A 144,179-nucleotide genomic window follows, 5' to 3' on the forward strand; every position below is an offset into this window, starting at 1 on the left:
ATGGTCCATATTAGTTAACAACTATATCTTGGATAATACCAAAGATAGGAAATGGTATGAGAAGAAGAAGGTCTTTGATAATTTGGAAAGTTATGATGTTTCCTCACCTCAATGGATAGACATAGATAAGATCTTCTTTACGGATACCCCTCCTATAAGATACCCTTGTTGTAAGATACTTCAGTGCAAGAGGTGCTCATCATGTAGGTGATGAAGATAAAGATGATGCAATGGCACGAACGATGATGCAACTGAAGATGATGGACATCTAGGTAGCTATAGTACTCCTATCATCATAGATAATGATAAGCAATTTGATGAACATTTGTACAAGTGCACTCTATAGTGCTTTCTTTTCTTGTATTACTTTTTTTTTTGGCTGTTTTATATGATATTTATATGAAAAACAAATTTGGGCGTTCGACTTGTACACGTGTTTCTTTAAAAAGAGGTTGTTACGTGTTAAACCTTTGCCTATTTTAATACACACTAGATTAAAGGCCATAATATGTGGCAAAAATGTTTTTTTTTTGCATGTCGTTATTAATTTGTAGGGAATATGCTGTTTTCATGTGTTTTTATTTTGTGCAGATGCTAGGTTGTTTGCATGCATTTTTGGGCATCTTACCTTGCGTATTTTTCGCGCTTGTAGTTTCTATATGCACACCCACATGGACGTTGGAGATGTCTCTAGAGATGCAGTACCATACCCCTCTTTTTTTCTCTCGCTCTCTCGTGCTTACACTAGTAGCAAACCGAAAGTGGGATGATTAGATAGATGGAAGGGATGACGAAACATTTCCGCTCATGACTATTGTGCATGGCTAGGAAGCCCTGTGCGACATCGGACGGAGGGCAAGAGCATTGTTGTTAGGCGTGTTGAGTAGGGGTCCTCGGGGGTTGGTTGTGGAGATGGGCGAGGAGGAGCAAGTGGTGTAGGAGGCAGAGGAAAAGCGATTTCTTTCTGAGGAGGCACTCAGGGAGGTGGGCAAGAGGGAGCAAGTGGGCGAGAGGGAGGTGGGCGAAAGGGAGCAGCAAGTGGGCGAGAGGCAGGAGGCGCTCAAGAAGGGTGTCGAGGGTGCAAGGTTGGTAACATTGGGTTAATTGATGCCGACACATAATGGGCATTCTCTAGCTTTTTTACAAGTTTGTTATGAAGTATGCAATGTGCAATCCGTCCCTTGTAATTAAATGCTTTCCCTTCATGTTTAATACAACACAGCCTTTTCGTCACTTTGTATCAAAACTGGTCAAATTGACGTGTAAAACAAAGAAGGTAATATTTCTAAATTTTCTTTATTGAAAAACATGAGTGAAGCTTTCTTACTTTCTAAAAATTTTAAAAATTCCTAACCCTTATTGAATCTTACAAAGCTAAAGTCTTTGATTTTCAAACCTTACAAAAATTAATGTTGTTTGCCAATATGTACCCAAAAAAATTAATTAATAGTGTAGAGTGAATATGAAAATAAAAATAAAAATTTATACATCAATAAAAGTGTAAAATATACAACATCGATAATATATATATATATACAGTTTCTAATTTAAAAGCCACAAGAGAGGAAACAGCAGCAGCAGAACATGGTGCGGGTGCGGTGCCTCCAGCGAGCACGCTTGCCTGCTGGCGCCCTCATCTCGCCCTCCCCCGCCAGTCTCCACTCCAACCGCCTGGCTGTTCACGTACGTCTACCTCCACCAAGTTCAACTTGTGCTTAGTCTTTTCATGGACTGAAATGAAGTGCAGATCTCTGTTATTTCATTGAGTTTGTTAACAGCCTGTAACATTGCAACCCGATAATCAGGGTTGCCTGGTGGTTGAGAGAGAGAGAGGGGGAGAGAGAGAAAAAAGAAAGATATATTAACGTCTTCAAACGAGCAGAGGGTTTGTGAGACCAAAAAGGTAGTAATACTAAACTGTGAAAAGAACAGAAAAAAGCCCAAAACTAGCTACATAAGATAAACTATCCATGCCATGCTACACGATAACAATGTATGGTCATACAGTGAGAGAGAGATTAAGAGCTTTTGAGGTTTCGCCTTCAGATTTAGGTAGCAAGGGAAGACGCTTTGCCTGCGCAGCAGCCCCAGCTTGCAGTACCTTCTTTACCGGCCGGCCAATGCTGTTGTGCACCCTGTTTTCTGCTGTGCGCTGCATTTAGGACTTATACACAAGAGAATTGTGCGGGTATCTTGATATTTTATGTGTTGAGGTTAACTCATTTTGCAGCTAAGTTTTTCTATCGTAAAGCATCGTTTAGACCTGTGAGTTGGGTAAACCCACACTGGAAGAGGATCTCTCATATGAATGGTATTATGGAGAATTGGATTATAGACCAGTTGTATTTGAAGCATTAAGAAATGTATCTGGATAATTGGACTCTAAGAAGCTCCCCCAAAGTTTGTATATTAATAAATACTCCCTTGTAATAAAGAGTTCCTAAGTAGACGGGCGGGGGCAGGGGCCGGGGCCCGGGGGGGTGTTCGCCTTTTCTACCCCAGTTGGTCACATGTCAAAATCTGTTGGTGTGTTGCAACATCCTGCCCGGTCTGAATCGCTGAAGGCATGCAGTTATGTCTCACCCACCCTTGGATAGAACAATCCAAGGAACTAAGTACCCTGTAAGTAGTGCAAAACCTCCTTGATAGCTTGCCAATGCTTGGTATGTGGGCACTGCATAAATCTATGCAATTGAGACATTCCATTCTGAATGTCTGGCCGTGTGTTGCATAGATAAATCAAGCATCCAATAGCCTGTTGAGATAATGTCCAATCAAAAGGCTCTCTAGAATCTTGAATGCTAAGCTTGGCTCCTGTTTGAATTGGTGTAGACATAGGCTTATAATCCTCAAGATTAAACCTTTTTAGAAGGTCTTTGTATATACTTTGACTGCAGCATGACAATCCCATCACCATGCCGTGAGAACTGAATGCCCAAATATTAATGCAACGGGCCCAAATGTGACATTTCAAAAGAAGCCTATAATTCAGTCTTAAAGGTTGAAATCTTTGTAATTCAATCTTAAAGGCTGAAATCTTCTCAACGTCGGTGCCTATGAGTAGCATGTCATCAACGTATAAAAGGATGACCATCAAATCCTCGTTAGTCTTCTTGATATAGAGGGTGCTCTCTGTTGTTGGATTGTTACAAAACCCATGTACGACCAAGTATGCATGTATCTTCTTGTACCATGCTCTGTGAGCCTACTTAAGGCCATACAACGCTTTTCATAACCTGCACACTTTCTTCTTGACCCTTCTGAACAAAACCATGAGGTTGAGATACATAGACCTCCTCATGTTCAAGAACATGGTTTTGATGTCCAACTAATGCACATTCCAACCATGATGTGCTGTTGTAGAGCAATGATACACCTGATGGTGGTCATACGAGAAGTGGGAGCAAAGGTCTTATCATAATCTAAGCCTTTTTGCTATGCATAGTCCTTTTGCTACAATTTTGGCTTTGTAGTGATCAATGCTACCATCAGACTTCCGTTTGATCTTATAGACCCACTTCATACCAATAGCTTTCTTGCTGAAAGGCAAGTCAAGTAGATCCCAAGTGCCATTCTTCAAAATGGAATCATATTCCTGTTGCATGGTGTGCATCCAATTTTGATCCTCATGTGCTTCATCAAATCGCCACTACATTGCTGTCCTGCAAAGTTTGCAACCAACGAGGCACTGATTTAGCTTGCTGAATTGCTTTCCTCTCTGCATCATCAATGTTTGTGTGACCAATGGGCTCAATATTAGGCATACCTGGTTGCTGATTTTCAGCTGCCTGATTTTCAGCATGTACAGGCTGATTCCCAGCCATAGGCTGTGTCCAAATGGCAAACACCTGGAATGTGTGTACCGAATTGTAACACGGGAAGCTTACTGACAGGATTATGCTTTGATGGCGAATATTCAGCACCTTGGTTCCTGACGATTACACAATGCAGCGGAGATAATAATGCGAGAGAGAGAGAGAGAGAGAGAGAGAGAGAGAGAGAGAGAGAGAGAGGTACAATAAAGACAAGGTACATCCGATTGGGTCCCAAATACCCTCTAAAGGGCCCCCACCAAGGATGGTGTATTTGCTTTATTGAATGATGAGAAAAAGACTGACTTCTTGATGATCTTGCTTTGTTTGTAAACACGTAGTCTGAAGATGATCTTGGTTGTAAACACGCAGCCTGAAGATGATCTGGTTCTGACCTTCAACTTATACCTTTGCTTGGGAATTCCCTTGGATGTCATGGCCATTGAATACCTTCAGCACTTTGTGATTCGTGAATATGAGATGAATAAAGCTTTTGGCTAACCCATGCTTTTATACTTTTCCATTTGCCAGTCGGTGAGTTACAAAAGGCTGTTGGCCTGTTCAATTAACTCCCACGACCTTTTTTTCCAGCCTTTTCCCATGTAAGCTGGCCGCCTTGAATTGGGTGTGCTGGCCGCCTTGCTGCTGGCCCTCTATGGCTTGGCCACCTGGCTGGTAAGCTCCTTTGGCTGGCTGCAATGCTGTGAACGCTTCATGGGCTGGTGACTAGCTGCCGAGGCTTGGCCGACAGCCAGTCCATGCCTTAGGGCTGGCCGACTTGGCCTTATGCCCTATAAGGGCTGGTCACTATATGCTATGGGACTTGTGGGCCATAGCCATGGCCCATGGGCTGCCCCACATGGCCCAAAGTGTAGGGTACCACCCTACACTCCATGCAACTACATGCTTTCTTAGGGCCCTTGCATCGGGCTACAAGACTAACAATGCTCGGAACACTTGTCATCATTCCAAAGGGTGACTCATGGTACTGACTGGCACACGTGACCAAGACCATGTATGGGACTTGTACACCCGACCTTGGATGCTTAGAGTGGAACCCTGACTGACTCGTCCCGGACTAAGGCTCACAAAGGACTAGTCTCCACTCTAGGTCTCGCACCTGCTGTAAAGATATGTCCATGTGACATCCAAGTGTGGGATGAACTTGTCAATGTGGTGGAATATGCCTGGCACATACCCACAAACGACCGAATGTCATGCTGTTTTCGGATTATCCCAGTTAAGGATTTCCGCCACCTTTGCAGGGTCTAATCAGATGCCTTTGCTACTAATTATATATCGGAGGTAATGAACCTTGTATAAATAAAATTCTGATTTTTTCTCATTGACATAAAGCTCATTGCTTTCCAGCAACTTCATCACTTTTTCAATGTTAATGTCGTGTTGCTCTTTTCTAGTTGAGAAAATTAGTATGTCGTCCAAAAAGAGGAAGACACACTTTCCTATTAAGTCCTTCAACCCCTGCATCATCATGCGGTTAAATGTAGCCGAGGCGTTCGTCAAACCAAAAGGCATGACCGCGAACTCGTAGTGGGGCCATTCAGTTTAGATTGCGGTTTTGGGGATGTCCTTGTCCTCAATTCTTACTTGATGGTATCCGCTTTTGAGGTCAATTTCAGAAAATACCTTCGCTCCGTTCAACCTCTCTATGATGTAATCAATTCGAGGCATAGGGAACTTGCTCTTTATCGTTAGCTTGTTGAGCGCTCGATAATCTATGCAAAGCCGGGAGGATCCATCCTTTTTTTTCACAAAGAGGATATCAGAAACACGGAGAGCTGCCAGGAAGCACCAGCAGTAGTGCGGAAGAGGACGGATGGACGGAAGGCCTCGCCTGGCCAAAGGGTCTCCTCACCCCCAAATCCTAGTTATCCACTATAAGTGGGGGATAAGGGAGATGACGGGGCAAAATGCTCCTTATAGAAGGGCCGCGAAGACCGGAACCCACAATGTGGGATTAATGGTTGCCATGTGCCAACGTAGGAGAGGAAGGTGATGACAAAACCCATTGTCAACACTCCCCTCCCCAGAATGAGACACCTGAACGAAGCCAAGCAACAACGCCCGAACGATGCCGAGTAGGAGACCAAGAGCCGAACAAGCTCTGAACCATATCAGAAATGCAGAGAGCTGCCTAGAAGCACCACTAATAGTACGGAAGAGAATGGACGGAAGGCTTGGCCTAGCCTAGCCAAAGGGTATCCCCATGCTGAAATCCCGGTAATCCACTATAAGTGGGGGATAAGGGAGACCACGGGGTGGAATGCCCCTCATAGAAGGGCCGTGAAGACCGGAACCAACTGTGGGATTAATGGTTGCCACGTGGTAGTGTAGGAGAGGAAGGTGACGAAATCCAACACCAACAGAGGATCGGGGTTGCGAATGGAGACACACTAGAGCGTATGAAACTGGATTACAGTAGTTTGTGGAGTTGACGATCCAACTCCGTCTTGGTACTTCTCCGAAGTACCAATCACTGTTTGGGTGGTGTGCACATAGATCACTGCAAACTATGCACCTTTCTGGATCTCGTGTTTGGCTTGTATATGGCTAATGATCGGAAAGTTAGGTATCCTTGATGTCACATGCACTCTGCACTATAGTGCATTGTGACAAGATGTCTCATCATCATCAGTGCAACATTGTACAGTATTAGTATTCTTTAGGATGATATTTGTCGTACGCCGTGACCCCATTGTAATCCTCAGTCTAGGATATGTCAGGCACGAGCTACGTAGGTCATTCCTCAGCCTTAGACAGTCAGTCAGTCAGCCGCAGTCCCTTAACCCACTTGGAGAGAATCATTCATGCATATAGAAGTCATAGAAGCCTTAGGATTTGCATGAGTTCATGGTTGCATTTTGCATATCATCCATCCCGTAGGCACATAATGATAGAATGTACAACGGAAGAAGGGAAAGTGGAAACAAGGAGAGAGTGAGAGAGAAAGATGGAGAGGAAACACAGGTGAGAACCTGCTCTCAATATCATCATCCAAAGGGGAGAACCTCGTAAGTGAGGGACTGCAGCTAGACAAGCTAGGCAAGCAATGCAAGCAGTGAAATATGAGGGAGGCATGCCGGCTATATATACCTCTACATGAAGGCAACTGACTGGAGCTAAAATACCTACACGACCTGGAAAATACCCAGGACTCCATAAAATGGAAAAAAATATGGGAAAATATATGTCATGTGCACAGTGTGTATCTACCGTGTGCTACAGGCATGCAAGACTAGTTTCGAGGCTTGGGGAAGCTTGGAACTAGGCAGGTTGATTGACGAGCTGAGTTAGGAAAATACTAATGGGCGGGACCTAAGTATGGACGGGCGGGCGCCCAAGTGTGGACGCTCGATGACCGGCCAAGAGCCTATAAAAGGGTGGCCAAGGTTAGTTGTTGTAATATAGAGAGTCTCGCGAGTTTGTGAGAGCTCTATGGTCTTGGAGCCTGGATCTAGTGCAGACGTGCACCTGCTTTACGCAGCCGAGGCCGACAGCAGTCTCGAGGCCCGCGAGGGCAGCTTTGTGGCGGTATGGGACGTCGCGAGGAGGAGATTGGTCGGTACGTCATCCTAGTTAGCTCAACTCGTGGCTCGGTGGGGACAACCAAGACTGTGGGCTCGCCCACGGCTGTCATGGTTGGGAGGTGAGTTAGGCCTGCACCCCCTTGCTTGTTTGTTTGTTCGTTTGTTTGCAGGTTTCGAGTTTCGAACCAAGATCGATCACAAGGGGATCCGTGGGGATTTGACAGTGGTACTGCACCCCCTTGCTTGTTTGTTTGTTTGTCTGTTTGCAGGTTTTGAGTTTCGAACCAAGATCGATCACGAGGGGATGCGTGGGGATTTGACAGTAGCAAATTTATGTTGTCAAAATGAACCCAGTAGACTTAAAGCTTAAGGCTAAAGAACGAGAATGGTTAAATGAATTTTATGATCTATTCCCAACAGAGCTAAAACCGAAATGCCTCCAATCTGAGAAATAGATCATGTGATTGAATTGACCCCCAGAGCTCAGCCAGTAGCCCTTCGCATGTACAAAATGCCAGTTCCTGAAGCCATCTCTCTATCTCCTTAGCTCAAGTAGAAACAATCCCAGGCATCTCTGATTCTCGAACTCCATGACCCTGCGTAACGGCCCAAAACCCTCTCGGAAGAGGCAGTGATACTGTCAAATCCCCACGGATCCCCTCGTGATCGATCTTGGTTCGAAACTCGAAACCTGCAAACAAACGAACAAACAAACAAGCAAGGGGGTGCCGGCCTAACTCACCTCCCAACCATGACAGCCGTGGGCGAGCCCACAGTCTTGGCTGTCCCCACCGAGCCACGAGCTGAGCTAACTAGGATGACATACCGACCAATCTCCTCCTCGCGACGTCCCATACTGCCACGAAGCTGCCCTCGCGCGCCTCGAGACTGCTGTCGGCCTCGGCTGCGTAAAGTAGGTGCACGTCTGCACTAGATCCAGGCTCCAAGACCATAGAGCTCTCACAAACTCGCGAGACACTCTATATTACAACAACTAACCTTGGCCACCCTTTTATAGGCTCTTGGCCGGTCATCGGGCGTCCACACTTGGGCGCCCACCCGTCTATACTTGGGTGCCCGCCCGTTAGTATATCCCTAACTCAGCTTGTCAATCAGCCTGCCTAGTTCCAAGCTTCCCCAAGCCTCGAAACTAGTATTGCATGCGTGTAGCACACGGTAGATACACACTCTGCACATGCTCGTCAATCAGCCTGCCTAGTTCCAAGCTTCCCCAAGCCTCGAAACTAGTCTTGCATGCGTGTAGCACACGGTAGATACACACTGTGCAAGACTAGTTTCGAGGCTTGGGGAAGCTTGGAACTAGGCAGGCATGTGCACAGTGTGTATCTACCGTGTGCTACACGCATGCAAGACTAGTTTGAGGCTTGGGGAAGCTTGGAACTAGGCAGGCTGATTGACGAGCTGAGTTAGGGATATACTAACAGGCGGGCACCCAAGTATGGATGGGCGGGCACCCAAGTGTGGACGCCCGATGACCGGCCAAGAGCCTATAAAAGGGTGGCCAAGGTTAGTTGTTGTAATATAGAGAGTCTCGCGAGTTTGTGAGAGCTCTATGGTCTTGGAGCCTGGATCTAGTGCAAACGTGCACCTGCTTTACGCAGCCAAGGCCGACAGCAGTCTCGAGGCCCGCGAGGGTAGCTTCGTGGTGGTATGGGACGTCGCGACGAGGAGGAGATTGGTCGGTACGTCATCCTAGTTAGCTCAGCTCGTGGCTCGGTGGGGACAACCAAGACTGTGGGCTCGCCCACGGCTGTCATGGTTGGGAGGTGAGTCAGGCCTGCACCCCCTTGCTTGTTTGTTTGTTCGTTTGTTTGCAGGTTTCGAGTTTCGAACCAAGATCGATCATCACGAGGGGATCCGTGGGGATTTGACAATATGTTAGGGGTGACCAGTCCCTCAAACTAACATGGTCAGCCCTAGAGGCTAAAATAGGACACCAAATAGGAAGCCAGTAAGTAGGGGATGATGTCTAACACCCCCTCTCAGCACCGGATGCTGAGCAAACTCCAAGAAGCCAGAGACGCCGTCCTCATTCAAAGATGAAAGATTGCAGAAACAGGTACTAGGAACGCTCAACAAGCAATCTCCTTAGCAACTCAGCTACAAAAGCAACAGAACAAGCTGCCAGGTACACTGCTCCTCTGGAAGAAAACAACCATGTAGGCTACGACGTGCTGCTCCAAATAATGGTTCCAAACCCAAGTGTAAGTGTCATGTGCATGTCATGCTCATGTACCTTCTCAGGGCTAATCCAGAAGGGGCAACCGGCAAAAGAGTAGTAGAACCAGAAGATGGAGCATAGGGTGCTGAAGTGGCCAGTATGGGACAGTTTGCTGCACCCAGAAGATGTCGGCTGAAGACGAGAGCCTGTCGGCTGTACCAGAACATGGCGGCTGCAGCAGGCGATTCAGGTCATGAAGAGGCGCAGCCCGACCAGGAATTATTGGGGTCCAAGCACTAGTCGGCTGGTCCGACAACAGTCAGCCAGCTCCTCCAATTATTCAAGAGACTATAAATAGCATAAGATGCTCATTGTGTTAGTCATTCAACTCCAGAAGAGTTGGGTCCTTAGGGTCCAAGTAGGGACTAGATTTTGGGTGTTTTATCACCTTTTGTATGAGGCAGCCTAGGGCTGCAGAAGAGTACCTTTTTGTACTATATGATATATACCGAATTTCCAGCCATCTCTCTCTCTCTCTCTCTCTCTCTCTCTCTCTCTCTCTCTCTCTCTTCATGTTTGCGTTTTGCATCAGCATGTTTTCAGTAGTGTTTAGGGCTGAAAGAAGACCCCCAGAGCTTCCGCGTGTTACATTTGTATCAGAGGATCAGGCTCAGCAAAGCTAAACACTGATTTAGTCCCATATGATGGTGTACAGGTCCAAGGTACATGAAAGTACACGGATACGAAGCCCAAGGCAAGAAACACAAAATCGGGAAGAGCTCCCAGGAGGTTTGTTGGTGGTGTTCCACAAAGCTAGAGGGGATGGCAGTCCTGTGAGCCAGTTAGGTTCTCGGGCAACGGTCCCAAGGGAGGATTATCCTCCAAGGGGTGATGTGAGAGTGCCAGACTCATTTCTCGGAATGAAGACCAAGACAGTGTTCAGAGTCAGGGTAGGAATGGATTGTGGACAAGATGGAACAGATGCAAATATGAGACAGAGTAGTTTTGGAAACCGGGTGTTTAGAGAAAAGGGTTGCCAGGGATGGATGGATGATAGAGGGACTTCGGTGGGAAAAGATTGGGATGAAGACAGTCATCCAAGAGCAAGTTGGAATCCCGCCATCAAGTTTAGCAGAGGGGGATGTCATGTGCATGTCATGCTCATGTACCTTCTCAGGGCTAATCCAGAAGGGGCAGCCAACAAAAGAGCAGTAGAACCAGAAGATGGAGCATAGGGTGCTGAAGTGGCCAGTATGGGATAGTCTGTTGCACCCAAAAGATGTCGGCTGAAGACAAGAGCCCGTCGGCTGTACCAGAACATGGCGCCAGAACATGGCGGCTGCAGCAGCAGGCGATTCAGATCATGAAGAGGCGCAGCCCGACCAGGAATTATTGGTGTCCAAGCACTAGTCGGCTGGTCCGACAGCAGTCGGCCAGCTCTGTCCTGTGCACAGTGTGTATCTACTGTGTGCTACACGCACACAAGACTAGCTTCGAGGTTTGGGGAAGCTTGGAGCTAGGCAGGCTGATTGGTGAGCTGCAAACCCAAGCAAACCTGGAGTAGTCATCAATGAATGTGACGAAGTAAAGATGCCCCCCTATGGATGGTGTCCGCATTGGACCACATACATCACTATGTATGAGCTGTAATTTACTCTCAGCTCTAACAGCTCCATCTTTGGGGAATGGTTTTCGATGCATCTTTCCCAAAATACACCCCTCACATACATGTCTTGTTGGAGACTCAAGAGGCGGCATATTATCAACCATATGATGCTTCTGCATAAGCATCAAACTCCGAAAATTTACATGCCCAAAACGAGCATGCTATAGCTCTGCCTCACGCATAGCAGGAGTGTGGGCAGCCACTGTATTTGCATCGTAAGTGCGCTTGTCATAGCTGTCCAGCTTATACAAGCCTTTGTATCGTGTTCCAGAAGTGACTATTTCATAACCCTTTGATGGGTCTTTTACCAAACATTTCCCATCTTCAAATTCAACCTTTAAACCTTGGTCGTTTATGGGTGAGACGGAGAGCAGATTTCTCTTTGTCCCTGGAACATACAATACATTTTTCATACATATATTGGCACCATTGGCTGCAATAAGTATAACATTGCCAATTCCCTTTACTGGATAGTGGTATGATCTGCACATGATACAGTGCGGCCATTTGAAGCATAAACCAAGTGCTGAAATACATCTTTGCATGAAGTGATGTGGCTCGAAGCACCACTATCAAAATACCATGATACAAAGTGTGTCAGATGCAATGCAAGACATATCATTGTCTGAAGCACTTGGTGTGCCACTAGTGCATGTGACCAAAAAAGTGTACTCTTCGTGGATTACATTAGCTGATTGCTGTGCTTTGTCATCAGAAGAGTTTGCTACTGCATTGCCTGCTTCTTTCCTTTTCTCTTTTGCAATCCGCTTCCTACATTCACTGATGTAGTGTCCAGGCTTATGGCAATAGTGACATTTGCCCTTCTTTTTGGGCTTGTTTGCATCCCCTTTGTCAGACTTTTCACCACCAGAAGAGGGCGTCCATGACCAGCCTTGCTAGATTGTTGTCCCCCATGCTTAAAGCTCTTTGCTTTACCCTTATCCTTGGTTGTAAATGCCTTGTCTCCACCACGGTTGCTCGATAAGTTTGCTCTTGTTTGCTCTTCCTGCAAGAGTAAACCCACCAGCTCTTCAAAAGTGACGGGATCACCATCTCCTCTCATTGAGAGGTTGAGAGTGGTGTGAAAGCCCAAGTAGGAAGGTAGTAAAGAATGAAGAGTATTGGTGACCATCTGTCTGTCTGGGATAACCTCATCAATGTTGAGCAATTGTTCTTGCAAATCTTTCACTTTGGTGAGATGATCTGCCATGGAGTCACCCTCATCCATAGAAAGAAGATCCAATTGCCTCTTCAAGTAGGCAACTCTTGCCTCATTGCGTACCTGATACATTGCTTCCAATGTGTCCCATGCAAGCTTCGATGTCTTGCAAGAACGAATGTGCGGAATAATAGTCCTTTTCACTGAAAGGGCTATCAATGACATGGCCTGTGCATCCCTAGAGTCCCGTCTCTTTTGCTCTTGTGTGGGAGCAGGTTCTACATCAGGAGCTCTTTGAGCACCTTCCCTTTGAGGCGTGACTGGCTATATGGTAAGTGGGCGTGTGTCATCACCACACACGATGCTCCAAAGCCCTTTGGCTACCAGCAAATTACTTATCATGAAACTCTAGAGGGAGTAGTTAGATCCATCCAACTTGTCCTCCTGGGTGAGCACACCAAAAACATCTGTAGCATTTTGAGCCATGTCAACAAAATATACCTGCAAGCAAACCAAACAACAATGTGCACTGCTAGGCAACCAAATGTCTTGTGCAAATGTTTGCCTGCAAACTGAAGCAAGTGTAAACCTGCACCAAATTGTCCAATTACACACAATGTGTATACATATGCGACAAATCACAGCTATAATGCCTAATTACATGCTCCAATATGAAAAGCCCCAATTTTTATGCACTCCAATTGCTTCAGTGTGCAGTTAATTGGCCAATTTTCACAGAAGCCCCAAATTTTTGCAACTTGAAGAGGCTCAATTTGTTGATTTTGACCTCAATTTGGAAAACCCCCAAATTCCAAACCAAACAATATGAATGGCACCACTTGTAATTTTTCTGGCAGAGGGTAACTTTTGGCAAACCCCTAGAATTTTGTTTGAATCAGACCTGCCCTGAAATGGCTGCAAAATTTGTATTTGCATGTGAATAAAAATCTGTATAAAGAGTACTTGTAGGCGAGGACAATACGGATGGTACAGACGTGTATTGCAGGCGTCAGTCGGGGAGCACACAGACGTGGAGAAGAGTGGCATAGGCGTGCAGAGGCCGGCGTTTGAGTACCAGCAGCCAGGCGCTGTCGTGAAGTGTGCGGTACAGCCAGGAAAGTACGAAACTTCTAGCTGTGAGAGTGAATGTCTAATCCAACAAGGAAACTCACGCACAAAATTTCCCAAGGAGTATTGAACATCACTATTTCCAATGACAATTACATGTGTCAACTTGCCTCAATACATCCTTGAATTCATCCTGATGATTGCACAAAATTGCATACCAAGTGTTTATTCCTTTGCTCACTGACTTCTTTCTCGTAATCCTTTGAACCATTCACATGTAGGCATAACAAGGCCTTCAAATTTTCCCAATATACATGTGACCAGTTACATCCTTTACATCCAGTGCCATCAAAACCATTATATCATGATGCTCTTTTTCACCTGAAAACCTGCCTTAATATTCTAACATCTCACAAGCAAAGATGGCATAACATGCTCATGACTTTCTGAATTCAATCAAGCAGAAGCTAGACCAATTTCCCGTGTTTTAAATGTGCTAAGAGGATACCTTTTCCCACAAAACATCAAGTTCTAAAAAAAAAACAACCATTAGCTTGTTCACCAAGCTTTTCTCAATTCCAAATCCTTTAAGGATTTATGGGTCTTACCCCTTTCCTAAGTCCAATAAAGTAGTAGAAAAAAAAGCTTATCTGAATGTATGAGTGGATTTACACTTTGTTTTTTTTTATTTGCTTGTCTCAAAAGTCGCTTCAGCGCCGATTATGCGAAGGGGAAACATCTGGAGCAGCATCGCTTCAGTGTCGATTTTGAAAATGGTTTTTCCCAAAATTATATCATCATGTAGTACTAAATTTACTCTCTAATTCTAGCACCTACAAAGCACAAGCAGTATATATATTCTTAGAATAAAAGAAACTGGTCGAATGGACGCTGTTCCCTATCTCTGCAGAATTTTTCTCTTCCTCCACTCGCCGCCGTCGCCTCTGGTTTTTTCTCTTTTTCCCCGCGGAGAACTCGGCGCCCCTCACCACCTTTTGCAGCTATTCATGCGGGAATTTCCAATTACAAAGGCTGCGCTCGCTCTAGAAAATTCCAAATAAAAGAAATATCTTCCTTTTCCACGTACGCTGCCACCCATTATGTATTACTTCTAACCTTAGCATTAAGGTTAGAATTCTCAATGCAAGGCATAACCTTAGCATTAAGGTTAAAGTTCTCAATGCAAGCGGTTCATCTAATTTAATTCCCCCACATTCAATAAACTCTTCGGCACTGTGATGTCCATTAAATCTCCATTTCTCTTGACACCTTCATAGTTTATAAATCATCATATCGGCCCATGTGATTTATAGAATCCCCAATTGTTCATTCAAGTATTTCTCCATGTCTTCATAAATGCATTCCTTTGTGCATTGGTATGCCCTCATGCCATCATATATAACTGGATGCTTCTAACTTGCCCATGAGCTCTGAGTAACAGCAAAAACATCATCCTCCATACTCATATACAAAAATTCCTAGATCTGGCTCAGCCTCAGCTCGTCTTATTGAACCTCATTTACAATATGAACATATGTACATGGCATCATATAATGACTCGTCATGGCACTTAACCCCATGCATCTGGATGTGTATTTGATGGCCTCACATGCACGGTTTCACATCATAGACGTGCCATGGCACGACATCCACCCCCTCTAAACCTGCACATCCTCTGGTATGTGCCAAATCATCATCAAGGTCCACATATAACTGGATGTCGTCTTCATCTTCTGCAGTTCCAGGAAGATCATCCTCTTCCTCTTCAATCATATCCATACTACCACTGTCAAGCTTCTCATCCTGAATCTCTTGTGAATCAAAAGGATCACCATCATGCCTTCTTTTAAATATCTTGATTCTTTTGCCAGCCACAAGATTCTTTACTTCTGTTCCATCAAGCTCACACAGAGTATACGTGGCATTTCCATGCACATGCTTGACAATGTAAGGGCCAAACCATCTTTTTGCAACTTTTCTTTGAACAGTGAATTGGTTGTCAAGGCTACTGTCATACATTAGAACCCAATCACCTTCTTCAATAGGTTTTGGCCGGAGTCTGTGTCTACTATCAAATCTTTCTTTATTTTTCAACCTTGCATCTTTCAAGCGGGCTTTAGCAAGCTCTATATCTCCAGGTCTCCTCTCCAACTGTCTTATTCGCAATGCAAGGAGGTCATCTCTGCTCAATCCTTCGACCCAGGGCAATACATTCCAAGTTAGAACTACTTCTTCAACTGGCATCACTGGCTTCTGACCATACATCAATTCTGCAGGCATGTATCCTGTCACTGAGCTATGAGTTGTACGGTCAGCCCACAAGGCATATGGTGGCAGCTTTGGCCACTCTCGCATTCTTTCTCTGCATGCCTTAGCCAAAGCTTTAATGATTGGAGGATGTCCTCGCTCACTTTTCCCATTGCCCTCAGGATTGTAAGCACATGTTAGGGACAGTTTGATACCAATTCTAGAGAAGAATTCCCTTGCTTCTTCAACATCTAGCTCACCCCTATCAGCTGTTATCTTCCCAACACAACCATACCGGCAGATCACATCTTCCAAGAGAAATTTGCATACTGTTTCCGTACTCTTTGTTCTAAGAGCACGCCCTTCTACCTGATTTGTCAAATCTTCTCTTGCAAGTGCAATGTACCGCATCTGCCAAATTCCCAAAGGCATTGTAACTAGATCCACTACCCATTTGTAGTGCATGGCAGGTGGGTAGGTTGGTTGCAAGCCATCACGATGCCGCACATTTGAGTACATTTGGCATACCATGCATGTTTCCACATATTGGGAAATATCCTTGTACATTCCTTTCCACCAATATTTTTCCTTTATTTTGGTAAAGGTGGCCCACACGCTTCTATGTCCAGCCCAGAGACTCTCATGGAATTCTTTCACAAGCTTTCCTTGAGTCTCTTTATCACATATGACTCTCTGTGGCATAGCATTCCTCTGCTTAGGATGCTTCCAGAGATACCCATCCTTTAGGAAATAACCATATGCTTTTCTGCGGATTCTCTTAAATTCTGAGTCAGACCAATTTTCTTGCCTTGTCAGAGTACTCAAATATTGACCAATAAGCAACCAATCTCCTTCATATATTTCCTCAATAAAAGACTCAAGTGCATTTGATAGGCAAATATGATCCCCTTTTGCATATGCTGTAGTATAGAACTTTGTACCCACATCATCAATGTCACTAATCATCTCTTTCTCATCTTCATACCTAGCTCTTGATAGCATATCTGCAACTGGATTATCTTTTCCCGCAATATGCTCAAACTCAGGGTTTAGTGACTTGATATAAGCAATCCACCTAAGCATAGCAATATCTGGAGTGGTACAACTTGCTATCATCCCAAGGAGTGGCAAGCAATCAGTTTCCACAAGTACAGATGCCCCAATAAGATATTCTTTTTCACATTTTAGAGCAGTGACTATCCCCCATAACTCTCTCTTGATCTGTGGATACTTTCGTTGCCGAAAGCTTAACACCTTTGCTCCAAATCTAATTACATACCTATGATCATCCTCATCATCTTGCCCTACTGCCCATCCTATCCCAGTAGGACTAGTATCAACTGTAACAATCACAGGCCTGCCACAGTCATAATCTGCCTTTCTCAAAATGGGTGATGATTGGAGCAAATATTTCAGCTTCCGCATAGCCTTAATATGTACTGCACTCCACAGAAATTTTTGATTTTTCCTCAAAAGTTGATAAAGAGGGTCTGCTACATGTGCATAATGTGGGATCCAAATAACATAAAAGACACATGCTCCAAGAAATCTCCTCAGCTCTGTAACATTAATGCATGTTTCCTTCATTCTTTGTATTGCATCTATCTTGGCTGGACAAGGACGGCGTCCACTAGTACTACAAAGATGTCCCACTATTAGCACTTCACCAATCCCAAACACTGATTTCAGCCCAGATAAAGTAAGATTCACTTCTTCAAGCCTGGATAGAATCATGTCACAATCCTTTATATGATTCGCCACAAACTTGCGGCACCCTTTTGAATCCAAATCCTCATCTTTGTCTTTCTCATCACAGCCCTTTATTGGCACATCATCCAAAAATGGCATAGTTTTTTGTGGTATGAAGTCTCGTAAGACTTTATTCATTCCATTCATCATATGTGCCACTGAGTTGGTGGCTCCCTGTGGGGGTAAGGTACACATCCTTACTAATCCCAAAGGAGTTCTCATTGTGGTCAAGTCCCTGCTTTGTATATCCAGCTGGAACTGATCATATCCCGAATACAGATCACCCATAGAGTATATAGCTTTTCCTGCAAATGCTTCTGCAAACTCATCCACAATTGGACCTGCTCCCATATTCCTGATTGTGACTTTGTTTACAGGTTGCATGTCTTGAATAAAGCGCAATGTCCCATTTTTCTTTGGTACAGTAAACCATCTGTTGGAATATGGGGCACATGAAGGCTCCAAGATTCCCATCCTGATCTTTTCTTTTAGTAATTCCATCAACTTTGGCAAGAGAGCCTTTGGTACTGGAATTGGCCGCAGGTTCCAGGGCACATGTGGAACAGTAAAGATCACCATTGGTGCTGTTATACTTGGATCAACACAGCCTATCTCATGCGGCTGAAAAGCAAAAGCTTTCCCATGTTTTACAAGCATCTCCTCAAAGCATTCCCTTTCCACTGGCAACAGAAAATCCTTCTCACCAATCTTCAGTTCTTTAGGAGTTTCTTGAGTAAATTTATGCCCAATTTTCTTCGGATCTCTAAGATTTGGCTGCTTTGAAGCTTCATCTATCTTCTCCTTGCTTCCTGGTGGCAAGGGCAAGGCAACTGGTTTCACCTTCTTTGCAACCGTTTTGTACTTTGTATCAACATGAGCATCCATCTCACAATTCATGTTTTTACATTCCACCTCCTCAAATTCTTGGATTATATCATACATCTCCACAGATGACACCTTTATCATTTCATTTCCACCCTGTAAGCATGCTCTTCCCATATCAAAAAGCACATCCATAGTATCTACAAATGACACCTCATCAAGCACCCTTGAAATAAACTCATTCTTCCCCAAAAGACCACACTGCTCAAAACTTTTTTGTTTATTTTGTATATGTTTTCGCATGCCATGCTTCAAATCCTTGCTTTTTACAAAAACCAGTGACCCATAGCTGGAGAATCCCTGAAAATTTGCTGAAAAGCTATTTACATTGATTGAGTCCTGCGAGAACTCATTTCCCCTTGTACCATTGGAATCCCGCTTTACAATGGCACCTGGCCAAAATCCCTCATCTCCTTGTAATTCATGAACTCTCTGTTTATCTTTGGGAGTGACTGTGCCCGAAGAGACTCACGATTCCTTTCATGGTTAATGCAAACTGTCAAAAACTGAACAGCTTTTTTGCCATCTTTACTCCTTATTCTTGCATATGCAGAACCATCATCCAAAACCTTTGTTTCCATCCTTACAGCTGTAATGTAGGGTTGCCCAAGGATAAGGGGATACGATGACATCTCCTGAACAAAGAAATTCTGATCATTCTTCACATCCCCTATAGTTACCCTTACATTTGGACATGCTGCATAAAGCTCTCCAGATGAGTTATTAGCTGCTTTAATCATCCACCCATGATCCACATCCATTGGCCACTTACATTTGTTGTAGAGATTTTTAGCCATAAGATTTATTTCAGACCCATGATCAATTAGAGCGACATATGGCTCTTCCAAATCACCTATCTTGACAAGGGTTTCAGTGGTTGCTCTTGCCCAATGGCTCCTGGAGTAATGACTCTTTGTAAGAACTTCTTTTTCATCATCCTCTTCCACAAAGCGCACTTGTCGTGCCCCATCAGCAGAGTGATTACATTCCACCACATTTTCTCTCTCTTCCTTTTTCTGTACCTGTACTCCATGAGTCTTGGAAGTGCTTGCCTCCCCTTGTGATGGAATAGATTCAATTATGGACTGCCTTTTTCTTCGTATAATATCAATTATCTCATCATGAAATTCTTTCTTTGCAATCCCCAAGACTTCCCCTAGTGTGAATTCCACCCTGCTGTTTAGAATCCTTTCTTCAAGTACCTTTTTGAGATCTGTTGCAACTTCAATATCAGATTGAAGCTTGTAGAGTGGACTTTTCCCTTTACCCTTCTCCTTCATTTTTGCTGGCACTTCTTCCATTGAAACATCCTGTGGAGGTCTGCTATGCTGTGGAGGCATATGTGGTGGCCCAGGATCCTTCTTTTCACTTCCACGTGTAACTCTTTTTGATGGCCCTCCTTCCTCATTTTCCCTTTTACGCTTCTCCTCTACCTGTGCCTCATTATTTTGGCATTTGGCAATATAGGCATGAATGGATAAAGAATCCACAGGCTCCTCCCAGCCAGTCTCAAGACGTATACAATCACCTGCCTCATGCAAAGCTTGCTTTGACACTTTCTTTGACGCAATTAATTCCATTGTTGATGACCAAAAATTCTCATTCTCATAATCCTCATCATTCTCAAATCCCTGCTTTAGTTGACCAACCTTTAATCCATAGGTTGCTGCCTCAACCATAGAAATGGCATGACTAGCAGCCATATCCTCTACCAGCTTTTTCATCCCTCCTTTCCCAAAGTTTGTACTCAATGGAAGACCAGTCTTTGTAAGATGGATTTTCCCATCTTTGAAAAACACAAGTTGATTTTTAAGAGCTTCTTTATAGCTAGCACAATCCTTCTTTGCATGCTCTGGGTCATCACACCATATGCATCTATATGTAAACCCTTCTTTGCTTTGAGGCCTTTGCATAGAAGCCTGCCCCAATGGTAAACCTTTTTCTTCAATCCTGGACATCTTCAATTTTAAGTCACGCATACCCTTGATAAGCTCATCCATTGGCCCATCTACCTTGGGAATTGTAGCAGTTGGTTTGGGTAGATTCTCAGGGGTAACAGCAGCTATGGGGGGTGCAGAGCCCATCACCATTTTATCCCTCCTCCGCTGCCGCTTTGCTAACATAGTGACTGCATCCTCAACATCATTCCAATCACTCTTTAATCCCTGCTCTGTATCCTTATCCTCAAGGAGGATTTCCAATTTCTCCTGGAGATCTTTCCCAGCTGCTTGTAAGAAGAGCTCTGTTTTTTCTCTGTCCAAAGTTGCACGCTCTATCCTTGACAGCTGGGCATAGCGCTTCTCAAACTCTCTTAGCAATTCTGTGGCAGAAATTCCCATTTTAGGTTTTGTGACCCATTCCAAGAAAGTTCGTTTGGTCACTCGCTCAGAAACCTCCATAAAATATTCATCCTTTAAAGCAAGCTTGAACTCTTCCCAATTTCTGCCACCCTGTGCTGTCTGCAATCCTTTTATGCGCTCTCTTATTTCAGGAACACATACCAGCTCAAAACTTCGAACCATATCCTCCTCAGTCACCCTGTTTAGCTCCATCTCCTTTATATAATTGCGCAGGTACTTTGTAATGTCCTTCCCATCAAATTGATCCACCTTTTTCACAATTGATTGTAATGCTTTGGTCGTGGAAATTTGTCCCCTCTCAGCAGCTTGTTGCTGTTGCATGTACATGGTAAACATTTGAAACATCTGCATAACTCCGGGGTCAAAATGAACCCCCTGACCCTCAGAATTCTCAGCCATAGCTTCCCTGTATATTTCACCACACTCTCACCCCAGCAGTTTCACGTCGGGTTCACCAAAAGATGTCGTGAAGTGTGCGGTACAGCCAGGAAAGTACGAAACTTCTAGCTGTGAGAGTGAATGTCGAATCCAACAAGGAAACTCACGCACAAAATTTCCCAAGGAGTATTGAACATCACTATTTCCAATGACAATTACATGTGTCAACTTGCCTCAATACATCCTTGAATTCATCCTGATGATTGCACAAAATTGCATACCAAGTGTTTATTCCTTTGCTCACTGACTTCTTTCTCGTAATCCTTTGAACCATTCACATGTAGGCATAACAAGGCCTTCAAATTTTCCCAATATACATGTGACCAGTTACATCCTTTACATCCAGTGCCATCAAAACCATTATATCATGATGCTCTTTTTCACCTGAAAACCTGCCTTAATATTCTAACATCTCACAAGCAAAGATGGCATAACATGCTCATGACTTTCTGAATTCAATCAAGCAGAAGCTAGACCAATTTCCCGTGTTTTAAATGTGCTAAGAGGATACCTTTTCCCACAAAACATCAAGTTCTAAAAAAAAAACAACCATTAGCTTGTTCACCAAGCTTTTCTCAATTCCAAATCCTTTAAGGATTTATGGGTCTTACCCCTTTCCTAAGTCCAATAAAGTAGTAGAAAAAAAAGCTTATCTGAATGTATGAGTGGATTTACACTTTGTTTTTTTTTATTTGCTTGTCTCAAAAGTCGCTTCAGCGCCGATTATGCGAAGGGGAAACATCTGGAGCAGCATCGCTTCAGTGTCGATTTTGAAAATGGTTTTTCCCAAAATTATATCATCATGTAGTACTAAATTTACTCTCTAATTCTAGCACGTACAAAGCACAAGCAGTATATATATTCTTAGAATAAAAGAAACCGGTCGAATGGACGCTGTTCCCTATCTCTGCAGAATTTTTCTCTCTCTCCACTCGCCGCCGTCGCCTCTGGTTTTTTCTCTTTTTCCCCGCGGAGAACTCGGCGCCCCTCACCACCTTTTGCAGCTATTCATGCGGGAATTTCCAATTACAAAGGCTGCGCTCGCTCTAGAAAATTCCAAATAAAAGAAATATCTTCCTTTTCCACGTACGCTGCCACCCATTATGTATTACTTCTAACCTTAGCATTAAGGTTAGAATTCTCAATGCAAGGCATAACCTTAGCATTAAGGTTAAAGTTCTCAATGCAAGCGGTTCATCTAATTTAATTCCCCCACATTCAATAAACTCTTCGGCACTGTGATGTCCATTAAATCTCCATTTCTCTTGACACCTTCATAGTTTATAAATCATCATATCGGCCCATGTGATTTATAGAATCCCCAATTGTTCATTCAAGTATTTCTCCATGTCTTCATAAATGCATTCCTTTGTGCATTGGTATGCCCTCATGCCATCATATATAACTGGATGCTTCTAACTTGCCCATGAGCTCTGAGTAACAGCAAAAACATCATCCTCCATACTCATATACAAAAATTCCTAGATCTGGCTCAGCCTCAGCTCGTCTTATTGAACCTCATTTACAATATGAACATATGTACATGGCATCATATAATGACTCGTCATGGCACTTAACCCCATGCATCTGGATGTGTATTTGATGGCCTCACATGCACGGTTTCACATCATAGACGTGCCATGGCACGACAGCGCGCAGGTGAAGATGTCGTGACAGGCTAGTGCAGGTCGACGTGCACTGCCAACGATGGTCTGAGCGGCGGGGCAGCCGCTGGAGCTGCAGCACAGGGTCGACGGGCGGGGAGGCGGCGACGCACAGACCCGACGGGCTAGATGGAGGCGCTAACAGGAGTAGCTGCGCCAAGAACTCGGCGGTGGCGGAGACCTGGCCAGTAGCGCAGCCGGCCGGGCTGGGCGGCGGCGGTTGTCTGCGCGGTAAGAGCGCCGCTGGGCGGCGGTGGTTGGCCTCGCACTAAGAGCGCCGGGTGGATGGGCGGAGCTGGGCGCCGGAAGCCAGGCGATGGACGGAAACTGGATTTTCGACGGAAATCCGCAAGCGACGGATCCGTCCGATAGAATGCCACAGTCAGCTGCAGGGCCAAGTTTGAACTTCCAGAGGGGCCTGGACTGAAGCTCTGATACCAATTGTTGGTGTTGGACTCACACTCACACACACAAACCTGCACATTAGGGTTAGGTGTAGGATAGAGAAGCTCAGACACAGAAATGAGAGAGAGAGAGAGAGAGAGAGAGAGAGAGAGAGAGAGAGAGAGCCAAAAGTGTGGTAGCCACAAAATGCAAGTCAACCCTTGCATGTGTGCCACATCCATATAATATAGAAGTACAAAATATTATATGTAGAGTGTCCTTTCACACTTGATATCCAAGGGGAAAAACCACATGGGAAAAAGTGCCCTTGGTTAATCCCTGTTTACACATAGTACTACCATAAGTGAGTATATGCCTACAGATGTTGTTGCCCGGTTTGCTACTTTGACCATAACCTCGCAGAACCTCACTTATGAGGTCTATCTCCAGAAATTTAGGGACTTGCAGATGAAAGCTACGAAGATGGATTCTACTACTCTTTTGGGGTTCTGCATAGCTAGTTTACCTGAATCATACCGTTTACAGGTTAAAAACAACAAATGCAAAACTTTGGACGAGGCCATTCATTTCGCTCGTATCTATGATGATACAATGGTCTCTTCCAAGTCTAAACCCGTTACTGAGCAGGGGAACAAGCACAAAAGGAAGTTCTCCGCACCGATAGCAAGGAAAGTCTTTGGACCAACCTTCGAAGAATTCAACTTCGACCCCAGCGAAGAAAAAACGTCTCCTTAAGGCTTTGAAGCTCAAGGAGGAGGGACGTTGCTTCATCTGCGAAGAAAAAGGACATATGCGTAACGAGTGCTTGAAGCAAAAGGGTGCAAAGACCAACACAGGACCCAAGCCAAAGGCAGCTAACCAGTTGTCTTTGACAGGTACGTCAGTTACTATACTTTCTCGCCGTAGTTCATGTTCTGATTGTCTGTTCAACTCTTAAGGTTTTTGGCGTGCATGACCTTCTCCGAGTTTATGGAGAAGTGAATGGCCATAGAGTCCACATTCTTCTAGACCCTGGCAGCTCACACAATTTGGTAAATTACAAACTTGTGTAGAAATTGGGTCTTGACACAACACCCAGTGATCATACCTATGAGGTACGTGTTGGGTTTTATGCTGTGTATGCACCCAGACGAGTGCTAGTGATCATCAGTAGATTACTGGGGCACTTTTTACTTCAGTTAGTGGAGGTTTTTTTCCCCAGTTTAGCTTAGTTTCACTTATATTCAGTTTATAGGTGTTCTGGTCCACCCGGCACATTTTATGGCCGGACATGTGAACACATCTCTTTAGGTCACTATTATGTGGCTATTGTACTTCACTTTTATCAAGCTGAATACAAAGAAGTCGTGTTCTCTCTCTGTTGCTCTCCACGCTTGTTTGCAGCATCTCTAAACCCTAACCCTAACACCCCTTGTGCCTTCATTTGGTATCAGAGCATTGAAGGCTTGCCATTGCCCTGCTTGTACACAGTCGCTTTCACTTGATACAACTGCCCGTAAATCTGCCCGTACATTCTTGCTCTGCCCGTACACTGTGCGCCTTCTGCAAACCGTACAGCTGCCGACTGTACTTGTTCGCCTGCAGCTGTTGTACCTGCTCGCCGTTATCAGCTGGAGTACTGAAGCCATCCGTACAACCCGTACAGTCAGCGCCGACTGCACCTGTCAGCGCCCGTACCTGCTACGTATGTCTGTACCTGCTCCGTACAGTCAGCGTCGACTGTATCTGTCAGTGCACGTGTACCAGCTTCGAACTGCAGTGGTCGACTGTATTAAGTCGACTGATTCTGTACCCGTGGTACCTGCTTGCAGTGTACCTACAGTGAACCCGATTGTACCTGCCTGCAGTGTACCTTCACAGTACCTGCAAAGTATATGCCAGCAGTCGCCTTTAGCCCTGTAAAGTACAACTCGACTGTACCTGCACAGTACAGTCAACAGTACGTGTTCTTTTTGGTGGACTGTACGTGCATATGTACCACAACCTGCTCAGTCAATCTGTGGTAAGCATTAAATATTCTGTTTTTGGGCAATACTATTTTCTCTGTGAAAATCTACAGGCACAACAGGCAGATTTTCTAGCAAAGAACTATACAAGTTTTTTTGCACAGTTTTGCGTGCAGTAAATTTGGGCATTTTTGGGGCATTTTGGCATTGTGTACGCCATTTGCTGCTCTACTCAGTCATTGGTGCATTGAGCTGCACATTCAGAGGATTGAGAGTGCAGGCATATTTGGGTGAACTGTATTCAGTGGAGTACAGTTGTTTTCAGGGTTCTTGCTATTGGGTTTTTTGATACACAGGTACAACATTGTGCGTAGGCATAATGGCAAATCAACAGCAGAGTGATGTATTCACGTATTTGTCTAAAGAAGACAAATTGGACGGCACGAACTACTCCTTGTGGAGTTTTATGATGAAAAATGTGCTTGTGGCAAAAGGTCTTTGGGATTTTGTTAGTGGTGATGAACCATGTCCAGGTCCATTGGCTCCAAAGACTCCTCCCCAAGGGGGTGCTCGTGGACGAGGACAACAGGTACAGGCTCCAGGGCAGCCATTGCCTGTTCAAAGAACAAATGCTCAAAAGACATGGGATGCCAGGGATGCACAAGCTTTGTCACTCATTGCATTGTCAGTACAGAGGTCTATTATACCTCATATTCGTTCAGCTGGCTCTTCACAGAATGCATGGGTGACTTTGGAGCAGATGTATGCTGCTCGTAATGAGGCTAGGATCTCATTTTTGAAAAGAGAGCTGGAAAATCAAAAAATGAATGAAGGAGATGATATGTCTAGCCACTTAAACAAGCTGCAGGATTTGAGAGAGCAACTCATCAATGTGGATGAGATTATTCCTGAGACATAGCTTGTGTCCACCATCTTGCACTCTTTGCCAAGATCTTACTTGGCTTTTCATACCTCTTTGAACCTCAGCATGAGGAATGCTGTTGAACCCCTCAAGTATCAAGAACTTGTTGCTCTCTTACTACAAGAGGAGCAAATGAGGAAGAATATGAATATGAACACAAATGCTGAACAAGCATTTACTACAAGTCAAAAGGGGAAAGGAAAAACTCAGCCAAAGAGTTCAAATCAAAATTCAGGTGATGGTGGTTCTTCACAGGATACCAAGAAAGGTGATGGACAGCCCAAGAAGAAGGGCAAATGTCATTACTGTAAGAAGCCAGGTCACTACATCACTGAATGTAGGAAGAGGATTGCCAAAGAGAAGGCAAAGGAAGCTGGGATGTCTGTTAATGATGCTTCTAAAGCTTCTCCAGAGACTGCTTCTTTTGTTGAGGACAGGGATTACTGTTTTTATACATGCAGCTATGATGCCTCTTGGTCTTCACAGGCACTCAGTATGACAGAGCATGCATGTACTTGGTATTTTGATAGTGGTGCCTCAAAGCATATCACATCTCGCAGGGATTTGTTTAGTCATGTTGGCCCTGCCCCTATTGGCAAAACTGTTCAGTGTGCCAATAATGCTTCATATCCAGTTCGTGGAATTGGGGAGATTCAGCTCACAGCCATTGATGGCTCCATTCTCCACCTTACAGATGCCTTATATGTACCAGGGATAAAGAAGAATTTGTTGTCCATTTCTTCTTTAGCACATTGTGGTATGCAAGTCCACTTTGATGATGATAAATGCATGGTCAGAGACAAAGCTAATGCCTTGACCTTGATGCTTACTGGTACATTATGTCATGGACTTTATCAGTTGGATGCATTTCAGCCAGTGGATCAGTCTGCTTATAACGCATTCACTCTTACTCCAGCTATGGTTGATGCGGAGTTATGGCATGCTCGCATGGGGCATGTAAATTTTGGTAGTCTTATGCTTATGCAGCGACATAACATGTTTACAGATCTACCTCTCATGGAGAAGCCTCCAGATCACATTTGTGAAGGATGTATTTTGGGAAAAATGCATAGGTTTTCCTTCCCACGTGATCAAGCTCTAAGAGCAACTGCAAAGTTGCAGCTTATACACAGTGATCTTTGTGGTCCCATGCAGACGAAGTCATTAGGTGGTTGCTTCTATTTTGCAACATTTATTGATGACTTCTCTCGTATATGCTGGGTCTATCCTTTGACACCGAAATCACAGGTATATGATGCATTTTTGGCCTTTGTAGCACTTGCTGAGACAGAGTCAGGATGCAAGGTCAAGACTCTCCGTTCTGACCGAGGGGGGGAATATATGTCACATATGCTGAATTCCTTTCTTGGGAGTAGAGGTATAAAACATCATTATACTACTCCTTACACTCCACAGCAGAATGGGGTTGCAGAAAGGAAGAATCGGTCACTCATGGAGATCGCCAGATGTATGCTAAAGGCAAAGAGGCTACCACATATCTTTTGGGTGGAAGCTGTTATGTGTGCTTGTCATATTTTGAATCGATGTCCCACAAAGGCATTGGTTTCCATTACTCCTTTTGAGGCTTGGCATGGCCGCAAGCCTTCTGTATCACATTTTCGTATCTTTGGGTGTCTTGCATATGCACACATACCCAAAGAGTTGAGGAGGAAGTTGGATGATAAAGCCACAAAATGCATTTTTGTTGGGTATAGCCGTGAGAGCAAGGGCTACCGGTTATATGACCCACTATCCAGGAAGATATTCACTAGTCGGGATGTGATTTTTGATGAAAAATCAGAAATATCCATGGCTGGTTATGAGGCAAATCAGGCTGAAAATGATGTGTTTGAAGGTCTACTACCTATGGAGTTTCATTCCACAGTTGGTGATCCAACTCATGAGGGTACAGGACAGCCAGCAAATGATGTAGGTGGTGCAGAAATTCAGCAGCAAAATGAGCCAGAAGCTGAACCAAATATGGGGCAGCAGGCACCACCACAGGTCAGACACATACCTAGATGGTATTTGAGGACATTACAGGACAGCCATTTAGAGGGTCCTCTTGCTGGTCGTACTCGTAGGGAGACACGGACCAATGAGCATGCACACATCATGGATTTGAATCTGGTTATGGCAGCCAGTTTACAGGATGATGATGAGCCTGATTCATTTGTGGATGCATGAGATAATGTGCATTGGAACAAAGCCATGCAGGATGAGCTTGATTCTATTAAAAGGAATCAAACATGGGATTTGGTTGATATGCCCAAAGGCAAGAAAGCAATTGGTACTAAATGGGTCTATAAGTTGAAAAGACATGCAGATGGATCTATTGACAGGTACAAAGCCCGTCTAGTTGCAAAGGGCTATGCACAGAAGAAGGGCATTGATTATGAGGAGACATTTGCTCCTACATCCCGTATGTCGACACTTAGGTGTGTCATTGCATTGGCTGCACATCGTGGTTGGGTTGTTCACGAGTTGGACATAAAGACTGCATTCCTACATGGGGACCTCGAGGAGGAAGTTTATGTATTTCAGCCCATGGGATTTGCAGAACATGGTCATGAGGGGAAAGTATGCAGGCTGAAAAAGGCCTTGTATGGTTTGAAATAAGCTCCACGAGCTTGGTATGCAAAAATAGATGCTTTCCTACTCACTCAGGGATTTGTGAACAGTCCATCAGAAGCCACTTTGTATGTAAAGAAAGAAGAGACAAATCTGCTGGTCATCAGTCTTTATGTGTACGATCTCTTGCTCATGGGATCAAATGATGACAAAATTGCAGCTTTTAAGGAGATACTGCAACAGACATTTGACATGTCTGACTTGGGGCTTGTACATTACTATTTGGGCATACAGTTTGTGCAGGATAACAGAGGCATTGGGTTGTTGCAATCACGGTATGTTGCTAAACTTCTGGAGAAGTTTAAATTTCAGGATTGCAAACCTATTAGTACTCCTATGGAGCCTGGGATGAAACTGTCACTACAAGATGACAGTATTTCCTTTGATGCCACTACATATGCTCAGGCTGTTGGGTGCCTCATTTACTTGTGTAATACAAGGCCAGATATTCAGTATGCAGTGTCTCAGTTGAGCAGATTCATGCACAGCCCGCGGTTGTCACATTGGCAAGCTGTGAAGCGTGTATTCCGTTATTTGTAGGGTACCTTGTCTCTTGGATTGCTTTATCCTGAGGGGGGTGACATGCAGTTATACGCTTACAGTGATTCAGATTGGGCTGGTGATTTTGATACCAGACATTCCACTAGTGGAAATTGTTTCTTTCTTGGCTCTTCATGCATTTCTTGGCTAAGCAAGAAACAGACCATAGTGGCCACTTCGTCTTGTGAGGCAGAGTATAGAGCAGCCTACACTACTACTGTTGAGTGTGTTTGGCTGCGTCGTCTCATGACTGATATGGATATTTCAGTGGAGGAGCCTACACCTATCTATACTGTAGTCAAAGTGCCATTGCTGTGGCCAGGAATCCTGTGTTTCATGCTCGCACGAAACACATTGAGATTCACTATCATTTTGTTCGGGAGAGACTCCAGGCAGGAGATATCAGTCTGATCTACTGTCCTACAGATCAGAATGTGGCAGACATCTTCACCAAGGCATTACCACGTCCGAAATTTGAAGCATTCCGTAGTGCTTTGAATTTGTTTCCTTTTGGTGGATGATGTACAGTGATCACATATCACTCCAGGGGAGTTTGTTGGGTTTTATGCTGTGTATGCACCCAGAGGAGTGCTAGTGATCATCAGTAGATTACTGGGGCACTTTTTACTTCAGTTAGTGGAGGTTTTTTCCCCCAGTTTAGCTTAGTTTCACTTATATTCAGTTTATAGGTGTTTTGGTCCACCCGGCACATTTTATGGCCGGACATGTGAACACATCTCTTTAGGTCACTATTATGTGGCTATTGTACTTCACTTTTATCAAGCTGAATACAAAGAAGTCGTGTTCTCTCTCTGTTGCTCTCCACGCTTGTTTGCAGCATCTCCAAACCCTAACCCTAACACTCCTTGTGCCTTCAGTACGCCTATCTACGGGTCGGCAAGTATGGGATCGAAAGGTGGAGACGCTATCGATCCGGATTCAAGACTACAAAGATACTTTGGAATGCTATATTATGCATCTAGAGCATGTAAACTTGTTATTAGGGATTGAGTGGTTTAAGACTCTTCAAGTCGAGATAGATTGGTCTAGTCATACTTTTTCTTTTGAACATAGGAACACCCAGTATAGTATCTTAGGCGATTGTATACATCATTCCTCTCAGGGACCTCTTGTAAATACAGTTGATTTTGGTAATATAATGGATTCTTCTTTGTATACTGCTTGCCATTGTGTCTTGATTCCACTTTCTTCATTTCTCATACCTTCTATGGATGTCGATGAATTAAGTGTGTTCGAAAGCAAAGAATTAAAGACGATACTTGATTCGTTTCAAGATGTTAGAATCTATCCTTAAATTCCTTCCAGGTGCAAATGGGATCCTTGGTGATCTTTTCAGTGATCCACCAATGAGCAGCGGTTTCTTTCAAAAACATGCTAGCATGGCGTACTTTTGACTTTTCAGTGAAGTCCTCATCGCTAAAAGCAATATCGAACTGTGCCACAAATGCTAACACTTTGGAAGCATCATGCTCCCCATGAAAAACATCAAACTTGACAGATTTGTCACCTGCTTTAAATTCCTTGAGCTTTCTGGCATGAGGCTCATGGTTTTCTCTTTTTCTTTTTCCCTTATCCAACGGGGCAGCCCTATCTGCATGGGCTCCATGGGCCGTCATAGAAGTTTCATGAGGCACGGTGGCATGTGCTCCACGAACTTGAAACTCAGATGCATGTGACTTTTCTGCATATGGCAATGTCTCTCCATGAGACAACTCAGAAGGCAAAATTCTTCTAGAAGCAGACCTGTCACCCTTACCATGGGATACATGTCTTGTATGCATGTGACTTTCATGCCCTCCATGAGCACTGGCATACATATATCTGTCAAGCTTTGTGCCTTGTGGGGAAGATGCATGACGAGAGGTGACTGTCACCTCTCCCTTTTGCATAAAAGACTTCAGCCTTTGAGATGCGGGATCTCCATGCTTCAAGCGAGGTGGATTTCTGAATTTCAGCTCTCCGTCGTCCCCCTCTTTGATGTCACCTTTGCGGAGGAGGTAGGCAAGTGCCAACTCCCTTGGCTTCTTGCCCACTTTCCGTGCCATGGACTCAAAAGTTACATCTACCATTGCATCAGCTTTCCTAGCCTCAATGGCACTTTGCACATGGGGATCTTCATGCAAAAATTTTGACTCTTGCTCTTGTGCCTGCAAAAGTTTTCTCATATGTTCCATTTCAGCCCTCATTGCATCAGGCTCTTGTTCAAGCATGACTGTCTTTCCTGGAGACAGTTGTGTTAGAAATAATGTCCTGACATTATTATGGGCAGTGGCCAATGTATTAGGACCGGCCGGGCACTTTTTACTCACTTTAAGTGAGGTTTTTTCCCCGCGCCCAATAAGGCGCCCAACTTACCGTTATGTGAAACGGGCACCAGTTAGGGCTATTATATGCCCTAAGTTTTGTAACAAACTTATCTTCATTATTTTGAGCTCCATCGTTTTGCTCCTTGCCTCCACACGTTTTGTTCTGTTTCTTCGTGTGCTCCACACCGTCTCTCACACTCACAATTGGTATCAGAGCAGGTTGTTGTTCCTGCTCCCGCCTTCCCTACTGCTGGTGAAGCACTTTCGTCGCGAAGAAACAGGTCTATTGTGCTGGTCGCCTGCTTCTGGTGCTGAAAAACAGGTCGCCCTCCTTCTACAGACCTGGGCGACTGCTTTTTGTGTGTCTCGGGCACTATTCTGGTGCAAAAAGCAGTGCTGGTCGTTTTTCTACAGGCCGTACAGCATCTGTGCAGCACGTGTGGCTGCTGGTTGCTGTTTTTCTGTCCGTACAGGTCTGTACGACCAGTTTTGGTGCTGTTTTCTGATAATACAGCAGTCGTACAGCCCTATCTGCTGTTTTCTGTCCGTACAGTTCTGTACAGCACCTGCTGGTTGCTGTTTGCTGTCCGTACAGCCTTCTGTACCGTCTTCTGCATCAGTTCGTACCTCAGCAATCTGCAGCAGCAACTCGGGTGAGTCTACCTGCTGAATTTTGGAGCTTAACTGTGAATTTTGTCAGCAAATCAAGTCAGAAATTTGGGGCTTTTGCTGTTTTTGTGTTGCTGCACAATTTGTGACAGCTCCCACAGGTTTTTTGTGGGAATCAGAGAAATTTGAGCCACCAGAAATTTGGGGCTTTTGTTGCTGTGCTGTCTATCTGTGTGAAACAGACAGTCTCGAGCAATATTTGTGGACTCTTGTGCAGTCAGTCTCTTTTGCAGGTTACAGTTTGCTCTCATGGCACAGAACACTGCTGATGTGTTTGGGTTTTTAGCCCAGGAAGATAAGTTGGATGGAACCAACTATTCCCTGTGGAGCTTTATGCTCAGGAATCTGCTAGTTGCAAAGAATTTGTGGAATTATGTAAGTGGAGCTGAGGCAAGGCCTATGCATGTGGCCCCAGCTACCCCTCCACAACATGGCAGGCAGCAGGTTGTACTACCAGCTCCTCAGGCACCTACACAGGAACAAACTAGGTGGGATTCCAGGGATGCTCAGGCACTCTCTTTGATTGCACTTTCAGTTAAGAGGTCCATTATTCCGCATATCCGTTCATGCAGGACATCTCAGGCTGCATGGGATACTTTGGAGCACATGTATCAGGCTCGCAATGAGGCTAGAGTTGCCTTTTTGAAGCGGGAACTATCACACTTGTGCATGGATGAGGGTGATTCTATGCAGGATCATCTTACGAAGATTCAGGATTTGAGAGAACAGCTCTTGAATATTGATGAAATCATTTCTGATGCTGAGATGGTCACCACTACACTTAACTCTTTACCGAGCTCTTATTTGGGTTTTCATACATCTCTTCACTTGTCCATGAGGGGTAATCCAGTCCCTCTATCCTTTCAGGATTTAGTTGGACTTTTGCTGCAGGAAGAGCAGACTCGGAAAAATGTCATGCAAAGAAGTGGTGAGCAAGCACTCTTTGCCAAGAACAAGGGCAAAGGAAAATCTGGTGCATATAAGCCTAAGTCAGAATCAGGACAGCCATCTAGTAAAGAGAAGGATGATGCACAGAAACCTAAAAAGAAGGGTAAGTGCCATTACTGCAAGAAAACAGGTCACTATATTCATGAATGTCCTAAGAGGATAGCCAAGGAAAAGAAGAAAGAGTCTGGTAATTCAGTTGAAGACTCTTCAGATGTGGATAACAAGAAAGATGATGCCACAGTCAATCTTGTGGAAGAGGATTGGTGCTTCTTTACTTGCAGCTATGATCCCTCAAATGAGGTGCATTCACTCAGTGTGAGTGAAAGTGGTGATGTATGGTTCTTTGACAGTGGTGCCTCAAGGCACATCACGTCCAGAAAGGATTTGTTTGGCAAGATGGTACCTTCTTCATGTGGCAGAAAGGTTACGTGTGCAAATAATGCTTCTTATCCAGTTCAGGGCACAGGGGATGTTATGCTTACAGCCATTAATGGCTCAGAATTTCTCCTTCAGGATGTATTGTATGTGCCTGGGATAAAGAAGAATCTTCTCTCAGTGTCTTCTTTTGCAAAGAAAGGGCTGGTTGTTTCCTTTGAGGATACTAAATGTATGGTCCGTGACAGGGAAAGTGACTTTGCTTTGGTTGCTACAGGGACCTTATGTCGCGGTTTGTACCGTCTTGATCCTTATGAGAGCCATAGTGCATGTGTTGTTTCTACCTTTACATCTGCTATGCAGGATGCAGAGTTATGGCATGCCAGGTTTGGGCATGTAAATTATGGCAGTCTCATGGCACTTCAGAAGCTGAAAATGGTAGATGCTCTACCTAATTTAGAGACTCCTCCTAGACATGTGTGTGAGGGATGTATTTTGGGAAAGATGCATCGTCAGGCTTTCAAAAAGGATAGAGTTGTTAGAGCTGTCCGCAAATTGCAGCTCATTCACAGTGATGTATGTGGTCCAATGAGGACACAATCCTTGGGAGGTCATTGGTATTTTGTTACTTTTATTGATGACTTTTCCAGATATGCCTGGGTGTATGCTTTGAAGAACAAATCTGATGTCTTTATGCATTTCCGACATTATGTCAACATGGTTGAAAATGCAACAGGACAAAAAGTGCAGACTCTCAGAACTGACAGAGGGGGGGAATACTTATCTAAAGTATTTGATGCTTTTTGTTTAGAGAAGGGCATAGTACACCAGTGTACTACACCATATACACCTCAGCAGAATGGTGTGGCCGAACGAAAGAATAGGTCACTCATGGAGATGGCCAGGTGTATGCTGAAAGCAAAGGGATTGCCACATAAGTTTTGGGTGGAAGCTCTTATGTGTGCCACTCATGTGTTGAACAGGTGCCCTACAAAGGCACTCAGATCTGTTACACCCTATGAAGCCTGGTTTGATCGGAAACCTAGTGTTGATTATTTTCGTGTGTTTGGTTGCTTGGCTTATGCACATGTACCACAGGAGCTTCGTGGGAAGCTTGATGATAAAGCCATAAAGTGCATATTTGTTGGCTACAGCAGTCAAAGTAAAGGGTACCGTCTCTATAATCCTGTCACACGCAGGATTTTTGTGAGCAGAGATGTTGTTTTTGCAGAGAATTCAGCACAACCCATTGCTGAATTTAAATTTCAGCAACCTCAGGAGTCTTTTGATGTATTTGAAGGGTTGATACCCATTGGCATAGGAACCACAGCTGATATACCGGCTGAATTTCAGAATTTGCAGCCACCACCTCGTGTGTTTGATGCTTTAAATCAGCCCCAGGCTGAGCCTAACATACAGCAAGCAGAAGAGGATATTGTTGTACAAGAGAGGACAGCTTTGCAAGAAGCTAGAACCATTCCTCGTTGGGCTATACAGACTCTTCAAGAGAGTAGACTTGCTGCTCCATTACCAGGTAGGACACGTAGGAGTACACGTGAGGCTGAAAGCTCTCATTTTTCAGAGTCAGCTTGGGTGAGTTCTATTATGGATGAAGAGGAACCTGAGAGTTTTGAAGATGCAAGTGAAAATCAGCATTGGATGCAGGCCATGCAAGCTGAATTGGATTCTATTGTTAAGAATCATACATGGGATTTGGTGGATTTGCCTCCTGGCAAGAAGGCAATTGGTACAAAGTGGGTTTATAAGGTTAAACGCAAACCAGATGGTACCATTGACAGGTACAAAGCAAGGCTGGTTGCTAAGGGCTATGCTCAGAAAAAGGGCATAGATTATGAAGAAACTTTTGCCCCCACTTCTCGGATGACCACCATCCGTGTTGTTGTTGCTATGGCTGCACATTATGGCTGGTTTGTACATCAGTTGGATATAAAAACAGCCTTTTTGAATGGTGATCTTGAGGAAGAGGTTTATGTGATACAACCTCTTGGTTTTGCTATGTCTGGTCAAGAGCACAAGGTGTGCAAGTTGAGGAAAGCTTTGTATGGCTTAAAACAAGCACCGCGTGCCTGGTATGCAAAGATTGATGCATTTTTGACTAGCCAGGGGTTCACCAACAGTCCAACTGAAAGCACCCTCTACATCAAGAAAGATGGGGGGGATATTTTGATAATCATTCTTTATGTAGATGATATGTTGCTCACAGGTACTGATGCGGATAAAATTTCAGATTTTAAGTCCGAACTCAAATCTGCTTTTGAGATGTCAGATATGGGTATGTTGCACTATTACTTGGGCATACAGTTCATACAAAGTGAGAAGGGTATCTTTATGTTACAGTCGAAGTATGTACAGAGACTGTTGGAAAGATTCAAATTTCAAGATTGTAAGCCTATTTCCACTCCTATGGAACCAGGGCTGAAACTTAGAGTACATGATGGCAGTGAATCTTTTGATGCTATTCTCTATTGTCAGGCTGTTGGGTGCCTGATTTACTTGTGCAACACAAGACCGGATATTCAGTATGCAGTATCCCAGGTGAGCAGATATATGCACAGCCCACGGATGCTTCATTGGCAAGCTGTAAAGCGTGTGTTTCGTTACTTGCAAGGCACCAAGTCTTATGGCTTGATGTTTCCCAGGGGGGGTGACTTGCATTTACATGCATACAGTGATTCAAATTGGGCTGGTGACTTCGACACAAGGCAGTCTACCAGTGGTAATTGTTTCTTTTTGGGACACTCATGCATTTCATGGTTGAGCAAGAAACAATCTACAGTAGCTACCTCGTCTTGTGAGGCTGAGTACAGGGCAGCTTTCACAACGACAGTGGAATGTGTTTGGCTACGCAGACTCTTGGCAGATCTTCATCCTTTATTGGAGGAGCCTACTCCGATTCTCACTGACAGTCAGAGTGCTATTGCAGTAGCACGGAATCCTGTGTTTCATGCACGAATGAAACACATAGAGATACATTATCATTATGTCAGAGAAAGACTTCATGCAGGGGAGATCAGCATGATCTATTGTCCAACACATGACAATGTCGCAGACATTTTCACCAAAGCTTTACCTCGAGAAAAGTTTGAAGCTTTCCGCAAAGCTTTAGGCTTACTTCCTTTTGGTGATTGACATCATGCCTTGTACCCACATTGGCACTGCAGGGGGGTGTTAGAAATAATGTCCTGACATTATTATGGGCAGTGGCCAATGTATTAGGACCGGCCGGGCACTTTTTACTCACTTTAAGTGAGGTTTTTTCCCCGCGCCCAATAAGGCGCCCAACTTACCGTTATGTGAAACGGGCACCAGTTAGGGCTATTATATGCCCTAAGTTTTGTAACAAACTTATCTTCATTATTTTGAGCTCCATCGTTTTGCTCCTTGCCTCCACACGTTTTGTTCTGTTTCTTCGTGTGCTCCACACCGTCTCTCACACTCACAACCCTTTGATTCACTATCATTAACCCTTTCAAGGGGTTTGTGCCTTCCTCGCAGAGCGTCAGACCGACGCGAGGCACTTGATGGGCCCCTCGAATTAGGCACTTCCAAAGGGTTGCCTTGGCTGTCCATTGTGTTTAAGTGTGCTAAAAGCGGAGTGTCCAGGACACAGGTTCGTTTTCCCACTAGGAAGAGGGAAACAACCGTGCTCTGATGCCAATGAAACCGATCCCGTCAAGTGGGAATAGACTCCGTTGGACACCCACACGCGTAAGAGCACAACTTAATACCACAATTTGAAATGGACAACTTAATAACAACTTGAAATTGAAATGAAATGAAATGAGATAAATGGACACCAGCACTGGGGCCGGAACGGGCCGACCCCCCCCTCAATATATGATATATTTATTGGGAGTATTTAACAAATACAATGCTCCATGGGTTCCAAGAACCAGATGATGTCCATGTACAAGATGAATACAGTACCAAACAAATAGGCTTGAAGTAGATATTGAAGTAGAACGACCATTAGCGTGGTCCAGTCTCTACGGTCCTGTGCTTTCACTAGACTCCGCGGAGAGCGCCCCACTGGTGTTCCAAGACCACGCACAAACAGGCGCTCTCGTACTAACGCCTGGCTCTCCCGATCTCAGCACCTTTGGACCGTGGTTCTCCAATAGCTTGGACTACCCGGCACCGAACGGGTGTTGCCGTGGAGAGAGTCCCTTATCAGATTTATCACAAAATACTTTACTTAGATCTGAAAATTTCACTTGCTTGAGGATGGCAGATGGAAGTCCAATACCGGAGGTATCTGTGTGTAGCTACTTGAGTGGGACTCCAAGATGTAGCCACTTGAAGAAGGAAGACACCCTCTATGGAAAGGAGGTACAACCACTTGCTGTGCAGGACACAGCTGTTAGAAGTCATCTCCTGTCTATTTGTATACACCAGGGCCTCTGTTGTGGGTGTGCCCGCCCGTATATCATTTTTCCACACTCCCCGTATTTTTTCCCTATTTTTTTCCATTTTTTCCTAGTGGCTGGAGGGCTGCCAGGTGATGCCAGGAGCATCCTATTGCTGGCCGACTTGATCTACTTCAGTCGTGGGCTGTAGGAGTGCTGGCCGACTTGCTTTGCTCAGACGTAGGCATCTGTAGCTGGCCGACTGCTATTTTCAGCAGTCGTGGACATTTTACACAGTCGTGGGCACCTTCTGGAGCTGGCCGACTGCTCATATGGAGATGTATATATTGCCGCTCAGCCCCCACCACTTTCTCATTCAGTTTTTCGGGATCTTGTGTATAGAGAAGAGTTTACACACCTATCTCTCTGTGTTTCTTGTGCTGATTATTTTCTGCAGTCTACTTGCTCTTGTCTACCCAAGTTTGGTTGTCATTTCCGCTGCATATTCTGACATGGTATCAGAGCCCTAGGCTCTAGGAGATCTTGGGCGTTTTTCTGAGCAAGAGGGGGAGCAACAGGTTGCTGATCGGTGGACTGTTTCGGGCTGAACGGAAGTGAAGGTGCAAGAGGAAGGCGGGCAAAGGGGCTGGACAGCCACTTGCATATTTTCTGATTTTCAGATTTCCCCCCCCCCCACCCACCCTTTCAGGTTACTCTCCGAGATGGCAGATTTACTCGAGATGGCTGAGAAGCACGTGAAGATTCCGACTCTCCCCACGTTCCCAGTGGATCGTCAGTTGGACGGGTCCAATTATGGCATCTGGAAGGTCATGATGGAGTCAGTTTTGGAGTCATATGATCTTGCTGATTTTATTATCATAGGGGTGCCACGGCCGGAAGCTGAGGAAGGGGAGTTATTATCGACGAGGAAGGACCGAGAGGCACAGGCACAAATGTGGGACCGTGTCAACGCCAGGGTCCGGTCGTTTATATTCCTCAATTGCACACCACAGGTGATCAACCATGTGAAGCACATGACGCTGGCGAGAGGCATATGGGAGCACTTGGCTTCTTTGTACAACAGGGTGTCACCCATGAAGCGGATATCCTTGGAAGTGCAGATGCGGGTTATGAACCTTGCAAAGTCTTCGACGATGCGGGAACACATTAACAAGCTGCAGGCCCTTCAGCAGGAAGTCCTTCAAGCTGGGAAAGAGATATCGTCCAAAGATATGGCCATCACATTACTTTCCCACTTGCCTGGTCAGTATTCCGCTTTCTATTCCTCGTTGATCACGAGTGGCAGGCTCAGCACCATTACATGGGAGGAGCTTGTGCCAATGGTCTTGGACCAGGAGGAACGTTTCACAAACCCTCCTCATGGCGGAGGTTCGGAGGCCTTAACTGGCCAACGGTCGAAAGGCCGTAATACCAACAAGGGCAAAGGGAAGGCTTCTCCAGATAAGTCTTCCGAGAAGAAGCCTGATCCAGAACGAGAGAAGCTGAAGGCCGAAAGATCGTGTAATGATTGTGGCGAGAAAGGCCACTACTGGAGGAAGTGCCCCAAGCGGACAGGGAAGAGTGCTGATTCCTCAGCCTCAGCTGCGAAGACTCCGGCATTTGTGCGCTTGGAGATGGTGGACTCCGATGCTTCAATCCGATGCTTCATCATCTTCGAGCGAGGAGGCAGTTGGCTTCACCGCGAAGGATACCCGGGAATGGATTCTCGACAGTGGTGCTTCCAGGCACATGACTCCATCCCGTGACTTCTTTTTGGATCTGAAACGGCAGTCAGGTCGTATTTTTATTGGCGATAACTCCACTATTCCGATACATAGTGAGGGCCGGATGGAGATTATTCCCGACGGCAAGGGGGGCAAGCATGCTTCCCGTGTTCTTTATGTCCCTGCTCTGGGTTTTCATCTTCTGTCAGTGCATGAGGTATGCAAGACTGGCTTTAGGGTGGAATTTGAGGAGCATTCAGTTGCTCTAAGGGACCGTGAGACAGGCAAAGTTGTTTGGGAAGGCGGTGTGGAGAACGGCATCTACAAGCTCTCTGCACTCTCCTCACTGACAGGCTCTCAGGTCGGAGATTTGTGGCACTTTCGTTTTGGCCACTTAAATGTGGATGCTTTGCGGCGCGCCTTCCGGGACCAAATGGTGGTTGGCTTGCCAGATGTTGGTAGTAGGCAAGGACGCTGCAGTTCTTGCATACGTGGTAAGCAGCACAGGGAATCCTTTCCGAAGCAGGCTTCCAGGCGGGCTTCGAAACCATTGGAGTTGATTCACACTGACTTGTGTGGACCACAGCAGATACCATCCTTGTGAGGATCTCTCTACTTCATGCTGCTTGTTGATGATTGTACCAGATTCACGTGGGTCTACTTTCTTTCACAGAAGGACCAGGCTTTTGCTCGGTTCAAGGATTGGCACGTGATGGTGGAGAAAGAGTTTGGATTTCAGGTCAAGACTCTCAGGGCTGACAAAGGAGGTGAATTCTCCTCGACTGTTTTTTTCGTTTTTGTGCAGATCATGGCATCAAGAGGGAATTGGCCAATACCGGATCGCCTTCGGAGAATGGAGTTGTTGAACGTAAGAACAGGACTGTGGTGGAGATGGCGAGGACCATGCTGGAGCATCGTGATCTTCCTCGTCCACTTTGGGGTGAGGCTATGGCAACAGCGGTCCATACCATTAACCGCTCTCCGACGACTTCTGTACCCCATATGACTCCATTTGAGGCATATTTTGGCAGGAAACCCGATGTCTCGCACTTCCGTGTCTTTGGGAGTGACGCGTATGTACATATTCCGAAGAAGCAGAGGGGGAAGCTTGACTCCAAGTCCCGCAAGCTGGTATTTGTGGGGTATAACTCTCTTTCCAAGGGATACAGGTTGTATGATCCAGAGAGGAACGAGATTGTTGTCAGCCGGGATGTGATCTTTGACGAGCATGTTCCAGCATCCACTGTCGAGGAGCCGCCACTTCTTGGAGATCCAGAGGAGTCTGATGATGATTCCCAGTCTACCACTCCAGTTGATCCACCTCAGTCATCACAGGAGGTTGAGCCCGCAGCTGGAGTTGAGCCCCCGTGACCAAAGGAGGCTCCACGATCTGTTCGAGTACCTAGGTGGTTGTTAGACACCCTTCGGGAGTCAGGTGTCACGGAGCTACCCTCCGAGTGGACCACAGAGGACGGCCCTCGAAGATCACATCGAGTCCGAGATAAAAGCAACACGGCGGAGCTTCTTCAGGTGAACTATGCTCTGATGTCTCGTATCATGCGGGATAAAGAGCCCACTTCCGTAAAGGAAGCCCTTTCACAGGATACTTGGAGGGAAGCCATGCAGGTGGAACTTGATGCCATCGAGAAGAACAACACTTGGGAGTTGGTACCGAGGCCGTCGAAGCGGTCAGTCATTGGTGTCAAATGGGTCTTTAAGACCAAGTACGCGGCTGATGGGTCGGTGGACAAACACAAAGCCAGGCTCGTGGCCAAGGGTTATGCTCAGCGGCCAGGCATCGACTACGAGGATACCTTTGCACTGACAGCGCGGATGACCACGATTCGGACCGTTCTTGCCCTTGCTTCTTCTCAGAGGTGGCCCGTGTACCAGATGGATGTAAAATCGGCATTCCTTAATGGTGACCTACAGGAGGAGGTGTACGTTGAGCAGCCTCCAGGCTTTATTGTTCCAGGATCGGAAGGGATGATTTACAGGTTACGTAAGGCCTTGTATGGTCTTAAGCAGGCTCCCAGGGCTTGGAATCAGAAGATTGATTCCTTTGAGATCTCACCGGCGGTCATGTGGAGCACATTGGAGATCTGGCAGACCCAGAGGGGGTTTTTCGTCTCTCAGCAGCGGTATGTTCATGAGTTGCTTGAGGCCTTTGGGATGGAGAACTGCAAGCCTATTACTTCGTCGATGGACCCGAACACAAAGTTAACCGTTACAGATCCTTGTGAGCCAGTTGATGCCTCGCAGTACCGGAAGTTGGTTGGTTCATTGATCTGGTTGCTGAACACCAGATTGGACTTGAGCTTCTCCGTGGGGCTGTTGAGCTCTTTTATGCAGACGCCATTGAAGACTCATTGGGACGCAGGATTGCGGATCTTGCGGTATCTGCAGAGTACGAAGGATCTGGGACTCTTTTACACAGGAGGGAATGGAGTCAAGCTCCAAGGTTGGAGTGACTCAGATTGGGGAGGAGATCCAGACACGAGGAGGTCTACTTCAGGATACACTTTTACCCTCGGCTCAGGAGCGGTTTCTTGGAGCAGCAAAAAGCAGCCAACTATTGCCCTTTCTTCGACAGAGGCAGAGTATCGGGCTGCTTGTGGTGCTGCTTGTGAGGTTGTATGGCTGCGGAGGCTGCTAGGCGAGATGGGGTTTCCACAGAGGGAGCCCACAGTCATCCAGTGTGATAACCAGAGTTGTATAGCTATTGCTCGGAATCCGGTTTTCCATGCCCGGACCAAGCATATAGAGATACAGTATCACTTTGTTCGTGAGAAGATCTTGGCGGGTGACATCTTGCTACTTTATTGTTCGACGGAGGACAATGCGGCGGACCTCTTCACGAAGTCTCTACCTCAGGCTACGCTCAGGCGGCACTCCAGCTCCCTGGGGTTGGTTTCACAGCCAGGAGCTGAGAGGGGGTGTTAGAAGTCATCTCCTGTCTATTTGTATACACCAGGGCCTCTGTTGTGGGTGTGCCCGCCCGTATATCGTTTTTCCACACTCCCCGTATTTTTTCCTTATTTTTTCCCATTTTTTCCTAGTGGCTGGAGGGCTGCCAGGTGATGCCAAGAGCATCCTATTGCTGGCCGACTTGATCTACTTCAGTCGTGGGCTGTAGGAGTGCTGGCCGACTTGCTTTGCTCAGGCGTAGGCATCTGTAGCTGGCCGACTGCTATTTTCAGCAGTCGTGGACATTTTACACAGTCGTGGGCACCTTCTGGAGCTGGCCGACTGCTCATATGGAGATGTATATATTGCCCCTCAGCCCCCACCACTTTCTCATTCAGTTTTTCGGAATCTTGTGTATAGAGAAGAGTTTACACACCTATCTCTCTGTGTTTCTTGTGCTGATTATTTTCTGCAGTCTACTTGCTCTTGTCTACCCAAGTTTGGTTGTCATTTCCGCTGCATATTCTGACAACAGCCGCCTTCGTGTGGAAGAGGAGGCGTAACTTGTCTTGCTACAGCCACCTAGTGATGCAGCCGCCTGGTGAAGAACACAAAAGCGGGAGGAGAGGCATGCGTAGTCACCCTCTGTGGACAGGCGTAGCCACCTGCTGTAGACACAACTGCCTGAGAGGGGAAGTAGCCGCCTGATGTATAGGAGGCGCTTGGTTGTTGTGCATAGCCACTTGGCTGTAGCCTGTGCAGTCGCCTGTAGTGGGTAGCCTGCTGGAGAAACAGGCGCAGCTTGCTGTAGTTGGGATGCAGCACCTGCCGAAGATGGCCCACGTCTGCCTGCAAGAGAACAAGGCAGCGCAGCCTGTGGGCATGCAGCCGCTTGATAGAGAGCTCAGCCGCCTGTGAGAGGGAAGGGGCGCCTGGCTGCAGCCTGTGGAGTGGCGGCCAGTTGCCTGCAGAGGAGCAGCGCAGACAATTCAGCAGCCACCTGGGAAAGTAGTTCGCGTAGCCTGTAAAGAGCGAAGAGATAATCGCCAGCATGTTTTCGATGGAGGTGGTGGCTTTTTTTAATTAAGGTTGGAGTGGAGATAACAAATTGTTTTGGCTGGCACCCCACGTATGCATGTGGGCGGCCAGTTCTATGGGGGTGTGGGTAGGTGACCATGCACCCACCCCCACACACACACAACTTAAGTGTGGCTCCCCACTTTGGCCCCTAAGTGGGTGCCCACTTTTAAGTGAGTGTGAACAAATAACCTTATAAATGAAAAGGTTAGAGATTAAAGTATTAAACTAACATGTGCAATATACTTACACCAAAACTCGTCAGAAGACAGAGCAAACTTCACGACTCACTGGCAGGCGTCCCCGCTCAGTAAGTAACACGTCAAGCAGGCAAACACAAAAATACAAGTCATGCGAAAACCGTTTCAAACATGCAGAACATGAGTGCATGTGCAAATAGTATCATGGACATATCTCCCGTTCATGGAACAAGTACAAAATATCTGTCGGCACAAAATGGCACGACGTAAAACATAATTCTTGGTCTTCCTATGGAGTGACAGTCCCATAGGTAAGACACAGTTCCAGGCACGAGCCTCCCTATGGAGTGACAGTCCCATAGGTAAGACACGGCACGAATACTGGTTCTTCCATGGCGTGACAATCCCATGGGTCGAACACAGTCCAGGTCATACACGGGTGGCACCAGTCTGGCTCCCGTCCATACGACACCATCCTGCTAACACACGGATGGCACCAGTCTCGCTCCCGTCCATATAAACAAAAATACTGGCCTCTTCACATGAGACACTGGCCTGGCCTCAAGTGAACGACACACAAAAACTGGAGATGGACCAAATGGTTGGCCAATTGGTGACAATGGGCATTGAAGCCATGCACACAAAGGCATGGAGAGTGGGGAAGAAGAGAGAAGGTAGTGGCAAATCTTCTAAGGAGAGAGCACTTATCATTCATTTCCTCTCCATGGAAGCGAAGGACTTCTTGAAGAGACGTCCTACACTCAAGAAGACGGGAATATTTCTTGGAGATGACCTCACACTCTCGCAGCTTGCCCACATGAAAGAAGTTATGCCTGAGATAAGGGCAGCCCGAGAGAAAGGGAAGGAGTGGTGATTATGGAGAGGCGCTCTTCATGACGGTGCGAGACCTATGGGACTACACTCAAAGTTGCTACTTGGAATTGTAACGGATCTCTACGCCTTGATGTAGGGGCTTTTGAGGATAGTTTCATTGGGAGGGACATCATCTTCTACTCTGAGACGCATCAGGCTCCTGGACAGTCCATGCCACATGTTAGTGGATACCGATGGGAGACAGCTTGTAGACAGGAGACTCGTTCAGAGCATAGAGGACGGGGCTTAGGAGGAGTGGCAGTATTATTTAGAGAGGAGCTGCAGCCACTGATACATATAGTCCGCAGAGATGAGCAGGCTAGGTACATGTGGGTTAGACTGAGGGCAGAGACGGGCAGATATCTCTACATTGCTATATGCTATTTTGTTCCTAGTACATCAGTGTATGCATCACCTAGAGGGCCTTTTCTATTTTGGATGATGACATTTGGGAGTTCTTCAGGGATGGGGACATCATTCTCCTAGGGACTTCAATGCCAGGACCGCCCATAACTAGAAAGTATTTTATGATACCTCAGAGGAGATGTTGAGGGAGTTTGATGTTAGGGATATGGCCTATGTAGACTCTCACAGGATGAGGAACACACTGAGTATGGGCGGTATTTGATAGACATGGGGACTGCACATGGATTGGCCATCCTGAATGGCCTACAGAGATTCCCGACAGCGGGCGGTTTCACTTGATTTCCACATAGGCATCGTGCTAGTACAGTGGATTATGTTATGGCTCAGCCCAGTCTCATTCCCTCTTTTCAGGATTTTATGGTAGGCACTAGGCCGGTTGGAGTAGCAGTGGATCATGCTATCTTGTGCGTCACTCTCACATTTCAGTTCAGCACAACTCCATTGGGACAGGTCTCCACACACACTCGTTATACCTTTATGAGGGAGACTGACACCGTGTACACGGATGAGATATACAGACGCTTATGTGCCGAGGAGCCGGGACGGCCATTAGATGAGCTCACTCAGATATTGATAGAGACGCTTCATGCTGCAGCATCAGAGGCATATCTCCATAGTCAGCCTACATGGAGACGATATGGGAACATGCCCCAGAACAGCTGGTATGATGAGGAGTGCAGAGAGATGAGGATTAGATTACAGGGAGAGGTGCTCATGGGTGTTACCACTCACAGACAATCATGGATTACCTTCCGGTGCCTAGTGCGACGGAAGAAGAGGGCTTATCTTGCTCAGTTAGAGAGGGATTTGTATCAGTTATTTATGAGTCAGGACTTAGGCGAGGCATGGAGACTATTCCATGAGCAATCACCATCACCAGCCATTACCTCCACAGAGATTTGGGGTGAGTATGCAGCATCCCTGTACACAGCACCAAGACAGCCACCCTTGCTAGACCCATCGGGGCCATGCCCAGAGACATGTGCTTTCTTTACTGCTGAGATGGTAAGGAAAGCTATTGACAGGATGAGGACTGGGAGAGCATATGATCATGATGGTTTGGTAGCAGAGCACTTTATTCATGCCAAAGATATGCTTGCAGAGCTTATTGCTATGATGTTTAACCGAGCCATGTGTGAGGGTTTTCCTGAGACTTGGAATATGTCCACTATTGTGCCTATCTTCAAGTCAGGGGATCCCATGCTTCCTGGGAATTATTGTACCATCATGATTGGTCACACATTGGCTAGATTATATGCATCCATTCTTGAGCAGGAGTTGAGTAGATGGGCAGAGAGAGAGGGCATACGTGCATTAGGGCAGGCAGGGTTCAGGAGAGGTTTCTCCACTCTTGACCATATCTTGACACTCAGAGCTATTATTGAGGAGGGCAGATCATATGGCATGAGGATTTATTGTTGCTTTGTGGATTTCCGCAAAGCTTTTGACACAGTACCGAGAGCCAGACTGATGTGCAGACTACAGGAGATGGGAGTGCCCACAGAGCTGATTTGGGGAATCATGGCTTTATACAGGACAGTTGTGGGGCAGGTACGTACTACTCAGGGTATATCTGAGATGGTTCACTCCACTATTGGGGTGAAATAGGGCTGCCCCCTTTCTCCCACCTTATTTGGGATGTATGTGGATGAGGTTTCGGACTATGTAGAGCGGGAGGGTGACAGAGGAGCACAGCTAGCACGGACATGGATTCCGTTGTTATTGTATGCTGATGATATTGTGTTGATCTCAGATTCTCCAGAGGGGATGCAACGTCATTTGGATGCATTGCACACGTTTGCATAGGATAGTGGATTGTCTGTTAACCTTGGTAAAACCAAGGTGATGGTGTTTAACACCAATGCACAGTGGGTTAGGAGGTCAGCACCCACCTTTACATATGGTCAGGAGACAGTGGAGTATACAAATGCATATACTTACCTGGGTGTGGTTTTTAGTGGCCCACTATTTTCCTTGAGGAGAGCAGTGGAGACCAGATTGACCAGAGCCTATGCAGCATTGGGGAGACTAGAGAGGATGTGTTCGCAGGTTCAGTTTCAGGAACCTCGAACAAAGCTCTGGCTCTTTGACACTTTGGTCACTTTAGCCATGCTGTATGAAGTGGAGATATGGGGACCCTCAGTGGATCACCACAGTCGAGCTGGTAGCACTGATGGATGGAGATGTATGGAGAGGCCCTTGGTTTCTATGATTTCCCTGATGATTAGGGCCAAGGCCTCCGTACCACATGATATTATCCGTGCAAAGATGGCTGCCCCCCCATTGGTAGTAGAGACACTCACTCGATCTGTCTCCTTTATACATAGCACTTGGGCTCTCCCTAGAGACAGATATGCTCGCTTAGCCCTGGAGTCTTCATGACAGTTGGCATTGAGATACGAGGCCGTTTTCACTGCCTGTTTAGAGAGGGTTTCGGACCACTTTTCAAAGTCATGAGATACCAGGATCAGAGATGTCTCGGATTATACTTGTTGGAGTTGCGTAGACATAGAGAGGGTCTCTTGAGAGGAAGGGGATCAGAGAGGGAGAGACACCTACAGAGGCAGATTACAGACTTCTTTCGACCAGAGATTGAGCAGTCAAGCCAGCAGGAATTGCAGCTAGCCCCAGAGTATAGCCGCACCAGAGGTACACTGATTGATAGGGCTATAGAGCTGGGGCGGTCCAGGCGCCCCAAGATGAGAGGCCCATCTCGACACCGGCGGAGACTACAACAGAGGATCGGGACCATACTAGCACGGCATGGGAGACGTCCAGTCAGAGTACTCACCATGGAGGACATTGAGAATATCCGCCATCGATCGATGAGAGACATCTTTGGATAGTGATGTATATGATGCTTACCTTTGTTGCTGGAGTTTTCCTTCCTAGATGTTATCTATTAGGAGCTCCTAGTACCTTACTTTTCCTCATAGTTGTTGTTTCAGTTTTAGTTAGTTGTCTAGTTGTTTTAGCTTTTCTTACACAGACATTGTATCAGATCCACCAATTGTTGTAACCTTTTTGGTCTCATAGGTCATTTTGGCCTTTTGAAGACGTTAATATATCATTTCATTTCATTTCACACACACACACACACACACACACACACACACAAAAGTGAGATAGAGGATGTTCTTGTGCATGGGGGAAAAAACCTCCTAGTGAGGGGAAAAGTGCCGTGGCTGGTCCTAGAGTGTTCGTGCCATTGCCCATGACAGATATCTATAGGTCTCATGCCCTCCATAATATTATAAGCAAGTTTTGCTGATAGTAAATAATCTTTCCAAGATGTTAATTGTGACTGTAGGTAATGTCGAAGCATCTCTTCAAGAATGTCTTTATCTCTTTCAGTCTGTCCATCTATCTGAGGATGACAAATTGAACCAAATTACAGATTTCTACCAAGGGACTTAAAGAGAGAGATGTAGAAATGTCTTGTGACCTTTGGATCACGATCGGAACCATTAGACCAGACCTGGCAATCCATGTACCTTGAAGACATGTTGAATGAACAAAGAAGCTATATGTGGAGAGCTTGAGTAGTCTTCTTGCATGGAATAACATTTTTGATAATTTGTCTACCACCACCATGATTTGGGTATTACCATGGGGTAAGGCTGTGATTAAACCCATAATAATGCTTTCCCACCGTTCACTATGTATTGGAAGTGGTTGAAGAAGACTTGCTGGAGCTTGTTGATTAAGTTTCATTTGTTGGCAAGAGAAGCATGCTGCAACCATCTTGATGACGCCTTGTTTCATTCGCGGCCAATAAGAAGAAGCTGTCAACAATCGATAAGTCTTGTTGATACTTGGATGTGTTGCATAAGTGACTTCAGAAATTTGCATCGTGAGGGACACAATTGTGATCTTGATTGTAACTGAATCCTTCAAATCTGAAGGGCTATACTGAGGTGAAGTAGGCATGCGAAATGCATTGACAAAGTCTTGATTAACAACATATCTATTCTTAAAACATGCAGGACTGTCCATAGTAACTGTGGATAGATTTGTAGAGGTACTTGTACTTTGGAGGAGTTTTCTTTGTATTTTCGCTTGTATTAAGTTCATTCTTATCCTTTTGCATTTGATTTCTTAAGGACTGTTGTGCTATGTTGTGCATATTGTCTGTTGTAACAATAAGGAGTCAAGCATTTCTAGCTATCTAATGGCTACTTTGATAAGTATTTCTAAATGTCTATCTTTGCTGTAACAGGCCTTTGGTAGCAAATCATGTTGTGTGTATTTTGCGTCTGGAACTCGCATATATCAATCGGAGGTAACGATTCACTAAATAGACTGGGATAGGAAGCATGTGACAAACCTAAAATTTTTGACAGACAAAGATAAAGACTGTTTGAAAAGATTAAAGCAAAAAAGGGGATTACAGAAAGCAAGGTAGAGGTTAATTGTGCTTCCAAAGCATCCATGGAAAGAACATAGGAACTTTGACAGTTTACACTTAACCCTTGAGTATTTGCCAGTAGGGATAGTTGGCATATTTTGACTTGGATACTCTGTCGAACTGGATGCTAGAGCTAGCAACAGGAGGAGAATGACGGGGAGGGGTTGAGTGGGAAGTGGAGGAAAATATGGGTGGGAAGAAGTTTTTTTTTTTTTGGGGGGGGGGGGAGATGGGGGGATGAAAGGGGGATGGAAGGGGGGACGGGCTTAGGGGGGCAAGGGTTGCATGGTGGGTCAACTCACATGGAAAGAAAGCATGGGGGTGGGCAGAATTAGAGGAGGGTCTCTGAGCGATGGGAGACATGCCTGCATAACAGGAGGGAGTGGAGCTAGCTCCCCTTCGCTTTGAGGGATACATCGGTGTGCTTTCAATGTTCATGTTTATTTAGGTTTGAAATTTTTGGTATGGAGTAATGGGAATTTTTTTTTGTTTATTATAACACCGAGATTATGTTGTATTATGCTAGTATGTGTAATTATGATCTCATAACATAGCTAAGGCCTTTGCTTAAGCCAGTTACTGCTGGAAGATGAAACAGTGATGAGAGGAAAGGATAGCCTTGTGATACCGACAGATGTGCAGGTATACTGATTGAGCTTTCTAACATTTATACTCCTTGCCTGCTTGATATGCTTATTGTTTGCGTGCCAACAGCTTGATGTTGCTGTCACTTTCTTGTGCTTTTTTTGAATTCAACTGCAGATGGCTGAGGTCAATCAGTTCAATTTTTCCCCACATCGTGCGGAAATCCAATCGGTGTCTATCTCAGAGCCAACTTGTAAGGCTGAAGAGTTCTAGTGCTTTTGATTATTTTGCAGGGTAAAGAGGAGAAAGCCACCAGCCTATGTGTGTGTGTGTGTGTGTGTGGGTTTTGGAGGCAGGGGATTTGGGTTTTGATTGATTAACTGTGACTGATGCACACTATGTTGAAGTGAGTTTTGCAGGTGATGAAAGTGTTTTGTTAGGGACAGCAGATTCATGTGGCCGAATTGTCGTTTCTTGCATGGGAGCAGTGGAGAAAGGTAAGCTTTTCCAAGGCTTTCGGAATTGTAGGTATCAACAATCGTTTACTTGTGCTAATCGGGTAGACATCTTGTTGGTAAAGCTAGATGATTGCTTAATGCTCTTTTCACACAACACGCCTTACCAAGGCATTACGAATCTATTTTGGTCGTGCTGGGGATACCTCATCCCTTCATTATCTCTGTTATGCTTCCAACTTGAGAGGTTGAAAACTGCAGTAGTCAGATGTGATGCAACAATTTAATTTTGAGATAGGTTGGGGCTCCATATATGTTGTGGTGGATGCTCCCAGCTAGATTGGCTGAGATGGACATCTGAAGTATTCAGCAGACGTAGCATCTCGTGAGATGAGTTTTTCTGTTGGTTAAGAATGTGGCCGTATGAAATTTCATGAATGCCATCACAGCCTATGAGATGAATGTTGCATGTAGCGAGTGAGGTTTTCTGTTAGTTAAGAATGTGGATTCCATGCTGAGGAATAGATTGGAAGTTGTAAGGCAAAACACACAATTTCTGCTTCTGGTGGAGATTGTCGATTATTGAATGTGTGAAGGTGTTTCTATGTATTTGAATTGCCAGAGGGAAACGATGCCACCAGGCGTCAGACATAGATTGGCCATGATGGTGAAATTCTTGAGTACTATGTACATTGTAAAGGCTTCACAAGTCACATAGTCAATGAGGAAAAGCTGTTCACTTTATATGGCTGCCATATGAAATTGCCAGTTACAGAGATTTTAGTTTCAGTGGACACTTGTTAAATTTTAGGTAGAGGTGATCAAGAACATGAATATATTAGCTGGACTACGAGTTTGGTAGATCATCTTGATTCGGATGTGCCATATGTCAGGCGTTTTTCTGAGAGGTTTTTATGGCTCGTGTACATATGGATGCGTGGGAATTGTGAAGAGTTTGGTTTTGAGGGCGTTGCAGGTGTTCAGTGTGGATGGATTTGTTTTGAGGCTCGTGCAGGCCTGTCCGGAATATGGTTGGCTGGAGATGAATATCAGCTGCTCGGTTGTTGGAATTGTGTACGCGTCCCCAAGTATAAGTGGACATTGGTGTGAAATGAAGGCGTGAGGGTGGCCATCTTTAGGCCTTAGGGAAAATAAAGAATAAAAATATAATAAAGAAGGTGGCCAACTTGTAGCCACGTGGAAATGTTGTTTTGCTGCCAGCACGCTATCTAGAAGCTGGCGAAGAGTCGTGAAGGCGTGAAGAAAGGAGAAGATAGCCGCCTTGAAGAGGACCGCGGGACGCCACAAAGGTGGCCCTTGCTGTGGAGAAGCTGCAGAGCTGACGCTCGCCTGTGTGAAGAGGAGGCCTTGTACAAGAAAGGCTGGCGGGTGTCGTTGCCGCAGAGGCCGGCGAAGATAAGGTAGTAGCCGCCTTGTTCGAAAAAGGACAGTGGGTTGGTGATTCTAGAAGGACTGCTTTGCTAGGGAGCCGGAGGAGAAAGCTACGAGGAGCAAGCAGGTGCCAAAGGGAAGGCAGCCGTGTCGTTGACGAAGTGCTCGCTGGTGATTCAGCAGAGACAGGCGCAAGGAGTTGCGCTGGAGTGATCGTGGAGAGCTAACGGGAAGAAGGAGCAGCCGCTCTGTACGTGGTAGCGCCTGGCGGGTAATTCTGCAGAGACAGAGCGAAGTGAAGTTGGCTGCAGCTGCTGGTGTAAACGCGTTGGCGACTGGTTTTTAGCTGGCGGCTTCAACAAAGATGACAAGGGCAGAGCCGGCTGGTGGGACTAGGCGGGACCAGAGGTGAAAGCGCTGGAAAGATGGTCACCTTGTATAGCAAGGCTGGGTGATGGAGGCTGCGAAGACAGTAGGCGCAAGGTGAGCACCTTTGAGGTGTGGACAAGAAGTAGTCTTGGTCAAAAGAGGACGCCGGCTGTGAGAGAAAAGCAGGGCCCTTGGTGGTTGCAGCGCAGCTGCGAACAGAGAGAGCTGTAGGGAAGGTGCTGCAGTGGGTAGCGCAGAAGGCGCCAAAGAGGAAGCTGGAGCGGCTAGTCGACTTGGTGACAGGCTGACAGTGTAAGAAGAGAAGCCTGGTGGGCTTGTGAAGTGTGGGAGCTAGTGGAAGCACTGGCGGGCGTCAAAGAGCGAAGGGTGGCCGTGTGGGAGTACAAGAGCGGTGATACGCTGGGGACTTGTGAAGAGCAGCAAAGGCTGGAGCGTGGATGGACTGAGGTGGTGTGGCCTTGGTTCGGTTAGTTAGAGTGGACAGCGTGTGGCTGTGGACAGGTGATCTACGAGGGCTGGTGTGGGCCGCGTAGGTGAAGTGGACAGAGAGCAGGGTGCCGAGTGAAGAGGAGAGAAAGGTTGGTGTTGCTGCTTGGTGGTGGGGCCGGTAGCACTGCAGATAAGCTGCAGGTGACAGAGACTGAGAGAGAGATGTGTTTGGGAAGCTGCTGCTGACGACACATACAGAAGTGATGGGCTGCAGAGACTCGAGGGCTAGCTGGTGCGGCGCCTTCTGAAGAGTGAGTGGCCGGGTTCATTCTGGTATGGTTGGTACAGCATGCAGGCGAGTGGATCATGTGGTGATTGGGGATGTGGTGTATCCTCGGCAGTGACAGGCCTGAGTGAGTGTTTGTATGGTTGTGTGAGTGAAGCTTCTGTGTCGGGAGAAGCTTGTATAATGTTTTGATTGGAAATATATTGCTGGGTGTTTGCTTTGGTCTATGGTGCCCCTGTTTTTGGCTGTCTGTCTGGCGTGGGTTGGGTGGTGAAGTGCGAGAAGCGTTCCAGCCGGTGGCTGGTGGTGCCCCCGTTCGTGTTGTTGTTTCCAAGTTTGCGAGGTGAAGGGCTATAGAGCCAGTGGTTCTTTCTTCTTTTTTTCACCTCACATTCCTTCTGGTGCCCCCACAGAGGATAGCTCTGGCGTTGTTCTTTGCATAGAAGGGCGTGTGTTTCACTGAGGAGAGCTCAGGGATTGATACAGGTTTGTCATGATGTGGTCTTATCCGGAGTTTCATGGCAGGAAGGGTGAAGATGTGTGTGACTTTTTGGAGCAGATGGAGTTGGCATGCATTAGCAATCATGTGACAGATGAAGAGCAGGTTTTGAGGCTGATAAAGATTTTCTTGAAGGGAGATGCACGAAGCTGGCTTAAGGGTTTTGAAGCACAGGATGCTGGTGTTTTGACCTTAGACAGATTGAAAGAAGGCCTTTTGGAGCGTTTTCAGCAAGTGGAGGATTCTAGTGTGCTTTGGTTGGAGTTGAGCATCTTGAAGCAGGTCCATGGGCAATCACTGGATGATTTTGTGAAGGTATTTACATGTTTGTGGGGTAAGTGGTGTATGACATTGAAGCAGGGAGTTCCTCCAATGTTTTTGAAGAAAAGCTTGTTTGTTGATGGTCTGTTATCCCATTTGAGGGTCAGGGTTGAGTTGAAGAATCCCAAGTCATTTGATGATGCTGTTAGGGTTGCTAGGGAAAAGGAAGGCAAGGTGTGTTGAAGGAGATGGAGTTGGGTATTTATCCGTATGAAGGTGTTGTGTCTGCAAGGGATATGCAGGTAAATTTGGTTGAGGTGGGTAAGAGTCCTATGCAAAGTTTGATTAGACAGGAACCTCAAAGGCCGATACAGGTGCAAAGGGGGATGTTTTATGTGCCTTCTGATTTTTTTCCAAAGTCTTTGAAGCATGTGCAGGTGAATGAAAAGCAGGATGAGGAATCTAGGTCAAGGTTTGAGACAAGTGTAGATAAGGAGTTGCCAGTGGATTTTTCTTTGGATTTGGACGTCGTGGCTGTACATGACAGTGATCTGGATGATATGCATGCGCATGGAAGTAAAGAGGATGATGCCTTGGGATTGGCTGATGATAAGAAGGAAGAGGAGCTGGACACAGGATGCTTGGAGGATGATTTTTTGCCAGATTCTGCAAGGGAGGAGGATGGGATAGAGACTTGTGATGAAGTGAAGACGGATGTGGATGTGGAGAGTATGGAGGAAGATCCTATTATTATGGATTTTCTTGGACAGCTGGATGGTGATATGGTACCTGCAATGAATGGTATGGATGCTTTTCCATTTGATGCATTAGGTGTTGAGGAGTCTTTGAACGATGATACCAGGGGGGTTGGCAACACTAAAGAAGGTATGCATGTTGATTTGGCTGATGAAGAGAGTTGTGATGTGAGTATTGTGCTTGAGGATGATGTATGGGAAGTTGCTAGCCTTGATGAACAGGAGCCAGAGATGGAGATGGATGCAGATATGGTTGAGAGTGTAACTAAGGTTTGTTTGCGGGTTGCTGATATGCTAAAGGCAAAGTGCATGGATGACAAGGGGTCTGAACCAGCTGAGCTGTATGGTTGTGGAGAGATGCCTAAAGTACAAGAGCTGGAAGTGCTGGTGGACACTGCTGTTGGAGAGGATGTGGGTTTTGGTGTGCAGAAAGGTCAAGATGCTGGAACGTGGCCTTCACAGGTGTTAATGAACTGGATGCCTAATGCTGTAATGCCACAGGCTTGGAAGACGAGGAGGTTGGTTGTGGGTGAAGTGGACGGAAATGATTTTCTGATGCATATGGTGGATGTTTGGTATGCAGTGATACAACCATGGTGTTTAACGGATGCTAGGGAATGGGATGGTGAGTTGCTGTTTCCTTTTGATCCTGGTGGATAATTACTGGACTTTGTCTTTTGCTGCTGCTGAGCATGAATGCTCTAGCAGATGGGGGGGTTGGCAAAGTATGTCAGGCGTTTTTCTGAGAGGTTTTTATGGCTCGTGTACATATGGATGCGTGGGAATTGTGAAGAGTTTGGTTTTGAGGGCGTTGCGAGGTGTTCAGTGTGGATGGATTTGTTTTGAGGCTCGTGCAGGCCTGTCCGGAATATGGTTGGCTGGAGATGAATATCAGCTGCTCGGTTGTTGGAATTATGTACGCGTCCCCAAGTATAAGTGGGCAATTAAAGGTTGCATTTGAAAGAAGTGTATGGAGGGCATGGGCAATTTAAAGGTGAAAGAGGACCAGTATTGCCTTGGACATTGGTGTGAAATGAAGGCGTGAGGGTGGCCATCTTTAGGCCTTAGGGAAAATAAAGAATAAAAATATAATAAACAAGGTGGCCAACTTGTAGCCACGTGGAAATGTTGTTTTGCTGCCAGCACGCTATCTAGAAGCTGGCGAAGAGTCGTGAAGGCGTGAAGAAAGGAGAAGATAGCCGCCTTGAAGAGGACCGCGGGACGCCACAAAGGTGGCCCTTGCTGTGGAGAAGCTGCAGAGCTGACGCTCGCCTGTGTGAAGAGGAGGCCTTGTACAAGAAAGGCTGGCGGGTGTCGTTGCTGCAGAGGCAGGCGAAGATAAGGTAGTAGCCGCCTTGTTCGAAAAAGGACAATGGGTTGGTGATTCTAGAAGGACTGCTTTGCTAGGGAGCCGGAGGAGAAAGCTACGAGGAGGAAGCAGGCGCCAAAGGGAAGGCAGCCGTGTCGTTGACGAAGTGCTCGCTGGTGATTCAGCAGAGACAGGCGCAAGGAGTTGCGCTGGAGTGATCGTGGAGAGCTAACGGGAAGAAGGAGCAGCCGCTCTGTACGTGGTAGCGCCTGGCGGGTAATTCTGCAGAGTCAGCGCGAAGTGAAGTTGGCTGCAGCTGCTGGTGTAAACGCGTTGGCGACTGGTTTTTAGCTGGCGGCTTCAACAAAGATGACAAGGGCAGAGCCGGCTGGTGGGACTAGGCGGGACCAGAGGTGAAAGCGCTGGAAAGATGGTCGCCTTGTATAGCAAGGCTGGGTGATGGAGGCTGCGAAGACAGTAGGCGCAAGGTGAGCACCTTTGAGGTGTGGACAAGAAGTAGTCTTGGTCAAAAGAGGACGCCGGCTGTGAGAGAAAAGCAGGGCCCTTGGTGGCTGCAGCGCAGCTGCGAACAGAGAGAGCTGTAGGGAAGGTGCTGCAGTGGGTAGCGCAGAAGGCGCCAAAGAGGAAGCTGGAGCGGCTAGTCGACTTGGTGACGGGCTGACAGTGTAAGAAGAGAAGCCTGGTGGGCTTGTGAAGTGTGGGAGCTAGTGGAAGCACTGGCGGGCGTCAAAGAGCGAAGGGTGGCCGTGTGGGAGTACAAGAGCGGTGATACGCTGGGGACTTGTGAAGAGCAGCAGAGGCTGGAGCGTGGACGGACTGAGGTGGTGTGGCCTTGGTTCGGTTAGTCAGAGTGGACAGCGTGTGGCTGTGGACAGGTGATCTACGAGGGCTGGTGTGGGCCGCGTAGGTGAAGTGGACAGAGAGCAGGGTGCCGAGTGAAGAGGAGAGAAAGGTTGGTGTTGCTGCTTGGTGGTGGGGCCGGTAGCACTGCAGATAAGCTGCAGGTGACAGAGACTGAGAGAGAGATGTGTTTGGGAAGCTGCTGCTGACGACACATACAGAAGTGATGGGCTGCAGAGACTCGAGGGTTAGCTGGTGGGGCGCCTTCTGAAGAGTGAGTGGCCGGGTTCATTCTGGTATGGTTGGTACAGCACGCAGGCGAGTGGATCATGTGGTGATTGGGGATGTGGTGTATCCTCGGCAGTGACAGGCCTGAGTGAGTGTTTGTATGGTTGTGTGAGTGAAGCTTCTGTGTCGGGAGAAGCTTGTATAATGTTTTGATTGGAAATATATTGCTGGGTGTTTGCTTTGGTCTATGGTGCCCCTGTTTTTGGCTGTCTGTCTGGCGTGGGTTGGGTGGTGAAGTGCGAGAAGCGTTCCAGCCGGTGGCTGGTGGTGCCCCCGTTCGTGTTGTTGTCTCCAAGTTTGCGAGGTGAAGGGCTATAGAGACAGTGGTTCTTTCTTCTTTTTTTCACCTCACATTCCTTCTGGTGCCCCCACAGAGGATAGCTCTGGCGTTGTTCTTTGCCTAGAAGGGCGTGTGTTTCACTGAGGAGAGCTCAGGGATTGATACAGGTTTGTCATGATGTGGTCTTATCCGGAGTTTCATGGCAGGAAGGGTGAAGATGTGTGTGACTTTTTGGAGCAGATGGAGTTGGCATGCATTAGCAATCATGTGACAGATGAAGAGCAGGTTTTGAGGCTGATAAAGATTTTCTTGAAGGGAGATGCACGAAGCTGGCTTAAGGGTTTTGAAGCACAGGATGCTGGTCTTTTGACCTTAGACAGATTGAAAGAAGGCCTTTTGGAGCGTTTTCAGCAAGTGGAGGATTCTAGTGTGCTTTGGTTGGAGTTGAGCATCTTGAAGCAGGTCCATGGGCAATCACTGGATGATTTTGTGAAGGTATTTACATGTTTGTGGGGTAAGTGGTGTATGACATTGAAGCAGGGAGTTCCTCCAATGTTTTTGAAGAAAAGCTTGTTTATTGATGGTCTGTTATCACATTTGAGGGTCAGGGTTGAGTTGAAGAATCCCAAGTCATTTGATGATGCTGTTAGGGTTGCTAGGGAAAAGGAAGGCAAGGTTTTGAAGGAGATGGAGTTGGGTATTTATCCGTATGAAGGTGTTGTGTCTGCAAGGGATATGCAGGTAAATTTGGTTGAGGTGGGTAAGAGTCCTATGCAAAGTTTGATTAGACAGGAACCTCAAAGGCCGATACAGGTGCAAAGGGGGATGTTTTATGTGCCTTCTGATTTTTTTCCAAAGTCTTGGAAGCATGTGCAGGTGAATGAAAAGCAGGATGAGGAATCTAGGTCAAGGTTTGAGACAAGTGTAGATAAGGAGTTGCCAGTGGATTTTTCTTTGGATTTGGACGTCGTGGCTGTACATGACAGTGATCTGGATGATATGCATGCGCATGGAAGTAAAGAGGATGATGCCTTGGGATTGGCTGATGATAAGAAGGAAGAGGAGCTGGACACAGGATGCTTGGAGGATGATTTTTTGCCAGATTCTGCAAGGGAGGAGGATGGGATAGAGACTTGTGATGAAGTGAAGACGGATGTGGATGTGGAGAGTATGGAGAAAGATCCTATTATTATGGATTTTCTTGGACAGCTGGATGGTGATATGGTACCTGCAATGAATGGTATGGATGCTTTTCCATTTGATGCATTAGGTGTTGAGGAGTCTTTGAACGATGATACCAGGGGGGTTGGCAACACTAAAGAAGGTATGCATGTTGATTTGGCTGATGAAGAGCGTTGTGATGTGAGTATTGTGCTTGAGGATGATGTATGGGAAGTTGCTAGCCTTGATGAACAGGAGCCAGAGATGGAGATGGATGCAGATATGGTTGAGAGTATAACTAAGGTTTCTTTGCGGGTTGCTGATATGCTAAAGGCAAAGTGCATGGATGACAAGGAGTCTGAACCAGCTGAGCTGTATGGTTGTGGAGAGATGCCTAAAGTACAAGAGCTGGAAGTGCTGGTGGACACTGCTGTTGGAGAGGATGTGGGTTTTGGTATGCAGAAAGGTCAAGATGCTGGAACGTGGCCTTCACAGGTGTTAATGAACTGGATGCCTAATGCTGTAATGCCACAGGCTTGGAAGACGAGGAGGTTGGTTGTGGGTGAAGTGGACGGCAATGATTTTCTGATGCATATGGTGGATGTTTGGTATGCAGTGATACAACCATGGTGTTTAACGGATGCTAGGGAATGGGATGGTGAGTTGCTGTTTCCTTTTGATCCTGGTGGATAATTACTGGACTTTGTCTTTTGCTGCTGCTGAGCATGAATGCTCTAGCAGATGGGGGGGTTGGCAAAGTATGTCAGGCGTTTTTCTGAGAGGTTTTTATGGCTCGTGTACATATGGATGCGTGGGAATTGTGAAGAGTTTGGTTTTGAGGGCGTTGCGAGGTGTTCAGTGTGGATGGATTTGTTTTGAGGCTCGTGCAGGCCTGTCCGGAATATGGTTGGCTGGAGATGAATATCAGCTGCTCGGTTGTTGGAATTATGTACGCGTCCCCAAGTATAAGTGGGCAATTAAAGGTTGCATTTGAAAGAAGTGTATGGAGGGCATGGGCAATTTAAAGGTGAAAGAGGACCAGTATTGCCTTGGACATTGGTGTGAAATGAAGGCGTGAGGGTGGCCATCTTTAGGCCTTAGGGAAAATAAAGAATAAAAATATAATAAACAAGGTGGCCAACTTGTAGCCACGTGGAAATGTTGTTTTGCTGCCAGCACGCTATCTAGAAGCTGGCGAAGAGTCGTGAAGGCGTGAAGAAAGGAGAAGATAGCCGCCTTGAAGAGGACCGCGGGACGCCACAAAGGTAGCCCTTGCTGTGGAGAAGCTGCAGAGCTGACGCTCGCCTGTGTGAAGAGGAGGCCTTGTACAAGAAAGGCTGGCGGGTGTCGTTGCTGCAGAGGCCGGCGAAGATAAGGTAGTAGCCGCCTTGTTCGAAAAAGGACAGTGGGTTGGTGATTCTAGAAGGACTGCTTTGCTAGGGAGCCGGAGGAGAAAGCTACGAGGAGGAAGCAGGCGCCAAAGGGAAGGCAGCCGTGTCGTTGACGAAGTGCTCGCTGGTGATTCAGCAGAGACAGGCGCAAGGAGTTGCGCTGGAGTGATCGTGGAGAGCTAACGGGAAGAGGGAGCAGCCGCTCTGTACGTGGTAGCGCCTGGCGGGTAATTCTGCAGAGACAGAGCGAAGTGAAGTTGGCTGCAGCTGCTGGTGTAAACGCGTTGGCGACTGGTTTTTAGCTGGCGGCTTCAACAAAGATGACAAGGGCAGAGCCGGCTGGTGGGACTAGGCGGGACCAGAGGTGAAAGCGCTGGAAAGATGGTCGCCTTGTATAGCAAGGCTGGGTGATGGAGGCTGCGAAGACAGTAGGCGCAAGGTGAGCACCTTTGAGGTGTGGACAAGAAGTAGTCTTGGTCAAAAGAGGACGCCGGCTGTGAGAGAAAAGCAGGGCCCTTGGTGGCTGCAGCGCAGCTGCGAACAGAGAGAGCTGTAGGGAAGGTGCTGCAGTGGGTAGCGCAGAAGGCGCCAAAGAGGAAGCTGGAGCGGCTAGTCGACTTGGTGACGGGCTGACAGTGTAAGAAGAGAAGCCTGGTGGGCTTGTGAAGTGTGGGAGCTAGTGGAAGCACTGGCGGGCGTCAAAGAGCGAAGGGTGGCCGTGTGGGAGTACAAGAGCGGTGATACGCTGGGGACTTGTGAAGAGCAGCAGAGGCTGGAGCGTGGACGGACTGAGGTGGTGTGGCCTTGGTTCGGTTAGTCAGAGTGGACAGCGTGTGGCTGTGGACAGGTGATCTACGAGGGCTGGTGTGGGCCGCATAGGTGAAGTGGACAGAGAGCAGGGTGCCGAGTGAAGAGGAGAGAAAGGTTGGTGTTGCTGCTTGGTGGTTGGGCCTGGTAGCATTGCAGATAAGCTGCAGGTGACAGAGACTGAGAGAGAGATGTGTTTGGGAAGCTGCTGCTGACGACACATACAGAAGTGATGGGCTGCAGAGACTCGAGGGTTAGCTGGTGGGGCGCCTTCTGAAGAGTGAGTGGCCGGGTTCATTCTGGTATGGTTGGTACAGCACGCAGGCGAGTGGATCATGTGGTGATTGGGGATGTGGTGTATCCTCGGCAGTGACAGGCCTGAGTGAGTGTTTGTATGGTTGTGTGAGTGAAGCTTCTGTGTCGGGAGAAGCTTGTATAATGTTTTGATTGGAAATATATTGCTGGGTGTTTGCTTTGGTCTATGGTGCCCCTGTTTTTGGCTGTCTGTCTGGCGTGGGTTGGGTGGTGAAGTGCGAGAAGCGTTCCAGCCGGTGGGCTGGTGGTGCCCCCGTTCGTGTTGCTGTTTCCAAGTTTGCGAGGTGAAGGGCTATAGAGGCAGTGGTTCTTTCTTCTTTTTTTCACCTCACATTCCTTCTGGTGCCCCCACAGAGGATAGCTCTGGCGTTGTTCTTTGCCTAGAAGGGCGTGTGTTTCACCGAGGAGAGCTCAGGGATTGATACAGGTTTGTCATGATGTGGTCTTATCCGGAGTTTCATGGCAGGAAGGGTGAAGATGTGTGTGACTTTTTGGAGCAGATGGAGTTGGCATGCATTAGCAATCATGTGACAGATGAAGAGCAGGTTTTAAGGCTGATAAAGATTTTCTTGAAGGGAGATGCACGAAGCTGGCTTAAGGGTTTTGAAGCGTAGGATGCTGGGGTTTTGACCTTAGACAGATTGAAAGAAGGCCTTTTGGAGCGTTTTCAGCAAGTGGAGGATTCTAGTGTGCTTTGGTTGGAGTTGAGCATCTTGAAGCAGGTCCATGGGCAATCACTGGATGATTTTGTGAAGGTATTTACATGTTTGTGGGGTAAGTGGTGTATGACATTGAAGCAGGGAGTTCCTCCAATGTTTTTGAAGAAAAGCTTGTTTATTGATGGTCTGTTATCCCATTTGAGGGTCAGGGTTGAGTTGAAGAATCCCAAGTCATTTGATGATGCTGTTAGGGTTGCTAGGGAAAAGGAAGGCAAGGTTTTGAAGGAGATGGAGTTGGGTATTTATCCGTATGAAGGTGTTGTGTCTGCAAGGGATATGCAGGTAAATTTGGTTGAGGTGGGTAAGAGTCCTATGCAAAGTTTGATTAGACAGGAACCTCAAAGGCCGATACAGGTGCAAAGGGGGATGTTTTATGTGCCTTCTGATTTTTTTCCAAAGTCTTTGAAGCATGTGCAGGTGAATGAAAAGCAGGATGAGGAATCTAGGTCAAGGTTTGAGACAAGTGTAGATAAGGAGTTGCCAGTGGATTTTTCTTTGGATTTGGACGTCGTGGCTGAACATGACAGTGATCTGGATGATATGCATGCGCATGGAAGTAAAGAGGATGATGCCTTGGGATTGGCTGATGATAAGAAGGAAGAGGAGCTGGACACAGGATGCTTGGAGGATGATTTTTTGCCAGATTCTGCAAGGGAGGAGGATGGGATAGAGACTTGTGATGAAGTGAAGACGGATGTGGATGTGGAGAGTATGGAGGAAGATCCTATTATTATGGATTTTCTTGGACAGCTGGATGGTGATATGGTACCTGCAATGAATGGTATGGATGCTTTTCCATTTGATGCATTAGGTGTTGAGGAGTCTTTGAACGATGATACCAGGGGGGTTGGCAACACTAAAGAAGGTATGCATGTTGATTTGGCTGATGAAGAGCGTTGTGATGTGAGTATTGTGCTTGAGGATGATGTATGGGAAGTTGCTAGCCTTGATGAACAGGAGCGAGAGATGGAGATGGATGCAGATATGGTTGAGAGTATAACTAAGGTTTCTTTGCGGGTTGCTGATATGCTAAAGGCAAAGTGCATGGATGACAAGGAGTCTGAACCAGCTGAGCTGTATGGTTGTGGAGAGATGCCTAAAGTACAAGAGCTGGAAGTGCTGGTGGACACTGCTGTTGGAGAGGATGTGGGTTTTGGTGTGCAGAAAGGTCAAGATGCTGGAACGTGGCCTTCACAGGTGTTAATGAACTGGATGCCTAATGCTGTAATGCCACAGGCTTGGGAGACGAGGAGGTTGGTTGTGGGTGAAGTGGACGGCAATGATTTTCTGATGCATATGGTGGATGTTTGGTATGCAGTGATACAACCATGGTGTTTAACGGATGCTAGGGAATGGGATGGTGAGTTGCTGTTTCCTTTTGATCCTGGTGGATAATTACTGGACTTTGTCTTTTGCTGCTGCTGAGCATGAATGCTCTAGCAGATGGGGGGGTTGGCAAAGTATGTCAGGCGTTTTTCTGAGAGGTTTTTATGGCTCGTGTACATATGGATGCGTGGGAATTGTGAAGAGTTTGGTTTTGAGGGCGTTGCGAGGTGTTCAGTGTGGATGGATTTGTTTTGAGGCTCGTGCAGGCCTGTCCGGAATATGGTTGGCTGGAGATGAATATCAGCTGCTCGGTTGTTGGAATTATGTACGCGTCCCCAAGTATAAGTGGGCAATTAAAGGTTGCATTTGAAAGAAGTGTATGGAGGGCATGGGCAATTTAAAGGTGAAAGAGGACCAGTATTGCCTTGGACATTGGTGTGAAATGAAGGCGTGAGGGTGGCCATCTTTAGGCCTGAGGGAAAATAAAGAATAAAAATATAATAAACAAGGTGGCCAACTTGTAGCCACGTGGAAATGTTGTTTTGCTGCCAGCACGCTATCTAGAAGCTGGCGAAGAGTCGTGAAGGCGTGAAGAAAGGAGAAGATAGCCGCCTTGAAGAGGACCGCGGGACGCCACAAAGGTGGCCCTTGCTGTGGAGAAGCTGCAGAGCTGACGCTCGCCTGTGTGAAGAGGAGGCCTTGTACAAGAAAGGCTGGCGGGTGTCGTTGCTACAGAGGCCGGCGAAGATAAGGTAGTAGCCGCCTTGTTCGAAAAAGGACAGTGGGTTGGTGATTCTAGAAGGACTGCTTTGCTTGGGAGCCGGAGGAGAAAGCTACGAGGAGGAAGCAGGCGCCAAAGGGAAGGCAGCCGTGTCGTTGACGAAGTGCTCACTGGTGATTCAGCAGAGACAGGCGCAAGGAGTTGCGCTGGAGTGATCGTGGAGAGCTAACGGGAAGGAGGAGCAGCCGCTCTGTACGTGGTAGCGCCTGGCGGGTAATTCTGCAGAGACAGAGCGAAGTGAAGTTGGCTGCAGCTGCTGGTGTAAACGCGTTGGCGACTGGTTTTTAGCTGGCGGCTTCAACGAAGATGACAAGGGCAGAGCCGGCTGGTGGGACTAGGCGGGACCAGAGGTGAAAGCGCTGGAAAGATGGTCGCCTTGTATAGCAAGGCTGGGTGATGGAGGCTGCGAAGACAGTAGGCGCAAGGTGAGCACCTTTGAGGTGTGGACAAGAAGTAGTCTTGGTCAAAAGAGGACGCCGGCTGTGAGAGAAAAGCAGGGCCCTTGGTGGCTGCAGCGCAGCTGCGAACAGAGAGAGCTGTAGGGAAGGTGCTGCAGTGGGTAGCGCAGAAGGCGCCAAAGAGGAAGCTGGAGCGGCTAGTCGACTTGGTGACGGGCTGACAGTGTAAGAAGAGAAGCCTGGTGGGCTTGTGAAGTGTGGGAGCTAGTGGAAGCACTGGCGGGCGTCAAAGAGCGAAGGGTGGCCGTGTGGGAGTACAAGAGCGGTGATACGCTGGGGACTTGTGAAGAGCAGCAAAGGCTGGAGCGTGGACGGACTGAGGTGGTGTGGCCTTGGTTCGGTTAGTCAGAGTGGACAGCGTGTGGCTGTGGACAGGTGATCTACGAGGGCTGGTGTGGGCCGCGTAGGTGAAGTGGACAGAGAGCAGGGTGCCGAGTGAAGAGGAGAGAAAGGTTGGTGTTGCTGCTTGGTGGTGGGGCCGGTAGCACTGCAGATAAGCTGCAGGTGACAGAGACTGAGAGAGAGATGTGTTTGGGAAGCTGCTGCTGACGACACATACAGAAGTGATGGGCTGCAGAGACTCGAGGGTTAGCTGGTGGGGCGCCTTCTGAAGAGTGAGTGGCCGGGTTCATTCTGGTATGGTTGGTACAGCACGCAGGCGAGTGGATCATGTGGTGATTGGGGATGTGGTGTATCCTCGGCAGTGACAGGCCTGAGTGAGTGTTTGTATGGTTGTGTGAGTGAAGCTTCTGTGTCGGGAGAAGCTTGTATAATGTTTTGATTGGAAATATATTGCTGGGTGTTTGCTTTGGTCTATGGTGCCCCTGTTTTTGGCTGTCTGTCTGGCGTGGGTTGGGTGGTGAAGTGCGAGAAGCGTTCCAGCCGGTGGCTGGTGGTGCCCCCGTTCGTGTTGTTGTTTCCAAGTTTGCAAGGTGAAGGGCTATAGAGGCAGTGGTTCTTTCTTCTTTTTTTCACCTCACACCATACAGTGCATGTGAATGAGTATGAAGGATTTTGTAAGTGCATGTGATGATGGGGATATTACCTTCAATGCAGTTACCAGCGAAGTTGAATCTGTTCATGTTTGTAAGGCTAACTTCCTGTCCTTTTGTGGTTGTTTATTTTGCACAAATAATTGGTTCGGAAAAGGGTACCTCAAATGTAAACAACCAAAGAGTTTGTGTCCATTATAGTTATGAAGGCTATGCAGATGACACTAGCTCATCCACAATAAGTTTCCTCTGATGAGCAATAGCTTGGCCAGCAAAGATATGCGTCATATGCCTCCACTTTCTTGGTTTGTGTCTTAAGTTTTGCAGCAGCTTTGTAATTAACAGCTGTTGGAATGTTGGAACAACATCTAATCATTTTATTTTGAAAAATATGTTCCAAATATATTTATAAATATAAACCTAAATAAATAAGTAGTTAATTGAATCTTGTTTTATATTTAAACCTACAAAGATTAACTGTTCATAGAAACACTGTAATCAATCATTATTTGCTCACTTGCATCTTCTGAATCATGACTCTCTTAAGTATCTCTTCAAGTAATAAGTTAATAACCTCAGCCTCACTTTCATTGAATCTGTAAGCTCTAACAATAAGAACCTCAAAAAATTCAGTCATGCGACTCCCATTTTGCAATGAGAGAAAAACTTAGTCAGGATATGTAAAATGAGAGTCTTATTGATGGAATTGAATTTGTTGGAATCAACTTTCAAGCTAATTGCTAGTGCTAGATTGATTAGTTAGTCTACTTTAAAGAGGTTTCCCAATGGTCAATGCTGCATCTTAATCCCTTCAACTCCTTGAGGGTTTCAAGTAATGGTATGATACTGTTGTTATCTCCATAGCCTTCTTAAGTAGGATGGATAAACTATTTGGTTGCTATTTAACATTTAAAGTACCTATTTCGAGTCTACTACATGTGCCAAATGTTCATTTTAAAAGTAGAGGAGGTTTTTTTTTTGGGTTGAAAGATTTATTTATTTTTTCCTTGGACCATGGCAGGCTCTACTTTCACTGCTTGCCCTCAAGATGCTGGTGTAGGTGAAGGAGGATGGGCGGGGCTTGCTTTTGTCCCAGGGCAACCTTCCTTGGTATTCACAGGTTTGCCCATCATGTTTTTTTGAGTATAAGGATCAGGATGAGCATGTACACATGCTGTAGTCAAAAGCATGTGTGCATGCCTTATCAACAGCTCTTTTAAGATGGCTTGCTGCTTTTTTTTTTTTTTGGGTGTTTGAAAATGGGCTGCGTGCAAGATTAAATATACAAGTGATAGTATCAGTTCTTCAATTTCAACTATGCGATTTTTAATGAAAATATGGTTTTTTCTGGTGTTAACAACAGATAGCAGTTGCACGTGGTCTCGCCAAGAGCATTGACTTCTATGACCAGGATTTGCATGTACGAACTATGCACACGTAGGTGAAAATCGCTGCTTTGTAGCTTGCTATCAGAATACTAATGCAATCAAGGGGTATTTCAAAGCCTTTTTTGTAGAACACTCATGCCTATGTGCTAGGGTTTGAGAGAAGAGATAGAGAAGAGAGCATCGGAATCAAACACACAGCACACACAATGAAGGGTTACAACTGGAACACAAGTACAAGGGTTGTTTAAGAATGAGGATGCCATTTCTCAGCCTATGCTCTGCTGTAGATCTTCTTGGCCAGCCCATGCTTTGTAGATCAATGCTCTGAAGACCCCTACCGTTGAGAAATATGCAGATGATTTTGACGATTTCCTATCCCATCTCCAATCGATGTGATGAGACTCTAAGCTGACCAATAGCTACTCGGGAGCCGTGTGGTAAAAAGCTCTCCATGTATCTAGGCCTCTCTATAAATACATCATTAGTGATACTCATGAAGTGATCTCTGTAGTATAGCATCTTTGGTGGAAGAGGCTGTGTAGGTGATATCCATGTCTCTCGTGTATAGAGCTGCCATAGGTCCTGTCTCAATACTCTGTTCCTCTCACTATGAGAGACGGATATGTGGTGCATCCCTGTCATACTGGAATGGTGGTAGATGATCCATGTCTAGGCCATGCTGTGAGAACCAATGTGTGACCTGTGCATACCATGATCCTTTGTCTCCTGCCTCAGCCAGCTGTCTAGATGCCTCAAAAGCTCTGTATGACAATCTGTCCTGTGGCATCTCTTTGAATCTGTCTAGCAGGCATATAGTCTGGAATATGGCCTCTACCATCATAGGAGGCGCAGCAAACTCTGCTCGGATAATGTCATGAGGTACTGACGGTTTGCTGCGTATCATGCGTGCCATCATGAGGGCCTGTGGTCTCTCTATTTGTGTCCACCAATGGATCGCGAGTCCTGGTGCCCATACCACTGCTACATACATCAGTGCCGGTGTGACTAATGTGTCAAATAGCCACCCCTTCGTCTGGGGCTCCTGAAAATGCGCATGGTGGCACTGTCTCTCTAGCATAGCCAATGTTGCATATCCCCGTGTCAATCTGGCTCTGGCTGCTGAACCCATGGTGAAGCGCGTGGCTACTGCAGAGAAGGTAACCCCTAGGTACACGTATGATGTCACCACCTCCACCTGGCGTCCTGTGAGAGTGAATGTCAGCCGACTCCTGCCCTGTCTCGATGTATGAAAGACCATAACCTTGGTTTTCCCAAGGTTCACAGTAAGACCCCTCTGTGTGCAGTAATCATCGAGTGCATGTAGATGCTGCTGTAGACCTCCTGGAGACTTAGACACTAATACAACATCATCAGCATAAAGCATAATATGTACTGAGGCACCTGCTAGATCAACTCCATCTCCGCCTCCCCGTGTAATGAAGTCAGCCACCTCATCAATGTCTAACCCAAATAGCGTGGGGGAAAGTGGGCATCCTTGCTTCACACCAATGGTGCTAGCAATAGTCTCGGACATACCTCCTGGGCATCTGACTCGCCCAAAAACCTGCTCATATAATGCATAGATGTCCCATGTCATATCTGCTGGTATGCCAAGAGATTGCAGGCGTGCTGAAAGAGCCTCTCTCGTGGTACTGTGTCAAATGCCTTGCGGAAATCCACAAAGCAGCAATAGAGCTTTTCTCTTCCTCACTCTAGCCTGATCAATCATACATCTCAAAGTGAATACATGGTCAGTGGTAGAGAAAGCTCTCCTGAAGCCTGCCTGCCCTGATGACCGTAAACCTGCTCGCTCAGCATATAAGCTAAGCTCTTGCTCCAACACTGCACCATAGAGTTTGGCCAACACGTGGCCAACCATAACCGTCTTTTAGTTGCTCGGATCGAGTATATCCCCTGTTTTGTGGATCGGCACAATGGTGTGCATCGTCCACTCCGCAGGCAAACCCTCTGCTAGTGCCTTGTTAAACAGGTGTGCAAGAAAAGGAGCCAAAGAATCTACTGCATATATGAGATGCTCACCCTGTAGGGCCATATGGTCGGCGGCCCGTCCATGCTGTAGGCGGCGGATAGCTTCCTTTACCATCGAGTGGGTAAAGAAGCTAGCTGTGGTAGGTCGAGGCTCCTGTGGCTGAGGTATAGGTGGCTGCTGTGGGGCGTGGTATAGGGCCTCTGCATATGTGTGCCGTGTCTGTGGGTCTGCAATGGGTGTCGGTGTCCGGGGCTCTATGAAGTGCCGCCATGAGATAGGGCTATCTCTACTCATGGAGAAATGGAAGATCTCTAGCTCCTGTATCTCTATGAAGGCCCGCCTTTTGTGGCGAGTAAGTCTCCTCATCTCTCTCCTCGACTCCTGCTCTGTGATGGCTCCCAAGGCTCTCTGTATGCGGAGCCATGAGTATAGGGCTCTGCACTCGTCATCATACCATCTGTTCTGGGGCATAGTCCCAGATCTCGCAGGCTCTCCTGAGTGGACACGATGTGGGAAGCTCTGTAATGCAGCCGTGTGTAGGAGTGATGCCAGCTGGGCTGTAATGGTATCCATAGGTGCCAAGGGATCCATGAGTAGGAGCCCATCCTCTACTCTGCCAGTGTATATGTCTACCATGTCATGTGTGAAGTAGATGGTAGTGTGTGGCGTCGGTATGTGGGGGACTAGTGATACTGGTGATCCGGCTAGTGAAAATGCCAAGTATGTATGATCTGTCCCAATAGGACGAGGTGGGATGGAGAATGAGGTGTTAAGCTGTGATGCCTCCAAAGACCCAATAATGTAGTCCACCATCGTGCCTCCGGTCCGTGTATGACCCCCATGTGGGAAGCATGTCAGCCCTCCTGATCTCGGCCACTGTAGCATCCCGTTATAAATAACGAGATGATGCTTGGCTCCCAACTCTAGTAAGTGGTCCCCATAATGCCTTTTGTCTGGTCCAGTGTCCTTTGATGCCCGACTAGCCCCTATCTCCTCTGGATCCACAGGGTGGAGGATCTCCATGTCATCATAGTCATACACCTCACACTGTCAGCTCTCAGAGAGAGGGAGCCAAACACAAAATGTGTGTTGATCACAAAATGCAAGTCAACCCTTGCATGTGTGTCACATCCATATAATATAGAAGTACAAATATATAGGGATAGAGTGTCCTTTCACACGGGGAAAAACCACATGGGAAAAAGTGCCCTTGGTTAAGCCTTGTTCACATGTAGCACTACCATAAGTGAGCATATGCCTACAAATCCCCCCTGTAGTGAAAGTGTGAACCTATACAAGATAGTAGATCACTCTTTGTATGAGTGTAAGCCCAAAGCTTTGCGGAAAGCTTCAAACTTCTCTTGAGGTAAAGCCTTTGTGAATAGATCTGCAACATTATCCTGTGTAGGACAGTAAGATAAACTGATCTCCCCTGCATGTAACCTCTCTCTGACATAGTGATAATGAATCTCAATGTGCTTGGTACGTGCATGAAATACGGGATTTCGTGCCATGGCCATAGAACTCTGGCTATCAGTGAGAATGGTGGTGGGTGTTTGCTGACACTCACGAAGATCAGCCGATAGTCTCCTCAACCATACACAATCTACTGTAGCTGTGAAGATTGCCTTGTACTCAGCCTCGCAAGTAGATGTAGCAACAGTGGGTTGCTTTTTGCACAACCAAGATATGCATGAACTGCCAAGAAAAAAAAAATTCCCACTGGTGGATCGCCTGGTATCATAATCACCAGCCCAATCTCAATCACTGTATGCATAAAGCTGCAAGCTGCCCCCCTAGGATAGAACAAACCAAGATCCGGGGTACCCTAAAGATAACGAAAAATGCGTTTGACTGCTTGCCAATGCTTTGTGCTTGGGCTGTGCATGAATTTGCTCAACAAAGACATCCCAAAAGATATGTTAGGCCTCGTGTTACACAAGTAAATGAGGCATCCCACTGCCTGGCTATAAATACTGGCCTCAAAAAGCTCTCCAATATCATGCATAGTAAGCCGTACACCTGGTTCTACTGGAGTAGAAATTGGCTTACATTATCCATGTGAGACCTTTTTAGCAAACTTTTTATGTACTTAGTTTGCTGAATAACAATGCCATCATCTTTATGCATAAATTGTATGCCGAGATAGTACTGTAAAGGCCCCAAATCTGACATATCAAATTCAGCTTTCAAATCACCCTTGAAATTTGAAATTTGTGCTTTGCTAGTCGCTGTTATGAGCATGTCATCTACAATGTGCTTTCAGCTGGACTATTCACATAACCTTGGTTGGTTAGATGAGCATGTATTTTATCATACCAAGCTCTTGGAGCTTGCTTTAACCCATACAATGCTTTGTGTAACCTGCATACTTTATGTTCCTCACCAGGAACTACAAAACCGATGGGCTGATTTACGTATACTTCCTCCTGTAAATCCCCATTTAAGAATGCAGTTTTGATGTCCAATTGATGCACTTTCCATCCTTTATGTGCAGCCAATGCAATCACTGATCTTATTGTAGTCATTCTCGAAGTAGGAGCAAAAGTCTCCTCATAATCTATTCCCTTTTTCTGAGAGTAGCCTTTAGCCACAAGTCTTGCTTTGTACTTATCAATAGTACCATCAGACTTCCTTTTGACTTTGTACACCCACTTTGTTTCAATGACATTCTTGATAGAATGTGCAGCGGAAGAAAGGAAAGTGGAAATACAGGAGAGAGAGTGAGAGAGAGAGATGGAGAGGAAATACAGGTGAGAACCTGCTCTCAATATCATCACCAAAAGGAATACATGTCCCGAGCAAGAGGGGAGAACCTCGTAAGTGAGGGACTACAGCTAGAACGGAGAAACTAAATTTGAAGGTAACTTCCCCTTCAACTTTCCGAATACGGATGGCTAATCATGCAAAGGTAAAATGCTTGGGAATGGTGGCTGATTTGAATGTTGAAGTATTCAGTACTCTATGTAAAGTGGATTGTCATGTCATGCCTGCGGGATTAGGGGCTTATCCTTTGATTTTGGGGAGACCCTGGTTAAGGAAGGTTGGGGCTATTCAGAATTGGAAAGATGGAGTGATTACTGTACATGCTTCTTCAGGGAAAAAAATGAGTTTTGATATGGTGAATCGGATTGAAATCTCTGAAGTTGAAAAGAGAGAGGTAGAAGATGAGTCATCTACCAGTAGTGAGGAAGACAGTAGTACAACTTCTGAGAGTGATATAGCTGATGTAGCATTTGTAGGTGGGGTTGAAGATTAGTACAACCATCAATGATAGTGAGGAAGAGGATAGATTTGAAGAGATGGAAAGGTTCTTGCAACCAAAAAACTATGCAGAGTCATCTTTAACTCTAATGGAAGAGTCATTATCTCCTGGCCTATCTCCTGAAGAAAAAGAGAAATATTGCAGAGTGCTGAGGAAATATCCCAACTTATTCATCACTTCTTGTGAGAAAATAAGAGGATTCAAAGGGAAGCCACTTAGAATTGAATTAAAAGAGCATGCAAAGCCAGTATTTCAAAGGATGAGGAGGTTGAATCCTGAACAGATTTCAGTTTTGAAAGAGGAAGTAATAAAATTACTTAAGGCTGATATCATCTTTCCTGTTGGTCTTTCTGATTGGGCCAGCCCAGTGGTTATTGTGCCAAAGAAAGATGGCAAATGGAGAATCTGTGTGGATTATAAACCTTTAAATGCAGCAACAAGGGCCAATCATTATCCTCTTCCACATATTGATGACATTTTGGATCGGGTAGCAGGCCATCAGATGTATAGTCTGTGTGATGGATATTCTGGTTACTTCCAGATTGCCATAGCTCCAGAAGATCGAGTGAAGACTACCTTCCTTACACCGTGGGGTTGTTTCAGCTACAAAAGAATGCCCTTTGGGCTCAAAAATGCACCATCTCATTATCAGGAAAACTCCGACTAGGTATTGGCCCCATTCTTGGATAAGTTCTGTAAAGTTTTCATTGATGATATATGTGTCTATAGTGATCGTGCTGTACATAGTCAGAAGCTTGATGAAGTCTTTCAAAAATTGGATGAAAGTGGTGGACAGCTGAACCCAAGAAAGTGTCATCTAGCACAAGGAAGAATTAAGGTTCTTGGACACATTGTGTCTGAGAATGGAATAGAGCCAGATCCGGACAAGATTAAGGCATTGATGATGCTACCCTCTCCTTCGACCACAAAGCAATTGCATACTTTCTTACAGAAAGTAAAATATTTGTCACGGTTCATTCACATGTTGTCACATGCATTATATCCTCTTCAGCAAGTAGTAAAACATGATCCCTTAAAATGGACTGATGAAAGTGAAGAAGTGTTTGAGGCAGTAAAAGAAATGTTAGGACAGATTTCCAGTGTGAAGGCTCGTGACTTTTCCAAGCCATTTTATGTGAATCCTTCAGTTGGAGTGGATGCAATAGGGGCTGTATTATTACAGCAGGGAGAAAATTCTCGGTATATGCGACCTGTGTATTATGCTAGCAGGGTCAAAACTGAAGCTGAAAGAAGGTACACAGCAGCTGAATTAATAATGGCCAGTTTACTTTTTGCTTGTAGAAGATTCAGATCTTATTTACTTCCTCAATCATTTGTTGTCTTGACTAGCTGCACCCTCCTACCTCAGTTGCTGAATAACACTGCTCTTTCAAAGTGTATGGTTAAGTGGATACCTGAACTTCAAGAGTATTCTTTTACTTTCCTTGTTGAAAAGTCTACTAGAGCTTCACTGGCAGATTTACTTACATATAAAGAAGGTCCTATATTGGTGAAGGAGGTTGATGATCATACAGTTCCATTGGAAGAAAAGATGCTGGACAATGCTTTTGTTCTTCATTTTGATGGTTCTTTCAGGAAAAGTCTAAATTTAGCAAAGGGTGGCATGGTATTATATGATCCTGGGGGGAGGCTAGTTCAAAAGAAAAGTTTTCTGCTCAATGTTAGTAGCAACAATGAAGCTGAATATTCAGCTTTACATGAAGGCTTAAAGGTATGTCTTGAGAAAGGTATAAGAAGATTAGAGTTGGGATCTGGTTGTACCTTGGGCATTATGGGCATTCAGAATAGTAGAGAAAGAAGGCATTAAATTCTCTCCTTATCACTTAGTCTATGGAAAGGAAGCACTTCTACCGTTGGATGTAGAAATACCTGCCTTGCAATTGTTGATGAAATTAGATGAGAACCCAGACTTAACCTATACCAATAGGTTATTGGATATGCAAGAAGCACAACTAGACAGAATGAAAGGAGTGGAGCACTACACACAGGTTCAAGAAAAGAATCAATGGAGAGCAAATCAGAAATTCCAAGACAAAGAGATCAATAAGGGAGACTTGGTGATGAGATATGACAGTAGGCTGGATTTAACATTTAAAACTCGGTTCGTGACTAAATGGGAAGGGCCATACCTTGTGGTCCAAAAGTTTGCCAATGGATCATACCAGCTTGCGGATTTGGATGGAAGTCTTCATAAGAATAGAGTAAATGGTCTGAGATTAAAAAAGTATATTGTGAGAATTATGCAGGTAAGTTCTTGTGGACCAGTCATCATGAAGACCAAACAGATAAAAGACCTCATGGATGAGGATATCTCCACCGAAATGATAACCATGTTTGATTTTTGACTGCTAGACATTAATGTCTGTAGCTTGGGGGATGGGCAAAATGATAGGACAAAAAATGTAGACTTTTTTTGGTTCATGCTTGTAAATAGGGTATGTGGAATTAAAGTTAGTGAGAGGGTGTTATGTACATATTTTTTTCCTTCGCAAGATGTGAAGAATGTAAATTTTCTTGGGCCAAGCCATGGGGCTTTCCTTGAAACCCCAAGGGGGTGCATGTATTAAATATGGCTATGTAAAAGAAAGAGAAAATGTGAGTCTAGGGGGTGTGATTTTTTTTAAAATTATGCCTTGGTGAGGTTTTTTTCTAAGTAGATTGGGGGAGTGGTTTAATTCCAATGAAGAGGTGGCTGGAAAACAGTTTGTAATGGACACGAGGAAAAGACAGAGATAGAAAATGAAGATGTGGTGGCACCACGACTGGCAGCGTGTTACTTCTGGATGATCACGATTCTCTTCGTGGAATACATGCATTTAACTTGCTAACCTTGCATGAAGTCTGCTGGCTCTATAAAACGCTGGTACGCATGCCTGAAGGAAGGGGGAACTAGAGAAGAACATCACGATTTCTTGATTCACTATGACAAAAAGTTCATGATGCTGACAGACGGGATTGCTTGTGACTGAAGACAGCCGCGGACTTGTGACGGGAGGCAAGAAGGTGAAGAAGACGCCGACAGCAATACATTTAGAGGAGCGGCTTGCTGGATTGAAGTGATGATCATGATGCCCGTGTTTTGGGTTACTGCTGTACGTGATGAAGATTTGTTTCTGAGTTGATCGTGGTCAGAGATAAAAGAAACAGCCTTTTCTTTTGGGCTGCCCGTAAGGGACTTAGACTGACTGACTGACTTGCTATGGTTGAGAATGACCACGTAGCGTGCCTGACTTATCTTGGACTGAGGATATACAATGGGGTCAAGGCGTACGACAAATATCATCCTGAATGGTCCTAATACTGATACAATGTTGCACTGATGATGATGAGCTAGTTTGTCACCATGCACTACAGTGCAGAGTGCATGTGACAAGAGGCTGCTTGTGGGCGGGAGAGGGGGCTGATTACAGTTTCACCTACTGGTGCATGGGGACCGTGATTTCGGAGTTCCAAGCATTAGACATGTGGCAGGACATGGTTATCTTTGATACAGCAGAGACTATGAACTGGATCTGTGCCAAGTTCATTGTTTGAGGCTTTTGGGACGTGATGTGTTCCGTCCACTGTTGGGGATTATGGGCGCGGTGTGTCCAGCAGCTCATTATCTATTTTTGGAGTTCACTGCACACTTGTGTAGGTGTAGGAATTCGTGGCCAAGCAAAGTTCCTTGCTATTCGTGGTTGCATCTCGTTTCGAGGAAACAGGTTGGTGGGTGCTCGCTCCAAGGTGATTCTAGTACTCGCGGTGCTGGAGGGTCCATGGTTGCATCTTCATCGACTTATCTTCTTACGACTCTTGCACACTATGAACTGCAGAGGGGGTGTTAGAATTGTGCATCTCAGTGTTCTGGGGCTTTACCATTTATTTGGTATTTTATTGGATTTTTCTCCTATTTATTTGTCCAGGGCCAGTCAGCCAGCTCTAGAGGCAGTCGGCTAGGTCCCTACTACACTATATAAGGAGTTCCCAATTATTCACTCATTCATCCATTTTCCTTGCACATAGTTCAACACTCAGTTGCTGGCCATTGCCATTGTAAAGCTTTACTGCTGTTATAAAAGGTGATCTTGTCCAACTCTCTCAATCTCCTTTGCACTCTCTCATATGTTTACTCTTTATGCTTCCGCTTGTGCTATCTCCTTCACTCTGGGCCTCGAATAGTGCGCCCAGCTGATTCAGCTCACACACGGCCTTCTGCTTTTTCTGGTGGTTTACATTAAAAAAAACAGCCCATCATGAAAAACGCCACGCCCAAATGGGGACAATCCGCCTCTTGTGATTCTGCCAAAAAAAAGAAGCCTGCGACTCTGTGCCTTTTCCTCATCTCTGCGCACAGCCTATCACTTGTGTGTGTGTGCGCCTTCTCTCATGCAGCCCCTCCTCCTCCCCATCTCAGGCTGTGAACTGCAAGCTGTGTACAGCTCTGCCAACTGCCTGATCAGGTCCACTTTCCTGTCATCTTACTTGTGCATTCTCCCCTATACTTGGTTGTCCACACAACAAGCTTGTGTGCCATGCTTTGCACACATACAGAGAGGATTTCTTCCCGGTGCAGGCTGGAAAAACAGCAAAAGCTTCAATACTCACCCTCTTCCACCCCCTATGCTTACACACCGATCCACATGTAAAGGGGCAGATACGTGAGCATAAACTCAGCGTAACGGGAGAAAAACCAGAGAGAATTTAGGGTTTTACCATGGGGTCTACTCTGCACATCCTCCATACGCATAATCTTGCATATTCCCCCTATACAAGAACCCATGTAACCTAACATGTCAGCAAAACCCTAAAAAGCATAAACTTTTTTCCTAAGATGAAAACTTAGGCATGGCATAGAGAAATACCTTCAACGAGTATGCATCAAATCAACCTTTGCACAAAAGCGTAGAGAATACCTAGACCTTACGAATCCATGAAAAGCGAAATGGAAAGCTTATTGAGACCTTTACCCTTGCATCACGATACCTTCCGCGTTTAGGCTGCTCTGATACCAAGTGTTACAACCCCATGGATCTCCTAAATGCAAAACACGAGCGATCAGTGCAAACCCCCTAAGAAGGGTGCAGGCTAGCTCACCTCCCAACCATAGGTTCTATGCTTCGAAGAACCCGCAAGACAGGGGCTAAAGTTTGACTCCCACAAACCCATGCCATCGATCTATGCTCTGCCACACACATAGCCAGAGTCTTGGTCAAACTCTGACCAATAGTGAGGTTAGGACAACAATAACCCATGCTTCACTTGTATAGTGTCCACTGCTGCTATAAAGAACTAAACTGTTATAAATAGCCAATACACATGGATTTATTAACAATAACCTTAGTTGCGTGTATTAGCGTGCTTCCTCCTAATTTGAGGGTTTCTCTAATCTTGTCGGTTAGGCCACTAATCTCGAGGATTAGCACTCAGTCCGTAACAATCTCGGTAAGAATTGGCGAGGTAGAGGGGGGTGGGAGGGACGAGGAATCCTAAAGAGAGCCGCTTTCTTGAAGGCCTAAATCATAGTCTTTTGCTCAAGTGGTTGTTCCCCTTGCATCATGAGATGCATAAATTGCATGAACATTGCTTGCATATGTCCATTGGAAACATGGTTTCCTGATGCAATCGTTGTAGAAGTAATACTTTCTTCAGAGATCTGATGGTCTCTCACAAAGTCAGATTTTGCCATAGTGGGACCCGACCACAAATAAACCATCCACTTTGTGGGTGGGAGACGTTCCCGGTCGCTTCCGGAGGCTATAAACTAACCGTCCTTCGAGAGACATGAGTCACACCGGAATAGGGAGTGCTATCGACGTCTATAAACCAACTACACAAATTTTTTTTTCTTGGTTAAATTTCTTTAGGAAAAGGCAAAGCTCTGATACCACTATAACATGCAAAAGCTTACATACAAGGATTATACTTTGATAAATACTTTCGGTCCTTGGTTCTTGACGAGGAATAGCACATTGTAGAGAAGATAAGAGTCTAGAGAGAGAGAGAGAGAGAGAGAGAGAGAGAGAGAGAGAGAGAGAAGGCAAATACACAATATTATTGGCATCTAGGAGATCACACATGCAGCTATGGAAGATGAAATATCATCATCGTGGTGGAGTGTGTAGAAGCGAGATGAAGCAAGGAGAGAGAGAGAGAGAGAGAGAGAGAGAGAGAGAGAAAGATATATTAACGTCTCCTAAAGGCCGAAATGGCCCATGAGACCAAAACAAGGTACAACTGATGATGATGATGTCTCATCATAACAAATCTAAAGGAAAGAATGAAAATAGTAACATCCTAAGGGAGCTAAGAGCTGAAAGCTGAACCGCTGAATCGTCGTGGTAAACTCCTCCGGTGGTGGACAATGATGGCTCGAATCTGCCGATGGTGAGGGAGTCGTGGACGCGATCCTCGTGGTTGTGGGCGTCTCGCTCTGTAGATGGCAATTGCTCTGTCCAGGGTGACTCCTCTGGAGGGTGGTCTGCCAAGTAGGCCTTTAGATGGGGGAGTAGAGGCAGGTGGGATTACAAGCTGGCTCTGAAAAAATCTGTGAGGGCTCTCTGTCTAGGCGGCTCTGGTCCCACTGACCTCCTGTCTCTCAATAGGCTCTCTCAAGCCAAGAGAGAGAGACTCAAGCCAAGAGAGCAAGTTTGCACACTCAAATGATATTCACTATGATAATGAATCCACCCAAATACATGCTTTTATAGGCACCAAGGTCTTATCTTTTGACCCTAAATAAGAGGGTGTTCACACCACTAAGGACACTTGACCAGACTCTAGACTAACTTCGAAATACCCGACAAACCCCTCTTCGGAGTGATGGTGGAGTTGCATGCATAACCTTCAATATTCCGGTACTCCAACACAAGAAATGACTAGACATGGATCCCACAATTGGCTCAGTGGCTCAGAGGCTAAAAGCATGGCTCATAGGTTCATAAAGCATGTCTCAATGCAAAGGGCTTAGAGGTCATGTGTCACATGTCGAAGCTCTGGGACTCTTCCTTCAGCAATAAGCACTGCATAGGAACTCTTGATGCAAGAACAATTAGCATAGAGAGAGAGAGAGAGAAAGAAAGAAAGAAAGAAAGAAAGATTTTATTAACGTCTTCCAAAAGACCGAACTCGGCCTATGAGACAAATCGGAGTACCTGTATGGGGTATCCTCTGTCATCTCAACAAAATGAAAAAGTACTGAACAAAAAAGCTGAATCTAGGTGTGCAGGGGATGGAGCTCTACTACTAGGAGAATGCAAAGCTATATGCATGGAGTATACAATCATGATATGCAACCTAGCTATCTCCATCCTGTACCATACTGGGGGTATAAAATGGTATACATCAGTGAAAGGGGTGTCCACAGCTCCCTGAAGAACATGCCTGGGTGTGCTCTGAAGCGAGCCAGTAAGCCAGGTGTCCTCTGTCTCCTGCGGGGTCTAAGTGTCTCTGCTCTCTGGAGAGTAATTCCCTGCCGTGTAGGGACTGGGAGGGGGATGGATCTTTGAAAAAATGTAGTAATCTGTGTCTGTCGCCCCCCCTCTGGAGCTGTTTGAGCCTGTAATAATGTCTCTTTGTGGCGCTGTATGTCTAGAATGAATCTCCCCAGTATGCGCTGGTCTGCTGCCTCAAAGATCTGGCGTATGGAATGTGGCTCTCTGAATAAAATGGGATATCTCTCTCTGATGGCTGTATATGCTTTGCATCTGCATACATAATGCTCCTCACTCTCCACCTCCTCTCTGCACAATCTGCATACCCTTTCCTCTCGGGGGATCCGTGCTACTCTGCCAGTCTCAATCTCCAGTCGGTGTGATGAAACTCTGAGCTGACCTTTAGCCACTCGAGAGCCGTGTGGTAAAAAGCCCTCCATATATCTAGGCCTCTCTATAAATCCATCATCAGTGATACTCATGAAGTGATCTCTGTAGTATAGCATCTTCGGTGGAAGAGGCTGTGTAGGCGATATCCATGTCTCTCGTGTATAGAGCTGCCATAGATCCTGTCTCAATACTCTGTTCCTCTCACTATGAGAGAGACGGATATGTGGTGCATCCCTGTCATACTGGAATGGTGGTAGATGATCCATGTCTAGGCCATGCTGTGAGAACCAATGTGTGACCTGTGCATACCATGATCCTCTGTCTCCTGCCTCAGCCAGCTGTCTAGATGCCTCAAAAGCTCTGTATGACAATCTGTCCTGTGGCATCTCTCTGAATCTGTCTAGCAGGCATATAGTCTGAAATATGGCCTCTACCATCATAGGAGACGCAGCAAACTCTGCTCGAATAATGTCATGAGGTACTGATGGTTTGCTGCGTATCATGCGTGCCATCATGAGGGCCTGTGGTCTCCCTATCTGTGTCCACCAATGGGTAGCAAGGCCTGGCGCCCATACCGCTATACTCACCCCTGCTCCGCTATCTAGAATAGCTATAGATTCAATCTTGTTGATCTCCATAGGAAGCATAGTATTTCCTTCATCGTCTTCACAATGCTTGCCAACTTTGTTCACAGGAACCAGAATTGTTTGCTTAAGCATTAGCCCAGAAGCCTTTGCCTTCAACAACTCCCTAACCTGGATGTTCTGGTTCCACAATCCTTGCTCAGTTAATTGTGTAGCCACTTCTCCCCACAATCTTGGCCTAAGCTTTAAGAACTCTGCGAGTGGAATGGTACACGTAACTGGTGCCGACATTAAAGCTTGTACACTCCCTATGTCTCGTTCCTGATGAGGTTGTCGTGTCATTGATGGTACTCGCATGATTTGGCTATGTGCTTCGTACAGTCCTAAATATGAGGGCAGTGTCTTGCAAGTGAGCTTGTTGCTCTGAGCGGAGACAACAGTCTGAGCATCATCTGGTAAAGATAAAGCATCAAATTCTTGAACCCTTTGATTCGAGAATTCTACTATAGAGAACGGTGGTGACTTGTCAGAAGATGCTAGATCCTCAACTTGTTTTTGCACCGCTTCCCAGATCTCCCTTGCTACTGCTTTCTCTATTTCAGGAATTTCATCTCCAAAATCCGCGGTAGTCAATGGTTTTGACTCGTCTGTATTGGTATGAAGTAAATCATCTCCTTCAGGCATTTCTGGGAAATGTAGAGATACAACTTCACTTCCCTTTTCCATGCTTGGCGTGGCTTCTGGTATCATCTCTAAGTTAGGCTTCAGAGAAGCAGGTCCTCTTGCGTACATAGGTGGTGGGCCGTCTATTAGAGTCTGAGTATCCCTAATCAACTGCTTATGGATAGCCAAGTTGATTGTCTCTTCACGAGGGTTGGGATATTCTTGCAACTTCTTAGGCAGCTCGGTCAGAGCTGTGATCCTACTATTATACACTTGAAGCGCTGCATCTAAAGGCTCATACACCTTGTCCACAAGGACTGATCCTCCTGAGCTTTCCTCAGACTCGGATGCTTTTCCCTTTTGCTCATTTTGAGTTTTCTCTCCGATTTGTTTCGTTTTCAACATTCCTTCTAGCTCTTTTGGGATAGAGTTTCCTCCATCAGAGCTCTTCTGCTCCTTCGACTTCTTACTCCCTTTGTTGCGTGGTTTACGTCGAGTTGATTTCTTTCTCTCTTTTCCATCTTTGGATAAAACCTTAATCTCAGAGGGTTTCTCAACAACCTCTTTGACATTCTTTTGCGCTTGGGCTCTAGTCACTACTCTTAGCGACACTAGTTCGTTCTCCTCCTCAGATGTCGTGGGTGATGGAATCACTTCAACATAGTTGAGAGGCGCTTTAGCTTTTTGTGCTACCGGATCCGCAGGCTTCAACAAGCAATCCTTTGGTAGATGGTCAATGCTACACCCTTGGCAAAACCTCTCTATAGGTGGAAACGTAGATGTTGTGCCTATGTTAGCTAAGAGAGGTCGTTTCTTGTTTGGACATTCTCTCGCCCGATGTGGTCCACCACATTCGTAGCATGGTCCTGTTTGTTGTGTGGGGTATAGTCTCTTTGTAGGATATGGTCCTGGATAACCTTGAGTCTTGGTTGGCTGAGATCCTATAAGCATCAAAGTGCTTGGGTCTCCATTAAAGTCATGAACTAGGCTTGGTCCGGTTGGGTTCTCAAAGTAGGGTTCAACAAGAGGACAAGTCATGTGGCATTGAGTACGGACATACCTTTGCTATCGTAGACTTTGGCAAGAACACAAATTACGAAGTGATCCTAGGAAGGCCATTCATGCTCCAATTCAAAATGATTCAAGACTGGGGTTACAATTACTTGTACCTCAGACATGAGAATGTAACCACGAGGGTGAATCTGAAAAACCATGCTTATCGAGATGTGACGCACTCTCCTGTGGATGAGTTTGATTCCGCTTCTTCAGAAGCATCGGGAGAACAAGAGTGACGAGTGGTGATCAATACAAGGATGCAACACAAAGATGGAAGCAGGAAAACAAGAGACTTGACATTCTTATTTAGGACTCTTGTAGAGAGTTCCAAGTTGTAGGTGAGTGTGGGAGTGGGCTTGAGAATAATCCCACATGGGAAGTTTTGGGAGTTTTAGGAGTTTTAGTATAAAAAGTGGCTCATTTGAGAGCTTATGGACACATTGGGCTACACTCATGTTTGAGCTCTCTTGAGACTAGCTCTCCCTCTTGTTCATAGAGGTGCAAGCTCTTCTCTCTCCCCATCTACACTATTGTATGAGCAATGCTCTTCTAATTCTATGCAATGAGATGATGTTTTTCTCTCTTCTCATCTCTATTCTCTAGTGTGCATGCTTCTTTGTTGATGCTTTTGGATTCTCTATTAGGCTTTGTGTGGTAGTGGATTCAAGCTTAAGCTTCTCCATAGCTTGTAGCTTATCCATGGGCAAGGCATTGCTTGAGTAGTGAATGAGAATGCATGTTTATTTCAAGTTCCATTAAGCTTCAAGGTTTGTGTGCATGTTAGGGAAGTAAGTGCTTGAGAATGAAGTATGCTTTGAGCTTGTGTATGCATTAGCTTAGCTTTCTTCTTGTATTAGATGCATGAATGAGTGGGATGATGAGTGAATGAGCTATGGCAAGATTGAGCTTGTGTGTAAAGTCTATGTCAAGGTAGTGGTGTTCATAGCATTCTCTCCATTTGTGGATAAGCTTCCGTACACCGGTACGGGTTGAATCCCTAGCTCCGAAAGGGATGCAAATCCCATTGGATTGAGCTACACACGGATCATGCTACTCTTGCTACAAGTGTAGAGAGTCTTCCATCTCTCCATTGGCGCCGCTGCCGGGGAAAAGACTCAAAACCGGTTGAGAAGCTTGCATTACTACCACTATAACTGAGAAAGAATTGTAGATGAAAGCCAGGAACTGAATAGAAAGAATTATTTAAGAAGAAAAACTCAAATAATCAGGTTGGGGGTGGGAGAGTCTCAGCGCATGAAGGAATTTATTCGGGCAGTATTCAGCGCATGAAAGAATTTATTCGGGTAGTCATTGATGGACGGCACTCGGCACAGAAGAGAGATGAAGAGGAGAGCCCTCTGATTGAGCTTAGCGAAGCCGACGGTGGGGCCAGAAGGCAAGGAGGCGGCTACAGTTGAAGCGCAGAGGAGGAGGAAAAGAAGGCAAGGGCGGCGAAGCGGACTGGCTGCCTGGAGGTAAGGTGGCGCAACCTCTGCAGAGGAGTGGGTGCCAAGTGGTGAGGTGGCCTGTGTCGCCGTCAGCAGCACCGGCGAGGGGGAGCTCGACACTAGCTGAGTTTGTTGAAGAGGAGGAGAGAAGCTGAGGCGGCTGCAGCTGAGGAGGCGAGCGAAGCAGAAGGCGAAGAGAAGGAAGGCGAGTCGGAGGTGTGTAGGCAAGGAGTGAAGGGCTGCAAGGAAGCAAAGGCCGGCGAAGGTTAGGTGGCCGCAAGGAGGCGGAGGTCCAGCTGGGAAAGGCGGCTGCAGCTGTGAAGGGCGGCGGCTGCTGGCTGTAGCAGAAGAGAGGAGGTGAGGAAGGCGAAACCACGCTGCAGAGAACGTGAGGAAGCAAAGGAGACGTAGCCGCAGCAGAGAAATCCGGAGGCGATAAGGTTAGATAAGGTTAGTTTATTTTTTATTTTTTATTTTTTGTTAATTTTCATGTTCTTTGTATTTTTTTTAAAAATAAAAATAAAAATAAAAATAAAAAAAGAACAATAAAATAATAAAAATAAATAAAAATATTTTTTTAAAAAAAAAAGAAAAGAAAAGAAAAAAAATTCTATAAATTATGTGTTTTCTTAGGAGTCCACATTTTTTGCATATTCTGTATTTTTTTTAATTTTTTATAAATTTTTTTTTTGCATAATTAGTATTTTTTAGCATAATTCGTATTTTTGTGTAATTATTAAAATAAAAAAAATAAAAATAAAATAAAAAAGGTATTTACACACATTCATGTTAGTTGCATTTAGTGGTTAGGTAGGGTTTATAAAAAATAATATATATATATATATATATATATATATATATATATGTTAAAAATAAAAAACAATAAATAAAATAAAAAAATAATAAATAAAATTCAAAATTTGGACACTTCTATACGAGCTAAAAATAGCGTATACATCTACGCTCGGGAACTATACTAGGGGGACGTAACACTAGTGTATCATCTAGGGTAACCACTCAAGGGAGCGGCACTCAATCGGTTGATGGCAACTTGGAGAGCATTCTCGAGACATCTTCGGAGTCTCAAACAGAGAGCCTCTTAAGAACCGAGAGTGATATTTCAATGGACATAAACGAGTCATTTGGCATGAATAGACCATCCACACCCATTGGTATGGCAGATTCTGCTAATCCATTTGAAATCCCAGATGGGGAGCTGATTGACAACATGAGACTCCATTTCTTGTATACAAACGCGCATGGCGGTGAGATCTACAAAGATCCAATGAGCCGGTTTATTGTTAAAATTGCAGACATTCATTCTGCATTTGAACCAACACCATGGGTAAACTACCAAGACGATATGTACATGGGTAGAAATGGAGTACGCTACGAGGTCACCAAAAATCCTGAACAAGTGGATGCTTTGGGAGTACTTCAACCTAGCGCACAAGCAAAGCAAAAGAAGGAGCTTCCATCAGACCCAAATGTGCGAGGAACATCGCGCAGACCTGGTACGCCCATTTCTTTACTTGAAGAATTATTTTCCGACAGGAATTGGGAGGATAGAGAAAGAACGGGAAAAGAAAAAGAGACCAAGAAAAACCCATGGGACATAGTAAAAGAAATTCCAGTAGTTAAAATCTATCAGGACGACCCAGTTAAAGAGGTGTATAGGGATGTGGTAGAAACCTACTATGCAACCACTAAGCACCCGAGCTTAGAGCTTCCAGTCACGCATACAATAACTGTAGAGCATCTAGAAGGTTTCACTAAGCGTGTTCATGATAGATGGGGGAACGACTTTAGAACCCTTGAATGGCCAGAGGTTAGGGAAATGACATGGAAAGGAAGGCCCCTTTTCACTGAGGTGTCTCCCTTAGACACGGCACGTCCAGACGAATCTGCCTTTCGAGGAGAAACACTAGCACCACCATGGGCTAGAAACCCAAGTGTGGCTCGACCAGCACCTTCCATGCGAACAACTGCTAAAGGACCAGTCTTTCCAACGATTGATCCTACGAGGAGACCCGGGGCTATTAGAGAATCTAGGGGAGAAGAAAGACCACGAGCAAGTGGATATGTACCTCCAAGAGAACCCCATAGACCAAGTGAACTGACATTTGAAGAGCCTAGATTTAGAGGCCGGGACTCATATAGGAGACATGACAATGAATATTCTAGAAAAGTGAGACCATCTGCACTGCAAAAGCTTGTCAAGAAGTATGACGGATCCGGAGACCCATATGACCATATAGCAGCTTTTAAGCAAGCTATACATGCGGAGCAAGTCATGGATACGCATACGCAAATCGAAGGATTTGGCTTGACGCTAGAGAGTAAGTCTTTATCATGGTTTCAGACTTTAGAGCCTGAGGCAAAGCGGTCTTTCGATGGGCTGGAAAAGAGCTTTATAGTTGCGTTTTCAAAAATGGGAATTAAGCACAATGCGGTAGCTTAAATTTACGCTTTTAAGCAAAAAGATCAAGAATCTGTACGGGATTGCGTAAATAGGCTAAAGCAGTACATCAATCGATGCCCTGACGATGAGAAGCCAAGCCAAGGAAGATTAATTTCAATCTTCCTGGAAGGCTTACGAAACAAGACGCTTCACGCTCACTTGTACGCAAAGAAGCATGTCATCTTCAATGAGTGTTGCATGGATGCCATGGATTATGATGACAACTTTGACATGACTAGCATGGGAAACCAAGATAGTCATCCGGATGATAAACGTAGCTCTGGGAAGGGCTCTGACTCTAGTGTGCCATTGGTTAATCCAGATCAGATTGCCGAGATAGTATTGAAAAAGATGGGGCAATACTACAGACCTTCCTACCGACCCCAACCATCATACATGCATACTGTACCTACAGGCCCTTACGTCTGTGGAGGATGTGGAGGTAGCCATAAAACCGAGCAGTGCCCAACCTTCTCACCATTGGTTGGCAATCAACCAACAAAGAAGTGGTGCCAGCTTTGTAAATGGAACTACACACATGTGACTTCGGACTGCAATCACATTGCAAGGATACAAAGGGAACAAGCAGCCAACTCTGCACCTAGACAGCAAGTTGTGAACCATGAGAGAACCTTAGTTGCTCAAGAGCAAGCACGGCCGGTGCTAGGAGCTCAACCTCCTCCACCTCGCACAGCATCCTTTAGATATGTGGAATATGAGAATCCTGAATTAGGTATGGAGATGGTTAGCTCTCAACCATGCTACATCGAAGTGGAGCATCCTCTTGTCGAACCCTACTTTGAGAACCTAACCGGACCAAGCCTAGTTCATGACTTTAATGGAGACCCAAGCTCTTTGATGCTTGTAGGATCTCAGCCAACCAAGACTCAAGGTTATCCAGGACCGTATCCTACAAAGAGACACGCAACAAACAAGACCATGCTACGAATGTGGTGGACCACATTGGGCGAGAGAATGTCCAAATAAGAAACGACCCCTCTTAGCTAACATAGGCACAACATCTACGTTTCCACCTATAGAGAGGTTTTGCCAAGGGTGTAGCATTGACCATCTACCAAAGGATTGCTTGTTGAAGCCTGCGGATCCGGCAGCACAAAAAGCTAAAGCGCCTCTCAACTATGTTGAAGTGATTCCATCACCCACGACATCTGAGGAGGAGAATGAACTAGTGTTGCTAAGAGTAGTGACTAGAACCCAAGCGCAAAAGAATGTCAAAGAGGGTGTTGAGAAACCCTTTGAGATTAAGGTTTTATCCAAAGATGGAAAAGAGAGAAAGAAATCAACTCGACGTAAACCACACAGCAAGGGGAGTAAGAAGTCGAAGGAGCAGAAGAGCTCTGATGGAGGAAACTCTATCCCAAAAGAGCTAGAAGGAATGTTGAAAACGAAACAAATCGGAGAGAAAACTCAAAATGAGCAAAAGGGAAAAGCATCCGAGTCTGAGGAAAGCTCAGGAGGATCAGTCCTTGTGGACAAGGTGTATGAGCCTTTAGATGCAGCACTTCAAGCGTATAATAGTAGGATCACAGCTCTGACCGAGCTGCCTAAGAAGCTGCAAGAATATCCCAATCCTCGTGAAGAGACAATCAACTTGACTATCCATAAGCAGTTGATTAGGGATACTCAGTCTCTAATAGACGGCCCACCACCTATGTACGCAAGAGGACCTGCTTCTCTGAAGCCTAACTTAGAGACGATACCAGAAGCCACGCCAAGCATGGAAAAGGGAAGTGAAGTTGTATCTCTACATTTCCCAGAAATGCCTGAAGGAGATGATTTGCTTCATACCAATACAGACGAGTCAAAACCATTGACTACCGCGGATTTTGGAGATGAAATTCTTGAAATAGAGGAAGCAGTAGCAAGGGAGATGTGGGAAGCGGTGCAAAAACAAGTTGAGGATCTAGCATCTTCTGACAAGTCACCACCGTTCTCTATAGTAGAATTCTCGAATCAAAGGGTTCAAGAATTTGATGCTTTATCTTTACCAGATGATGCTCAGACTGTTGTCTCAGCTCGGAGCAACAAGCTCACTTGCAAGACACTGCCCTCATATTTAGGACTGTACGAAGCACATAGCCAAATCATGCGAGTACCATCAATGACACGACAACCTCATCAGGAACGAGACATAGGGAGTTTACAAGCTTTAATGTCGGCACCAGTTACGTGTACCATTCCACTCGCAGAGTTCTTAAAGCTTAGGCCAAGATTGTGGGGAGAAGTGGCTACACAATTAACTGAGCAAGGATTGTGGAATCAGAACATCCAGGTTAAGGAGTTGTTGAAGGCAAAGGCTTCTGGGCTAATGCTTAAGCAAATAATTCCGGTTCCTGTGAACAAAGTTGGCAAGCATTGTGAAGACGACGAAGGAAATACTACGCTTCCTGTGGAGATTAACAAGATTGAATCTATAGCTAGTCTAGATAGCGGAGCAGGGGTGAGTATAGCAACAAAAACCGTATGGGAAATGTGGGGAAAACCTGCAATTAGAAGTACAAGGATGACTTTGCAATTGGCAGACGGAAATCTAGAGAGTCCCATAGGATTGTTTGAGAACGTTATAGTCAAGTCATGTGGCATTGAGTACGGACATACCTTTGCTATCGTAGACTTTGGCAAGAACACAAATTACGAAGTGATCCTAGAAAGGCCATTCATGCGCCAATTCAAAATGATTCAAGACTGGGGTTACAATTACTTGTACCTCAGACATGAGAATGTAACCACGAGGGTGAATCTGAAAAACCATGCTTATCGAGATATACCTTGCGAGGTAGTAGCACACGGGTGAGGTCTCATTTCTCATGGGAAGGAAAGCAAGGTTCACATGGTTGCTAGCATGGTTCACATGGTTGCTATTGTGTGAATGAGGGCACACATGGTGGCTCGGAGCAAAAGTTTAATGAAGTGCGGTCACTTTTGTGCAGTTCATTACCCCTAGAGAGGATTGAAGAGATGGCTGAAAAGGCAAGGCAATTTGAGGCTTCAAAAAATTGTGGGGGAGAGGAAGCACCGGCCTCACGACCGGGAAGCACATCAAATGTGGGCACTGGGTACTCATGCATCCAGCGGTGGTAGCCATACAACATCACATGTGGGAGTTGGTGGTCCTTCGGCTTCACTCTCTATGGCTATTGGTGGAGCACCCTCACGTCCGGCTACGGCGGAATGTTTTAAAGTTTATGTTTTATGTGTTTTTTTATCATTACACTATTGTTTTAGGTAGCTTCTATAAGTTTTTTTAATATTTAAGAATTAATGAAAATATTGTTTTTTCGAAACCTCGTGGTTTCTTAGCCAAGGGACGAAAGCTTACAAAACAAAACCCCAAAAACCTCGAAACGAAAAAAACCTTGAAACGTTTGTTGTGACTATGCCTGGGATTAAGCATGTCCATGTGCATGCACATGACATCATGTCCTGCCCGGGGGACAAAGATAGCCTACATCGGCATACCAAAACAACCCCCCCTCCCCCTACACACACACACACACACACATTGCGGGCGGAGTGCCTAGGGCAAAGAGGGGATAATCGTGAGGAGCCTTTTACAGAAAACAAGACATTACAAAAGCCAAAAGGATCCTAAAATATATAACTCAGATTTCCTGGCCAGAGATTCCAACACTTACAACTGAATAGATAGATTTTCAGAAGTTAACAAACTTCCCGCACGGTAGAACGTCGATGATGATCTAATGTCGTCTTCTTGTGTCGACGTTTCCACAATCCCGACACTTGCTGGTCAACTGTGGGACGTGTACATGCAAGGATCAGATGCTTCGTGATGGTGCTTGTAGTACAGATGGCTACAATCCTTTTAGGCAAGATAGCCAAGATAGAGGAACCAGAGGAAAAAGAAGAGCTCCTTCATGATATAAGTACCTTGCTTACATGTGATGCTGCAGAATCTTCAAGAGTATAGGAGCACCACGAGGTGGAGCTGGCGGTGCTCAGAAAACGCAAGGAGAGGTGCCAAGAGAGGCTTGGTCTCAGTTGCGGAGTTGGTGCGTTGATGAAGAAACAGGCTCTATGTGGCTTGCTGCAGGGGCAGCAGAAGCCTCAATAGGAACTGTGAAGTTGCAGGCAGTGGCCCAAACTCGCCATGAAGAGGAGCTGCGAGGGACACACACAAAATGAGAATGCAGGAGTGCTGAGAAGCTACCTGCAGTGTGGCTGAGACAATGGCGGAACTAGGCTGCTCAGCTGTCCGCACTAACGCCCGGATGGGCGGTGGCAACTTGCGCACTAGCGCCACCCAATTGGGCAGGCGGAGTTGGCAGTGCTCCGCTCGGGGGTGGCTGAGCGAGGCGGTGGAGCGCAAAGAGAGAGAACAATGCAGAGCAAAGTAACACAAGTGGCAGCAATATCAAAAAACGCGCAGAGGTTGTGTCCAGACTAACTCTGAAATACCCAAGTATTGGGTCCCAAATACCCTTTGAAGGGCCCCCACCACGTATGGTGTATTTGCTTTATTGAATGAGTAGAATGACAATATCTTGGTTGTAAATAGCCTGGACTGAACTGACTTGACTTGGACAGCTCCCTTGGCTGAGACACCTGTCAGCGTGAAGTCTAATCCCTTGTTCTGCACGTTTCCACCAAGCTTTGGCCTTTCTTTTGGCTGGTCTACAGCCATGGAATTTCATCACTTGTAGAGAACGAGATGATTTATGCGCTATGCTGCCTTCAGCACATGTTTCCACCTGCTAGTCAATTTGCATAAAGGCTGTCAGCCTGTTTTCTAAATATTGTATTGGAAGGGCACTAGGACTTGTTTGTGCATTAAGTGGACTAGTGTTTGCCGACAACTATGGAAGATGCCATTTGGTATGACAATTGAGTTGTGTTGTGGGTTGTGCTAGGGTTAGTACGGTTGGTAAAGCTTGGTGCACTAAGATTGGATGTCCTATTGGGATTCAGCTCGTTCTCCAGGCAGGGAAAGAGATATCATCAGAGGATATGGCCATAACATTGCTGTCACATTTGCCCTCTCAGTACTCAGCCTTTTACTCTTCGTTGATCACCAGTGGAAGACTCAGCACCATCACATAGGAGGAGCTTGTGCCCGTGGTCTTGGACTTGGAGGAGCGATTCACGAACCCTTCACAGGGCGGAGGTTCTGAGGCCTTAACCGGCCAACGGTCAAAAGGCTGTAATAACAACAACAAGGGCAAAGGGAAGGCTTCATCGGAGAAGTCTTCTGAGAAGAAGCCTGATTCAGATGGAGAGAAACTGAAGGCCGAGAGGACCTATAATGATGGTGAGAAAGGCCACTATTGGAGGAAGTGTCCCAAGCAGATTGGGAAGAGTGCTGATTCTTCGGCTTTAGCTGCAAAGACTCCAGCCTTGTGCACTTGAGGTGTTGGACACGGATGCTTCATCTTCTTCGAGCGAGGAGGCAGTTGGCTTCACCGTGCAAAGGATATACTCGGGAATGGATTCTTGATAGTGGTGCTTCCATGCACATGACTCCTTCCCGTGACTTCTTTCAGGATCTAAAACGGCAGTCAGGCCGCATTTTTATTGGCGACAACTCCACCATACCAATACACAGTGAGGGCCGGATGGAGATCATTCCCAATGGCAGAGGGGAGAAGCATTCCTCTCGTGTTCTTTACGTCCCAGCACTTGGTTTTCATCTGTTGTCAGTGCATGAGGTGTGCAGGACTGGCTTTCGGGTGGAGTTTGAGGAGCATTCTGTTGCTCTACGGGACCGTGAGACTGGCCAGGTTGTGTGGGAAGGCAGCAATATACAAACTCTCCACACTGTCCTCTTTGACCGGTTCTCAGATTGGTGATTTGTGGCACTTTCGGTTTGGCCACTTGAATGTGGATGCACTGTGGCAAGCGATCCGGGACCAGATAGTGGTTGGCTTGCCAGATGTTGGTAGCAGGCAAGGATGCTGGAGTTCTTGCATTTGTGGCAAGCAGCACAAGAAATCTTTTCTGAAGCAGGCTTTCAGGCAGGCTTCGAAACTTTTGGAGTTGGTACACACTGACTTGAGTGGACCTATGCAAACTACATCCTTGGGAGGTTCTTTGTACTTTATGCTACTTGTTGATGACTGTTCCAGATTCACATGGGTTTATTTCCTTTCACAGAAGGACCAAGCTTTTGCTCGGTTCAAGCAGTGGCATATGATGGTGGAGAAAGAGTCTAGCTTGCAAGTGAAGACTCTTCAGGCTGACAAAGGAGGAGAATTTTCTTCCAATGCTTTTGTGAGATTTTGCAAGCGGGAGCTGGCCAATACAGGTTCGCTGTTAGGGAATGGAGTAGTTCAACGTAAGAACATGATTCTGGTGGAGATGGCGAGGACAATGCTGGAGCATCGTGATCTTCCTCGTTCACTTTGGGGAGAGGCTGTGGCTACGGTTGTCCATATTCTCAACCGTTCTCCGATGACTTCAGTACCGAACATGACTCCCTTTGAGGCATATTTTGGGAGGAAACCTGATGTCTCCCATTTCCATGTGTTTGGGAGCGATGCATATGTTCACATTCCGAAGAAGCAAAGGGGGAAGCTCGACTCAAAGTCCCAAACGCTTGTCTTTGTGGGTTATAACTCTCTTTCCAAGTTGTATGATCCAGAGAGGAACGAGGTTGTTGTCAGCAGGGATGTGGTCTTTGATGAGCATGTTCCGGTTTCCACTGTTGATGAGCCGCCACTTCTTGGAGACCCAGAAGATTCTTATGATGATTCCTAGTCTATTGTTCCAGCTGGACAGCCTTAGTCAGTTGAGGAGGTTGAGCTTGCAGTTGGAGATGAGCCCCCGCACAGCAGCAAGAGGCTCCGCGTTCTGTTCGAGTACCCAGGTGGTTGGTGGACACCCTTCGGGAGTCAGGTGTCACGGAGCTTCCCTCCGAATGGACCACAGAGGATGAACCTCGTTCGTGACAAAAGTCATTCAGCGGAGCTTTTATAGGTAAACTATGCTTTGATGTCTCGTATCATGCGGGACAAAGAGCCCACTTCACGGTCTGTCATTGGTGTCAAGTGGGTCTTTCAAACCAAGTATATGTCAGATGGGTCGGTGGACAAACACAAAGCCAGACTCGTGGCTAAGGGCTATGCTCAGCGGCCTGGCATCGACTATGAGGATACCTTTGCACCGATAGCGAGGATGACCACGATTCAGACCGTTCTTGCTCTTGCTTCAGCGGTGGCCCGTATATCAGATGGATGTTAAATCTGCGCTCCTTAATGGTGACCTGCAGGAGGAGGTGTATGTTGAGCAGCCTCCAGGCTTTGAGGTTCCAGGATCAAAGGGGATGGTTTACAGGTTGCGGAAGGCCTTGTATGGTCTTAAGCAAGCTCCCAGGACTTGGAATCAGAAGATTGATTCCTTCTTTCTACAGACTGGATTTTAGAGATCGGTTGCAGATTCCAACTTGTATCTCTTTTGAGAACGCGGCATGGTCACGTTGATGATTCTTTATGTGGATGACCTCATTCTCACCGACGACCATCTGGAGCACATTGCAGTGACGAAGGCTGCCTTATCAAAGGAGTTTGACATGACCGATTTAGGCTTACTCCACTTCTTCTTGGGATTGGAGATCTGGTAGACCCAAAGGGGGTTCTTTGTTTCTCAGCATTGGTATGTTCATGAGTTGCTTGAGGCCTTTGGGATGGAGAACTGCAAGCCTATCACGTCGCCGATGGACCCGAACACGACGCTTACAGTGAATGATCCTTGTGAGCCAGTTGATGCCTCTCTATACCGGAAGTTGGTTGGTTCATTGATCTGGTTGCTGAACACCAGATTGGTCTTGAGCTTTCCTGTGGGGCTATTGAGCTCATTCATGCAGACGCTGTTGAAGTCTCATTGGGACGCAGGTTTGCGGATCTTGTGGTATCTGCAAGGTACAAAGGATCTTGGACTATTCGACACCGTTGGAGGTGACACGAAGGAACAAGTTCGACTCCAAGGTTGGAGTGACTTAGATTGGGAAGGAGATCCAGACACGAGGAGATCCATATCAGGCTACAGTTTTTCCCTTGGCTCAGGAGCGGTTTCATGGAGCAGCAAGAGACAGCCGACTATTGCCTTGTCATCAACAGTGGTAGAGTACCGGGCTGCTTGTGGTGCTGCTTGCGAGGTTGTGTGGCTGTGGAGGTTGCTTGGCGAGATTGGGTTTCCACAGAAGGAGCCCATGGTCATCCAGTGCGATAACGAGAGCTATATTGCTATTGCTCGGAACCCGGTCTTCCATGCCTGGACCAAGCACATAGAGATACAATATCACTTTGTTCGTGAGAAGATCTTGGCTGGTGACATCTTGCTTCTTTATTGTTCCACGGAGGACAATGCGGCGGACCTCTTCACGAAGTCTCTACCTCAGGCTATGCTCCGGCGGCACTCCAGCTTATTGGGGTTGGTTCCACATCCAGGAGCTGAGAGGGGGTGTTAGCAGTCATCTCCTGTCTGTACACTATGTCAGGGCCTCTGTTGTGGGTGTGCCCGCCCAGTTTTGGTGTGTCCCCATTTTTTCCTCACTTCCATGTATTTTTTCCCATTTTTGCTTGATCTACTGGCCGACTGCACATTTGCTGGCCGACTTGGCTAGAGCAGATCGTGGGCTGCTGTCGGCCTGTTTTGTGCTGGCCCGACCAGCAGCCTGGGGCCATATAAAATGGCCCCTTGCCCCCCCACACTGTTCATTGTGTATTCCGGGATTTCTTTGGTGTATATAGCAGAGTTACACTAGCTTCTCTCTCTCTTGCATCTGTGTATTGCTCTCTACAGCAGTTGTCTTCATTTCGGCTGTGCATTCTGACAAAGAGTTGGATTGACAGTAAGCAATTGGATCTTTGTAGCAAGGTCTACAAGATGAGTCTTACACTGGCCTAGGGAAGAGGCAGTAGACTTGAGTAGATGCTATGGACAGATGTCCAGATCCGGGGATTCGCTCACATAGGCTTGTCTCCTTATTGCATTCTCAAGGACGTGAATTGAACACCAGGAGGGAAGTATGTTACGTCCTGACAGGCCTAGGGGGGCAAGGGACGTGGATTAACCCAAGATTAGGTTTAAGGCTAAGCAGGGGGTGGGGAGCTAGTGGATTCACACGTGGGCTAAGGACCTCATCAGGATGAGATCTAGATTGGCTAAGAGGTTATAATTAATAGTGTAGGGCTAATAATGGGTAAAGAATTGCTTTGTAGATGCCAAGCCCTGAATGTTTTTGATAGCTAACCATCCCATGTATATATATGCTTGATTAATGCTGGTCGGCCTGTTTTAGCTATTGTCTGTGTGTTAATAATACCCACGACGAGCATAACTGCTTGTATGTTCACACGTATGGGCTGCCTGCCCTGTGCAGGCCCTTCCTGGCTGCCCACTGTGCTGCCCTGCTGCCCTGTACAATGGCGGACTTCTATTGTGCGCTGCCCATGACCAGTACCTGGAGGCTGCCATGTGGCACCACTGTAGGTGACATGTCTCACGTTTTTGCAACATTTGCTTACAGTTGCTGCTGTCTTAACAAGCCGGAAATCTTGATCATGGTTGAAGAAATTTACATTGCTTACTTCTCAAGCAATACATTATGTAAACGCTTCCATGAAAAGCTATTGTGAAAAAATTGTATAAGCATTCTGCTCCTTGCCAAACACTCTCACATTGCAGATGCCTGTGAGTTATGGAATCCCTTCAGATACATGCACCTACATAATAATGCTGTGTGCGGTAGCATGAAAAGCTTAACCCAACTAAACATAGCTAGCCGATATAACTTGCAGTTGGAACTTTGTACTTCTGATGCCTTCTTCTCCTCGTTTTGAAAGAGGTGCACAGATGTGTCTGCTTTATTAGCTTATATATTTTTCCTTTTCCTAAGAATAAATTAAAAATCTGTGTGCCGGCCTATCTGCAGTTACATTGAGGGCTTGTGTCATTCACAATTATGATTTGCTGGCCTAGTGTGCCCCGGTGAACATGGCATATACGTTACAACTCCACGGATCTCCTAAATGCAAAACATGAGTGATTAGGACAAACCCCCTAAGAGGGGTGCATGTTAACTCACCACCCAACTGCAGGTTCACATTCGCAAACCTACGTACCTAGTACTAATCTTTAGGATTAGTGGTCTAATCGAGCAAGGCTAGGGGAGCCTTGGGATCGGAGGAAGCAAGTTGATACAGGCAGCTAAGGCAGTATATTGGGTATTTATGACTGGACAGTTATTTATAGGAGAAGTAGCCACTATATAAGTGAGACTTAGGTTATTATTGTTCGCGGAGAGTTATTCACTCTGTGGTCTGTGATGGACCAGGATTATCTTTGGGGACATGATTGGATTTGACGGATTGCAGACGGTCATGCCGAGGGCCTTAGCACGCAGGCGTTGGTAGTATACTAGTGCTGACTGGCATGATTCGTGGGATTGGAGCCTTAGCCTCTGGCTTGGGGGAGGTCTACTTACGGTTGGGTGGTGAGCTAGCTTGCACCGCTCAATGATGCCATTGAACACCATTCCCATTCTGCCCTAGCTATGTCACTAGTATGACACGTGCAATCTAGAATGGCGGTAGGGGCTGATGCATGTGACTAACACACGTCCTGAGACCTAAGGCTATTAGATGTATTTTAAAATATCACGAGAGTTTGGTACCGAGTAGATTTTAGCATCTTGCAGGTGTTGCGAGCAGGGCTTGAAAGGTTAAGAGATGTTATTCATGCACCCTACTAATGCTGAGCTTCAAAGGCCCCTTTTAAAAGCGAAGTCTTCTTTTGAATCTTAACTGGATTGCAAGCTTGCAGTCAAAGGTCTTCTGTAGCCTGTTTAAGCCTCATAAAAATTCTGTCAATTTTACTGCATTGAGTTCTAAATTTATGAGTGTGCAATGTTTGTGATAGGCTGCAGCACCCTACTGCCATGACCTTCCTTGATAGGCACACTCTTGGAAATGAGGCATCCTCAATACTGGTGATCGCGGAAGGTCCTCAGGTTATGCACATTGAAATCTGTTCAAATATTTGAATGCTGTTTTCAGGTCTACCAAAATTTGTGATATGTTTCTTTGATTGGTTGTGCTGCAGCTTAGCTTCTGGGATCTGAGAGCAGGTGAGAATGATGGCTGTGTGCAACGTATACTGGGTTCAGCAACGTTGGACCCTTTGTATGCTGTCTGCAGCTCTTCCAGTGGACTCGTTGGCACTGGTGGAGCTGAACGTTCTGCTGTTATCTTTGACAGGAGAAAGTTAGTTTTTAACCAACGTTATCTTCTTTCGTGTTTCTCAAACTGTAGTCACACAATGAAGGCTTCAGACCATCATGATCGTGAAGCTGAAACTATTTTGAGCAGTGATGTCATGTTGTCATTGCATGTAGCTAGTTCTGTTTTCACTTCAATGACTCGCTGTTATGTGAAGCCATTATCAATTTTGAATTGTAGGTGGACAGCCATATCCAGGTGGACCAATTGCTTGAAGTATGAAGTATGTATTGAACCTGCTTTATTTATAGGGTTACCTTACTTTCTCTGCATTTGTGCCTTTTCTACTGTGGATTCCTTAGCCGTCAAGTTGATGTTGAATACTCTTCAGATTACAGGGATGTCCTTTTCAGCTCTGGACCAGAATATCCTTTACGTGCATGGGCTGGACTATGAGGTGAAGATAATGTCATAACATTTGAGATTTTAAAAGCAAGGCTGTTGAGGAGGCTTTGTTCTTAGGTTCACAAATCTGCACTATGCAAGCTTGATGTGAAGGTCGTTTGAGCAGGTGGTTTGTGGTGGATGGAACAATGGAGTAGGTGATTCAAAGAGGCAGTACTTTGCTTTTCGTGGTGATTCTAGGTGGCTTGGACTCAGTAAGGTATGTGCATGTATTCTTTTTCCTCTTTCTTGACCTTTGTGTGCGTGCATATGTAGCTGTATGCCGATTTCCAGTGAGTCTACCGTAGAGAATTGAGGATAAATTGCACACTGTCTCAGTGTACCGACTCAGATATAATAGCCGGATGGTGCGAGTCAGGGAGCATTTTTGCAGGTGAAGCAATATGTGAACCAGGTTTGTGAGGAGGATACTTGAATACATGTATTTCTTCTGGTGCTTTTCAACCTTGTTGTGTTGGACTTGGTAAATGGTTCAAGTTCTTTAGAATATGAGGAACAGTTACTCCATTGGTGAGCCCCTTCAAAACATCAGCAGCTGGACTTGTGACCTGGACCATGGAGGTCATTTATAATAGCACAATATTTACAACAAAATATATTTGGAAACTTAAAGGTCAATCAGCTCTGAAAATTATTATTTTCTAGCTCGTAAGCTCAATAGAAAAACAAGTGTTTCTGCTGATGACTCTCTATGGAGTTCTTGAGCTCTTCTCTTCTAGCACTGTCCAATTGTCTACCTTTTGAAGCGATCAAATGTTCTTTCTAGCTTGGTTTCTTTGAGGTGTTTGGATTGGGGTGTCAAATGAACTGTGATAAGGACTGGAAACTCTTCTGGATAAGCAATGACATCTATTCTGGATGCTAAAGTTTACAAAACAAGAAATTTTCCCTTGATCTCACAGTTCTCTTACCCCTTATCTTGCATGGTTGCCAGATCCTGTGAATGCTACACGACTGTGGCAGCACCTCACATCTCAAACATTCAAGTGCATGTGGGATGTTTGTGCAAATACCTCGGTCTGCACAACCCTGCTAAATAGCAGAGCACAAATTGCAACCTTAAGTTTCCATCAATGGTTAGTTCTTCTAAATAAAACACTGTAAATGTAAGTGCTACTAAGGAAAGTAGGCATGCACTTTAGACCTTCAAAATTATGTTCAAAATGCTACTATCATTTTGAGTAGTCAAATATAATCATTGACTTAATTCGTAAACATATGAAATGGACCAGTTGGATGATGCTGAAATTTTTGAGCTAGCCAGAACTCTCAAAACTGTTTGCATATTGAAGTGACATAGAATGCAGTCTTCTAAGAGAGAGAGAGAGAGAGATTATGTCAATGCCGTACCAAAGTCAGCGGTCTTTACGACCTGGGTAATATGTCTTGAGCAATCCACATTGGTGTGAAAGCATGTTAATAAAATGTAAAACAGAGGATTGACTACTTCATGTTAGAAGTCAGAAATGCTTGTCTATAAAAGCTAGGTTTAATTGTGGCATGATGCAAATAGATGTGAGATAAATTTCCCTAGAGAGAGATGCATAGATAAGACTAAAAAACGTCTATGGGAGGCCAAAAAATGGCTGTACGCAAATGCATATGCTACAAGTCCATTAGTTAAGGATTGAGAGTACATCAGACTTTGACAGTGATCAGATAGAGGAAATGAGAAGAAAATCTACTAATCAGCTAGTATAGATTCAGCATCAGAGAACTTGTCAACGAATGAAGACTGGGGGCTACGTTAAGTAGAGAGTAAAAGTATGTTGGTATGGGGGTGTTGACTTCTTGGATGAACCTTTTTGTATTGAAGGATGTGTGGATGTGAGTTTGTTTGCTATCCAAAGCTTAGTGCTCTTGGAGTTTGTTTGATTGCTTGAACATGTCAAGTTGGTGTCCCGTGGTTGTATAAGTTAAAATTGTATGGTTTGTGCAACTTGATTTTTCCATTTGGTAGTCCATGTTGCCTCGATGACTCTTTCTCCATAGTACTCTACCTACTACTTGTATCACCCTTTTGATACTCTACCTCCTCATTGTACCACCCTTTTGGTAAACTCCTCAAGACGATTTTCCCCGAGGTGAGACTTGTGCTTTAACTAATCCTTAACTTGAGTTTTTACCTCTGTTTCAAGGGCTTCCATGATTCTGTTGATGTTGTCCTCTACCTCCTTTGCTTTGGCTAGGGTAGACTGTTTCTGTATTCTTGTAACATTCTAACACAATAAGACCGTGTTTAATAGTTTGGAGCCGGTTCCAATTCTTCGATAGTAGCATGATAAGAGGTATGCAGTCCAGTCATGGTTGTCACTTAGTGTAGGGTATTGATGCTTGCATAGGAACCCTCTCTTATCATTTTTAAACGGTTGATTATTTTCTAAATTGATCTCTGTATTTTTTTAAATCATTATAGCCCAATGGTAGCGCTCACGCCTCCAAAGCTGGAAGTTCTACTGACTTCCCATCTCCCTTAATGGCATCTAATTTCACTACCAACTCTTACACAAGTTTTTAAATAAAAAATGACACATATGAAACTGATACAAACATTCAAACTCTTAATAAGGTCTTAATCACATTGGAGAGGAGACACCCGCTAAAGACTACTATGTTCAAGAGATTTATGAGTTAGGAACTTAAGATTGGTTGATTTATGTTTGCCAAAGTCCTACATGAGTCCCCTTTTGTCCTTGAAGATTGTCTATTCGTTGAGGGTTTTTGAACCTTTCAAATAGTTAGCTTTCTTCTGCTTCCATTACAACCGGATGAGCTCTTTATTCCCCATACTTTATGCCATTTAGGATTTAAAATCGTCAGAATTCCAAAAATTTCACCCAGTGATCGAAACAAACATGAAACTTGGAAAGGGTGCTAGCGGAACGTCCGCTATCGATGAACCACACCTACGCTTATGATCGATGGAGATCGTGAAGCACCTCACAAAAAGGATAATTGTAAATTGGTTAGCACATATGAATTTGAGTTACATGTCGTCGTTCAAGTCATACGGATTTTATGCTTGTTTGTGCGAGTGAAAAAAAAAAACCATACATAAAATATGCCGGGGAGTTGACAGTCCTCCCCAAAATTTTATAAACATAAGGGAACACGCCTTTCCCTCATTTCCCAAATAACACTCTCGGTATCGAAAGCGGACCAAAGATACACCTTTCGTGTTGAAAGTGGCCATTAGTTTGTTAGTTTATAAAAGAGAGAAAATAGGAATACCTTTGTCAACCAACAATAGTCAAGTCAATGATGTGCGATGAGTCTTGTGTGATATTGTTTCACAATCCCTGATTATTGTAGAGGTATAACCATTGTTGGTGCATACGAGACCTAGTAAACCAAAGCCGCAATTTGTAAAAAAATATCAAAAAAAGAAGATGCAGTCAAAACTTCTATTGCAAGTGGCTATCGTTCTTTAATTAAATATTTCTTTAAAAAAGTACCCCACCCACCCTTGCCTTGCCTCTTTCTTCTCTCCGTCGGACAACCCTTCTTTGTGTCAATGCTTGCAGCCCCGCCCTCGTTGACTGCCTTCAACCCCACCGTTGCCACCCGCGGGCCTGCTGGCTATACGTACACAAGCTCACTGCCATTTCATGTTTATGAATTTGGATGTGCTTAGTTGTGGTGTGGTTAAGCATCGTCAGATGCAAAGCTCAAGATGGTTTTGTCAACCTCATCGCTTCTTTCATGTATAGCACTGTCAATCTACTTGAAATTCACAGAAAAACGGTGAGCTACTATGTACTGACGAGTTTGCAATTACCTTTTATAGATGCATCTTGCCTGCCCAGTTGTAAAGAAGTACCATTCAAAATCATGGATGTAGAGGCAACGTGGAGGCATTTTCTGCAAGAGAAAGTGGGGACGTCCAAGACCACAATAAGCCGAGGTTTGTTTTTTAATTGCTAAATTATTTCATGTGTACTTTCATGAACTTTAAGATATAGGCGTGTATCAATATATTTGTAAATATAATTGATGAAACTTTAGAATTCCATGTGAGAGGTATAGAGTACTTTCATGAACTTTAAAATCATAGGCTTCTAGCCACCGCATGATATATATTAGTTCTAATGTATTTCAGGTACATGAGTAGTGCGTATATATATAAAAATAGATAAATTATATATATATATATATACAATTTATATATTTCACTTACATAGATCTTATATACAATATATGTATATATAAATAGATATAGATAAAGGTTGCACAATTAGCAACATGATTATTCAGTAGTTTGATCGCTAGCTCTAGCAAATAGGAATTAAGGACGAGATTAATTGGACACATAAAAATAACTATACCTAGTAGTTTACTACTGAATCCCGAGTTCAAGTGGTAGGCACATAACTTATTCCTCTTCTTGGTTTTTCAGGGCGGCTTGGGCTTTTGACTGGGTGATTGCCAACGCTGTTGTGCTATCCAGTAGTTCATCCTTCAGTCCTTGGATGATGTAAGATTCCTCCCCCATCCCCTCAAGACGTCCAATTTCTCTCCCTGTAATAATCAATTCCTTTTTTCGAATAATAACAAATCTTGTTTCTATCTGTTTTGGCCTATAGAGAGAAAATATTCTAGAGAGATATAATTCAGTTTCTAGATATCTTTTGATGAAAAAATATCCCTTCTTATTAAATTAATTTTTTTTGAAACAAAAATTCAAAAAGAACTTTCCAGTGTGAAATTAGAATAAATTGAAATAGGTAAAAAGGACCTTAGCTTGAGGGTCCAGATTTTCTAAAAAATTTAGATTAAGGTTCCTATAGGGACCAATAAGATTAATCCAAATGTAGGGGGAGGAGATAAATTGAAGAATAAAAAAAAAATCTCTCAAAAATGAGTAAATACTCACATAAGATGAAGAGTTGACTAAAAACAAGGTTTATTAGTTAAGAAAGAAGAGATATTTAGAGGAAATGATGCATTTTTGACACCTCAGTGTGGAAAATTTCCCTCATGAAGGAGGTACCTATTTCACATGTGTGGATGAGTTTTAAACTCACAAATAATGAGATACTTTCATCTCTTCTCTCTCCTGTTTCAACTAGATCCAAAAAGTGAGCTAAACTGACCTTTTGTAAAAGGTTAATAGTGTTTATGCACTGTTACTCTACTCCTCCCCATAGTCAATACATTGAATTCAATTGATAATTCAATTGTTTTTTACTAAATCCTCTCCAAAAAAACTGATGGCCACTCTTGTTGCAAACAAGAGAAGAACCCTCAATTCCTCAATCTCTCAAATCAAAGGAAAGCTTACAAGTTCCATGTAAGCTTAATTCTTACTTATTGTGAATTTTTAGTCTATGATTTTCTTAAATTTTATACTTTGTAAATGTTTGAATTAAAATATGATGCTATGACTTGATGCAAAGGCCACCCCCTTCTCTTCTTTACAATTTAGCCCTTCTTAATCCAAGAAAGTTTAATTAAAAGATTGATTAAACTCTTTTCATTGTTTACTCTCTTGATTTTTAAAAAATGGAGTAGATTAGAGATATTAGAATTCAAATTGGATTAATTCAATTCATAAATTGAATGTTAAAATTGAGAAATGGTCAGCCATACAAAAGAGATTATGGTAAAAAAATTTTAAATTTTGTAGAACTAAAGTTTATCGTTAGGTTATTCTAAAAGAGTAATTCCTTCCGTTTGTGGATTCTAAAAGATTTATTTTTATTTCAAAAGTGTCATTCTCATTAAAATTGAATTTATGCATAGAAAGATGCATAAAAGAATTATTTTTATTTCAAAAGTGTTATTCTTATTAAAATTGAATTTATGCATAGAAAGATGCATATAAGATTTATTTTTTTATTTCAAAAGAGTTATTCTCATTCATTTTGATTCTATGCATAGAAAGATGCATTAAAAAATTTATTTTTATTTCAAAAGAGTTATTCTCATTAATTTTGATTAGATGCATAAGAAAATTTATTTTTATTTCAAAAGAGTTATTCTCATTCATTTTGATTTTATGCATAGAAAGATGCATAAGGAAATTTATTTTTATTTCAAAAGAGTTATTCTCATTAATTTTGATTTTATGCATAGAAGAGAATTTATTTTTATTTCAAAATAATTATTCTCATTAATTTTGATTTTATGCATAAGAAAAATTATTTTTATTCTAAAAGTGTTAATTTTATTAAAATTAATTTTATGCATAGAAATATGCATAAAGGATTTATTTTTATTTTAAAAGTGTTATTTTTCTTAAAATTGAATTTATGCATAAATAGATGCATAAAAGAATTTTGTTAAAAGTGTTATTCCCACTGAAGTTGATTTTATGCATAAATATATACGTAAAGTATCTTTATATCAAAAATTAAAAATTCTCTTAAATTCTATGTTTAAACGAATGTGATGAGAATAGATGTGATGAGATGTGATGAGAATAGATGTGAATGAATGGATGGATGGATGTGATATGAATTAAAGTGATGAGAATGTGGTGGATAGATGTGATGTCATGTGAATCAGAATGTAAATGAATGATATGGGATATGAGTGAATATATGTGATGATAATGGATGTGAATGTGTATGAGAAGAATGGATGTTGTGAAAGAACGGATGTAGATGTGTATGTGAAGGAATATATGTGGATATGAATGTGATGGATATGAATTGAATGTGATGTGATGGATGTGAATGGATGGAGGTGATATGATATAAAATGGATAGATGTGAATGGATGTGATGTCATGTGAATCGAGATGTGAATGAATGATATGGGATGTGAATGGAAGTGATGTCATGTGAATGAAAGTGATGTCATGTGAATCGGGATGTGAATGAATGATATGGGATGTGAATGGAAGTGATGTCATGTGAATCGGGATGTGCATGATGTTGGAATTAGGGTTGCAGGAAAGCACACAAAGCTTGGAGAAGAAGAAGCAAGAATGCACACAACACACAGTGTATTAGATTGTGTCAATGTACAAAGATAAGTTAGCCCTAGAATGATGGGCGTATATACAAGCCGGGAGAAAAAACCTCCTGAGGAGGAAAAAAGTACCCCGACAGTCCTAAGTGTGTTCACACACATCACTACCTATATATATGGCAACAAATCTCCCCTGGGAGTGATGGTGTGAACGAGAGCTGGCACTCATGTATAGGGAAGTGCCATGCCCGAAGTAGATCAGTCCACAAAGGGGAGCAAGCCCAAAGCTTTGCAGAAAGCTTCAAACTTCTCACGAGAAAGCGCCTTTCTGAAAAGATCGGAGGTTGTCCTGTGTCGGCATATATGCCAAGTTGATCTCTCCTGCTGAGAGTCTCTCCCTGACATAGTGATAATCACCTCAATGTGCTTTGTGCGAGCATGAAAAACTGGGTTGATCTCTGCTCTGCTGAGAGTCTCTCCCTGACATATATGCCAAGTTGATCTCTGCTGCTGAGAGTCTCTCCCTGACATAGTGATAATGCACCTCAATGTGCTTTGTGCGAGCATGAAAAACTGGGTTTCTCGCAACTGCCAATGCGCTCTGACTGTCAGTGTAGATAGAGATGGCAGACTCTTGTCCAACACCCAAGTCAGCCATAAGCCGTCTGAGCCACACACACTCAACTGTAGCTGTGAAAGCTACCCTGTACTCAACTTCACAACTAGAAGTGGCCACAGTAGGTTGCTTCTTGCTCAACCAAGATATGCATGAGCTACCGAGCATGAAACAAAAACCACTTGTGGACACTCTTGTGTCATAGCAACCAGCCCAATCTGAGTCCGAAAAAGCATGTAAATCTGGCGGCAACGATCCCCCCTTGGGATAAAACAACCCAAGATGTATGGTGTCACTCAAGTAGCGAAAGATGCGTTTAACTACCTTCCAATACTGAGACCCTGGGGGCTATGCATAAACCTGCTCACCTGTGAGACTGCAAACTGAATGTCCGGCCTCGTAATGCATACATAAATGAGGCAACCAACAGCTGTCTGATAGAGTATGACATCAAAGTGATCTCTAACATCATAAAGACTCAACTTCAAACCTGTCTCCATTGGAGTAGCAATAGGCTTGCAGTCTTCAAGGCCAAATCTCCGCAACAATGTCTCAATATACTTTGTCTGACACAAAGCAATACCTCCATCACACTGCTTAAATTGTATCCCCAAATAATGATGCAAATGCCCCAAATCTGACATCTCAAAAGAGGCATTCAAATCAGCCTTAAAATCAGCAATATGACTCTCATTTGGTCATGTGAGCAGTATGTCATCGACATAGAGAGCAATGATTAGATGTACATCATCCACACGTTTAATATACAAAGTGCTTTTTGTTGGACTATTTTGAAAACCATGTGCAGTCAAATATGCATGTATCTTTTCATACCAAGCTCGTGGAGCTTGCTTTAAACCATACAAAGCCTTTTTCAACTTGCACACTTTGTTTTCCTGCCCTCTTTGAACAAAACCACGAGGCTGCGATACATACACCTCCTCATGCAAATCTCCATTCAAGAACGTAGTCTTTATGTCCAACTGATGTACATTCCAACCATTATGAGCTACCAATGCACAAATGCTACGAATGGTAGTCATACGACAAGTGAGAGCAAAGGTCTCATCAAAATCAATGCCCTTTTCTTGAGCATAACCCTTTGCAACAAGTCTAGCCTTATAGCGATCAACATTGCCATCTAGCTTTCGTTTCAACTTAAAAACCCACTTACATCCAATGACCTTTTTACCAATAGGCAAATCACACAAAGACCGTGTACCATTCTTCATTATAGCATCATATTCACTTTCCATTGCAGCCAACCAATAGGCAAATCACACAAAGACCGTGTACCATTCTTCATTATAGCATCATATTCACTTTGCATTGCAGCCAACCAATTTTTTTATTTTTGTGTCTCATCAAATGAAAGAGGTTCTTCCTCTTCACACATACTAGACATAGCCAAAGCATAACAATCTGATGCATAAGAGGCATGCTGAAAACCTGAACTAGTACGACTAGAAATAGATGCATCAATTTTACTATCACGCAAGGTTTGCACCAGCCATTTAGGCATACCTCTAGCTTGCTCATTTTCAGCCCTATCCTCATAAATTACATCCTGTAAATCTGCATCAGAAATAGACTGATCTATGATGTCGTTTGAAATCTGCATAGGCTGAATATTTGCCTCATTAGGACTTACATTTGAATTCCCACCTGTAAACAGAGGCAACAACGTATCAAATACATTTGAATTCCCACCTGTAAACAGAGGCAACAACGTATCAAATACATCCCGTGAGCTCACGTGTCTCTTTGGTACATGATAACAAAGGCTACACAGCATCTTCCATAAAAACATCTCGACTAATCAAGATACGCTTTGAGTGCAGATGATACAATCTGTAACCCTTGCTCTCAGCACTGTAACCAACAAAAATGCATTTGACAGCCTTATCATCCAATTTTCTACGTTGTTGCACAGGCACTAAAGCATAGGCCAAGCAACCAAAGACACGCAAGTGACCAATAGAAGGCTTCCTGCCATGCCAAGCTTCGTATGGAGTAACAGACTGCAAGGCCTTAGTGGGACACCTGTTAAGTACATATGCAGCACACATGACAGCCTCAAGCCAAAACGCATGTGGCAAAGCTTGGCTCTTGACCATACATCGTGCCATCTCCATAAGTGACCTGTTTTTCTCTCAGTAACACCATTTTGCTGAGGGATACACGGCACTGTACATTGGTGTTTTATCCCATGACTAGCCAGAAATGCATCAAACTCTTTAGACATGTACTACTCTCCCCCTCGATCAGAACGGAGGGTGCCCACAATACAATTGGATACATTTTCAACCATAAGCAAAAACTATTTGAAGCAACAGTAGAGCTGCTAGAACCTGCAACAACATGCTCAACTTATCCTACATCCACAGATCCTACATCCATAGAACCTGGACATACATCCATACCCTGCACAATGTTCCACACTCCTTTTACAACCAAAACATGCTGCATCATGTATGCCCAAAGTGGGTAGTTGCTGTCTCCATCCAATTTGTCATCAGCAAATAACATGCGAAATACATCATTGCTGTTATCAGCCATGGCCACCACTGATTGAAACTGATGCAAAAGCTACCTCTAATGAAGCAAAGACTGAACAGAAAACAACTCGTGCTATGTAGCACGGTCCACAATAGAATACGTATACCTGTTTTGCAGAAAACTGCACTGTCGAAATTTCTGCACAAAATGACGAAAACACCTATACAGAACTTGTAATGCAAAAATGGAGCCCGAAACGACCTCAGATGCAATTTTTGAGAACGCAAAGTATAGGGACCTACAAGCGCTCGTGAAAGCTCACCTCAATCGGAGAACGTGATTCAAAGGGTGCTAGCGGCGTAGCCCTGGGAGCCGATGCCTGCTCTGATACCAATTGTTGGAATTAGGGTTGCAGGAAAGCACACAAAGCTTGGAGAAGAAGAAGCAAGAATGCACACAACACACAGTGTATTAGATTGTGTCAATGTACAAAGATAAGTTAGCCCTAGAATGATGGGTGTGGGCGTATATACAAGCCGGGGGAAAAAACCTCCTAAGGAGGAAAAAAGTACCCCGGCGGTCCTAAGTGTGTTTACACACATCACTGCCTATATATATGGCAACAAATGAATGATATGAGATGTGAATGGATGTGATGTCATGTGAATCGGGATGTGAATGAATGATATGGGATGTGAATGGAAGTGATGTCATGAGAATCGGGATATGAATGAATGATATGAGATGTGAATGGATGTGATGTCATGTGAATCGGGATGTGAATAAATGATATGGGATGTGAATGGATGAGATGTCATGTGAATCGGGATGTGAATGAATGATATGGGATGAGAATGGATGTGATGTCATGTGAATCGAGATGTGATGAATGTGATGCGAATCGGGTAAATATGAATGGATGAGATGTGAATGAATATGATGTGATGAGATGTGGATATGGGTAATGGAGATCTGATGAGGATATTTAAGAAAAGAAGTGATGAGACAAAAAATGATGCGATTGAATGAGAATGGAAATTTATATGAAATGAATGTGGATTATTATGGAAAGACGAGAAATCCTTATAGAAACTGTATTTATGGCCTGTTTTTAAATGACTGTTTTTTGTCAAGAATGTTGGGAAAGCGTTTTGACTGTCTTGTGATTAAGGTCGTGGAGACCTAGCTGATAAAGTTGCAACTGCACGGAGAGTCAACGGAGAACGTCTTGCGTAGCAAGGTCAGCCGAGGTCTTAACTAGCCTCGGTTTGATTAAAATGGTGAGCTTCCAGTACGGTGGATGAGGGACCAAGGAAGCGGCCTATGAGTGAAGTGCTAGGTTACCTGCGAAGGATCCTAGAGGGTGCTGACCATACGGTGCTCGACGGGCTTTGGGTCACCGACGATACCCACACGTGCATCATGGAAGATATTGGAACAAGGAGTAAGAGTTGTTTTCTGAATTCGGGCATGGATCTGGTTGATTGACCTTGCTGGTCCTCAATGGATGAGTCCATGGCGATTTTATATGGATCCGTTGGTTGATCTTGCTGATTCTCAACGGAGTTTCCATTTTAATATATGAATATATTGCCGGTTACTATGAGCTAGGAACTATCGAAAAGGCCCCTAAGTGGTCACGTGTGGTGAGCGTTCTGGTTTCCAATGATGCCATAGATACACTGATGAAGGAATGATTGGAAATAAGGATTCAACTAGAGATTTTGAGGATTATGATCAGTGAGACAATGGTTTCATTAAATGATTGTTTTTAAAGATAGATGATGCTAAGAAAAAGGCAATTTCATATTGGGTGTGTAAGTGGTGTGACTAGTTTTAAGTTTGCATGAATATCTAGCTAGGGGGCCTAGGAACTCTTTTCCATGGTACCCAGGACAAAACCTAACCAAATTCTTAATTGTATCCCATCACTACAGTGGTTGGGCGCTATTCATGGGACTGGATGGGGTTAGGCTGGATGACTGATGGATCCCTAAATTGAGACTCAATTCTGTTATGGTACGATAGATGAAGTAGATCTCGGACAAAAATTGTTCTATGGAAAAGAACCAACGGTTGTGCCTCTCAATGAGGAAAAAAGCATTGGTCTCTATGATCCAAGTGTAATCTTTTTCCTGATCTGATTATGGGACTTACGGGTTTGGTCAGATCAATTCTGTTAGATAAGGCTACCACTTCTGTTCTTGTGGGCAGCTTCCTCTTTTGAGCTTCTTCTCTCTTTTTCTATTGTTCTCTTTCTTTCCTCTTCTTCTCTTCTTTCTCCTTCCTTCTCTTTTCTTCTTCCTCCTCTTTCTTTTCCTCTTCTTCAAGATTCTTCTTCCTCCTCTTTCTTTTCCTCTTCTTCAAGATTCTTCTTCTTTCAGCTTTCGCTAGTGGCTTCCTACTTCTGTCTCTCCTCCAGCTCCATTTTTCTTTCTTCTTCTGCCTTCTATTTCTTGACCTCTTCTGGGGGGTCAGGCATCATCTCTTCATCTATTCTGTGCTTCCTCTTCTTGCTGGCTTTCTGGGAAATCTTATACCATTCCTCCTCATCATCTATGTCATCCTCTCTTTCACCTCTCCCATACTATACTCAAGCAAGGTATGTGCTCTTCATCTTCCTCTCCTATATGCATACAAGCTTAACATGAAAGCTTCATCTCCATCTCCATCTTCCTCTCCTATGCAAACTAGCTTTCCATGAAATCTTCTCTTTCCCCTCTCTTGTAAGATATTCCCCTCTCTCTTGAAGCTTATCCCTAACCCTAGCTCCTACATAAAAACACTAACAGAGAGCTTTGATGAAAAGCTCTCCATGAAAGCTCTCTATTAAGGTTTCTATTTAGAAGCTAAGGTTAGGGTTTTACATAAGCCATAAGTTTTCTATTAGGGTTAGGGCTAGAAAGACTTATTCTCTTCTCCTCTTACTCTTCTTGTCTTCCATTTATCTCGAGGAGTTCATCAAAAAGTTATATGTAAGTATAGCACGTGAGTTCAAATGAAGGGTTTTTTTAATTTGAAATTTTAAGGTAAATTTACAAAATAACATTTAGAGAAGGGGTTTTTTTAATCGATTTTGAAAAAAAAAATCCATAAACCCATAAAGAAAAATGGGTCATCTTATGCATGAAAAAGTCATAGGTAAGGGGTTTTTTAAATACCCCTTGAACACACATAATACATAGGGTTTCTTAGTAGTACATCCCCCCGAGCCATTTATCATGTAATAAAATGTTGTTTACTACTAATTTAAAGTTATATAGCCATTTTTTTTCATCTTGGTTTGATTTTGTAGGGTCTCCTTCTACATCTTTAAGTGAAGGCTTACAAGCCCATTAAGGTAAGATATCTCTCTTTTACTTTTATCTTGTGTTTTTTCTTTTCTTTTAAGATGAAACAATTATAAGGTTCCTTGTACTATGTCTACCATTATGGAATCCATAACCACTCATAATAATGCCTCTTTCTAATATGGTTCCTTGTACTATGTCAACTTTTCTTTTCACAAATGAGTACATGTCATTACTTTCTTTTACAATCACATACTCATACCTTTACGATGTGGCCAAAGCAAACATCACTTTATTATATCACCACCATGAGACCTCTTTTCAAAGGATTTAGACTCTTATTTATAGATAGACATGACGCTTTTACCAGACATTAACTATCTTTACCAAGCATTAACAATCTTTTCCACTTTTGACCTTTCTTTAAGTGATTCCTTTGAACCACTTTTTTAAGTGATACCCTTTTATCACTAGCAGCTACATGAGTTATCTCTTTTATTCAAGTAATTCCAAACTACTTGCTAGCTAGGGTCATTAGCACATTTTTTTTCAGTGAGCAAGCAACTTACTTTCTAGTTAAGTAAAATGGGTGCCAAACTCCTTGCTAGCTAGGATCATTAGCACATTTTTTTCAGTGAGCAAGCAACTCACTTTCTAGTTAAGTAAAATGGGTGCTCAACTTAGAGTTATTTCCCCACAACCTTAAATTTTCTTTTTCTATATCTGATTTGAAAATCAAACTCTTGTAGGATTTCAGCCCATTTAGTCTTCCTACCTTTTAACTCCTTTTGAGTACTTAACTATTTAAGACTTTCATAGTTAGTAGACAATACTTCCAAAATTGGTACTATACAAATAATGATGCTACTTTAAAAAAGCATGCACAATTGCAAATAGTTCTTTTTCATAAGTTGAAAAATTACTTTGAGCTTTTTTCAACTTTTACTTTCAAATAATTTAGATTTTTTAATAAATAATTTTTTTCCTCTATTATTGAAATACTTTTTTAAGGTGCTCAATATGTTCTTGTTCATTTTAACTAAAGAATAATATATCATCAATATACAAACCACCACAAATTTTTCTAAATATAGAAGTAGCAAGAGCATTGGCTAGACCAAAAGATGAAAGGGATCATAACTCATCTTGTATCCATTTAGGCAAAGGTAGAACATGAGGATGCTATTGTGGTGCTCTTGAAGAGCATGCCAGAATCCTGTGAGTGATAACCTTATGACTACCTTGAAGCATCTTCCCGATCCTACATTCCTCGAAGGCACCTATGGTTGCTACTCTACATGGGTGCAACATGAGCATTTCTTACATATGCATCTTATGTTGCCTTCACTGCTAGTGCATACCAGCTACTCATCTTGTCAAAGACAATATCTCTGCTTACTCGCATCTCACGAGCAATGAGTGGTAGGGTTGTAACATCTATAACTTTTTTGCTGCATAGTATAACCAATAAAGATGCATTTCTATGCCTTTGGATCCAACGTTGTTCTCACATATGCAATACACCCAAACACTTTGTTCTCACATATGCAATACACCCAAACACTTTCAAGTGAGACACATTTGGTCTTATGCAATACAGCCAAACACTTTCAAGTGAGACACATTTGGTCTTATGCCTCTAAACTTCTATTTAAGTGTCATACCATGAGTAACTCCAAAGGGTGTCATGTTCATAATGTACACAGTAGTTGCTACTACTTCTGCCCAAAAATAATGTGGCATATTCTTTTCAGCCATCAAGGTACATGTCTGTCTGTAAGATTTCTCCCTCTAGCTTTTGAGGTGTAAAGGTGTAAGAACCTCCCCTTATGTTCCTATAATTATTCCCCTCTCTCTGAAATAGAAGAAAGATCCTATTTTACCCTGTTTTGGCATGGAGAGAGAAAATATCTAGAGAGAGATAATCCAAAATTGAGATATTTTTTTATATAAAAATCCTCCTACTGTCTAAAATGGTTTTTCTTGAAACAGAAATTCAAAAAGAACTTTCCAATGTGCATTTGGAATTAATTAAAAATGTGTATAAAGGACCTTAGCCTAAGGATCAAGATTTTTAAAAAAAATTAGATTATGGTCCAATTAAGATTCCTATGGACCAATAGGATTAATCCAAGTGTGGGGATGAGATAAATCCAAAGAATAAAAGAAAATACCCAAAAATGAGTAAATGCTCACATAAGATGAAGAGTTGACTGAGTACAAGGTATTATTACTAAAAACATGATATATATATATATATATATATATATATATATATATATATATACATATCTATGGATGCAATGTGTCTGGGTCTGTAATTCCCGCTACAATAGCATGCGTTGTATATGACAGGTAGTAGGGGCATCTTAGTGCTTGGCAACCATACCCCTGCCTGACAGGTAGTAGGGGCATCTTAGTGCTTGGCAACCATACCCCTGCCTGGCAGTGTAAACTGTTTCTCGATAAGCACCACCTTCTCAGCATTTAAAGGCACTTCGTGTCCACCACAAAACCTGGATAGTACTTTGAATGCGAATAAAGAGAATTTTGCATTGTCTTTTGAGAACTCCTTCTAGTACCACACGAGGAGTTTTTGGACGTTATCGACTCATACCACTTGTGCGGACATTTAAAAGGCCGGCCGCATTATCGACGCGTGAATATGGTATGTACTATAAGCTCACTCATCGACTTTCTTGCATGTGTTCATTTTTTTCGCCTGAGGAGTCTCCAACAAAATAGCAAGAGCCAAACACCATCGCTGCTACATCCATCATCCTCTGAGTCTCCAACTGCATCAGCCTCCTCAACGCCCCCCAAACTGAGCCAAATGCCATCAGCCTCTATATTCATTACAGGTATTTCAAAGTTCTTTCAGACCCTCTATTAATGTTTTACTGTCTCTTTTGTGAATGTTGATAAAAGTGTCTGTACAAAGCGCTCAAGGTTTCATCGATGTCCTTTTGGTCCCATATCGCTTAAATACTGACCCCCTTGGCTCACGTTTCCCGTAGGTCTAGTACCAAGCGATATTGGTACCTCTGGACTCTTGCACTCCTTTTCGTTTCATATCGCTTGGTCCCGAGCCCACTGTGAGTTATGGGGTCAGTACACCAAGCAAAACAAATCCCTCCGAGATCCTGTCTCCTTTATATCACTTGGTGCCGACCCCACTGTGAGTCATGGGATCAGTACTAAGAAAAACAAAGGACTTTTGAGATCCTGTCTCCTACCCCACTGTGAGTCATGGGGTCAGTAACAAGCGAAACAAAGGCCTCCGAGATCCTGTCTCCTTTATATCGCTTGGTGCCGACCCCACTGTGAGTCATGGGGTCAATACCAAGCGAAACAAAGGCCTCCCGGATCCTATCTCCTTTATATCTCTTGGTACCGACCCCATTGTGAGTCACGAGGTCAGTACCAAGCAAAACAAAGGACTCCGAGAGGATCATGTCTCCTTTATATCGCTTGGTACCGACCCCACTGTGAGTCATGGGGTCAGTACCAAGCGAAACAAAGGCCTTCGGGATCCTGTCTCCTTTATATCACTTGGTGCCGACCCCATTGTGAGTCATCGGGTCAGTACCAAGCGAAACAAAGGACTTCGGGATCCTGTCTCCTTTATATCGCTTGGTATGGACCCCACTGTGAGTCACAGGGCTAGTACCAAGTGAAACAAAGAACTCTGGGATCTTGTCTCCTTTATATCACTTGGTACTAACCCCACTGTGAGTCATGCGGTCAGTACCAAGCGAAACAAAGGCCTCTGGGATCCTGTCTCCTTTATATCTCTTGGTACCGACCCCACTGAGAGTCACGGGGTCAGTACCAAGCGAAACAAAGGACTCCGGGATCCTGTCTGTTATATCGCTTGGTACCGACACTGTGAGTCACGAGGTCAGTACCAAGTGAAACAAAGGACTCTGAGATCCTGTCTCCTTTATATCGCTTGGTACCAAACGCACTGTGAGTCACGAGGTTAGTACCAAGCGAAACAAAGGACTCGGGGATCCTATCTGCTTTATATCGCTTCATACCGACCGCACTGTGAGTCATGGGGTCATGGAGTCAGTACCAAGTGATACAATGTACTCTAGAATCCTATTTCTGTTATATCGCTTGGTATTGACTTTTTTAAATGCATTTCTCATAACGCTTTGTTTATTTGTTTAGATGGCTCGTACCAAGACAACTGCTCGGAGGCTTGAAAGACCTACCGAGTCACTGCAGAGGCGCAAGGCAGAACAAGAAGGTATCAAGCTCATAGGGTAGTTTTACAGACAGCAGGAGCTTCGTCGCATTGAGCGACACATGCAGCCTGCGATATCTAGGCTCCCTTTCTAGAGGATTGTGAGGGAAATTTGTGAGCAATGGAGTATTGGCATGCGGTGGCAATCATCCGCATTATTGTTCTTCAAGAAATCATTGAGGACTAGATCATTGAGTTTTTTGAAGATGCTTACTTTCTTGCCGCTCATGCCCATAGGCTGACAATAATGCCCACATGCTGACAATAATGCCGAGGGATTTTGATACCCTTTGTCAATTGTGGTACAGATACGACCAGATGCTTGTTCTTGTTTCTGTTAAAGCAATCCTTGAACATGGCATATCCTTACAGTTCTCCCCATCCATCCTCATACAAGGCCATCTGAGAGCTCTCGTGCTCCTTATCACGACAGGGACACCAATGTCTTTTCCTTGTATAACTGATTTATGAGCATGATATGTGGGATACATGAGGCATATAAGCTCAGAAATCCCACTGTTCCCAAACCAATGCTAATATAAATTTAAACCCAATTTTGGATTAACAAATTGACCACTCAAATCAAGGGAAAAATGTGATTTGATGCTTTACAGAGTTTTAGCAACACTTGAATGTGAGATATGAACCATTAATGGCCCTATAAAATCTCAGATGATTAGCACTAATCAAGATCTTAGTGAAATCAATTTTTTGTATTTGAGCAAAAAATACCCTGATTTGGATAGCATCGTCGGAGGGAAAAATCAAGGGGCTTTCTCAATATGAAGCTTTGGAAAGCAATAGAGCAAGACCCCAATGGTATGATTCAACCCTTGGTGACACCAATTAATGAATGTAATTAGCACTAATTTTCTACTTAATGATAGAGAGCTAAAATGATGATTTGATTTGAATCTCCTACTTCTTAGATCATTTTGCTTCAAGATTTGGGTTGTGCGTAGCTGGTTGACTCAATAATGATCCCCAAGAGCAATTAGAACAAAATAAATTGTAGGTGCTGATTTTTGTTAAAAGCTATATGTTGGGCGTTTTGTGATACGCTTCTCTCGGATTCTCTTGTGAACCAAAAGAGCCCAATATTTGTGAGCTTGTTTCTTATACCATATAGTAGCTACAACTAAGAGGAATTGGGCTAGTTTGAAGCAAAAAATACGAATTCATGAAAAACCTTCAAAAATAAGCGTCGATGCTGCCTGGCAATTTGAGACATTTTTTTATGAATCCCTTGAGCTGTAGTGTAGCAATAGAGTTAGGTTGATGCTCCTAAGAGGTTTTATAAGGATATTCAATGGAGAAGGAGAATGACATGATTTTTTGAGAGGGGGTAAAGCTAGAATTTTGCATGGAAGAGGAAAAATGGTGGAAAAAGAAAAAATGGGTAATTACTCACTAATCATGTATATGTGATGATGACTAGGGATTAAGCATGAATCACTGAGAAGCATAGATCTGATACCATGTTGGCAATCACACAAGATCAACCATGGAGCTATGGAGGATGAAATCTCTCCATGGTTAAGGAGGAAGAAAAAGAGAGAACTTGAGCAAGAAAGAGAGAGAAAGTTGGGCACAACACAAGGTGATTGCATTATGAATGAATGAGTTGAGATAAATGAACCACCAAGTACAATGCCCTTTTATAGGCATCAAACCTTATCTTTTGACTCTAGCTACTAAGAGATTGTTAACACCTAGAGTGTTTACACCAAGTTGGCTATAAACATAATGATCGGATGCCCCTATCCCCAATGTCACATGGTATTTTGGTGTATTTCTAATAGATGATTCAAAAGAATTCTACCTATACGCAAAGAAAACACACTCCTTTGTGTGCTGTGCATGCGAGGTGACCATAAGATTCTCTAGTAGGAGGATCCTAGTTGGTTAGATGCACTATCGTCATGCGATGTCATCATCAACAAGTCTTCCTGACCTTAAGCACATGAAATGGTTTTAACCAATCAAAATTTTAGATTTTCCATTAGGGAAAATTTGGACTCAAATTGGGCCCTCTGAGGATTTGTGCACATTCTCTCTCTACAAAAATGGGCTCATGGTAAAATTTCTACAAATCAACTCAGAAGTGAGTGGAGTTTAGACATTTGGAATCTACTCTTCGAGACCTTTCCAATTATATATAGCATGATTGCCAAATTTGGGGACTTCTTGAATATACAAAATTGCCCACTATGATATATATCATTAGAAAGTTCTCAAAGAGTAGATTCCAAATGTCCAAAGTTTGCTCACTTTTGAGTTGATTTATAAAAATTTCACCATGAGCCCATTTTTGTAGAGAGAGAATGTGTACAAATCCTTAAAGGGACCAATTTGAGTCCAAATTTTCCCTAATGATACACTTGGAATTATCAAGTCTGCAATAGATGTTTTTTAATAGAATCATGACAAATATTTGTAGAATCACAAGTCGAGTGACTAGAAATCACATGCATGATCATGAACATAAATCACGTCAAAATTACAATTTATTCTAGCTACTCACAACTTCCCCTAGTGTCAAGAAGTTCCTAGAGATCAAGTTGAAATTACAGCTTGTTCTTAACTGCTCACAACTTCCCCTACTAGTGTCAAGACGTTCCTAGAAACATCCCTAAGCACTTATCCTTTTAATTTTGAAGACATAAGCTGACATGATTTTTATAGGGTGAGAATCACGATCATGATTGTTTGCATAATCATAGTGATGGACTTCACCCAAACCAGTCCAAAGATAATTCAAATGAGTTTCCTAATACCTCTAGTAACTCTTTCAGATGTCTAATGGTTAAGTTCTATCACCATGATTGGTGATGTGGTAATCATAGCGTGATCAGTGATCATGGGCTTGATCCATGATGTGGCACAACCACGGCAATGGACTTCACCCAAACCAGTCCAAAGATTATTCAAATGAGTTTCGTGATACCTCTGGTAACTATTTCAAATCTTTAATGGTCAAGTTATGTCACCGTGATTGGTGACATGGTAATCACAACATGATCAGTGATCACGGGTTTAATTCATAAGCGTGATTCACGAAGTGGCACAATCACGGGTCATGATTTTAGAGACGACGTGATTGGTGAGTGACGCCGATCAATCACAATTATAATTTGCAATCACGAGCTATGATTTATGATGTAGCAGTCAATGGGCGTGATTGATAATCATGGGCCATGATTCATCATCCATGATCACAATTGGATAAGATGGAATATTTCAGAGATAAGGTGCTTTTAATGCGTAATCCCAAAAATTGTGGAACATATGAGTTTGTTAGAAAACCACATTGTGAACGAAAATCACGGCCATGATTTTGTAGACTATAGAATCACAATGGTGTGATTCTCTAGATATCGACCAAAAATCAATGATTAAAGGGGTGAAAATCTTAATTTTCTAGTTCAAATTTTCCAAATTGTTCCTTTTTGCAACATGAATATACAAATGACATCAAGCAATGGAATCAATGGCTCCTGATTTTTTTAAATTTTTCAAGATTTGTGAAAGTACAGGTGTTTCTTACATAATGGAGTTCTCACCATGTAAGTGTTGATGCAAATTCTTGTTTTACTTGAAATGCTAAAACAATGCAAAACATTAGCCTCTTTTTTTCTCTTTCTTCACAACCTTATCCATATCTTATTCTCTTCTCTACTAACCAGACACCTTCAAACAACCATATTAAGGGAAAAGAGACTTGTTAAGAAAATGACACGGAGTGCAAATAGAGTAGAAAAGACCGGTGATTCCTTGGCACAACACAGTGCCAAAAATGTTATAGGATACACCATCCCTCTCCTAGTGTAATGGACAATGCTCACCTTAAGTTATCGTGGAGAACTTGCCGCTATTATCCAAGGTCGTATATCTTGGTAGACTCCAAGCTTTGCTAGTGGTAGTTAGCACCACTCTCTTGTCTTCTTCTTAGGTTGTCACCATGAGGTTTCCATTCTCCACAAGGACACTCACTACTCTCTACTCTCACACTCAAATAATCCAAGCATAAGAGGAACATGCACCAAGAATTTACACTTGAGTGCCCAAAACGTCATGAAAAATGAAGTTACATAATTTTTTGGCATAGTTAGCTGTTCTCATAATTACAACATTTAAAGTGTTGTTTCATGACACTTATTGTGCTATCCCTCATATATAATGGAGAGATGCTAAGTTAACCCAAAATGGAGTTAACATTGCGTGGGGAGAGAGAGAGAGAGAGAGAGAGAGAGAGAGAGAGAGAGAGAGAGTCGGGATAGGAAGTGGAGCAAGGCGATAGAGAGAGAGAGAGAGAGAGAGAGAGAGAGAGAGAGAGAGACAGAGACAGAGACGGAGACAGAGGGTGGGAGAGAGAGAGACAAAGAGTGGGTGGGGGGAGAGAGAGATAGAGAATGGGTGGGGGGAGGGAAAAATAAAATAAAATAAAAATTTTCTCTCCTGTAAGATTCCTCCCCAGCCCCCCAAGATGTCCAGTTTCTTCCCCTACAATCAATCCCCTTTTCAGAATAATAAAAGATCTTGTTTCTACCTGTTTTGGCCTAGAGAGAGAAAATATTCTAGAGAGAGATAACTCGATTTTTAGATATCTTTGGATGAAAAAATATTCTTTCTTATTGAATTGAATTCCCCCGAAACAGAAGTTTAAAAAGAATTTCCTAAGGTGTATTAGAAATAAATTATAATCTGCTCAAAAGGCCTTAGCTAAGGGTCCAGATTTTCTGAAAATTTCGGATTAAGGTTCTGAGGAGCCAATAAGATTAATCCATATTGGAATTTATGGCCCCTCTACATGGCTTTAGTAGTGGACCTTAGTAGATTATTTCTCTAAGGTTTAGTAGCTCCTTTTTGGATGGTTCTATTTTCAGCTTTTTATATGCCTTAGTGGAGAATCTCTACATCTTGCACTCTACTCTAGGCTTTGGGTGCTCGCTTCTAGGCAAGTGATAAGCATCTTGATTAGGATTAAATCCTAATCTCCTCCATAATCCTTTTGTACTTCAGCCTATTTAAAGGCTCCTCATCTAATGAAGAAATCACTAAGCTTTTGCCCTATTCACATTGTCATTATGCTCATATGATTTGTCTTTAGCTAATCTTGCCATGCTTAAGCATAGGCTTGCTTCCTAGTTCTTAATCCTTGCTCTAATCATGTGCTCAATCCATCCTTGAGCTCCCATGTTTTCTAACATGGTATCAGAGCCAAGTTAGTCACCCTCAAGCTATGTGTAATCCCTAATCTCATTTGCTAATCATCCCTCATTAATTAAGTCACTTTTACCTCTTTTCACCATAGCTCATCTGCACCCACAGCTGAACTTTGCCTTGCTGTGCACAAACCACTTCACCAATGATCAAGCCCTCTTAGGGGCTTCAAGCTATCTTCTAGGCGACCCTCCACGTGAAGGCATGAAGCAAAATGTAGCTCGCTAGTAGGCGAAATTGTCGTCGCCATCATGAAGAGAAAAATCTGATTTTTTGCAAAAATTGAGTCAACCAGTATAAATTGATCTAATTCCCTTTAGCCCCAGGGTTTTTCGGGCATGGCGAATGCGTCTGTAGCATCAGAATTGGCTAAAAATGACTGCTTATAGCTCCTCCAGCACTGTGGCAACTACAGAAGGTACCTTGGTCAAAACAGAGATTAAGTAATGATTTCTTTACTTAATCAAGTGTTTAGGGTGATGATTATCATGTGGATACATTGCTATTGAAGCATGTTGAAGCTTTTTTGAAAATATTTAGTGAAAGACATCCATTCTTTCACTCCAAGGTGGCCCAGTTTTTTGGTTTTCCAAAATAGTGAACTCAATCACTAATGAGTGATTAGTGGATATTAATCACTATTTTTTGTAAGCTCAACATGCCCTCTTCATGTGAGTCCAACAATGTAAAGTATGTCAAATATATTAAAGCCGTGAAGAAAGCCAAAGTCAAATCCATCAACAAAGTTCATGCCAAAAACAAACCCACTTCTGGGATTCCATCATCCTATCTTGAAGTATTACATTTATATGGGGAAGGCAACTTTGATTTCCCATGCATGTAATTTGTTTGAGTGAGTCATTTTTCACAATGTCAGAACACAAGGATAAAGGGCTTACTAAGTTTGATGGCACTAATTTCTTTACTTGGTCAGTCAAGGCAAAATTCCTTCTCATAAAGAAGGGACTTTGGAATACTATCAATGGTAAGAACAAATGTCCAAATGGCAAAGACAAAGAAGATGAGAAAGCAGAATGGATAACTAAAGATGAAAAGGCACTTGCCCTTCTAGTGCTGAGTATGGATGATAATTTCATTCATCATATTAGTGCATGCAACACCTCCAAAATAGCATGGGATACATTGGAGGAGTTATTTGGAGCCAAAGGGAAAGGCACCTTAATGAACCTCATGATAGAATTTTTTGGGATAATGATGCAAGCTAATGAAAGTTTCTCAACTCACCTCAATAATGCTAAAAGCCTTCTCTCTCAGCTTGCCGGTGAAGGAGAAGTTCTAAAAGATGAAATAGTCATTACTGTTTTGCTTAAAAGTTTACCTTCCACTTACAGCACTTTGATCACCACTTTAAAGAATGTACCAGATCTAACCTTAAAAAAGGTAGAATCTTCTATCCTGGAAGAAGAAAGAAAAATGGGCAAAGAAGGTCACTTCCAAGTTGACAATGCAATGGTAGTAAGCAAATCAAAAGTATCCTGCTCCCATTGTGGAAAGTCAGGACACAAAGTTGACACATGCAGTTTGAAGATGATATGCAGCTTTTGTGGTCTTAAAGGTCATTCAGAGAATTTTTGCTTTAAAAAGAAGGATAAAGCACACTTGGTTGAGGAAAAAGAAGTTTTGGCAAAGAAAGATGAAGCAAATTTTGCTTCTATTGACTCTGATTGGGCTTTTTGAAGTCTTTTGATGTATGTTACCTCTGAGCACCACATGATGTAGCTCATGTAACTTTTTTAGTAGTAGTAGTGGGACTTTTGTAGGTTACCTCTGAGCACCACATGATGTAGCTCATGTAACGTTTTAGACATTTGCCTCCTGGGAGGGCAAATCTTCTTGGATAGTCCCATAGTTAGTGTTTGGAACATGGGAGGGTATTTTGGTATTCCTTTACACTTCTTGGCCATGTTGAGGTCCAGGGAGGGTATTGGAATTTATGGCCCCTCTACATGGCTTTAGTAGTGGACCTTAGTAGATTATTTCTCTAAGGTTTAGTAGCTCCTTTTTGGATGGTTCTATTTTCAGCTTTTTATATGCCTTAGTGGAGAATCTCTACATCTTGCACTCTACTCTAGGCTTTGGGTGCCCGCTTCTAGGCAAGTTAAGTATCTTGATTAGGATTAAATCCTAATCTCCTCCATAATCCTTTTGTACTTCAGCCTATTTAAAGGCTCCTCATCTAATGAAGGAATCACTAAGCTTTTGCCCTATTCACATTGTCATTATGCTCATATGATTTGTCTTTAGCTAATCTTGCCATGCTTAAGCATAGTCTTGCTTCCTAGTTCTTAATCCTTGCTCTAATCATGTGCTCAATCCATCCTTGAGCTCCCATGTTTTCTAACAATCCAAATGTATGGAGGAGATAAATTAAAGAAATAAAAAAAACTCCCAAAAATGAGTAAATACTCACATAAGATGAAGAGTGGACTAAGGACCAAAGGAAACATTAAAAAAATAAATTTTTGACACCTCAAAGTAGGGATTCCCCCTCATGAAGGAGGTGTCTTTTTTCTCATCATTGCTTTCCATTTTAAATCAATAAAATGAGATATTTCATCACTCCTCTCTCCTAATTCAAGTCTAGTTCCAAAAAGTAAGCTGAACTGACCCAAAAATCGTCAAAAATTAACCAAACTGATTTGAAAAATTCTAGAATTAGTTTGCTTGATTTGAGGCTCACTTTTCCTATAAATAAAAGCCTCCCCCTTTGTGAAAGCTTAATAGTGTTTATGCACTGTTACTCTACTCCTCCCCAAGTCAAATACATTGAATTCACTTGATAATTCAATTATTTTTTACTAAATCCTCTTCAAAAGAATTGGTGGCCACTCTTGATCCAAACAAGAGTAGAACCCTCAATCCCTCAAGCCAAAGGAAAGCTCACAAAACTCCATGTAAGTTAAAAACTCTACTTTTTAATTTCTAATCTATGATTTTCTGAATTCTTTGCTTTTTTAGTGAATCTTGATGATAATGCCTTGATGAAAAGGCTACCCCCTTCTCTTCCTTAAGAATTTAGCCCTTCTTTATCCTAATATATGTAACAAATCAATTGATTTAAACTTTTCTTATTGTTTACTCTTTAGAAAGTGAAAATTGAATCGACGAGAGCATTTTGCTTCAAATTGGAATTAATTTTAGATTGATATTAGAATTTAAGAATTGAGAAATGGTCAGCCATACAAAGGAGGTTATGGTAAACTTTTCTTAAATTTTTTGGAAAATAAAGTTTATCTTTATGTTATTCTAAAAGAGTAATTCCCACCGTTTGTGCATTCTAAAAGAAATATTTTTATCTACTCCATGTACATATTCGTCTATGAATATGCATGGATATCATTGATATTAATTATTGAAATTAATTTCTATGCATGGAAAGATGCATAATAAAAAAATTTATTATAAAAGTATTATTTTCATTGAATTCAATTAATAGAAAATTTTTATTATAGAAGTGTTATTTTCATTAAATTTAAACTTCTATGCATAAAAAGATGAATAAAGAAATTCTTTTTATTTTAAAAGTGTTATTCCTATTAAATTGATTTTATGCATAAAAGGATTCTCTTTTATATAAAAGTGTTATTTCCATTGAAGATGGATTTTATACATAAATAGATGCATAGAGAAAATTTTATATCAAAATTAGATTCTCTTAAATTCTATGTTTAATTTCTACGAGTATTTGATAAATGAATAAATACTCTAAGAGAGAAATTTCTATTATTTTATATTCACTCAGATTGTAAAGAGAAAATTTAAGAAATCTATTGAAGTCAAAATATTCAGATAAATGATTAAATTATTCCTCATCAAAATTTATGATTAATCTAGAAATCAGTTAAGTGAATATTCAATTTATGAAATTCAGTAAAATAGTAAAACTAAAATATCACCCACTTTTTGAGAAAAATAGTTCAGGAAGAAGAACCTTATCAGACTCGAACCCAGAATCAGACTATGACCAAGACCAAACTTCTTCATCAGTTGCAAGAAAAGAAGATGTGACCAGCTCAGAAAAATACACTCCAATATCCCGCCAAACCTAAAACTAAGTTTGAGACCCTTTGAATTGATATGTGGATCAAGTTATAGAATTTGAGGAATTCTGTTATGAAATTCAGAATTATGATCAGAAGTTTTGGGAATATCGATTCAAGATATACTCATTGTATTCAAAAGAAAATCAAACTGAAAACTTGCATAGAAACCCTATTTTCTTAAAAAGGACTGTCTTATGCCAGAATGCTAGAGGGAGCATTTGGTATATGTGTTTTTCTAAGGGAAGTTCGGTTGCAATAACTGGCGCGGGGAGTGTTCAAGGACAGCTCTCACGTGGCAAAGCCTGCCCAGGTCTTGACCAGCCTCGGTATGGTTAAAATGGTGCACTTCCTATACGATAAACGAGGGCCAACGAAGCGGTCCCTGAGTGAAGTGCCAGGACACCTAAGGAGAATCCTGGAGGATTCTGGCCAGGTGATGCACGGGCTTGCGGTGCCTAGGACACCCATGCGTATGTCATGGAAGATATTGTATGATGGACCAATGATTATTATAATCTGTTACTGGATCTCGTTGGCTGACCAGCTGGTCTCAACGGAGAGTCCAGAGTGATACTGTTTTTTTTAGAAATAAGGATTGGATGGAAATTTTGAGTTATGACATGTGTAATCAATAACTGTTTGCCAAAGGATTGTTTTATAAGTTATAGTTTTAAAGAGGAGTGTGTGCGTATATGTATTTGAAAGTAAAAGTTAAGAAAGGCATTCAATTATGGGTGGGTGAGTAATTGTCTGGTTCTACCAATTTCAGTGGTTGGGCAGTGGCTAACCCATGGGCCGGATGGGGAGGCTGGAGTTAGTAGAGTTTTAATAATAAAAATTGAATAATAGGAATATGCTTAGAACTCGAGTAGTTAAATAAAAGCATAAAGACTTCTCAAATGAATAGATCAACGGTTATGCCTGTGCTGCCTGATTCAGTTAGAAAAAAAGTGTTAATTTCTTCAAGTTAAGTCTGTAATAGTTTTCCTTCTATCTGGTTTAATCAGGTGAAGGTTAGTTTAATCTCTTGGCCCCGTTAGAAAATTAGTTAAGGAAATCAAAAAGGTGGAATCATCCCCATTTTTCGAGCAAGGGAAATTTTCTCGGTTTCGGTTTTGGAATGACCACCAAATTAGTCTCATATTCGGACATTCGAGGGCGAGGCCCCGAGTGGGAAACCCTGCCCCGCGCAAGAGGAAGCTACTTCCGTTGCTAGCAACCGGGAATCCGGTGCGCGGAGGGGGCAGTGGAATCCCACATCTCCCATACCCCTGCCACTTGGGAGTGTACAGTGGGTTACACTTTTCTTGACATTGTGTGTGTGTGTGTGTGTGTGTGTGAGAGAGAGAGAGAGAGAGAGAGAGAAGGGTGGCTCTGGGACAGTGGGTTACTCTTTTCTTGACATTGTGGGGTCCAAATGGGACTCAAGGTGAGCCTAAATGGCCATGGGAGGTGGGGTTTCTGCATAGTTGCGTAGCAATTTTTCTAGTTCATCTCCATGAACCGAGCCTACATAACTAGCTTGAATATCATAATGTTTAGTAAAATAGAAGCTTATTGGCTTCAACAAGCCCTATCATTTATCATGTAAAAGAAAATTTGTCTAGAATTCATGTATCTTGTGTAAAGTTAAACCTATAGAGAAGGTAGGAAGGAGCAAAGCATTCTTTGAAGAGAGACATTAATCAAGTGCCATTGTGAGACAAGAAAAACTTTTAATTGTTAGAGATCAAGTCACTAACATTCAAGGTGCGAGATTAGCCTCCTACCTCCATGAAACTTGGTAGAAGAGAATAAGGCAACTCTCCACCCAACCACCGGATATAGGAACCCTAGCTAGCTAAAATAGCCCTAGCCATCCACACATGTCCAGACTCCCTTAAACTGCCTAACTCCTGCCTAGTCCTACCCTTGTCCTGATACTATTCCGCCCTTTTGGAAGAGTTTTCATCCTCGAAAACAAAGGTAGGATATCAAGTACCAGCGTGACAAGTTCCACTTAACTAGACACTGTTGTCTAATTTTGTGACAAGTTTGCTACTCTTGATAATCCAATATTTGCTTTGGCTCATGTGGTAACACCAGAGGCTCAATTAAATCTATAAGAATACCTATATCCACCACATTGGCATCTTCACCTAGTGTTTCTACGTTGACGACTAACATGAAAAATTGGGTGAACCTTAGAATGTTCTACAATACCTCGACGATAACTTTGGCACTTTTCCCATCTTCAAAGTTTCCGAACTTGGGGGAAATTTGAGAAATACTTGGTCACCTTTCTCAAATGTGACCACTCTGTGGTCTTCATCTACATAATGCTTGTAACAATCTTGGGCCCGTTTAACATTTTCCTTCGCAATCTTCAGCATATCATGAGATGATCTTGCAGGAAATATTTAACCTTTTGAATTCTTTGAATAGATAACCCCACAGCTACTGGAGATTGGGGTTGAAACCCATACATAAGCATGAAAGGACTAACGACATGATTCGCACTATTGTAGGCAAATTCTAAAATTAGTAAGTAATCTTTCCAATTCATTTGCCATTTACTCACATATGCTCTTAGCATATCCTCGAGTACTTAGTTGACCCTTTCTGTCTAACCATCACTCTGGGGGTGGTCAGCTATGCTCATACTGAGCATTGTGTCCAACCTTTTAAACATTGCTCGCCAAAAGTGACTATTACACTTTTGGTCTCTATCATTGACTATATTGGCTAGCAGCCCATAGAGTCGAAAGATATTCTCAATGAAAAGTCGATCGAATATTGGCGTTTTCACCATTGTTTTAGTTGGAATAAACTAAGACATCTTGGTCAACCTGTCCACTACAACCCACATGGCATCATGACCTATGCTAGTTGTAGGTAGACCCACAATAAAATCCATAGAGATGTTTTCCCACTTACCATCAAGGATCTCTAATGACTGTAACAGCCCGCCTATCTTAAGATGCTCAGCCTTATTGACCATGCATTTTTGACAATGCAAAACATATTCTTGGATGTCCCTATGAAGTCCATCCCAATAGAATTTCCTTCTCACTAAGGCATAGGTCTTCCTAATTCCAGGATGACCTACACTTGGACTATCATGACACTCATAAAGTATTATAGGTGCCTAGTGTCAGAGTCCGAGGGTACACACACTCTTCCTTTGTGTAACAAGTACCCATTATCGATGGAAAAATGCTTCAAAACGATTAAGTTTGTCCCTAGAAAGAGAAGATTTGGGTGTGAAACTATCATCTACACTCACGACTACATGGAGTGTGAGAGGGATCCCTACGTGTAACAACTTTCCACACATGTGCATATGACTGATCATGTTCGCACTTGCCTTTGAGTGAATCTAAAAATTCACTTTTCAACCCCATGAAACTCAACGAGTTGACTTGAGGTGGCATACAACTTAAGGCATCAGCTATGACATTGTACTGGTCCTTGCGATACCTTAATTGAAAGAAATTATTGGAGGATTTGTGCCCACCGAGCTTTATGACCTTTCAATTCAGTTTGAGTTGTCAACCATTTGATTCTCTCATGATCAACAACAATCTCAAACTTAGCACCGTAGAGATAATGTCTCCACTTGCCTAGAGCATAAATGATGGCATAAAGCTCATGTTCATATGCATAATATTTCTGCTAAGATCTATCTAACTTCTTGCTCTCAGAACTCCTGGTCTTCCTCCTTGAAGAAGCACAACACTAACTACATGGTCACTAGCATCCGTTTCAACAAATAGTTGATTACGATCTACTATTGCCAAGAAATATGTAGTAGCTATGGCAACCTTAAGGCGATCGAAACTTTGTTGTTGGTCAACACCCCAAACAAAGTTGTGACCCTTAGCCTTTAATTGGTTCATCATAGAAACCGCTAACTTAGCATAATCTCAGATAAATTTACGATAGAACCCTGCCAACCCAAGGAATATCTATAATTCCTCCAAATTGGTTGGATGAGGCCACTTAAGGATTGCCTCTACTTTCACAGAATCCATCTGAATTCCTTCTGCCGAAATTATGTGACCCAAATAATAGATCTTTGAGGCAAAGGACTCACACTTGCTCTGTTTAGTATAAAGTGCATTTTGCCTTAGCAATTCAAACACTAATCTTAATTTTTGTAAACGCTCTTCCTCAGTATGACTAAAGATCAAAATATCATCAAGAAATACTATAACGAATCAACTAAGATACGGGCGTAAGATGCTATTCATAAGTGTCATAAACGTATCTAGAGCATTAGTTAGACCAAACGACATAACTAAAAACTCATAATGCCCAAATATGGTACAAGAAACTATCTTAGGCATATACCTCATGGATGCGGATGCGAACTTGATGATGATAACCTAACCTTAAGTCAATCTTGCTAAAATATTGCACACCTTGCAATTGATCAAAAAGTTCATCAACTCGCGTGTAACAGATACTTATTCTTTATCATGAGTGTATTCAAACCACGATAGTCCACGCATAAACACATAGACCCATCTTTCTTCTTCACCAATAAAATTGGTGACGCCCATGGTGAATTGCTCGGCCTAATGAAGCCCCTAGTGAGGTAGTCAGCAAGCTGACGCTCTACCTCACTTGCTTCACTAGTGCTAAGCCTATACAGCGGCTTGCAGACTAGTTTAGCATCTTTGAGCACTTCAATGGCATGTTGGACATTGCGCTCAGGGGGGAAACCAGACAACAAGTTGCTTGGAAACACATCATGAAATTCATGCAAAAGACTTTGTAAAGAATTAGAAACTTGTTGAGTGAGCTTAGGAAAAATTTTAGTTTGTTCATTATTATGCATAGCACTAACATGTTGTTCACATATGATAGAATTGAGAGATTCAATATTCAAACTGGAATTAAAATCACCACGACTAATATCATCATGAGACAAAACTGAAGGAGACGTGTAACATAAAAAGATATTTTCTATTTCATGAGCATGTACAAGGTGATCCACTTCAGCAAAACAAATGAGTGGAGATGGGGGCACGTTCACCTTGAAAACGAACTTGTTTATCATTGACCTCAAAATCAAAAGTATTATCTAAATAACTACGAGAAAGGGATGGTCCTAAATGAAACAACCATTCATGACCTAAAATAACATCTGCTCTCGTAATATGCATAACTTGAAAATCTAAGTGCATTTCATGTCCCTGAATACTAAGTAGTACTCAAAGATCTGCACACTTTTTATGGCCTCTTCCAAAGTTTTAGGATATTGAGTTTAATCTTAGTTTTATATTCATTATCTAAACCTCACAAAAAACCTCGTTTTTTTTTAAAAAAACATCCAAACCTTTGAGCTTGAGAATTATCTCGTGATACTTAGAAATATATTGGGTCAACGTAAGACCTTCCATCTTACAATTATCCAAAATATCCCAGTTGCGATCCTTCTCGTTCTCAGGTAAGAACTCTTTTCGAAAAAGTACCTCAAAAGCAGTCCATGTTGCAGGTTGATCGCTCTTGCCAAGGCTAATCCACCACTTATAGGCATTGCTCTCAAGCATGAGACTTGTCTCGAGCATGCAAACAACATCAGGAGAACGCTTCAAAAGGTGAAAGTCCATCCACTTTTGTAAAAAAGTGTTCACTGCATCTTTATTACACTCCTTCTCTTCCCCGCAGAACACAGAAGGCTTCATGCTCTTGAGCATAGCTACCACTTCCTGATTCTCAGGCGTTTCAGTGTCTTGAGTTGACCCCCAGGAGTAGATGTCCCTAGAGTATCAACCGGGAACTCCGAAACCCTGAACTAGCGACTAATTGCTTAAGAGTCTTTTGCATGGTCTATAAACTTTGAGAAAGAAAAAGTAAACTTTGTTCAATACGTTGTGTGCGTGATTCTAACAAGGTATATGCATGCAAATCCACAAATCCGTGATCACGTGCATCCAGATTAGCCATATTGGTATCCAAAGATGGATGACTGCCTTGTTGCTGACCCTCGGGATGCTCGGAATCTTTTGAGGTCATGGTAACAAATCAAATTTGAATGCAAGATGAAGATGAATACTTGACCAAAACCGGCTCATCTTGCTCGCGTCGGTAGTATATCATCTGGCGGCCTTGCTATAGACACCACTCTCATCTCCTTGCTATGTGCGGGCTGTAGAGAAATATCGAGAAAAAGCCTCCTCGAAAGTGAGAACAAAAGCCTCTTCTCTGACGGCTCTTCAAAAATCCTCCTTCTTCAAGTGCTACTGCGTCTCTTCCCGTGCAAACACAAGAGAAAGAGATAGAGATTGCCTTGCCAATTGCCCTTCCGTGTAAACACTAGAGAAAGAGATAGAGATTGCCTTGCAAACACAAGAGATAGAGATTGCCTTGCAAACACAAGAGAAAGAGATAGAGATTGCCTTGCCAATTGCCCTCGCCCCTTCCGTGTAACCAAGTAAAAAGAGAGAGAGAGAGAGAGAAAACAAGCAATTGTATGTTCTCTCCATGGTGAACCGCAGCTTTTAAGTTTTTTTTTGGCCCTAAAGTCTGGCCATTGTTTGGTTGCTATGGCCAGCTGTGTCACTGTTGGTTGCAAGAAACCGGCAGCTGCTGTTGTGTGAACATTGTGTTGGCCAACTATACAACCCGTTAATTCTTACAATGGACAGTGCTCGCTGAAGCTCATGCTCCCCCCTCCTACTCGCGCTGCTGCCTACACGCCCTCCCCCCCTTCCCGCCCATGCATCTGCTCCCCCCCGCGCCTGGCCTCGCGTATGTTCCCCCTCCCCCGCCTGGTTTGCTTGCGTGCCCCAGCGCTGTAGCACTCGCTGCCTCCCCCTGCTCCTCTCCTTCACGCCCCCTACCTTCTTCAGTGCCCCGCCCCCCTCCGCCAGCCGTCGCCCTCTCTTTCCCCCCCACCCCCCCCTTTTCACACTGCTTCTGCCCCCCCTGGGGTTTTTTTTTTGTCTTCGCCGCCTTACCCCCCTCCCCTTCTTTTTGTTTTTTTCGTCCCCTGGGGTTTTTTTTGCCTTCTGGCTTCCCCCTCCGCCCTTTGTGTGCAGCTCGGTTCTTGCAGGACTCTCCGCATTTGCTCCGCCTTCGACATAGCTTCAGACTCTGATGGAGGCTCCTCCCACCCCACCTCAGAGGGACTCTCCCACAGCCCCCTCGCCCACCCCTGAGAATACCCCCATCAGGCTTTCTCTTTCGCCAAGAAGAGGAAGCGAGCCTCGTCTCGCAGAGGTGGAACGCCTCCAGGCACATTCCACCATCTGCCGTATAGTCAGCACTCGCCCCAGCAGAGGGGAGATCCGGGATCTTCTCTTGGCCTGCCTTCTTGCAGATGTGGGCAAGATCCTGGACGTTCAGCTACTGGGCCGTGGACACTACCAGATCGAGTTCGAGACAGCCCAGAGCATGGCCAAGGTCCTAGCCATGAGTCCCCTTGACATCAAGGGCGCTCGGGCATTCTTCAGACCTTGGTAGCATGGCTTTGACCCAGCAGCGGCCGAGCAGGGAGAGCACCTTTTCCATGTTATAGTTTGCTTCCTTGGACTCCGCCGTGAGGATACCCCCATCAGGCTTTCTCTTTCGCCAGAAGAGGAAGCGAGCCTCGCCGCAGAGGTGGAATGCCTCCAGGCACATTCCACCATCTGCCGTATAGTCGGCACTCGCCCCAGCAGAGGGGAGATCCGGGATCTTCTCCTGGCCCGCCTTCTTGCAGATGTGGGCAAGATGGGCCGTGGACACTACCAGATCGAGTTCGAGACAGCCCAGAGCGTGGCCAAGGTCCTAGCCATGAGTCCCCTTGACATCAGGGGCGCTCGGGCATTCTTCAGACCTTGGCAGCATGGCTTTGTCCCAGCAACGGCCGAGCAAGGAGAGCGCCTTTTCCATGTTACAGTTTGCTTCCCTGGACTCCATCTCGTGAGTACCTTCCGCTCCTTTCTAGGCTAGGAGCATCGGTAGGTTCGGTGCTTGAGACTGGCCCCACAGCAGCTTCAGTGGTGGTGGCCAGAGCAACTGGACTACCTTCGGTTAGAGTTTTGGTTCCGGACATCTCCTCCCTTCCGAAGGTCATTCAGCTACCTAGGATGGGGGGGATGGATTGATCAGAGTGTGGAGTTTTTGGGGCTCCCAAGCCAGTGCTTTATCTACAGGCAGGTCGGCCACCTGCTGCCCTCGCAGGAGACCCCGACCTTCACCGCCGCAAAGCAGCAGGCCCCTGATGGCCCGCCCACAGATACGGCTCGGCAGGAAGCCTCCGGGACACCTGCTCAACCCACAGAGGCCTCGGAGTGGCAGCATGGACAGGGGTGCCGTCGAGGGAGACAGCCCCAGTAGCACACCCAAAGACTGATGCAGCAGCAGCCACAGTCTCAGCATCACTGGGTTCCCGTGTGAGGAACAGCTTTGCTCCCCTACAAGAGGAGACCCCAGCGCCGACTGAGGACCAAGAGATGCCAGCGCCCCCTCCTTCACCCCCACCCCCCCTCCTGCCTTGCTTCCACCTTCGCCTCCTCCCGTCCCCGCTCCGGGGTTTTGGTAGCGGCTCCTTCTCCACCCCCTTCTCCCCCCCCCTCCTCCCCCCCCCCGCTCGCCTCAGCTCCCTGGGAGGCCCTGGCAGTTCCCTGGCGCTCACCTGCAATCCGGCAGACACTGAGCACCGACCTTGCTCAAGCACCATAGAGGAGACTTACCATGCCGATTCGGGCTTCACGGATATCCTCTATCCGCAGTCGGCTGAGTCGTCTCGACACTAGACAGCGCTCGGAGGCTTTTGATTATTCCTTCACACGGCTTTTTGGAGCGGAGGGCCCCCATGAGCCAGCACCCATCAGAGTTCATGTAGTGATACCTCCGGCCCGAGGGGAGGAGGCACTTGATTCAGCGGTGGCCTTCTCATTCCCTCTCTGTGGCCCTAGCAACCAGGAGTGGACTATGGATCTCGCTCTTAGCACTTTGAAGACTCACACAGTTGAGTTTTCTCACCATGGAGTGGACTATGGATCTCGCTCTTAGCACTTTGAAGACTCACACAGTTGAGTTTTCTCACCATGTGAGCGATCTGGAGGTGACAGACGTGATAGGCCGACTATGGGAGTTGGCTCATTTTTTCTTTGATCCCGGGAGTGTGATGCCTCCGGGATTCGACATTTGGTGGTTTGCATAGTGGCAGACTTTGCACGCGACCCTGGATATGTATGCATACACGAGGTTGCTTTGTCTGAGCGGGAGGCAGTCGCCATGGGACACAGCCCCACTGGCGCCTGGTCCGAGATTCTTGCAACACACTGGGTGGGTAGATTCGCAGCCGCTCGGATGGGGACTATTCTCCATCCAAGCCACTTGGGAAGGCCCGCCGTACGGCTGAGACAGCCTCCACCTCAGCAGGCCATCCATGAGGATCATATCATGGAATGTACAGGGCCTTGGCGGCGCACACTATATACGTTATCGTGGTTGCTTGAGGTAGGAGCTCTAGAGATGCCTGGTTGGGGGCAGTATTGATATTTTGATGATGCAGGAGCACCATTTGGGTGAGAGCAAGATCCGGAGATATGGTTCGGTGATGCCTGGTAGATGGGAAACCTTTTGGTCTGCAGGGTTTGGCCCCTTGGATGGGCAGGGAGGAGTATGTATGGTCATTGCGGATGTATGGTGGCAGGCCATTGTGGATCGCGGGATCATTGTGCCTGGTAGAGCATAGTATGTCATTCTGAGGATGCATGATGAGCTCTTTGGCGTGCTCAATGTCTATGCGCCCAACCATGCTAGTGCTAGAGCAGAGTTCTGGACCCAGGTTATGGACGCATTGCCAGAGGCCACACATTGGTGTGTCGGGGGAGGCTTCAACATGCTTGAGGACCTGGCCGATAGGGTGGGAGGCAGTCATGTTACAATTGCATGGCACGGAGCTTGCAGCTTGGGAGCGATTTTGCATGACACTGAGGATCACTGATGCATGGCAGCATGAGGCTTTCTCCCGCTCTCAGGACAGTCTTAGTTTCTCTCGATCGGATCGTCGACAGGGAGGGACTAATCTATCACGGATTGATCGCTTCTATGTGGGTGACAGGTTAGGGGACCGAGGGGGCTCCGTTGGCATTTGCGCTGGCACCTCTTTTTCAGACCATGCGCCAGTTATTTTGACACTTGAGAAGAGGACACGGGAGACCAGCTTGCAGTTGAGGATCCCAGAGAGAGAGGGTACTTACAGATCCTAGTCTCGCTGAGGACATTGAGAGGATATGGCATGATAGCCAGAGCTCTGACCAGGATGTAGCAGGCTAGTGTGCCCAGGGACTCATCGAGCTCAGCTCTTTTTTGCATGCTGCAACCTTGACACGGCTGGGAGAGACACGTGAGCGGGAGCGTCGGTTGAGTCGTAGCCTTGCTTCGCTTCAACGCCTTCAGGAGCAGCAGCCTACATGTGAGTGGGTGGTGTCCCAGCTGAGCCAGGCACGCCACGAGGTTAGAGAGGCAGAGGAGCAACGACATAAGTTCTACTATCGTCGCCAGGCCTCTAAGTGGATGCAGCTTGGTGATAGAGTGACTAGGGAGTTTTTTGAGATCACTGGACCTCGCCATGCTGGAACAGGAGTCCGCCAGCTCAGGAGGCAGGACGGATCGGTAGCCACTGAGCCCGAGGAGATCAGAGCCATTGCCACCACTGAGTTCTATAGAGACCTGCTTTCAGTGGAGCCAGCCAACTGAGGCTCAAGATGCTTGCAGACAGACTGTGTGGGACCATGTGCAGAGGAGGGTCACAGATCGTATGCGTACAGTCCTGGGTGAGCCTCTTTCAGAGGTTGAGCTTACTGAGGCCTTGAGGGTCCTTCCGCGCGCCAGTGCCCTGGGGAGGACGGATTGACGCCTGCCTTTTTTATGCACTATTGGGACCTTTTGGGGCCAGGCCTCCGCAAGGGCTTTCAGTATGTTTTGGACACTCGGGTGATGCCACAGAGCTTTTTAGAGGGCTTGATCTTTCTTATCCCAAGGGGGAGGGAGTATCAGATGATATTCAGCATTGGAGACCTATTACGATCCTCAATACTGTCTACAAGGTCTTAGCAAAGGCCTTAAGTTTGAGGATCCAGCCCTTCCTGGGGGAGTTGATTCATGCTACCCAACAGGATTCATCAAGGAGCGTAGTATCCTTGACAACATTTTCACCTTCTGGGGGGAGGCGACGGCCTGAGCTAGATTTCTCGGTGAGGACCTGGTCGTGATGCTTCTCGATTTTGAGAAGGCATACGATCGAGTCGATTGGAGTTTCTTAGAGGGCACTATGCTTCGCCTGGGCTTTGAGCCAATTTGGATTCGAGGAGTGGCGGCTCTATATTCCACAGCTTGTAGGCATTTTCAAAACCTACTCTTTGAAAGCTTTCCGATGATATATAGCATGATGGGGGTTGGACATGGGAAGGGAAAGATACTGAGAAGATTCCTTTCTTCTTAACGTGGGTGAAGAAAGGAATCTTCTCGGTATCTTTCCCTTCCCATATCCAACCCCCATCCTGCTATATATCATCCGAAAGCTCTCAGAGAGAGTAGGTTCTAAAAATGCAAACTTCGATGGATTCGGAGCTGATTTGCTAAAAAAAAAATTACATGCCCCCATTTTTAAAGGAATATTCTCATGTGAAATCCTTAGAGGGCCCTAAAATGAGCTCAAACTTGTTCTAATAATGAGCTGCTTGTCGACTAATTGTGGGCCATATTTTTTCCAAGACTGGAGCGCGCAACTTCTTCTCCTCCATGCATGTGAAAACATGATCTTATGGTTGGGTTGTTATCTCACACCACAAACTGTTGTGTATCTCTTTCGCCCACGAATCACGGATTATGAGGACTGTGTAGTTGGCTAGCGCATAGATCGCATAGCTCTGATACCAATGCGAGATTAGCCTCCAACCTCTATGAAACTTGCTAGATGAGAATATGACAATTCTCCACCCAACCATTGGATATAGGAATCCTAGCCGCGGCTAAAATAGCCCTGGCTGTCCACACATGTCCAGACTCCCCTGAACCTCTTGACTCCGGCCTAGTCCTACATGTGTCCTAACACAAGGTAGGGTAAAACCCTTGAGACAGTGTCACAAAGATTATGTATAGAATGGAAGTACATAGAGTGCTCAGCACATTGGAGAGTATCGTGTTTATAGAGAGTATCATCCATGATGTTGTTCTACTTAGCATAATCGTATACTAGATCTCTAGTTGCAATTTGTTAACAACTTATTTTTCTTTAATCATAGCATATAGGGTTTTGTTATTAGGCTTCTTAGATGTCATTATCTACTATTAAGGATCTAAAGTTATAAGTTTTCCTTGAAGATGTAGTGCCCTTGAGGAAGGTATTGAACACATAATCCTATGTACTTAATTGACAAGCTCCACAAAAAGAAGCTATGAAAACATGAACACTATCTCAACTTATACTCACATGAATAGGTTTTTTTGTTTTTCATAAATAAACTACAAGAAACTCATGGAAGATTAAATAGTTATATAAACAAACACTTGATAGCAACCTATCTTATTAATGCAAGTCCATATTCACGTGTGTAGACTCACCCTATAACTATGAGTGAACTCTCTCTAAGAAGTAAAGGATTTTGTTTGTATTTATAGTGTATACGCTTTAGACCTTTGAACTCAACTATATGGCATTGGCAATCGACTTCTGCTTTGTGGAAGCACATCCAAGGGGTGGTGGTCTCGACGTAGTCTAGTAAATGTGTAGTAGTAAGAATTCAACCCCTTCCAAGTGTTTTGATATGGAATCCATAGCTCATGAGAATTTGAAGGCGACCATAAAGAAGCTTCTCGCTCCCTTCTGTGAATTAAATATGATAATATTTTTTTCAAAAGAAGGCAAACATAGACTAACAGTATCTCTCTCTCATGCTCTCTCACTCGTAGTCATTTTGGACATGACAAGAGGCTCCCCATTCCCTCACACAAATCCAAGTCTACTTATATAACAAAGAATTAATTTACATGGAGCTATCACTCTCATTCTTATTATCAACACAAATCCTAGGCAACCTTATACAAGTACACATACCGCTTAAAAGTTTCAATGCCACCCCTTAAAGGAAGAGAGATATATGCTCTTTATACAGAAACTAACTACTCCACTCTCTTTTCTAGCCCTTCCTTAAAGGAAGAAAGCCATCTATTCTCTATACGAAAAGTACTCACTTTTCTTAGGCCTTGGATAGATCTTAAGCCCCTATACAAAAACTACTCCAACTACTCTTTTTCTTAGGCCTTGGATAGATCCTGAGCCCCTACACAAAAACTACTCTACTCTTTTTTCTAAGGCCTTGGATAGATCCTAAGCCTCTATACTTATCTTTAGTGACAAGTGGTAGGGCTGCAACATGGCTAGAATTTTAGAGAACTACCCAAATATTTTTTGGATGCACTCTTTCACTTACACTTCACCTTATACCCTTATAGATACACATTCTTTCACTTTAACTTTTCCTTCCACCTTTGTACTTAGAAATTCATCGAAGTGTTTGTATCATCTTTCACTTCAAATTTGCATTACACCCTTACACTTAGAAATTCCTCTAAGTGTATGGGCTTGAAAATGTAAGTATCAAGAGGGCTTGGGCATGTAAGGCCATGTATGAAGAACAATGATGTGCACAAGACTTAACTTTGTAGAATACTCTTACATTGACCAAGGTCTTTCACATTGCACTTCAATGTTGTAACAATTTGCAATATGAAGAAAATCTCATTTGATTTTGTCTTTTTTCAATAGCCCCAATTGCAGTACCTTTGAATCTCATAAGGAACAACAAGGGTAGATATAAGTTTTTCCTGTGCTACAATCCTATACAAGGGCTTGCATAATTATATGGAAGAAAGAATAATTTACTATAGTACACCATGATTTTGAACTCCTTCATTACACTTATGTAGAACATCTTAGAAATAAGGTTAATACTATCCTACTCCGCTATTCAAGTCAAGAGCTTACCTTACCTTTTCTGAATTATGTGTTTTGTCAAGAGCTTTGCCTTAGAGCCACAAGATGCAACTTCCCGAGTATAGGTGTTACTAGCTCGTTGTTCACAACTCTTGATTATGGGTGTGCTAGTACATCACCCGTATCCTCACTCCATTGTCACACCAAAAATGGGTTATGGAGGAAGCGCATCAACTTCCTTGATGGAGGTAAGAAGAGGGTTTCCTTCACATTAGTTCTCACTCACAAAGAGGTAGAGGTGGATAGAAGAGGGAAAGCTCATGCAAGAGAGGAATCTACAATCAAATTGATCTAAGAAAGCTTCCATCTAGCAAGCATGAATCCAATAGAACACAAGCAAGCAAGAGAGTAGGGAGAAGAGGGAGCTCAAAAGCAATAGGAATGATTATGTATTGCTTAATGTCAAATTTACCTTACATACAAATAGCAAGTGTTCACACTTAGTCGGCCAGAACATAAAATCATCCATGGCCACTTTGTCTAGCCTTAAGCAAGTACATACATGAAGTCAATGACTTCTCATTTGGCGTTAAGCATAGGGTAAGTCCACTTCATATAGCTGAGCATTGTCTTACAAAAGATAGGTTTCCATTGCATACATGTAAGATGACGAAGTGCCTTGCGATAGGACAAGCATGCAAAACCATGTTAACCAAAGTGGTTAACAACTACTCCTCCCTAGTCACGATGAGGCTCTAAAGACAAGAGTGGGGATAGCGCGAGTAGGGGAAGCGCAAGGGGGGAAAGAGTCAGAGGTTGTTGCTTGTGTTTTATCCAAGGCCCTTTTCTTAGACAAGTTTCCACTAATTAAAAATCTCTTAACGTTGTAAAGTTCTTGAATAACATATTTTAATGGCTAGCTTGCCCACGTGCCTTGCATGTTTCTAGCTCTGAGAAATTCAGCCAAAAGGTTCTCCATTACGAGCGATTGCCATCTTGCAAAAGAGACTTCAAATCCTTGGTTTTAGGGAACTTCCACCAGCTTCTCTTCCTTTTCTTGGGGGTGGTGGCAAGTGCCACTTGTCTAGTTGATCACCATCTTAATGACTCTATAAGTGATACTTTTAAGACAAGGTATGCATTTACCTCTACACCATGCAAGCAAACCCTTGCAAATCAACTGTCACAATAACACCTTTGTAGAAAGCCTTTGCGAACTTCCTTTTATGATTAGAGTTTTCACTATTGGCTATAGATCTAGCTATAGAGCTCTCCAGCTATTAATCCTAACCAAAGACATATGTTGAGCTAGGGTAGGCTGGATTTACCAAACCTCAAATTACAAGTGCTCTAAACATGCATGTATGTACAAATTTCCACAAAAGAACCACCACAACCTATTTCACAATTGGTGTCTTCTGAGATGACAAAGATTAACGAGGTTGCAAGGATACAAGCAGGCCATCCTTCATGTATAAAGTGATGGAGAGTTTGGGAACAACTTTGTGGCCAGGGACTAAGATGACCCTGAAGTGGAAGAGGAGGGTGGATGCAACAGCCTTCATGAGTAAGTAGGCCATGTCTTTGCCGAGACATGTACGAGGGCCAGCATTAAAAGCAGTATATTGGAAGGGTGATATGCATGCAGGTGTACATGTGGTGCTACCATTGTCATAGAGCCAACGCTCAGGTCGAAAGGTTGTGCAATCAGGGCCCCAAATGCTCTCCATTCGACCCATGGTATAAATACTGTATATGAACTTATGGTCCTTCTTTACATGGTTCCCATCAGGCATGACATCATTCATCAGCACATGTTTTACCTCGACCGGGACCGATGGGTAGAGGCGAAGGGCTTCCGATAGAGCAGCATGAAGATAGTGCATTTTATTGAGCTCAGCGCGTGTAAGTAAAGGGCTTACCCTCGTCCTTTGCACCACCGACAACGTGTCGCACTTCACGAGCCACCATCTCTTCTACCTGTGGGTGATTGGCCAGCAGCCAAAAGAACCAAGAGAGAGCTAAGGCTGACGTGTCTCTCCCAGCCAACAAGAAGTTAACCACCACATCTCTCAGAAACTTCTCACTGTGTGACTCCCCCATCTTCATGAAGCAAGACAAGAGGTCAGCTTTACATTCACTTTGGCCTTCATTTTGGAGTTCAATTTTTCTAGAGGATATCACCTCCTCAGCAAACTTGTCCACAATTTTAAGGGCCTGAGGCATCTCCCTCTCTTTGCCAAGGTGCAGCCATTTAAGAGCTTGCCACCAGCTTGAAGGCAAGAAAAACCTAAGCGTGGTACATTCCAAAGCTGTTTCCAAGGCCTTTGCAAAAGGCACCAAAGGGAGACCAGGAGAGAGACAGCAGGTGTCTACTCCAAAGCCCACCAAGCAAACAGTATCAAAAGTGAAGCGAAGCATGAGGTCCTGAAGGTCTACCTGCAATCTCCTCTCACAAACATCTTGCAAGATGGGCAGAAGCTTCTTCTCCACAGCCGCAAACACAGTATCATCAGTGAATTGTCTGCAGATACGAGAGTTGAGCTGCAGGCTGGCGGTTTTTCTCTGCAATCTCCAAAGCTCATGGTCCGCGTTGAAGATACCCTGGCCCAAGAGGTCATGGAAGATGGCTGAGAAATCCTTCCCTTTTGGGAAATTCTGGAAGTGGTCTCGGAGGGCATACTCGACGTTGCGGGGGTCAGATGTGAAGAAGTAGTTCATGTTGGTAAACCAAGGGCCATGGAATTGGAAACTACCGCCGTTTGCAACGAGCACTTTGGTCAACCAGTCGTAGAAATGGTGCACATTAAGCAGTAGAGCAGGCAGCATCCCCACCACGGGCCACTTAGTAGGGTTCCCTCTTGGGGAGATTATCAAAGCTCGCCATATGGCACCTCCCACCACAGCAATACCGACTGCCCACACCATCTCCCACAAGCTCACCCCATCGAGCAAGGTGCGGTGCCCCGGCCTCTGAGACAACATATCTGATGGACCTACTACCTCTGCAGGTCAACCTCCTAGCTACTAGTGGACTGCTCTAAACAATTCCAGCTCTGTGTGTAGGAGTTATCGTGCAAGAGATAGAGTCGTTCCTGGTGCCGACTGGTGTTTATTAAAGTTAGCAATTTAAGGTGAGAGCCAACCGTGAAATGAGTGGACGTCAGCGTGGGACACGGGGGCAATTCAAGAGCATTTACACACCCTGTTAGCTGCCCGGCAACTTGATAGCATATAGAACAAGGACTGAGGCCTTCAACCATCTATACAAGATTAACCCCCTCCCTCCACGTGGCCAGCCAAAAGCGGAGTTAATTCAAAATAAAGAAGGAGGGCTAATTAGCGAGAAATACGAAGGTGCTTCGTTTTTGAAAATCTGCACTCCAACCAAAAGTGTGATCACGTTTACGCTTCACGCCTACGGTCCACCTCCAGGTTTACCTGCTGTCCACGTCCACATTTTGCATTCCAGTCTACGTCAACATCCACCTCGCCTGCTCTTCCACGCCCCCCAGTCACCTCGAGCTACTACGCATTTGCAAGTACGTTTCGTCTCCCGTCTGCTGTACATTTCGTCTCGTCTCACGTCAACTTTGCCGTCGTCCCACGAGAGTTTGTTTGCCTTTTTTGCCTGGCGACCGGCCAGGCAAAACCGCAGGGTAGCGTGGGCTTGCGATCAGTTTGTTTGCCTTTTTCGCCTGGCGACGCTAACATGAGCGCACAGCCGGCCAACTGCAGCGGTAGCGTAGGCTCTCCGTACCCGTATAATGGCGATGCTAACATGATTACCGTCTGCGCTGCAAACGAAGCCCAGATTACCGTCTGCGATAGCCTCTGCAAAGTGTGCATCGAGGTGGCCAGCTTTGTGTCGATTGCCCTCTTCAAGCAACAACATTAGCTCCTCTCACAAAAGCTTCTATGTTGCATGTAAACAAGTCATCTGAGTCCACGTCGGTGTCCAGCAGGATGTGTGTGTGGGGGGTACCGGGGCGCACGCATGTGCATACTTTTGCTGAGTTACACACAAAGAAGAAAGACGTAATATATCCTCTTCTTAAACATGGGCGGTGATGGGCGTGGATAGGGAGGAGGCGCCCACGAACTCAATTGGTCTAGGGGCGCTAAGCTTTGAGGAGGTGGTGAATCGCTTGAGTTTTGAAGCGCTCGCCAACATGCATTACCTACACGCTACCCTCACGGAGAAAGACGTAATATATCCTCTTCTTAAACATGGGCGGTGATGGGCGTGGATGGGGAGGAGGCGCCAATGAACTCAGCTGGTCCAGGGGTGCTAAGCTTTGAGGAGGTGGCGAATCGCTTGAATTTTGAAGCGCTCGCCAACATGCATTACCTACACGCTACCCTCACGGAGACCTTGCGCTTGCACCCTGTCGTTCCTAGGGTACTCTCCTTTTTTTCTTTTTTGTTGACATAGTATCCATAGTGGTAGTGTGATGCAGCCCTGCCGCCAGTGGCCAAGGTTCTGACATTGGACGGCCGGGTGCTTCACTTCCCGCCCCACAGAAGGTGAGGGCCATTCAAGTGCTTTTGAACCACCCCAACCATTGCATGTGCCCTGCTCCATCCCTCAACTCGCTCAATAACAATGCAAGATCCAGCAACTCTAATTATAGTATCACCGCATTATTGAAGCGCGTTAGCCTCCTTCCAGATGACCACCACCTGCAGCCCGCCATATCTACAATTGTGTGAGTTGGATTAGATATAGTTCATGACCCATATTTAACCACTTCCTAAGAAGGCATCAATGGCCAAGTATCCATTGCAATCGTGTGATGTTTTGGCTAGATTCAATATCTATTGGGCCCCCTTTTCAATTATATTCCTCTTAGTTCTACAGGTATATAATTGACAAGGCTCGATATATGTGCTCTACTTGGGGTACTTGCATGTTGTTCAAACAATATGTGTCCTCTACATAGGGAACATGCATGTTGCTGAGACAAAGAGAGTGGTTCTCACACGAGAAGTGTAAGGGAGATGCAAATCACTTGATAATAAAACTTTTAACTCACTCTTGGGGAGTTCACTAAAGGAAAACACTCTCGATATATTGAATAAAGGAATGTCTATATATTAAATGAGTTTGCTGTTAGAATGTTATGTGAATAAAAAATTAGAATAAAAGATTTATCATCTTCAATGGGTGGTTTATGTGGTATAAAATAAAAATGTGAAATTTATTAGTCTATAATCCTCTAAGAACATGTGTATAAAGTGCAACAAATATTTTTTCAGATGGAAGCTAAGACTGAAGATAATTTAACGAGTCATCTTCAATTTTGTAGCCTCAAATGATTTCGCATTATTTTATGAGTTGACAAAATCAAATGTAGGAGGAAAGGTGCGAGTGTTACCAATGGGGATCATGACAAAACATGCTTCATGATCGTTCGTCTAGCTCTTTGACCATTCATCTTTGGGTTAGTCATTGAAGATTCATTGTTGCAATGTATCAAATAAGTGTGAATTATGTAGTGAATTATGTAGTGAAGTATAAAGACCACCCCATCAAAGAATCTCAATGGCTACTTGATCATGTATCTCCTTGATTGTATCTTACATTCATACTAGCCGGCTACATAATGATTATTTATGATTTTGTGACAACTAAGGTTAGTTGCTTGTCACCCTTGGGGCATGTTTTATAAGGATTTAATTAATGGAATATTTATATTCCCACATTTTTTATTACTTATGAATTCTCCTAGACGGGTTTAGAGTGGGACGCCTTTCTAAATCTGGGCAATCGTAGCTTATTTTACGCGTACGTGGTAAATCCA

General features: G+C 44.3%; 1 protein-coding gene and 1 pseudogene across 1 annotated transcript; one reads left to right on the plus strand and one right to left on the minus strand.

The window, feature by feature from the left end:
- Positions 1-1,542: 1,542 nt before the first annotated feature.
- LOC147640931 (uncharacterized) lies at positions 1,543-98,275 on the plus strand. Its single transcript, XM_086816645.1, has 13 exons — positions 1,543-1,683; positions 49,332-49,394; positions 50,097-50,162; positions 50,283-50,358; positions 50,525-50,602; positions 66,282-66,370; positions 66,624-66,697; positions 96,832-96,922; positions 97,015-97,175; positions 97,371-97,413; positions 97,522-97,587; positions 97,702-97,794; positions 97,914-98,275. The coding sequence occupies exons 1-13, from the start codon at positions 1,585-1,587 to the stop codon at positions 97,995-97,997; spliced, it is 1,083 nt and encodes a 360-aa protein (XP_086672771.1). The 5' UTR covers positions 1,543-1,584; the 3' UTR covers positions 97,998-98,275.
- A 40,920-nt stretch (positions 98,276-139,195) lies between these two features.
- LOC147640932 (cytochrome P450 86B1 pseudogene) lies at positions 139,196-141,495 on the minus strand (annotated as a pseudogene).
- Between the last annotated feature and the right edge of the window lie 2,684 nt (positions 141,496-144,179).

The sequence above is a fragment of the Cibotium barometz genome, chromosome 2, assembly GCF_041138505.1.
Source record: "Cibotium barometz isolate CiBa-2024 chromosome 2, ASM4113850v1, whole genome shotgun sequence".
Lineage (NCBI taxonomy): Eukaryota > Viridiplantae > Streptophyta > Polypodiopsida > Cyatheales > Cibotiaceae > Cibotium > Cibotium barometz.

Coding starts and splice junctions, on each gene's coding strand:
- LOC147640931 (XM_086816645.1), top strand. CDS start 1,585: ATGGTGCGGGTGCGGTGCCTCCAGCGAGCACGCTTGCCTGCTGGCGCC. Junction 66,698..96,831: donor CATGTACGAACTATGCACAC/GTAGGTGAAAAT, acceptor TGTTTGTGATAG/GCTGCAGCACCCTACTGCCA. Junction 97,414..97,521: donor CCAATTGCTTGAAGTATGAA/GTATGTATTGAA, acceptor AATACTCTTCAG/ATTACAGGGATGTCCTTTTC.